This window comes from Acipenser ruthenus, chromosome 29, assembly GCF_902713425.1.
Source record: "Acipenser ruthenus chromosome 29, fAciRut3.2 maternal haplotype, whole genome shotgun sequence".
NCBI lineage: Eukaryota > Metazoa > Chordata > Actinopteri > Acipenseriformes > Acipenseridae > Acipenser > Acipenser ruthenus.
The window spans coordinates 7,737,538-7,874,512 of record NC_081217.1 but is presented as its reverse complement, the minus strand read 5'-3'; the positions used below and the strand labels follow the sequence as shown (position 1 = coordinate 7,874,512).

The window sequence follows — 136,975 nt, the reverse complement described above, 5'->3', positions numbered from 1 at the left end:
GAATCATTTCATCTGCTCTGCTCCATTGAAAAATGTGTTATATGATGACTCAGATTCAGATTGTCAGATTTGCCAATAGAAAAATGCTTTCTACTCCTCCAGTAAGAAATAAATCAATGTGGTCGGGGCATGGAGAGGACAGCATAACACCTTTTATTTATCCATACGAGACCTCAAAGTGGCTGATGAAACAAAAATCACTCAAGCACAGTCTCTTCTAGGGTGCACAGTGGTGCACACAATAGCTGCAGATTTTTAAATCCAGTTTGTGTTGGTTGCGTGTCTCTGGAAAGTTTTAGGCTAAGACCACCAGCAATTATATCACATTGATGTGTCTATTGTAACATATCCATCTGCCATGTGGAAATCAGACCTGTCAAGGTTAAGGTTAATGTGAGGTGAAGAATAATATTGGACACCGGTCCTAATGTAAGGTTCTTCCAGTCCAGTCCATTCCAACTGTAATGGGTTAATTCAACCAAATGTCGAGTAATTAAGGACCTGGTTAGAACAAGGTACAGTACTTACATGGTAACATCAATTACTAAATAGTTACCAAGCAATACTAATATAATTACTTCATGGTTACATTAGCTGCACTGTGTTACCAATAGTGGCTTTGTAATTAATATGGAATAGGTGCATCCCTTTAACTGAAAGCTATTTTATTATGCCAGGCTCACTGTAAACTACAGTATGGAATGGTTACGTTTGCTGTAATGTGCTAATGTATGTTAGCAAATGAAGCCTATAGCGTGAGTCACAAATAACAGGGAAACTGAGAATGGAAGTGAGGGGATGCAGCTTCTCAGCAAGTGACTGCAGCTACAAACTAAATGCTTGAAACAGCTCCGAAAAACATAAGCCATGGGTACTAAAAGACTAACGGGCCTGTTACTGATGACAGGACAAGGCTCATTTTGCCTACAATGATTTACAGCCAAAAATGAAATATTACCTAAGGAAGTTGTCTCGCCTTCGGGTGTATTTGTTGAAATGAACGTGTCTTTTGCCACATTCTTATTTTTTCATGTGAATCGTATCCTTTGTAGGCCCATTTATTTTAAGGATTTTTTTTTTTTTTAATGTGAGGAGAACAGCCCCTCTTAACAACTTCAATCTTCAGTCTGTCGCATTATGCTCAGTGATAAAAATGAAAAGATGATATTATTTAAAATGGTGATCACATTAAAAAACTAATGCAGAGTAGGAAAAAGAGAAACACTGAACAAGCGGGCCTACGTAGTATCGACACACATGGACAAATTGCAATAGACATGTTCTATCGAACTCAATAACATGTCAAACAAAAAAAACTCCAATATGATTAATGATTTTATGCATCAGAAAAAAAAGTTGTTTGAATGGATGATTCCTGATTCAGGGTCTTATTACTGTACATGCATAGAAAAAATGGTATTTTTCAGTGTGGGGTTGCAGGGTTCAAAGACACCACAGTAAAATGTTGACCCCCACAGTAAATGTAATCAAAACTGACCCAAAAATTCATAAATTATTTCTGAATGTTTTTTTGCTGAACTTTATAACAGGCAGCATCTTAACCACGATACCAAAGTATCAATTCCCCCAAGTGTTTATCCCTGATCCCATGATCCATATGCTAATACTATATAATTAAATTGACACTTAGTTTATTAAGCACAATGCACCATATTTCAATTAAAAGGAGAAAAAAAATGTTCAAAAATGAAAAAAGAAAACCCCTTAAGAGTTGTTAAAGATAACTTGAAACCTATAACTCAGTTGTTTGGTTTTGGTTTTTTAAAATGAATATGCATGTCATAAAACAGGAGTTAATTAAAGACTGGAGTAAATGCTTTGAGGAAATGGCTGTGTCATTTTAAAATGGGTTAGATATGACATCTGAATTTCATTATTTTCCAATCATTTTTCTATTTCTTTTCTTTACTCAATTTTATTGCATATATATGTACAATGTACACACAGTGAAAAACAGACCCCTGTCACACATGTCTTCACACAGTAATATTATTGCTATAACAAGGGAAAGATGATCCAATATAATTTAGACCAATAAAACAATAAATACAAAAATAAACTACTACTACTAATAGCTTATTACTGCTTCAGATGACATATTAAAAGTACAGTATGTAACAATGAATGACTCTTTCATGTAGACCGTATTATAGCAATTAAAGTCATTTCTCTGGCTAAAGTCTGAGGAAACTGCATAGACCCGACACAGCTTTTTAACAAGAAAACTCCTACACATGTTACAGTGATTCCCTCACTGACTCATAAATCACATTGTGTGAGATTCTTTAGACTGGATCTAGGTCTCCCAGGCCTGATTGCACCTAAAACAATCAGACAGACGTTAAAAAGAAGCACTAGAATGATCAGTCAAGTAGTATCCCAATGAACCTTGCTTATATGTAACATTTTGGTTCTCTCCTTGAATGAACAATAGGCCAGATGCGTTTTTCTCTGATATGCAGAAGAAAGCAACCAAAGCACAGTAAAAGTAATTCAGAAAAAATTACTTGAAATCGATGCTGCTTTTGCACAAAGCCCAATATATTCATTTTTCTGTTTCTCGCTAAAGTGTTTTTAAACTTTCTTATTGGTGACCAGTCAATAACGCAAAGTTTGTACCAGTTTGGTCAGGGTGCAGCAGTAATAAAACGCACCCTTCCTTTCTCATGCAGTTACAAATGAAGGGGGTCATTTTTTAGTGCTGCACCACAACATTGCTGGAAAGCTCCATACTGTCATGAATTTCTTTCGCGGAGAAAATTTAAATAATGAAACACACATTCATGTATTGAACATTTTGCCTAGCAGAAATGATTTGCAGGTATCCTATTCTTACTTTTAAAAGGAACAAGTAAATGCATGGGGTCACCCTACAAAGCTATTTTTGAGATTCAAGCTTTTTAAGTCATTCTACAATTGTATACCCTTTTTTTAAATGCAATGATTAAGTCAACAATTAATTCAGTTTTTTTTTTACAAGCCTCAGTTAAATATCCATTGATCACTGAGTGTCCTATTCTCAATGCATTGATTATTGTCGAGTATTAACCGTTTGATAAGTAAATTGGTTGCAGATCTCTACTCCCTATTGATTCTGCATGTGACGTTCTCTTGTGCAGCCCTATCTAGACAAACCCACTCGAGGTGGCTCATCATCTCAGTTCGTTTTTTGCTATTAAATGGAGCATGGGCAGCTTAGATCATTTTTACAGAAGAAAAGTTTCTCCAATAGAATACAAAAGAGGTTATTTTATTCGAGATATGTATCATCAGCTGGTGCAAACTTTACCCTGGAGCAATTTTTCTTTATAAACATCCCACAAAAATAGTTTAAAACTTGTATTCACATCTGTAGGTAACACTTTGGTGGTGTGCAGTGTGAGTCATGCAATCAGGCGAGCGCAGGTTCACGTCCTGGCTGTGCAAAGTTGTTGGTTCGCTGGGGGTTCCACAGGGAGTGTCACATTGGCTCTGATGCTAGGGAGTCAAAATCATAATGGACTGTTTCTATAACTTAATCATAATTAACAACAGGTTTATAGATTGTATATAACCACTGACAATGGACCACTTTCGTTTAAAGATGTGTTATACATGATTATTATAAAGGAATTTAGAAACAATATGATGTGATGAATTCGATTGTATTTACTGTAACTACTATCCCTGGTTAGTAGCCAGTGTTTACAGAGGGTTTTGATTAGATAACTGAACTAGTGTGTGTGTGTGACCCATCTGGAAGAAGGCTATCTGTCTTATTAGTAATTATCTTGTTCAAGTTTCAATTTCACAGGTCTTGGTTAATGTAAGTGATATATTTTGTATTAGCTGCCAGCACTTGGGATCATACTTCGATGCAGGTCAGTCTATTCTTGTAAAATGATTAGCTGGCTGTCAGAGATCGTGTTAAGATCTGACTAACACCTACCTGATTGCACATCACAGCAGGAACAGTGGTGAGTAAGAAAATGTGAATATTAGAAAGAAAAGAAATGACATGACTTTGAATAGTGTTTGGGCAAGTTAACATTTAAATAGTACTCAGCACAAGTTCACAAAGTTAACATAACCCCCTTGGTGGTTAAATAAAAGAAAGAACATTAAAAAGAATAATGTGGTCGTCTGAGGGGTAGCCTTACATCTGAAGGCGCGTAGAATGAAAAATATTTCCATAGGATTTTGACTATTTGAAAGTTAATACCCTACACTGGTTAACACTTTACTGTTCTGATGTGCTGTTTAGTCAGGTTGCATAAAAGTTGACTTTTTTTTTAAAGGCATTTCATAGTTTACATAGTGTTGCTCTTATTATAGAGGTAATTCCTTAGGTCTGCAGGGATGGGAATACGACTAAAATGGAACCAAAACACAGTTAGTAATATTGTGATATATTTATTAATGTTAGTTTGATATTACAGTTCAAGCTTTAAATTGTGTGCCTGTTCACCACTGTAAGGCAAGTGCAGTGCATTGTGGAGGAGAGTTTTCTTGTGAGTGTTTGCAGAGGAGAGTAAGTGCAGGAGGCTGTATGGTCCAGTGGTTAAAGAAAGGGGCTTCTAACCAGGAGGTCCCCAGTTCAAATTCCACCTCAGCCACTGACTCATTGTGTGACGCTGAGCAAGTCACTTAATCTCCTTGTGCTCCGTCTTTCGGGTGAGATGTAATTGTAAGTGACTTTGCAGCTGATGCATAGTTCAAACACCCTAGTCTCTGTAAGTCGCTTTGGATAAAGGTGTTTGCTAAATAAACAAATAATAATAATAATAGTAAGTGCTGCAGAGAAAGCGAAAAGCAACCGAATAATAAAACGACTAGATGGTTCTTTTATTTTTAAAAAGTACAGTTTCTGTTTTGTATAGTATCAGTGTGTAAATGGGAAGAGATAAATGTTCAGGAAGCATAGAAAGAATGAATAATTCTGATAAAGCAAGTCTACAACACAACAACAAGCTTGAATCAGTGGTGAAAAGGTAAAACCACTTGTAAAACAAACAAACAATGCCACTACACTACACTGCAATGCCAGCTTTCAATCACAGTCTGTTCTACCAGGGAGTTCATCTTTAAAATCCTTAGATTCATATGGCACGCCATGAAGTAAAAAAAAATTAGAAACAGCTGCTACTTCCATCCATCCATCCATTATCTGTAACCGCTTAATCCTATAGAGGGTCACGGTGAGCCGGAACCTAACCCGACAGACACAGGGCGCAAGGCAGGACTACACCCTGGATGGGACACCAGTCCATCGCAGAGCTGCTACTTGCTTATGAAAAATAATTATCTGAACAAAGGAGGGTTTATAAGATGTGAAATTGTCTACAAGTGGAGGCCAAAGATGAAATGGAATTGGTCTTGCCTTTAATGGAACTATATTTAGTATGGTGTTTAGAATTATGAGATGTGAAACATTAAAAAATGATATTGATAAAAACAAATTCCTTGCAAATTCATGGAAAAAGTACCTTATAAAGAGTACACTTGCAAGTGGGCCTATATAGGATTTGATACACCATTTGACGGTACATAGCACATGCAATACAACCTGAAGCATCCTCTGCACCTCATGTCTGCCACTGGATTGATTGAGTGTCTGCTTAATAAGAAGTCAAGATCCAACACTCTCAATGCACTTTAATTGCAGATGTTAACCTGACTGGCAGTTTGCTCTTGGGATGGGGCACATGAGGGACAGAATTGTGTGATTGAGTCCAAATGTTCCCCAATGGGTCCTCAGAGAAATGACTGCAAGCATGTAAACCCTTTCAAACAGGAGGAGTCTACTGTAATGAAAATGCTATTCAAGAAAGGATTAAGCACTTGCTAACAGGATACCATAATGTGTCCCCTGCTCTGAGAAAACTCATACAAAGTAGGGGAGGAGATTCTCTTCAGTACATGTCCTGGCTTTTAGAACTACCTTGTGGAGAAGTGTTACTAAAATAAATAGGTGCCTGGAGGCCCATGTTAACCCACCCATAGTTGCCTACTGTAGATCTTGACCTTCATCAATTTAGCATTCAGTTCAAGACCTACAGACTCGGGTGAGACTTATTGCAGGTTGCATAACTCTGGTAATAACTTTCGTCAATTCACAGCAGACCATACTATCTCGTTTTCAAACCATAAATGATGTAGGTAATGTGAATTGTGTAAATCACGTGTGTTGCGTGAATCGCATTTTCAACATGTGATGATGGTGCATTATCTAGGCTGGGTGAATAGGGTGCAGTATTAGAATTGTTCAGATTGCTGGCCTTATCACATTTCTCAACAAGGTCATTCTACTGCCAGGAGTTTTCCACAACAGTATATATATACTGTGTATATATATATATATTTTTATTAAGACTGGCTTTTAGGTTTTATATACTTACTGAAAGGTCAAACAGGCCATGCAGCAAAACAAAACAATAAATAAATAAAAGGGAAGAAGAATATAAAAAAAATGACATATGAGGTCTAGCAATCATTTTTGTTTTATTAACTTTACAAGTCAATTCAATGGTAGAACATCTCAAAAATGAAGAAAATTGACACCGACTCACATTTCCTGTACACTCTGTTTGTTATTATGAGATTAGCTGTAAGTGCTAAGAACATTTCTGTCCTTGATAATCTAAACATGCTGTTTCATTTTCAATGTGCCAGGATGTCAAGCAATTTATTTAGAAGTCAGATGAGATATGGAGGCAGCTGCAAGAGGTGTAGATGGCAGGTGTCATCCTTGTTTTTTTAGTGTTCGTTTTTAAAGTTCCTTTTTCCACACGTCGGTGGGTTCGACTCGGAGAGTTCTGTCGACTTTGCCATTCCAGGAACAACCAGAGACTCTAATGGACACGTTGGTCACTTTGGTTAATGCAGCCACTGCGTTAAACCTGGCGCCAAATATCATGATCCTTCTGCTTTACCATAATTGTTTTAAATAGTTTCAAATAACTCCATCACAGATCTGGTAGAATACAAGACAAGTGACCACATAGGCTAGGGGATTACTAAATACTTACATTCTCTAATGTTTAACCAGCCAATATTATTTGTAGTGCTGTTGTGAAGGTCAGTTTAAAAAAATCAATGGTTTATTCCAATTGTTCGGTTACTGTGCATGGTACTCTTTCTTACAGCTTTAGGACACTCTTGGGGAATATTTTAAATGTGTTTCCTTCAGTCTTAAATTAAGTTTTTTGAATGGAGAAAAACACCTGCTTGTAATCAAAAGGAAAAGTAACATTACATTTCCTTTATAAATATGACTCAATAAAAGCCTTTGAAAACATGCCTGTTTTTAAATGCCTCTCTCAGTAAAATCAAATGTAAGTGACTAAAGCTCTCAGGATTCATTTCTCTCATCACCCAGACTGGAGGACTCGTGGGAGCATTGAGAACAACCAGACAGGCGTTCTGATTAGTACACATCTTCAATGTGATCTAGTCTGTCCTCTAACCCAAATAAAAAGCCATTAACATTTAAAATACTGACATCATTTTATATTACAATCTACGGCCTGTCGAACGGGATTTTGTCTACTTGGTCTCCTGACGATCTCTCTGTTCATATTCTCAACTGCATGAAATCAGTGAAATTCACCCTTGCAGGATTTCTTCATAAATAATAAAAAATAATAAAAAAAAACCTGTGTCTCACAGTCATGTAAGCTCCAATGCATTTGGTTGTAGGTGGGAGCACTGCTGAGACTGCACTTTGAATCCTGTGTTCTCTCCTGGTCACCACATTATAGAGAGTCAGGCAAAAAGCAGCCTATTCCCAGGGCTTAAAGGAATGAACTATGACGATACAGTGAGGGAACTGAATATATTTAGAATTGATTGAAGTCCATAAAATCTTAAATCTTAAAATTCTTAATCTTTACCCCTTTGAAAAAGCTCCCAGTAATCTAAAGTATAAATATAAATCCTCACACACTACACACATATGCACAATACACATGACATTTTCAAATCTAATAATATTTAGAAACCATTTCAGGTGTAGGTAGCACAATGGAGAATCTAATAAAAAATAAATGCAAAGAAATCCACATGAAAGTCATCGATTTATTAAATATGTATTGCCGGCATCCTTTTTTTCAAAATAAATTCACTTTCCATATATAATTGTTTTATATTTTAATATCACCTGTATACTGACATAGTTACATAAGAACCACCAATTGTATTATTTATATAAGTCTTTCATTGATATTAAGCACATTTGTTTTTACATTCATCTTGCAAGCATAAAAGCAGGTAAATAATGTTTGCAGTTCCTTAGATATCCACTAGAAGGCAATATTGACAACCTGTCGTAAGTACTTCAACGAACCAAACTGAATAGCAATTTCGCCACCTCAAACAATTCCTCAGTGCAGATGGATACATACATATGAGAAAAAACAAATACTTAGCAATGAAGCATATTCTTGCTGTAGTGTTTGTCGGTGATTAAGGTGGAAATCTGGAGCTTGGGGACTGTGTGTGTGTGTGTGTGGGGGGGGGGTGGTGTTTGGTGGGGCAGGGGCTAACCCATAGGGTCTTCCTTGTTTCAGTCTTTCAAGTGTAGTCTCTCTAATATGGGGCATGGAATTGTAGTTTATTTTTAATTTCTAGAAAATAATCATATAGATGAGGAGCAAGAATAAGGTTTCTTTCATAAAATGAGAGGATCCCTCGTTATGTTAAGTTCTCTCTTTCATCTGCTTAAGAACTGGTTATAATATCAATTCCTTGAAAGAAGCTATAATTTATTATATTTCATATTGTAATATGCTAGGAGAATCTTGTGGTGGTCTTGCTATTACTAATATAATATTGAGTGTGTCTCCCCTGACATAGATTGTACAATGTTCTTCACCAGGGATACAGTACATATATATATATATATATATATATATATATATATATATATATATATATATATATATATATATATTATTATTTATTTCTTAGCAGACGCCCTTATCCAGGGCGACTTACAATTGTTACAAGATATCACATTATACATATATCACATTATTTTTACATACAATTACCCATTTATACAGTTGGGTTTTTACTGGAGCAATCTAGGTAAAGTACCTTGCTCAAGGGTACAATAGCAGTGTCCCCCACTGGGGATTGAACCCACAACCCTCCGGTCAAGAGTCCAGAGCCCTAACCACTACTCCACTATATATATATATATATATATATATATATATATATATATATATATATATATATATATATATATATATATATATATATATATATATATATATATATATATATATATATATATATATATATATATATATATATATATATATATATATATATATATATATATATATACATATGTTTGCGTGTGCATGTGTTATTTTTCTTTTTACATGTCATACAATGAATATTATTTAAAGTAATGAGAACATGTGCACAAATCTGAAAATCCTCTGAAGGGAAATTGAATGTAAAAATGATAATAAAATAGCATGATATAAACAATGATTTTTCATATCCTTTCTCTGTGTAGTTTGTCAGAACTCCAACCAGTTTACATTTCAAATGGATAAATAGCCTGTGGCAATGTTAAGCCATCTGTTTTCATTTATTAGGGCATACAACCATTTCCTTCAACCACAGTCATCTCTACTGCTTCAGACTCAGATAATTTGTCAGACTGCAAACGAAAGAGTTTGCTTTGTTCATTGTTATGCATATGTAGTTTATTATTATCATCGTAAGATGTGTATGTTGTTTAGATTCACTTTGTCTCATTTTAATGTTCTTATCCCATCCTGGTTATCATTGTGACCTCGATAGAGCTCTCAGCTCTTAGAACATCTGGTGCAGCATACATAAATACATCAGTAAAGACATACCACAAAGAACAAATGTAGTATTTCTTAATGCCACTTGGGAAAGGGGGCAGGTAAATGGTTACACTCTGGTGTACCAGACGTACTTTGAAGTTAGACATGGTTCTGAAAACTCTGAGGCCACAGGGTGACTTAAAACAAGAATTCTACTTTTGAGAAACCTTATCACCTTCCTTATCTCTAATTTGTTGTAAAGTCTACAGATCACAGTACAGGCATGACCTTAAGGTCAAAGGATAATGGTCAAGGGAATAGGTTTGTGGATTTTACACACAGCACTTAGAAGAATACTAGGTTAATAAAGCAAACACATCACCCAGCAACCAAGTTTCTACTGTTTTATCAATCCCATGTGGAAAATCAGCATAGAATGTTCAATATTTATTGCTCATTTTCTGAATCAGAATTCTACGGAGGTCATGATGTTTTTTTTTTTTAAATAGCTGCTTAACTAGCTTACTAACAAATATTCATTGTGCTAATGCCCATCTTTAAACAAATGTATTCAGAGATATGATTGACTTGGAGTGGAAATGCCGATGTAGGGATCCGCTCTGTGTGCTGAACAGTGCTTTCGTTTATAAATAGGTTTCTATATATTACCTAACTAACAATAATTACCGTGGGTTAATATGTTAGTAAGTTAGCTGTTAACAGTTAATAAACTGTTGACCTTGTATAGTGTCGCCGTGTCTTATTCTCTGCATAATTTTGGATAAACAGACTAAAAAGTACCACTGGCAGAATATTTTGTTTAATATCAGCAGAGACAGAGATGACAACAGTGGTAACTTCCATGCCGTGTATCTCATGCTGTACGATTTAAAAGCACCCTCTCTTCTGCGTGTGGCTTTGTGGCTTTGGTTTTGCACACACTTTAGAGACCAATATATATTACCGCACACGTCATCGACAGCTATCTAACCTGAACAGCTGATATACAATAATAGCAGTGACAGCTTTAAGCATGATGCTGTGGTCTTAAAGATACCCTGCAATACTGGGGTAACTGAAGGAAGAACCAGTTGGAAACTATAGGTTTTGATCTATTTGTCAGTGTGAGGTTCTGACCATTTTTCTAACTAGTGTGGTGTATTTGGCCTCTGTGGTGGGCTGAATAGCCCCCTATCACATCAATACAGTGTTACAGGAGTAATGCACTTACAGGCAGTTGACCAGCTCTCCACAAGGGTAATTAGAACAATTAGATTAGGATTAACCAGGTTTGTGCCGGTGGTACACTGAGGACATTCCTCTTCTTTCCGGAGCACTCAAGAGAAAGTCTTATTATCAACTGGACCACTACACTGCCTAAGAATTAAGGGCTGTTACCATGCAAACAAAGGGATATGGCCTCCGTTACCCTGTATTAGTCTTTACCAATTACCAAGTAGGGAACCACATTTACAGTTAAATAATGTCAATAAAAACAAAGCGAAACAATCTGAGCTCTGCTGTTCAGACCTGCTCAAATTAAACCAAAGAACATGATCTGAACCTGTCATGCGCTAATTCATTTTCTGATACACCCCTATCTTTAGTTTTAGAAGCTAATTTAACTTGACATCCTGAAGAAATGGTTTAGGTAACTGCAATGAATTAAACTCCCTTATTTTCATTGTTCTTATTTTCGTTATACATCGCTTTTTGTTTATGCTGAACTTAACAGAAATTGCAAAAACCCAGTGAAAAGATTACAACAAACAACAGGGGCAAACTGCTATCAAATTTTGTTTAAAATTATTACTCATTTAGAAATTAATATTGTTCTAAAAGCTTCAGCAGGGATTAAAAAAAAACTGCAGAAACCTAATGTCACTTTTTCTTTTAATGTCTGTTATGTTAGCTGTTTTTGTACAGTAGTTAAGCACAACACAAGCTATGTTTGGAATCTGAAAAATAAATACAAACCCTTTGAATTACAAATATTAAGATACAGTGTAACCATTAACCTGTCCCCCTGCAACACCCTGTCCCTGGTAGATAGGAATGTGTTTCTTACACTCACTGGAGGCAGAGTGTTGCAGGGGGACAGGTTAATGGTTACACTCTGGTGTACCACATGTCCTTGGAGACATGATTCTGAGAGCTCTACTGAGGCCACAGGGGTGCTTTACTGTAACTTCTACGTTCTAAAATGTCTCCAGAATGTGACGACTAAACCAGAAAATGGTACAAATTGAATCTAAACAACAATAAGAATACAGTAGTTTCGATAACGCTGATATTCCACTCCCATAACAGGTTGCTCTTTAACTGAAGAATATTTGCCTAATGTTATAGTATTGAAGTATTTTGATATTCATTAATTACACTTCAAACTGAGAGTACAGTGTAATAAAACATACCCGGATTATCAAGTTAGCTGTCAAAATCAGACAGCCTAGGGCTATTGAACCAGTTATGCTTCCCATTTCATACTTTATATAATTATTAAAAGTGTAAAAGGCTGTGTGAAAGTAAATGTGAAGTCACCTATCAACATAATTACTTTGAGTTTTTGAAATCGAGTTCTACATGTTCTCCAGCTATTCATGTTGCCAAGCCTACTGTAAATAATGAATGAATCTTGCAGATTTGACAGAGCTGTACACCAGGGGCACTGCAGTGGATTGGCTAGGTCCAGATTATCACACCAGTTTGAGTGTACCTGTACCGTTAACTGGCTCACTGGTGTGAGTCTTATTTTGTGGATTATCCCAGAATGATTCGGTCAATACAACAATTTATCAGTTTACTACCAGTACTTTAGTAGACTTTCAGAACAGCATGCAACAAGATAAAGGCAGAATTACCAATTTCAGAGACACAGAGTGTGGCAGTCTTCTCCTCTTCCTCTGGTCTAACAAAAGAGGTCTAATGAAGCCTTTTTACACATAACCTGTGGTTACATCACTCTTCAAAACTTCCTCCTTTTTGTAACTGTTCTCCAGTACAATTTGGTATCTTCCCATACTTGTTATCACTTTTGATCACTTCTAATTTTCTAAGATAAACATACTCACAATCCATGCTTTTGACACACACACACACACACACACACACACACACACACACACACACACACACACACACCTTGGTAATAAGATATATTGTTCCAAGACACAAACACTGGTACAGAAGATTACAAGACCAACAATATCTCATACTGCGTCCTCATCAGTAACTTTTTACAAGCGTGTCTTTACATTGAGTTAAAGAAAATACAGACAAAGCCTAGCAACACAGAAAATAGAAAACAAAAACAACGCCTCATCTTCCAACAGTACTAATGCATCTGCATTTATCAAATCCTTCTTTAAGCTAACTAGCGTTGTGTGTGGGAGTGTAATAAAAGACAGTACTTTGAGCCTGCCCTTCTTTCCAATACTCCCTCGTGTCTGCTGTTGCTCTTGAACATCTACTGGGGTTAAAGCGATGCCTTGTCATAGGATGTGTGTGCAGGTAAACCGTACACTCGGGAGAACACACCCGTCGCAGATGTGCAGATGGTGTTTCCCAAACACACTATATGAGTGACACTTCACAACAAAACAACACATGAATAGCAACCTGAAGTCATAGAAATGGCAGTTATCTGAGAACCACATATTAGGGTGTTTTGCTGTTCTCTTACCATACCAAATTATCTTCAATGGCAATTGAACTACAATGGCAATGGTTCCGTACTAATGCAGGAGACAATGGCAGCACATTGACAGCTACATTGAGCCATTGTTCGAATGGTACACAGTAACTTTTCAATATTTACACACAGGTGCTCTATTGCAGTAACCACGGTAGCATGTTGGTACCAGCGTGCTACTGTATCAGCTCTGTGTGTACAATACACTGTGGTGGTTCCATTAAGAGACTCTTATGGATTTATAATGGCATTGTTTCCATTGGGTTTTTCTTCTGTGAGCTATAGGAGAGTTTGCAGGTGAACCACCTGTTCCTGCAGGAGCATATCTGTGTTGTTCACTGGGTGAGAGGGGAGTTATACAAACTGGAAACCTGGTTCGTAGTACACAGAAGGGTAAGCAATGGAAATATTGAGAAATATTTAGATAACGATCACACATTTTTAGTATAAAATGGGGGACGGGGGACACCATTGACGCTTTAGCTTTAGTTATTTAACACGTGAAGGCTATTGACAACTATTTGTTACACCTGCAAGACCTTTACTGGACTGTTTACCACACTACCTCTGCCCGTGGCTGTGAATTATTACCAGATTTGATGTATAAATGTATTACATGACATGACAAGAGGCTGTGTGGATTCTGTGCATAGTCCACAAAGTCTTGGTGTATAATTCAAGGTCTTGGGAAAATGTGTAGACTTAAAACACGAAACATTTTGCATGTTAGTACAAACTAGCCTGACAAAGCAAATATGTTACCAGGGCATTTAGTATCGTCTATTTGTAGCCCACATAGCACTGGGATATGAACAGGTAGCAGCAGCTTCCCTGCCCTGTCTGTGAGCAGTGTGCTTCATCTTCCCCGCAGGGACCAGCTCACTGTTTTTTAGTCTCTCGAGGTTCTGAAAGCAAAGTTCTCAATTAGTGCCGAATGAGATGTTGTTTTGTTTTTGCGTGAAAGGAACAGCTGCCAAATATATTCCGGCTAACAGTTAAAACATTTTCACAAACAACAGTCAGCAGTCCCCACCACACAGAAGTGGCTATGCCAATGTTTACTGCAGCACAGCTAAAGCATATTGAAAGAATTCTACAGCTTTTCTAAAGCAAGATGTCTGCAAAATATTCCAGTAATCTATTTCTAAGACCTTTTTATGATGATTGCAATCATTCAGAATTGTTCTGTTGCACTAAAATTTAGTTTTTAAAAAAGCTAACTGGCTTTCATGCCTGTGGTCATCAGGGGTACGTTTTGTTATGCCAGTAGACCTTTCAACTGTGCTGTCTCCAGCTGCTTCACAGTAATATACTATATGGACTATTTAAATGACATAGGTATCTATCTGTATTTAAATGATTATTGTTTCGACTGGTTTTCTTTTTCATACACTCCCAATACAGTACTGGAGCTCAAGGTGGTTCTACACATACAGAATGGACCAAACTCAAGATTTGATGAATGATAAATATCTAAGGCCTTGTCACCCCTTTAGATTTCTGAACAGCTCCTCTTAAGACCTTCATCAACCAGCCACAATAGAAACTTCTTTAATATGTACACTTTTGTGTAAATGGGCTATCCCCAAAATGATTAATTTGTCATGCAAATGTTATCTCCAGCACATATTATGTAATGCTGTAAGTAGATCGTCGGTTGGCAGGTGCTTCCTTATCCGAAGCTACTGATGTTTCCAGATGAACGGTCTCAGAAGTGATGATTCATAGCAAGTATTTTTTTAAATAAACGTTGCACTGGAGCAAATATTAAGGGGTCATTTCATTGACCTATACCCTGCCGTGATAAACCACAGCTGGATTTTTAGCATTTTACAGCACTGGGGAATCACCCTGGATTACCTTCACCTATCTATGGATATACTGGGGTTACTCCAAAAAAATAAGTGCTTGCTGCAATCATGGGGGATTCCCTGGTTCTGTAAAATGCAAAAAAAAAAAAAAAAAAACAGCTGTGACTGATCCTGGCATGGTATAGGTTGATCAAATCAGCCACTTAATACAGACTACAGAAAAAAGATTAATATATAAGCTGCTGCAAAGTAGGTGAACATGTATAAAAAGAGGGAAAGCAAGGTTTGATTTTGTCTACTGGGTTGTTCTTGCACGAGCAGTACAATTTTTAAACTGTTTTAACAATACAGTCGTATCAGTACCTTGATAAAGATTTGGCAGTGATATGGATGGGTTGCCATCATACCATAACGTTTTTATTTCAGCAGCCATAGCCTAGGATGCCTTATTGGCGGCTCTCAGGTTTGGAATGCAAGCCCTGAGTTGTGTATCATTGCCAGACCTGTTTGTTTTGACAGATCTTATTCAATGGCAGCAAGGTTGGTTGAATTCATGTTAGATCAACGTCACATCGCATTAACCATGATAATGCTGTTTGCATACACTTGACAGACCTAATCCATGTCACTTTCATTGTTTTTAATCAGTCAGATTTGTAAGGCTTTTCCTACCTTGCTCCTGTTTGGATTTTGTGGTCTCACTTACTCAAACAGCAATATTCATGTGCAAGGCTTAATTGAACCTGTTTAATTTCCGTTACTATTAGGATATAAGCGTTTCCTGTGACAATTCATCAGTAAAGCATCAGAGGTTTTAATTTAGTGTAACTTATATTAAACATGATTGTGGCACACTGAGCTGAAGGACATGTAGTGCAGTATCATTGTGGAAGTACACAGGGGGCCACTCACTGCATCTCTATCTTTTGCATGTATTTGTAGAGGAAACAATTTAGTATCCCTTGTCACCAAGGCAACAAAGCACCATAAACCAGCACATGTTTTTTATGGTAGACCAGGGTATCAGTATATTTTAATATCAGTGGTTGGGAATAGCCAGCTGAGTTATAATGCAATGCAAATATGATATTCAGCTTGACAAATGAATGCAAAACAAAGCATGCAGAAAATATGTCAGCTGCAGAACATCCGAACAGAAGTACAGTTTCAGATTCATTTGACAAAAGCTACTGGCTTGTTAAGAAGATGTTTCCAGTATAGCCGATTTGTGCCAAAAGGTATGCCTAAATAATACCAAGATATTTCATGAGGAAGGTGTCTGACCCCAAGTCGTCGTTTAGTATTCCTAGAAAATGAATACAATTTGGGGGGTATCACTCATCATAACGATTGCGCATATTTTTTGGTAGCGAAGTGTACCAGTAGATTGGTTGCATTTACACCAGTAAGTAAAGTGGGTGCAACCTTTCAAGTAGTAGAAAGCTACTGCGATGAATCTAGTTGTTATAATGCAAGGCAAAACTCTGTAATACCACCACTGTGCACAACAGAGTTGGGTAGGTGGAGGGGAGAAATAGTAACAATTCTATAAGGAACCATCTAGTCGTTTTATTATTCGGTTGCTTTTCGCTTTCTCTGCAGCACTTACTATTATTATTATTTGTTTATTTAGCAGACGCCTTTATCCAAGGCGACTTACAGAGACTCGGGTGTGTGAACTATGCATCAGCTGCAGAGTCACTTACAACTACGTCTCACCCAAAAGACGGAGCACAAAGAGGTTAAGTGACTTGCTCAGGGTCACACAATGAGTCAGTGGCTGAGGTGGGATTTAAACCAGGGACCTCCTGGTTACAAGCCCTTTTCTTTAACCACTGGACCACACAGCCTCCTCATCTCATCTCAACATTTTCTCCACTGTAGTTTATACAATATGTATACATGTTAGCCCTCAAGGATGCAACACTTCATCAGTAGAAACACTCCCAAAGCTATTAAAACAAACACAATTAATAACAGTTGCTTCGCTATGGTAACAGAATAGGGTGATGTCAGTTTACTGTTATGTAATGTCCCGTTTTTACATTTCTCTGCTGAATAATGAATACATTTTTTGTATATGACCTAACCATATGGGAAAATGGCATTCTCAACATCCTGGAAAAGCTGGCCACCAGTTTTATCTCCTAATAATTGCCAGCGATGGCGATAGTCTGCACTCCTGTTCCTACGCATACAAACAGCAAACAACTGGTTTCAATGCATGTGTGTCAAGCACTATTTAGGTAATGTGGCCCGGGTATTACATAAATAAGGGCTGGCACAAGGGTTGTAGCAATGACTGCTGCCATGGGGAAATTCATTTTTTCTTCATTTCTCCTGGGGTAATTCTGACCTTGTGCTTCCTTGCTCCTCCACCGCCACACTGTTGTTCTCAGAGTGAAGCCCCTGGGCCAAATATCAGCTCTAATTGCCTGCTCCAGCTCAGACATGTCAATTGGCAAGGGTGTTGTTTACGGCTGGTTTCACACACCCCGATTAGCATCTTCTTGCAGTCGCCATGCTAACTAACCCCTGTGGTGGCACCCCCAACGGCTGTATGCACTTTCCATGTTGCCTTTATTCTATGCTGCACATTTCTCATTTATTTGATCTGTATATATGCCAGGATGCAGTTGTATGTTTTGTGGCATTGCTGTATTGATTGGCTACAAAAACATTTTGCCATCTGTTGTAAAATATGTATTATTTATGTACAGTATACAGTATGTATATCAGAGGCAGTATGGCTCTGTAAATCAACACATTTGTATATTGGATTTGCCAGGTTGGCATTTTAGCATAATTCTAAAATGACATTTTATTTTTCAACGGAAACCAAATCAAATTGATGTTGTACAAGGTTGCTACCCCTGCTCCTTGAAAACACCAGGTTCGCTCATTACCATTTTATCCACTCTCAAGGGATATTACACCATAGCTGGATCCCACCAGACAGGACCTATACAGAATTGGATTGTTTTCATTTCAGTTGAGCCAGTAGAGCGATTCAGAATAATCCTGTTTTCTTTTTTGCTACATAACATTGAAACCCTGAAAGAATTAGCACCTTTCCCACTGCGATGGGACTAACTTTCCCAAGGAGCAGAATAAACTGTTATTACAGCAATGAAAGCACATTTATGGTAAGAGACGCATTCCTTCCATGTTATTTAAAGGGGAGCAGTAGCTTAGATTCTGGGATATAGTTCACTTTGACCCATAGCCTTAAGGCAACAATATGAGACAGCACAACTTCCTTGAAAATCTCAGGGCCTGTACTCGATCCATTTTACACACTACTGGCTTGCAGTCTGAAGCTGTCTAGGTTTAAAAGAAGTTATCTGGACAGATTTATAAATTGATTAAAACATACCTTTAATGTTATTTTAAATTTAAAAATCTTAGTTTTCAGACTGGAGACACCCCTTCCCTTTGTGTGTTTTCAATGGACTTTTAGGCTTCATTTGCAGTTCTATCAGGTTGAGAATTTATATTGCTTTGCTTGATAAGCTTTTGTGAACATGTTGGGAAAGAAATCACATTCAAACAAATTTAGATGCGTAGAACTAGAGGCAAACGGCGCCTTGCTCTCATAAGATCCACTACTGTAATCAGTTATGCCTGAATTAAATGAACACAAGCAAAAATATATACATTTTAAAACTAGATAATTTATTGCAGGAAACAAAATGATCCAACTTATTTACAACAAAAATAACAGGATATTTTGCTAAAAGTTCCAAAATGGCTCCAGTTTATGAAAACTGGTCAGAAAGTAAAAAAAAAAAAAAGAAAACGGTGTGTTGGTCCAGTCCAAGTCACAACAGTAGGATGCTGAATAAATAACTATTTGTCTTTCTTCAACAGTGTTGTCAATGGTGAGGAAAAAGGTTGCATAGAATAAAGTCTGTGGATTTACAGTGAGATACCAGACAGCACAAAACACTGCAACAGATGCTATCAAACAGTGCTACTTAAAAGGGTTTGAAGGACACCATGTTTTATTAATCTACTGTACAAAATTCATTAGATTCTCTACATGAAAACATGAACCCAGCTGTCAAGGAAGTTGTAGATTGCACACACACTACAAACAATACATTTGTTGTAAAAACAAACCCCACACAACCCAAATATTGTTGGAGGAAACTGCAATTGGAAGCTTAAAATTAAAATTGGCAAAAAACAAACATATCCCATTTGCAACACATTCGTTTTCAAATCTATTGAATACATAACAAAAATTCCCAAAAGTACGTACAAGTAAACTTCTAAATGATTGAACATACCGCCGCATTCATTCTTTTATTTTGTCACACCCTCGACTTTTCACAGCTTCACGAAATTCTAGTGAATCCCCAGAAATGTTTGTTTCCAAATGCAGTGTGCCTTCTTGTATCCATAACTATCCATGTATGAATGCAGACTGGTCCCTTTAAAACCAAGTTAACTAATGAATACCATCATTAATCTGCAAACAACTATGTCCAAAATTGTTGTAGGTCAAGGGGTTACTGCCACACATCTGGAACATTAATACAATATATTTTTAGCATACAAAACATTTGACTTGATTGTGACAGCAGTTCCATTGGGTATAATGCCACAGAATATACCACACCATTAAATCCCAAATATACTGCAATTAGATAATAGTTAGAAACTGACCAACATTTGACAGTGTAAGAAATAAATTATTTGAAGTTCTTTACATTACAAATGGTCTCAAAGTCTGTCACAGAGGTCTCATTGTTATTATGTATTTCTTAGCAGACACACTTACCTAGGGAGATTTACAGTCGTAAACAAAAAATACATTAAGAATCATTGTTGGTTTAAATCCTTTAATTAAAGGTCTATCTTTTTTATATGACATGTTGTTCCTGCAGTTTTAAATTTGTAGCAAGATTCAAACACCTGACACACTAACACCTGAACAGAGTACGTATATTCTCTCATCTTAGTCCAGTTGACAAATGTTTGTTTTTTAGTCTAAAGCAGATAGCTGAAATGTTTCTCTTTGTAACAAAGACAATGTTTCAGTTGTATTAAGATATCTGGCAACAGATATTCTGTCAGAGATTCTTCAGTGAAGCAAGTAGGCTGGAGCATTAAAAAAAGAACAATCCTATGAATTTCTGTATTCAAATGTTTAACCCAGAAGGAAGCATCAAACTCACTGATCTGGAAAGGGGGGTGATCAATTTGAGTTATCCAGTTTACAAGCATTCTAAGCATGAGGTAGCACCAAAGAAGATTTTGCAATGCATTTTTTGGCAATAAGAGATCAGTACAAGGTCCTAAAACAGTTCAAATCCCCCTGAAACGCAGGGGACCCTTTCGACAGTACAGTTAATACTCCCTCATCACATTGTTTTGCATCAACCAGGAGTTGTTCTGAAAGGGGAAAGATAAAGAAAAATAACAACCACACACAACACTGGAGGCTGATCTATAAAATGCAAAACACACTAATCTTTTGTTTTCCTCCAGCCGGGCTGAAAATACAGAACGTCAATACATTTGAAATAAATTGCTGCTTCAGCGATTACGCAGAGCACCAAGTCCAGCGTATAATACTTGCAATCGGCTTTTGTTCTCAGTTTAATGAGCATTGCATTTCCCCAATAAAACTAAACACATGCACTAAAAATGAATTCTGTCCACTTTTCATCCATAAACAAACCACAATCACTATGAGTGACAGCTGAATCCCTCTATTGACCTATTACTTGTTCCCAACACATATTGGACTGAGAAAATATGTAAAAGTGCTACACCAGTCTTTGCAGCTCCCAACTGTAATAAATGTGCAACTTGAGACATGCTTCTGTCTCGTACAAACTAACATATCATGTTGTAGTTGTAAAATGCAAAAAGTTACATTCATTATTTTTATGTTATCTAATAGATGAAGACTGAATTAAACACCCATCAGTACTGGTAAAAACTGCTGGAAATGTATTAGCTTGCATAACTAAACAAGGAAGTAAGGCATGGATAATTGAAAATTGAAAAGAACTGTTACAGCTGCTTTAAAAGGAATATTAAGTGATATACTACACAGGTCAGCTGCATAGAGAACATTGATTGCATTTACATTAGATTGTATCACTGCCTGAGGCTGGTATTCTGTGCTTGATGACAATATTTTAGTTGTATGCATTGTAGATCTGCATCAAAAGCACGGTGTACTGTATTTAACTAGCAGACACTACAAGTCTGTCCCGTGTGTAGCTAACCCTTTTTGGCTCCTCTGGAGTGCAAACTCAGTCCAGCATAATAGCGCCGCCATGGAGTTATCATCTAATGCTGGTTAGCCATGGTTAATTTTTCTTTCGCTGGGAGGTACATTTGGACTTCAGCACAAACACATTGTATGCCAGGAGAGAGCACTTTCTTTCATTTTCCAGTATGAGAGATATGCTATTTTAAATTCCATGAGTTTCACTTTCAGTTTCTGGAAGCAAATAGTGGAACATTGTGATGGACTGCAGGATTTTAAGACTTCCTTTATTTTAATGTTTCAAAGCAAACCTCTCATTTTATATAGTCTACATTTTCCACTTTTGAATTCTCAAAACCTTACATACATTTACAAAACCTTTGCTTTTTTTGTCCATACAACATGATCAATGTTCACCAATAGTGGTAACCGTTTTCACTGATGCGAGACTGGTGATGGGGCTACCTAGACAGACCAACACAAATGTTGCATATTTTCACCATTACAGATTAGGTGATAGAGGTCACAAGTCTTTACATTATGGTAAAATGAACAGTACACACCTGACACGATGGTCCAAACTTAAAAAGCACTTGCCTCACAGCACGCTATACATTTTCAAATAAATAAACTTAAATGTAAAGGTTTTGTGAATATGGCATTTTCATCAACCCAAAACAAAAGGGCAACTTGTTCAGTAAATTAACTTGGAGCAAAAAATTGCAGATTAACCAAAAGCAAATGCATGATAATCACAGCAAAGGAACTTGAATATTATAGCATTTACAAAAAAAAAAAAAAAAAAAACACCATTTTCACAAAAGGTGAATTTGTTTGGATTACAAGACGTTTGTAAATTACTCTATGTAGTGTCCTTCAATTTGTTATTTAGAAAAATAAAGAGTTCCAGTGTCATTGGCTCGGATAATCACACATGCCCAAGGAAAGACAGGACCTGGTTTCTAAAACAGTATGAATTATTATCATCCATTATCCGTCCAGAAATCCCTGTCCATTTATTGAAACTCCTGTTAACATATTTGCATGAAAGCCATGATCAAGAGAAAACTTCTTTTCATATTACTTTTGCCAAATAAACTTTCTTGAGGTTTTTTTCTCCCCATAGTGTTTATGTAAGAGTACATTTTTTTTATTTATTTATTGACCCCAACCTAACAAACCCAAATGCAATCTGATGTGCAAAATCAACTGTGTATTGAACCCAGAGCAGACTTGCATAGGTACTGTATAGTGGCTGGAATGTAAAAACTAAAGCTGGTCCAACTGAAGAATTAAGGTGGTAAAAGATCAAAGTTTATTTTGTCAATCAACAATCTACATACTTTTTTTTTGGTCTAATGGCACAGGTTTTTTTTTTTTTTTTTTTTTTTTTTTAATGCGTGTATCATCTCCAATAATTTGACATTTACTTTAAAATGTATATTTAAAAAAAATAAATAAAAAAAATAATGTCTTGTTCAATGGAACCTACTTGCATCACTCAAACATCCAACCAATAAAGTACATACAAATAAATGCATAAGGCACTAAGGTCACTCCCCAGGATCATGACCCATAGAGTGTACTTTTATTCAGGCTGCTCCTTGCATAAAGGTGAACTTCGAGGAGAACTGTTCCCACACAGAAGACAACACATTTCTGTGAATGATCTGTGGTACTTTCATGCTTAAAGCAAAGAGAGGAGGGGGAATAAGTTCCCTTTTTAACCACTAGCTACTGTAGTTGCTGCACTCCAGCCCAAGAACCTACGTCAAATAAAGCACCATTAATGTTGAAAGAAGATTTAAATAGCATTACACACATACACAGACAAAAAGCATATGGGTGTTTGTCTTCTGTGTAGTCACCAAGTCTAACTTTAAAAATGACTGATGTTGCCAGGGCCAAACCTGGACGAAATCTCCAATATATTTCCTGGCGATAAGTTAAAAGTTGCCATCAGGCATGCATTTTGTACACTTGGACAATTTAAGAAAGCCATTTTTAAAGTCTAAAAGGCAGATTTATTTCTCATTCCTGAAATTTGCTTGCTCCAAAAGGGTTCCTGCTTTGTTGGGCAAAAAGGTCATAAAATCAAATCTACACAAACAACCAACCTGAGCAAAATTGTCTGTGTAAAGTAAAATCTTTACCAAACAGTAGCCAAACTCTTGAGCGATGAAAACAAAACAAAAAAAACGTAACACTCTTGAACAGAGGCTAACTTTAAAAAACAATTTTGTGGACTAAAGATAGCAAGTGAGACCCAGCGGCCCCAAGATCACCAGGTTGAAGTTGTTGTGCACTTGTAAACAAGGATTAAAACACACACAAAAAAAAGAATACACAATAATTTATATTGAAGGGTTTTGAGGGTGGAAAAAAATAAAACACACGTCTTGCCCTGTGCATAGTGTATTGCATAGCATTCCTGTATTTCCATTTCAATTTACACATTTGTTAAACCTTTTTTTTTCTCTTACACATTACAGCTTTTTTATGGAGGCTTCAACAGTTAGATGACAAAATGTATTTTCCTTTCTCTTGCTCGCTCTCTCCACGCCATCATAGTAAATGGAATACCGGGTCCTTAGTAAACAATTCTGGGAAGGAAAAAAAAAAAAAAAAAAAAAAAAAACACGTTAGATATAGATAGTGGTTGATTTTTTTTTTTATAGCATAACAGGAATTTCAACATGTACTGCATTATTGAATTCCTGCATATCAAAGCCCCCTCCCCAATCTCTTTCCAGGTAAACGATAAGGCCTACCCTTCCGCCCATAAGATATTCAGAAAAGGTTACAGCAGACCTGTTAAGGATTTCTAAAAAAAAGTGTTCTATTGAAATGGGTTAAGGTCTTAATAATTCTTCCATTTCCCACTATTCCTAGGAATAAATCACCTTATTAAGTAAGTAAGTAAACATCAAGATAAAAGTGCCATAAAAGTATAAAGTTATGACATCTGGAGGGATTTATTGACAGGGCATAATACAACGGTCACAGCAGCAGCATAGATTTATAGCCAGAAACTACAATACTACATTTTTCAAAGCTTGTCGGTGGGTCTGGACCTGTTTTGTAGCGGAAAAGTGGAAAGGACAATGGCGTGACTTTGCAAAGCTTCAATACCACCTTACCGAGCTTCATATCTACATATTACACTGCACAAAAGACAAATACATTCATGCTTTCTTCATCTTGCAATTGGTTAAAAATTGCAAATCTAATTATTGAAGGTTGCAGAGGTTGATTATCATGTTCAAGAAGAAAAAAAAAAGTGACACATGCAGTTAAAAGAACTTTAATCCTTCCCAGTGGAGTGGTTTATAAATAGAATTTATAATCAGCGTCTGGATCTGCAAAGGATAACGACTCTACTGCAGCAAATTGTACCAAATCTCAAAATGTGCATCAAGGACACTGCTTTACTAATACCAACACTCAAATCATAGAACAAATGCAAGAAACTAATCATTCAACTCCAGACAAAGTCTGTTGCTTGAATCTTCTGAAACCACAGGCAATCGCTCACAAATCGACATGGAAATAGATGGTGGTTTTGTTATGTGGGGCACATCAGCACTCTGGCAACAGGTTTTAAACCAAGTAAACTGTATGGTGCTTTCAATCCAAATAAAATATCCAACCCCCTGTGGTACAGCATATTGGATTTACCACAGCACCACCCGGCACTGTGCATTCATCAACTCAATGCAGTCCCTACAGGCTAACCTCATTTTTATATTGTGCACCTAAGCTGGCAATCAAGTCCTTGGTAGAATACTATACTAATAATATTGCATCCCCAAAGCAAGACTGATGGCTACTGTAAGTAAGAATCTTTTATTAAAGCGGACAATATTGCTGGGTTTCGAATGGATTCCTATCAAGCAACTTGTGCCGGTAAGCAGGCACTGTGCTGGGGAGAAATCTCAAGAGCATCTCGGGCCACGTCACATTCTTCTTAAAGGGTTTCCGTGTAATACAAGATATACATTGTTATGTTATCTAAAAGAATATAGGCAAGTGATTCTGAAGAATAAGAAGCAATGCCAACAGACAGAAAAGTGATTCACTATTGCTTTTTAGCCTTTCATGATTCACGATTGTTTAATAGATACCTGCATTTAGCAAAACTTGGAATGAAACATTTGAATATGGAACATGCAATAAAACGAAGGCAAAGGTTACACCAACAGCTGCTCACAGAGCCTTACTGTGCGCCGCCACCCACCCCACTTGGAGAAAGACAGCCTTACCTAACCAGAATGAAGGGCTTGTTTATGAATACCAGAACAGACTGCTTTCCAGACAGGGGGTAATAGCTCCTCTATATCACGAAACATGTAAACAGCAATCTTTACTTCTGGGCAATAAAGTATAAGTCAAGATGACACAATCTTTTTGCGTGCGAAGAATTTAACAGTAACTGGCAGCAATAGCAAATTAAACTAGGGCTATCCCCGAAATATAAACCCAAGAAATCTAAAAGGGCACGGTTTTCAAAGCATGTACTTGTCTTTAACTCCTATTTCTTTGAAAGATGAAAATTCAAAACAGTAAAAATGTACAAAAAAAAACTGGGAAATAAACAACCTGAGAGTGCTTAGGAGACCTTCTGGTCACATTACGTCGATACAAGCTCTTTAAAGTCAATAGGCTTGTTCTCCTTTCAAAGAATAGGAGTTAAGTTAAGTTATACTGTATACCCTCAACATTACTACAAAAAAAAAAAATAGTGAAATGTAGTTTGCAAAAAAAAATAAAAAATTAAAGTCAGGCAAGTTGTGTGCAGCAGTATTAATATCATAGACCCCTGTATCTCATTAATCTCCAGTTAGGCTAGAATCCCATGGACTTCCCCTTCAGACAAGCTTCAGTTCAAATGGTAAGCAGCCAGAACATTTTAATGAAAAGGATCAATCTATGATTTTGGTCTATGCTTTAACAAACATTCCTAGGGTGGATACTTTATTTCACCGCAGCGACCTGGCAATACAGTACACTGTACCCCCAAAGCCAGACTGATGCTCCAAATATGGAGATATGGGCCTTATTTACTAGTGTCTCAGAGATTTCTCTGGGAGGGTGGCAATTAACTCTGCTGAAGCTGCAAATCAAAATCTTACTTTTATTAAAGCTCTGAGAATATTGCTAGACTTGGGAATAGCGTACAGTATTAATGATACATATTGCAAAAGACAGAATGTCAGGTTGAAGGTGAAGATTTATAAAATGGGTATTAGTCCAATAGTAAGATCATACAGTCATGGCAATAGCAGCCCTGAAGTACTGATACAAGAGAAACATGGTACAGTACTTTTGTTGGGCGGATATTAAATCCCAGAAATGGCTTCCAAAATGATTATGTTTTAATGGTTACTGATATTTCTAACTCAAGCCTCATACTAAAGGAAATAAAACCATTACTAAATCATTTGGCACATATGAAGAACAGTACTCGGCAGCCAGGAAGTGGCAAACCACACAAAGGAGATTTTCTTTTTGTTTCTTTTTATATAAACAAGCTGCTTGCTCAGATTATCTAAACACTTTGGGTTGAGGCTGTTGAAGAAAAAAAATCTAATAAAAGTTAAACAAAATGATTCATCATGGGTCTCCTTTAGATAAATCCAAAAGCTAACATAATTAAGACTGATTACTGTAAATCCTGGCTAAAGTGAGAGTAAATACCAGTAATGGGGCAGCAGTGTGGAGTAGTGGTTAGGGCTCTAGACTCTTGACTGGAGGGTCATGGGTTCAATCCCAGGTGGGGGACACTGCTGCTGTACCCTTGGGTAATTGTATGTAAAAAATAATGTGATATCTTGTAACAATTGTAAGTCGCCCTGGATAAGGGCTTCAGCTGAGAAATAAATAAATAATAATAATAATAATAATAATAATAATAATAATAATAATAAATAGTGAATCACTCTGCTTTTACCAAACCAATGAAAAACTTTTAACACCTTGCACAAGCTTTAAAAGCTCATTAGCGACTCTGCTAGCTTCTAGTTGACTCATGTTGTTTTTCACGCTCAGTGTTAGGAAGTTTGTGTCTACTACTTTACCAGGGCACCAGCCAATTAGATTGCAGAAAACTACTTTGGTTAACAAACAATAAAAAAAGGGGGGGGGGGGGGGGGGGGGGAGCCTCTGAAATCGTTAGTCTGTTTACTGTTCACTAACCAAGCCTAATCGTTCCTGTATTACTGGTAAATTAACCCCTTTACAGATACCACAACTGTACATCAATTGTCATCCATACATCTTCAAATGTATGTATCACTTAAACATGCGACAAACCATACAGTATGTAAAGACATTTACGGTGGGGATATGTATCCTCAGAACGGGAACAAATGGTTCTCAGGAATAGAACCAATGTCCTTTATTTTATAACTAAAGTTATCCTCTGAAATTCCCCAATTCAAATGACACCTGTAACACAGGTCTGTTTTGAATCAGCACACTTGTACTTCCAGAGTTCAACATATATAAATATATATACACATTTATAAAATGAACAGACTTGGAGACATTAAAGGGAAGTCTGTTTGCGACAGAAACACCCACTTTTTGCCGAGTCCAATGACAGCCAAGAAACCTGATGCTGACACAAAGCAAGAGCCATGGAAAGTACATCGGACGGGTCTAAAGCAGCACAAACAATGTTTCAGAATAAAGGCATCAGGGGCTTACCAACTGCTAACGTATTTGTAACATGAAGTGGGAGGATTGTAAAAGGGGATGGTTAAGGGCTACAGTATGTTATTCTTTCAGACCGCTCCACAACTTTTTCATTTTCTTGTATTTTTATTGAATTTTCTCCCCCTCCTGAAAGTCAAAAGCAGCCAACTAGGGGGGAAAGATACATACATTTCTGCATCATAGTTATGTAACAGCCCATTAGAGACACCACACTTTGTCCAATCTTGTAGATAAATAACTTCCTGCATAGATCAGGTTTTTGGATTTTTGAGAGTGCTTCAACTAGTCCTGCTCGCTTGCTGGGTCATTTGTAAACAATTGTGTGCAATCTGTAATAAATAGCATGTGACTAACCTACATTACGGTAAACTACATGAAAAAATCTGTGACATTTCAAATGTATTGCCATTAGGCAGGGAAGGCAGGTCACTGTACTGTCGTTTTGAAACTGTTTCCCCATTTTCTAAATAAATTGTGCTGCAATATTCAGACATGCACATTGTAAAATGTTGTAACGTCAACGTGAAACATACCGTGCCTAACAAAAATACCCTGACATGCAATCTACAAGAAAGCGAGATATTCTGGTCCCACAGTGCGTGCAAAGTAGCAATAGACTTTGAAAGGACAAAGGGGAAATCCAATTTTTTTTAAGCTGTCACATAATAAAAAAAAAATAAAAAAAGTGTGCCATTTGTACATTTCATTTCCAAATGCAAATATTTAAAAGCAATACTAGAATTCAAGACAGAAAAAAAAGTCTTTGTCCTTTTAACTCCTTAAAATCAACCCCACAAGTGAAACATTCTGTTAAATGGTACACAGCATGTCATATTGGATCTTAATTCAATTTGTAACAACACATGTATTCCTTTGAAATTACAACTCAAGTTGCTAACCAAGTAACTTTAGTTGTAACTTCCATGGAATGAAACTTGGACCCGGTTCACACTTGCGATTTAAGGCGGTCCTGGCCCGCTTCAGGTCCGCCTTTTCTCATATGTGAACGCTCCAAAAAGGAAATGCGAGATTTAGGGTGCCGTTTCGATGCGGCCCAGTGCCTGAAATCCGGGACCAGGCCTTTTCGTATCACATTACCAACTTGATTTTCTACGCTAACAATGTTGGAGCTTTTATTGTTTCACATTTGGGGAGGGGCAAAAAACATACAAGGATTTTTGTTTGTTTGCTAATAACCAAATCAATACAAGTAATATATATAAATATTAACAGTCAAATTTGCTTTTAATTCACGTAAACAAACCTGTCTGATACAACTGCTTCCGGTATTCAAGTTCACTGTTGAATGAGGCTTTAGTTTACTTCAGTCAGTATCCAGAACTGTTCAGAGGTGCCGAAAACAATAACAATCATCCCTAATCGGATCAACGAGTCAATGGTAATGTGTTGTTCTGTGCTTCATGCAGCAATGCTGTTCCGATTACACTTGCAAGCAGACTATTGTATAATAGTAATGTTTTATTGCTCAACGGCACTGGTAAGCTTGTAACTTGCTTAAAATTTGAAAGTGTAAAAAAATTGTATTTTCACTAATTTGTTATATTTCAATGCCTGTTATTGTGATTATTCCCTTAAGGAAGTTGTAGTTTACATGTGGGACAAGGGTTTTGTTATACAGCCATATGTTTGGTAATCTTCCAAGAGAAGGGGTAATGCTAATGTTCAGTCTTTACTGGTAATGGTTTGGGGCTAGAGAATAATAATGACAATAACAAGTAAACGATAGAATAGTTTAATGATCGTGTTTGTAAACAAAGACGGTATTCATGTAGGTTAAACAAACAGGAATAAATGAAAAGAAACATGTGTAATGTATTTAACGTTATTTAATGCCGTGTCTTTCCTTAGGAGGGAGTAGCAGTACTATTAGGTGGTCAGTCGTAAGTTTGTCTTGTGAATGTCAAGTCATTGTGTATAACCCGATAGTCATTTGCAATCTGAGTGAAGTATCCATTTCGAAAATAAACATTTATACCTGTCAACACTAGCAAGTTTGTTTCCCGTGTTCTAAATACCTCTGTGTTCTTACGAGAATAATGTGATTGTGGGTAAGCTCGGACTGTCATAACAGTAAGTCAAAATAGTCAATATGTTTATTTAATATATACCATAAAATTGCTCCTGTGCTGCATTAAAATAAAATTAACAAACTGCTACAAAAGGATTACTGTATATCCCAGTAGCTCTTCCATGACTGCAGGCTGTCATTCCATAGAAATAATAAAAAAATTAAATAAAAAAAGCAGTGCTATAGAGGGTGCTATTCAAATAACAGCAGCAGCCCTGCAGAGTCACTTAATAACCACCCGACAGGAACTGAATGGTTCCCGAAGCATCTGAACATTTCATTGTGGCTCCAAGCTGTACAACTTCCGATAACTGATTAGATTGAATGCCATTTCTAAACGCCATTCCCATTTGTAATAAATAATGTAACCGTTTCTGATGTTCTGTTCATGAACAAGCTGCCTCATTATCTTAGGATGTATGTATATATATATATATAACGTTTTACTACTTTTTTTTTGGATGCTTCTCACGACCCCCTTGGATTGCTTAGCTCCTCCCCCCGTTGAGAACCACTGGGTAAATGTGATGGATTCTCCACCACAACACCTCACACCAGCTGCCCATGCACAGTTCACCCCGAGTTCCCATGATCACAAGTTCTTGAAGACCATGATCAACGCAAACCAAAGATTGCTAAACTACAAGCCTGGCCTCCCCCGACCCAAACCAAGCAGCAACACCACCAGTCAAAGCTGCCACAACAGCAGAAAACACCAGTGGAGACGCAGAGTAAACCGCTGATGCTCACAACATCCATATACATTGTAACTCCTGAATGCGTCCAAAACTTTTGCACAGCAGTGTATATTTATTCATCAATTTATTTATATATTTATTTTTAAAACGTTTTATAGATTATCATATGGCAAGGAGTCTAGAAGAGCAGCGACTTTACTGCTAAGCATGAAGGAAATGGGTATGGTGTGTTCATAGGGGGGCCGTTCAAAGAAAACACGCTTTATTAAATGAGCCAAATATACTGACAAAGCCTTTCCCACAAATGTGTCAATCTAGCTCCAGTGTTCTGCATTTAGTCTGCTAAAGTCCTAGAAATGTAAACCGAACAGAATTGCTTATCTTCTGTTTTAGTTACAGTTTGTTAGAAGAACCATGGGCATTTTCCCTTTATATTATTCATCAAGCTTTTGTTTTCACAGCTCTGGGTCTGCAACAAAAAAAGCTTTGAATACATTTAATATACTTAAATGCAAAAAGTCGACCACTGAAACCAGAACTTAAGAGCTAACACTATTGTGTAAACTCACCGAGCCTCAATTGTTTCTCCCAACATAATGGAACTGCTTTGAAATCATTTAGTGGTAGGTGGCTGAATACAAAAAAAGGATCATAAAAAAGGAATTTTCTAACTAAATTAAATACTTTTACAAAGTCCCCACAAAAGGAAAAAAAAAAAAAGTTTCAAAACAAGTCTGTTGCATAACAGACTTGAGAGATTTCAGGCCTCACTTTTCCATAACAACTGCACCCTGCTGGGACTGTAGCCTGCAGAGCTTTCCTAAGTGAATATGGAAACAGGATCTAGACAAATCATTCTGTGAAACCAATCCTATGGGGTCATCCGATCACGGGCTGTTCTTGCTGTCACTTGACCCCTTACCGTACACACACAGTACAATTCCTGCAATACCAAGGAGTAAAACAGGCTTGTTTACGTGCACATGAGTGTGGGTGTGGGGGGGGGGGCCTCATGAATGAAGGCTGCTGTGCAAGCACTAGCAGATGCCAGTATTACTGCACACAGCCGGGGAGCCACTGACCCATACACTTCTGAAAAGATCCAAATGTAGTTGCACAAGCTTACCAAGAGGCTTCGTTTTGCATAAAAATATTTAAGATTAAAACTACAGTATGTGCACAATTTGGTACATTTAGCAAGAAAAAGTCCTTGGGGCACTTCTGTACCATTCTGCATGCATCTGACCCTTAATAATCTGCTTCTTTGACAGATGATTGCTTCCCCTGCAGGCTATGGGACGGTTACATAACCGCTGCAATCCCAGCATCCTGTCACTATAGAAGCAGAGCTCATGCCTAAGACAGTTGTTATGAACACACTGGATGTATTTTAATAGCCTTGATACTGTACCGTAAACCTTATTGCTTCTGTCGTCATTGTATCTACTGCAGTTGACAGTAAATTAATAAATTAGACCTTAAAAGGAGTTGAAGCAATATGTCGTTCATTACAAATTAAAAAGGAAAAATCCTTTTTTAAAAAAAAAAAAAAAAAAAAAAAAAAAGACAGCCACTCCAGTAAGCCTAGTGGGCCTAATACTAGTATTGGCACACCATTTGACAAGAGTAAATTCAGGCCACTACTATAGTGCTGTACATCAGCAGAACACAAAAAAGGCTGACTGTAACCAGTCATGGAACCCATGAATTTTGACACTTGTTTCCACTCCGAGTGAAAATAGGAAAGGTGCAGTTCACATCTTTTGAATTGGTTTCAGTGCAAAGTTAAAGCCGTTAGTCAACGTCAAATAAAAGGGGAATACTTACAACTATTAAAAAAAAATATATAAATAAAAATGCTTCTCTCCAAAATACAGGCAGCATTGTACGAAGTGTGCATCAATACAATTCTCCATATGAAAGTTTTATCATCATCTCCTGCAGCATTCTGACAAGTGATACTGCAGTACAGCTGAGCCGGCCATGGTACAGGGACTCAAACCACAATGAATAATGAAACTTAAATATTAATAGTGCCATTGCTTTCAGCAACTGCCACACTCTTGCTTTCCATTCCGGGACTTCAATACAGTAGTCTCCCATTTTTTTGGCACCGATTGAATTCATTCAAAACTTATACAGTACTGTTTGGTAACCTGATAAATCGCAGACTTAATTAAAACAGTTTATTCAATCTTCTGAAAACAGACTTATTACGAGAGTATCCAAGGAACATGGATTGGTTTATTCAATCTTTCAATTTATCATTGCCTCGTTGTGTATTCTGATTTTCACGAGGGCATCTCATCGCTACAAAATGGCATGTAAACAAAACGGCGAAACGCGCTGCTGTTTCTCTGGCTACAAAAAGTTGGAAATTGTTCGAGCTCCTGAAAAAACCTGAATCAGACACAAGCAGCCAAGCAATTTGACGTTTCCCCATTCTGGCGAGTTGCTTCAACATTCTGTTAAATAGTTGTATTCATAATTAACGTAGAGCTGCTGCTGCTGCATTTAAGGTGTGTAGGGGTTCTGTGTTAATTTAGTTTGACAGTTTATTATTATAGTTTATTAACTTATTCTGTTCATTTAATATGTTGATGCACGTGTGTCATGACAAATAATACATGTTTACTTATTGATTCATATTGTGTCTGGTCAACTGCGTCTTAGAGAACACTTCGGCAAGAGATCGCTTCTCTTGCTTCCTGAGGGGTGTTCTCTGAGCAGTAGACTACTGTACCACTGCAGAACGAAAACATTACAAGTGGGTGGGGTTTGGATTGGCCAAAAGCAAGCTCTTTCTTGAGCAGAATCTTTGCCAACAGCAGATAAAAAAGGGACAGTCATGGTGTTCTCAATTAACACACAAGTCAATATTCAATTTGCTATATATGCTATATAAATACTGCTAAATTATGCAGTATTTAAGACAAGTGATATACAATCTTTGGAATGGCAAGCTAAATTACTGGAATAAATGTAGTGGGACATTTCTTAATTTAAAACACCAGATATTGATAAAACGTACACACTTCTAGCCATTTTATTTTAAACACACATCAATAGTTTTGGCTTGTACTTTCATCATTACTTACTAGCTTGACATTGTTACATGACTGGATGAAAAAAATAATAAATTTACCAATTGTTCTAATACACACTTTTAATCTCATACTGTTTAAAACAACCCCCTTGTACCAGTGTCTCAGAGAGAAAATTGTGTACCAGTACCTGAAATAAGTAATCTTCTCAGCATCCAACATTTAAGCAGCACATGTAACCTGGTCCATTCTGGTCTCCAGCTCAAAGGCATCCGGTCGGTCCTGTGGATTGACCGCTAGCATGTCCTTTAGCAGCTGTTTGATTCCGTCCGACATGGACGTCCTCCGTTTCTGAGGGATGTGCAGTACCATCTTTGGGTTTTCTAGCAGTGCTTCTCCCACAGGCACGATCTCAGTACCCTGTCTGATGTACGTGCCAAGGAGCTCTCTCTTCGACTCGGCGTCAATAAAAGTGATCCTCTCGATCATGGCCCACATTATAATGCCAAGGGCGAAGATGTCCGCTTTAGCGGTGTAGTGACCTTCCCATACTTCCGGGGCCATGTAAAAATCAGAGCCACAGGCCGATGACAGCCAGAACTTGTTCACATTGACGTTTTTGTTCCCATTTTGTCCTGTTTTCCCTTGCCCACCGAAGCCGGCACAGACCTTGCTAAGTCCGAAGTCGGCCACTTTAAGCACAGGGACCCCCGACCTTTCCGAGATGAGGATGTTGTCTGGTTTCAGGTCCCTGTGAACAATGTTGTTTTTGTGCAGAAAGGCCACGGCACTGGTAAGCTGTAACATGAAGCTGGTGTTGGTCACTGGGTCCGGTCTCCGGGACAATATAAACTGATTTAGATCCCCTCCTTCACAGAACTCCATAACAAACCAGAGGTAACAGGGCTCCTCAGGGTATCCCAATACCCTCTCGCCTGAAATTGAACAAACAAAACAAACAAAAAGTCAGACTAAATCAATAGTATGGTTTACTCATCAAAAGTATGCTTTTTAACCTGTAGCAGTATTGAAGGACAGGCACTGTAAATCATATTAACCCGATGACCTATTTTAAGTGACAGTATGCTGCATGTGAATATTACTGACGCATTGATTGATTATCCAGGGCAGTACAAACAGTGGCTCAGATCCTGCAACTCCCCAGTACTGAATCTGGGGGGGGGGGGGGTTGGAGAAGAACATTTTGAAGGTGTGAATAATGAGCCAGCTGAAGCATTTCTAAAAAGGATACAGCAATCCAAACAGTTCAGGAAGAACCAGTTTAAAGCAGCTAAGTTATCCCTTGGTAGTGACTCCACCACAATGCACGAAAGGAGTGCTGCTAATTGCCTCAAGCTCAGCAGTCCCCAAATAAGATATGCATCATAACCCTTCTCCAAACAAACTGAAAGCATAAGATCACCGAAAGGAAAAACAGGTCCATTTAAAAAAAGAACTGCCCCCCAGGGAAAGATCTCCTCCCTGGAGAGTTGCACCTTCCATAGGTACTTCACATTTCCAGTTACCTTGCCCACTGCAATTAACTTCAAGTTTACCAATCAACTAGGGATGGGGACACCTACCCATAACATGCACCTTAAACCTAGTAAAAGCTAAATGAAAGATGATGAGTACTTACCTCGTGCCTCAGGGGCCTTTCTCATATGATGTAGTTCTGGTATCTTGCCCTACCTCTCAACTTCCACATTTGAGAAACCAACACCAGCAGCAATAATAATAATAATAATAATAATAATAATAATAATAATAACAATAACAATAATGACAAAATGAGTGCAGGCGCTTAACAGGTGCAATGTTGTTCTGTAATACTTCAGCCCAATACAATACACCCCACCTGTCTCCCATGGGACTGTCTTATGACACAGCAACTGAAACCAGGAAGGGACACTCAGTTTGTTGGCTTAGAGGGTAGAAATCTCCAGATCAGGACTTATGCAATATTCTAGAGGATATGACACTATTGAAGGTACAAACATGAACAGATGCCACGTCTAGTTTGTGGATATTAAATCTCATGGGACGACTTCATAGAAAAGTAGAGTTAATTGGTTTCCTGGATAAATGCCAGCTTCAGGCTACAGCACATCTTTTCAGCAGCTAAAATCAAATGAATACATGTGACTTTGTAATAATCATTAAAGAGGTTACATTCGGTGATTCTCAGCAACTCAAGTTTGGTGGGGGGGCTACACTGTTGCCCGTTTCAATCTAAAAATATCGAATAGTGTAAATACTCACCAATGAATGCAAATAAAATATTTAGCAGGACTATTCAAAACTAAACAAACTGAAATAGTGCAATGATTTTTTTTTTTTTGGTCCCAAAATTGTTTTGAGTAATGTAAACCAGTGCATGCTATTGGAACTGCTCTGGTTATTGGGAAAAGTTCCTATTAACAGGGATTTAGAAGGGGAGCACAGCTATGGCCAAACGTTTTTACATCGCCGTTTAGATTTAACTAATTTTGCTTCATAAAAGTCGAATGAAACCTGCTGAATAATGTTACGTTAACATATTGAATTACATTCCACTTTGTAGTTTTGCATATACTTATACAAAACTGACAAATTGAAAAAATCGAACTTAAAATACTAGACTACTATTCCAGTAGACTTTTGGGATAGCGGCATACCCTCCAGTGTTGATGCTGGTTTAAAATGCAGTCTGAATAATGGGTCATTATTTTAATATGTGGTCAAAGTTCTAGTCAAAACACAAATACAGCATGTGGTAACTACCTGCATGTGCCATTGCCACCAGGGTCATTCTAGTTAAAGGAGGTAGCTACTGTGCCTTTATTTCTTTTTACCTGGTAATTAATAGAAATAATTGCAGTTGCTTTTCATCCACTCTGATTACACTTTGTACATAAGTTAGCTTTGTGAATAATAACTCAAGTTTCTTGTAAATTGGATGCAAATTGTGGATGGACAAATAGCCAAAATAGAAATAAAATGTGCCATTAAGAGATTAAACTTTCTTCTGTAGCTTGAACAGGGTTATTAAATAGCCAGAGTGAACTTGCCCTAGTTCCTACAGCAATATGTCCCCTAAGATGTGTAGCCTGCAACGTGCAGACTGGGAGAAGGTCCATTCATTTTCAGCCAACCCTGGGATAACAGTGGTCAACATCAATTGGTCATCTGTGACTAGGCCTAAAATGTAAGAGTTATATATTCTGGGAAAAAGCTCCAGGACTCTAAATAAATAAATAAATAAATAAATAAATAAATAAATAATAAAAACGCTATTCGCGTCTGCTGAATGGGAATGTCATCTTCTGCACAGAATCCTGACAAAACACCCCTCTCCTTCAACATGTAAAGAGGAGCATTGCATAATCCCTGCAGGTGCCTACAAAGCAAGCCTAAAACAACGACAGTAATGCATTGTTTGTTGCAAGATGAGTACCAACCAAGTCAACAAAAATACGGTATCTAGAACACAAATCCAATTGTTTGGGGTCCAGTCTTGTGTACCAGCACCAAAACTGACCTGACTTGGATAACAATGAAAAAGTAAAACACACAACACTAGGTTTGTAATGCCAGGAGGAGAGTTATTTTCAGTCAATGGCAGTAGTCAAACTTTTAGTAGAGTTGCATTTATACATTATTCTGTCCATTATAATTGTATAAACTGCCGTTACTTTCTCTACGACTTACGACTACTAGCTATACAATTAAATTGGCGGCCATAAACAGATGCAGTTCTCAGTCCGAGGTGATGCAGGCCGCACAAATTATACACTAACGTTTAGGTATGCGTGATAACAAGGATATATTTTTTCAGTATACATGTAAAAAATGGTGTTGCACAACAAACCATACCAGTAGCAGGATTGCGACCACAGACTGGGCGAAGGAAAGGGGGGTACGGATCTAAAACAGCACAGGCAGCTGTAAACCTAAAATGACAACCTTGATTTAGCCGCCGTTATTAAATTATACCTTTGAGCGAAGTCTCCACCAGTCTGAGGTACTGCTCTGATCGTTTGTTGCCATGACTCATTTTCTGCGCCATGCCGTTCCTCTGTAGGACACACTCCTCCAGCTTCACCACGTTCTCGTGTCGCCTTTCCAGACTAGCCAGGGCCCAAAACTCGGCGAGGGCCAGCTCCACATTTTCGGGGGCATCACAGCGGATTTTCTTTACAGCTACCCGTGCACCACACCTCCTAGATAAGGCCTCATAAACCACGCCGTAGCTACCCCTGCCGACCTCACGCAACAGGCTGTAACGTGGCCCAAGTCTTCTCCGTCCAGGGCTGTCGGTCCGGATAACAGTACTCGGCAAATAGTCTTCCTCCATGGGGACCTCCTCACCCTCCTCGTCTCCCCCTGTCAAAGATTTTAAAACTTTACCAACGTCCCTTTTCAACTTTGCATTTGAAGTCCCATTTCTCCTGCAGGCTCGGATACTTTTTGTCCTTCTCCTCTCCCCGTCACCCGCTGTATCCATGGCTTTCTTTTCGTTAAAAGCGACTGTATCAAAAGATTTGGTTTGCCTCTCCTCATTACTTAGTTAGCGGTTGTATAAGTTGTGTTATGTAATATATTATCTTTGGCGAAACTCAATCTTATTTTTCTTCAGTTGTATTAATCAAAACTTTTCAACCTCTTCTTCGCTTTCCAACCCCCAAATAATTTGAACAAGATAAACATGGTTGGGATGACCATTGAATGGAGGGGGCGGGGCTGCATGGGATATTCCATTCACTTTTAGAGGGGGGTTTGGACACTGTAAAATACCATTTAAATTTTTTAGCAAGAATACCGCATATTTTTAAATATGTTTATTTTTAACAAAGTGCGTTTATGCTGTAATTATAACCCTACAAACACCTTCCGTTTGTGGATTAAGGTGGTTTGTTTCTTTATACGTTGTACTTCCCCAACAGTTTATTTTGGTAAATTCCACTGTTGCTCGTGGGGGGGATATCATGATATGTTTATGAAACATGTAGTATCAGTTTTAATGAGAAAGTAAGTCATATATAAAACCACAGCCTGTATTCAAGTAACATCTACTTTTAACATTGATTTATGACAAAAGTTTTGTTTAGCATTTATCTTGTTTGTTTCCAACATATTTTCCCCCACCACCGTTCTTTCTTTCAGTGTTCCGCCAGGATACTGAGGACAGCAATGATTTGAATTTTTGTTTTTGTAATTGTATGTTTCAAAATGTCTTTATGGTTTGGCAAAACAAGATATTGATTATATTTGTAGATGTTATTTTTACGTTTTAAAAACTTTAAACGATATGTTATTTTATTTATCCTTTTTTCAAATTATTTCAAATTTGTCCGGGTGCGGGACTTGTGTATTATTGTGATTGACGTGGGACTACAGGGAAGGGGGGAGGGTCTTAACTGAGCACGTGTACTGCACGAAGCAGATGAACTCTCATCAGATGGGTTTATGCAGTTTTAGATGACACACTTCGGAAACGTTAGGCTTTTCAAGAATAGCTCAAAAACACCTTGCTTTTCTGGTTTTAAAATGCTCGTGATCCGAACGGGAAATGCAGGTTTCAGTGCAATTCACAATGTAGACTTTTTAAAAGTTGACTTACATCTGTATTTTCAATAAAATGCACAGCACTTTTAAACGTATAATACTTTTCATTGTTCTGCAATTGAAATTTGATTTGAGTGTTACTGGAACGTCAATATAAACTGACCCTATGCACGTGGCTTAGACCTGATAATACGAATTATTGATAATACTTTTTTTTTTTACTGATCCCTTGAAATTCATATTAACAAGAATTGGCTACATATGCATGACACAAAATGTTTAAATGATTACAAATTTATTTTTTTAAGGACATTTCAGACAAGCTGTGTAGAAAGAAAAGTGCAGACACTTGAATAATGCTTTTTTTCTATGTTATTATACTTGGATATGTATATCACCATACTGAGATAGTTCATAGGTACTGTTCCATGGAAAGTCAACCACATTCAAGTTATATCGGTGTTTTAGTGTGTTGTGAGTCCTGCTTGGCTCTATAAATAAATGAATAAGCCTATTGGATGAATACGCATTGAGCCGCAAGACCAAAGCTGCTGTACGACCATTATTTACAACACTGCAACAGAGCAGAGTGAAATGAGAATAGGGGAAACATGTGAGTAAAATACCCATTCTGGTCATCATTACTTATAAATGGGGATGGGGATATATATATATATATATATATATATATATATATATATATATATATGTGTGTGTGTGTGTGTGTGTGTGTGTGTGCACAGGCAGGTTAGAAATGGCACTGGGCTTTTAGGAGAATGAAAGCTCATGATTTGGTGAGGCACAAACCAATGATAATGAGACATATAGCTTCACAGCCCTTATCCCCTAGTCCGAGGTTAGTGCTAATTGAGGTATGTGAAGCCCATTGTTAAAGCCAGGGCAACACAGCAGTTCCATTGTGCGTCATTCATTCTACATGCATTCATTTTACTTTGGTTTTAAAATGAACCCTTTAAGGTACACAAGCAACTGAGCGGTTTCTTCTTATATATTACATATATAAATACATTTGAGAGCAGCTCAATAATCACAAGGATGGCCAGATCCAACCTGACACTACATTTTAAACCCTGTTTCATGCACCTCATTGCAAAAATAAGAAAGTTAGCAGTTTTTATTTTTGTGGGACACATATGTCCCCTGTATCTTAAAGGGTTAAACTAGATTTGCTGTATATTCTGTAGCAGAACAAATGGTGATTTGTGCTGATGTTTTTTTTTTTTTTTCTTCCATGTCTCTGTGTGGCAGTCCAGTATATCTTAGATCAGGTTAAAAAAAAAAAAAAGTTTCAGAAAAATGAACATACTGACACTCTAATGCTATTTCTGGCTTGTTGCTACAGGTCAATGACAGAAATGTCCACATTTTTTAGTTATAAAATGAAAATAAAACAATAAAGCCAGTAATAAAGAATGTAAACAAGGATGTTCCAGTAAGTAACGAGTTTATTTTATAAAACATATATAATGTTTTCTATCCCAATTTACATTAGAGAACTGCTAGCTCAAACTGTTAGCTCTCATTTTGAATTTACAGCCACGATGAGGTAAGTATTACACATACTTTGTAAGGTAGTTCCCAGAGTGAAACGATACGGAACCCCTAAAGGGATATGATGTGAATTAAACAAAAGGTTAGTAACTGGTGAGCACGAGCTAATGCTACTTGTAAGAGATTGTGATAGCCTCATGTGATTTCTCTCAGTCTTTGCAATACTGCCATTCTGGGAGATTCTTGTAACCGGGTGAAATGTTCCAGACAGTAAGAGAATACAATTGGGTGCAGTACATAATTTATTTAGGTTAAAATAGCATGTCTAATAACATACCAGTTTTGCATAGTTGTTATGCCAGGAGAAGGAAAACATGACGAGTGTCTCCTAACCTATCCACGAGAACACCAGGTGTCTGCTGCAGTCAAGATACTGTGTCGTGCTCACGTGATACTAAACTTTGTTTGTTCTAACATGCATATGATGCACGAGAGGATCAGACAGGCACCTGCTCAGGGATCGATTTATTGAGGTATGAAGTTAGCTCCATCACAAAACAATATTCCCACATCCGGTTTAAATACAATAAATGTAAAGTCTTACACAAAAGAAAATCACTTTTTCTCAATAAGAGTTCGATTCCAATTTCTTTCCTTTTCCAAAAGCTCTCTGACATAATTGCATTACATAAGTATGCTCTACATATGGCAGGTAGTTAGATTTTTTTTTTTGGTCCAACCCCTGTATGTATTACTGTTAAGCAATCTCTAATGTTATATGAACAGAACGTTTGGAAATGTTATTTTATTGACCTGTTTTCTTCCAAAACATAACTTTTTCTTCAATACAAGTGCCACCAGAAAAGGAAATTAATTAACACATTGCATTTTCATTCAATAAAATAGATACTTAATCTCCCAAACGGAATACTTCTCATTATTAGGCACTGGAATCTTTTAGTTGCTTAGATAGATAGATAGATAGATAGATAGATAGATAGATAGATAGATAGATAGATTCAATTAAAATACATTGTGAATGCGGTTGAATTTAATTTACACTTTGTAACATGCAATTATATAAATTAATTAGTGCAGTAGAGTTTATCTCGTTTAAGTGTGTCGAAATTCAGTCAGGAACTGGGCAAAAGAGGGATCAAGTTCTGTTTTATTATTATTATTTCAAACTGTCACTTTAAGTCATGTTATTTATGCTCTGGAGCTCCCCCTGCAGTTCAGTCTTTGGTCCTACAATATAATTTGTTTCAGCATAGTAGTCCTCAATCAGGTTAGTATCCTGGTAACAACGTCTTTGCACGCTGAAGCACAGCTCATGAAATGACCAAAAATCTTTATCGATATAATCTGAATAGTTTTGGAATGATTTGATATCCTCTAGATTTTTAAACACTCAAAGCAGTGGCAGAGCATAATGCCATCGCTCTTTAAATCTTTCATCCCACCGTATGTATGTTGTATTACTGATGTTAATAAAGGGAATCAATACACCTAGTGGGGAGTCCTAGCATGATTAAAATAGAGTTAAAAGTCATTCCCATTAGAGGCTCGATTATCTACTTAACTTAGGGGCACAGGTTCAAAGCATGTTCTCTAGTCTTAAATTAGCTTAGAAAGGAGAAAAACACATATGTCTGTATTCGGTTCATTGATTTCTTGAGGATTATATACCTGAATCCATGTGCTGTGTGCTAACAGCTGCATCAAATCTTATTTGCAACCGATCTCCGGATTTAGTTACCACAATAGAAGTAAATAGTAAAACGAAAGAATACATTCAGATAATGTCTGAGAGATTCAAACAGCCACTTTTCCAAAAAGGTGAGTCTCTAAAGACTAAAGCAGAAATGTCTCTAATGCTGGCAAGCACAAGCATGTGGCTCCAGTGAACTAGGCTGGGAAATTCAAAACAAATCCAGTGTAGGCTTACATTCTTATAAAGGTGTCCAATTATTGGGTCCACTAATACACGACATCATCAAAACAGTTTCAGTCTCCATGGTGACCTACCTAGCAACTGAAACTGGGTCCGAATAGTACATCTGCTTTGCTAATACGTTATTGTTAAATTGGGTTAATACTGTTTAACATGGATGTAGCTAAAATAGATGTTGTCACTTTCATTCACTATATTGATCTCAAATGTGCAGTTTGGAGAGATACACACGTTATACTGAGCATGTCATTTTAAAACAGGATATCTGGTTAAAGAAATCTCTGTTTACAAGCCATGCTTTCAGCTAGTGTTGCACTGCCTTGTCCATGTTGCTGGAGAATGCAATTGTCTCCTCCCTACAACACTTTGCCTATTGACTGCCATGTGTTCAGCCAGTAACATGTTTTGACCCAGAAGATACTGCTGTGGAGAAATGACTCAAGAAGTGTTACGCATGGAAATCAAACTTTTCTTTAAAACCTAGTTTAACCTAGCTTGTTGGTAATGGTAACCCTTTAGTTTTACTTTATGTAGATTTATGTTACCAATAACGTATTATATAATAAAGCCAAGTGTTTTGTTCAAGATTTCACTGGGTTTTACGTGGACTGAGTGCAACTCATTGAGTCTCGAATGGGGTTGCTAAGAGCCAGCCGGAGATCATGGTAAAATTGGCTGTGAATTAACTTAAAAAATGTACTATAACTCCCCTACCAGCAGATGTCACTGTTTGACAGGTAAGAAACAATAAGAATAATTCAAGGCAATTCTCCATGGCACAATGTCACTTCTGGATGCTACAAGCATTCAAATGAAAATATTGACCTACTTGGAGACTTTCTGAGGCCAAAAAAATAAATACATTTTGTCAATTCTTTTCTTATTTTCTTTTCAAGGTTAACCATGGCGCATTTTGTTCTCTTATAAATTCAATATTTAACAAGGTTCAAGGACGTAACACTTGCTCATGACTCATTTGTCTGTTTGCTGTTTGAAAATGTTATTCTCTATGGTTTCTATGACAACACAAAGGACAACCGTCATTACTTCAAAAACAAGACAGATTAACAGAGAATTGTTGTTCAAATGTTACAGAGGTTTTGTTTTTTTAATTAGGAAAAGCTATCTTTAGAGATGTGAAACGCCAACCCTGACACGTGCATCTTAATGAAAGCAAATAAAGAGTTCATTAATGAAGGGTAAAATAAAATAGACTTGCAATGAAAAACCCAGCTGTCAAAACAAACTTGTCAAATGGAACCATGGAATAAAGGAATGCTTTTTAGTCCTGGCACTTAGGATTCTCCAGACAAGCTCAAAGCCAGGGAATGACAGATTTAGAGAACAAGGAAACTACAGACCCCAGAACATAAGAACATAAGACATGTAGAAAATGAGAGGAGGCCATTTGGCCCATCAGGGCTTGTCCGAGAAGCTGGTTGATAACCTCTCAGAATGACAGCAAACACCATACATTGTACAGTAAACTTACAAAAGAAATGAATATGACATGCTTACTCTTTGCTAACACAATAGTTTATGTTTAATAAAGGTGACATATTTCAAATATCTCACATGTACAAACTGCTGTATAGCAGGATGCATGCTACAGATACTTTTTTATACTAGTTTTGCATGTTTTTTTTTTTTTTTAATCTTACATATTATAAACTGGATATGTACTGAAGGGTTTGGAATCTGGTTTTGCTTGTTTTTGTATTTTCATTACCATGGTTGCCAATATTAAGTCATCATACCAGCATACAATGATGCAATTGTACTTAATGACATAAGCATCTATAAATATACAGCATTACATTTGATATATTGTTTCATTTCTTGATTGTGGGCTAATAAAACTACATCTTCATCTCATAATGCTTGGTTTAGCATGGGTATACTTACTTCAGTTTCTCTTTTTAGATACCTATGTGAAACGTACTATACTATATATAGCACTGTGAAACATCTGTTAATGTTGGGGTCATGTACTAATTGACACAATAATCAGTATTTCCCTTGTAATGCCAACATTAAGCAAGGAATCACGACTACATATCAGGCATTCAGTAGGCTGTCAATGCGGGCAATATTTTCAATTAATTAATAAGTGAGTGTAGTTACTATATGTATAGTAACTACACTCACTTATTTCTATTTAAATCTATTATTGTGCTTGCAATGTCATTTACTACATAGTTAATGATGTCATGATCTTCTATTCCTTTCTATTTAAACCATTTTTGCAGCATGGTTTAAGATATTGAGTCTAGCTATCCATTTATTTTCTTTTATTCTTCTACATTGTATATTATCTAATTGTATTGTTTCTAAAACTATAAATTGTAAGTCATTCATTTTATGTTCATTTTTTGTAAAGAGCTGAACTATTTTATTTCTTATGTTTGATAGGTGATTCTGTACTCTTTTATATAATACTGTATCTGTATATATTACAATAAGTCATTTTTATGATGACCTAAAAATGGTAATACCATATCCTCAATCATTTATATAAAAATAAGAAAAATGTTGTCACTGTGGAAAGCCGATGGGCGTGTTACCCTGCCTCATCATAAAATGACTAACTGAACTTTAAAACACCCTATGCGCATTGTGTCGAAATAAGTAATGGTTTTTTGATTTTAACTGATGTCAAGGGTCAATTTAAGACCAGCAAACGGCACATAATTTCACTCACGACCCACACCTGTTTCGTGCTATCGTACATTTTTACATTTTTTGTTTGGCCCCAGAATTACTGTGGAAGCCTGGGAAATAATATTTCATTACTGCCCTTCTCATCATTTATTGTGTCTCTACAAAAACTGCCAGAACACCAAAATCAATTTTGATAGCAAAAGCTGCATGGGAGAACTCAGGAGAGCAGTTGCATTTCTCCAGCAGTTACATGGAATTAAGTTTGAAGTGTTAGCACAGTCAGTCTCATACTTTTAAAAATCTCTGTTTAGCAGTTGCCTTAAATTAACTGTTCTGAGAGTTCGGTGACTAGCGCTCAGTACAAACCCTCAGCCAGTTGCTGGGTTGAGATGGCACTCCATCTTCAGTATGCCGACTTCATCGTAAAGATCAACTTGGCATAATAATGTCTTCCCCTAACTGCAGCAATTCCCCACACAAGCAGGAGACCTGAAGGTTCAGTGGGTGTCCTCTGATCCCACGACCAAGCCAGCTTCCTGTTTTACACCCAGGAACTCGAGTGTGGATGTCAGCATGCTATTGACCTCTGGAGGACTAGGCTAGTCCTGTGGGTGTCTGCTTTTGAGCTCACTGGGTGCCTGGCTAGCAGGGTTTGCTGTAGCGTGGTGAGGAGAAACAGTCCCTGACGGTTTTGCCTCCCTAACCCATGGATGCGCCAGCCACCACGATGCTCCCTTCGGAATCCCCAGCAAAGACCGACAACTTCGCTCAGCCAGGATGTGAACTTGAGCTGTATGACTGACCCTGCCCACCATGCAGTTATCTCAGGGGACAAGTTATTGAATGCAATCTAAAATGTGATGACTGAAAAGCATGCAAAGTATAGCTAAACAAGAAGAACAATAGTAAATTGCTCTTTAAGATCGACTTAAGAAAAGTTTGGAAAAAAAATGGATTAAACAACCCCAGAATAGAAGATCTATTTCTGCCGTGCATCACATCTTTTAAAGGTAAAACTATCCAAAAATCTGAACTATGCATCTTAAAAAATGTATATATATATTGTCAGATATCGCACATACTCTTTATTTATATATATATATATATATATATATATATATATATATATATATACAGACGTGCTCAAATTTGTTGGTACCCTTACAGCTCATTGAAATAATGCTTCATTCCTCCTGAAAAGTGATGAAATTAAAAGCTATTTTATCATGTATACTTGCATGCCTTTGCTATGTCATAGAATAAAGCAAAGAAGCTGTGAAAAGAGATGAATTATTGCTTATTCTACAAACATATTCTAAAATGGCCTGGACACATTTGTTGGTACCCCTTAGAAAAGATAATAAATAATTTGATTATAGTGATATTTCAAACTATTTAGTTTCTTTAATTAGTATCACACATGTCTCCAATCTTGTAGTCAGTCATTCAGCCCATTTAAATTGAGAAAAGTAGTCACTGTGCTGTTTGGTATCATTGTGTGCACCACACTGAACATGGACCAGAGAAAGCAAAGGAGAGAGTTGTCTGAGGAGATCAGAAAGAAAATAATAGACAAGCATGGTAAAGGCAAAGGCTACAAGACCATCTCCAAGCAGCTTGATGTTCCTGTGACAACAGTTGCAAATATTATTAAGAAGTTTAAGGTCCATGGAACTGTAGCCAACCTCCCTGGATGCGGCCGCAAGAGGAAAATCGACCCCAGATTGAACAGAAGGATAGTGCGAATGGTAGAAAAAGAACCAAGGATAACTGCCAAAGAGATACAAGCTGAACTCCAAGGTGAAGGTACGTCAGTTTCTGATCGCACCATCCGTCGCTTTTTGAGCGAAAGTGGGCTCCATGGAAGAAGACCCAGGAGCACTCCACTTTTGAAAGAAAAACATAAAAAAGCCAGACTGGAATTTGCTAAAATGCATATTGACAAGCCACAATCCTTCTGGGAGAATGTCTTTTGGACAGATGAGTCAAAACTGGAGCTTTTTGGCAAGTCACATCAGCTCTATGTTCACAGATGAAAAAATGAAGCTTTCAAAGAAAAGAACACCATACCTACAGTGAAACATGGAGGAGGCTCGGTTACGTTTTGGGGCTGCTTTGCTGCGCCTGGCACAGGGTGCCTTGAATCTGTGCAGGGCACAATGAAATCTCAAGACTATCAAGGCATTCTGGAGCGAAACGTACTGCCCAGTGTCAGAAAGCTCTGTCTCAGTCGCAGGTCATGGGTCCTCCAACAGGATAATGACCCAAAACACACAGCTAAAAGCACCCAAGAATGGATAAGAACAAAACATTGGACTATTCTGAAGTGGCCTTCTATGAGTCCTGATCTGAATCATTGTGTAGTTACTTCCAATCCCAAGTAAAAATCAGTCTGGCCGTTTCCAGTGCCTTTACAGGTTTAACAGCATTAATATTTCAATACAGTAATACGAATATAGTTATTATATATTTAGCTCTTAGGCTATAAAATGCAAAAAGCTAAAAAACGCCTACCGCTAAATTCTAGAACATTAGAACATTATATATATATATATATATATATATATATATATATATATATATATATATATATATATATATAATGTTCTAATGTTCTAGAATTTAATTTAGCGGTAGGCGTTTTTTAGCTTTTTGCATTTTATAGCCTAAGAGCTAAATATATAATAACCATATATATATGGAAATGTTGGATATATTGAAAAATAAGAACTGTCTTCAAAAGGCTGAGACTTGTGAATACGACCAAACAGCAATCAGTTTTTCTGAGATCTTCAGAGCATGGACCACACAACTTGTAGTTAGCAAGTCGCGCTATACTTGACTGGGGTTTTACCTTGGTTTTTATTGGATTTTTCCCTCCATTGAATACATCAGGAGTCCCAATTAAATCTGATCATCAATCTGCCTTGACAGTTCCTATCTTTGAGTTAATTATATTTTCTAGAAGGATCCCATCAACTCTGTTTTCAAAAATGAACTGAATGTGAGCTCATGGTTCACTATCTTCCACCCCTCCTTTCCCTAAAAATGAGGTGAACTGGAGTCCACAGGGTCCTTACTACCAAATACAATACAAGTATATGTGTATATATGAGAGATGTTTTTAATATGTAACACCAGATCTATTTAAGATATTAAACTGGGTAAAAAAATATATATTCAAGGTTGGCAAATCCCGCTTTTAAGAGCCAATTCCGAATCCTGCTTTGAGGTGTCAAATACCAAGTTTTATTTTTTGAAGGTCTAATGCCCTTCCAAAATTCTACTGTGTGTCTGAGACAAACATTTAATTCTTTCACTTTTAAATTCTTCTGTTTCCCTGTAAATAAATATCTTTATTTCTTACTGCAGTAAAACCTTTATATAAACTAAACAGGTGTATTCTTTGGTTTAATTGATAATGATATGTCTTAAAGACTTTTTGGATAGTTGGAGAAACTGAACTAATTCTCAAATTGATTAAATTAAATGAACATTATCGCAAATGTGTGTTAACAATATGTTTGCAATATTGTCAGTGCCATGCTTCTGTTATAATAAACTTTGTCTATGTTCTTGCAACAGTTCATCTTTATTATTATTATTTATTTCTTAGCAGACACCCTTATCCAGGGCAACTTACAATTGTTACAAGATATCACATTATATTTTTTACATACAATTACATTATTTTTTACATACAATTACCCATTTATACAGTTGGGTTTTTACTGGAGCAATCTAGGTAAAGTACCTTGCTCAAGGGTACAGCAGCAGTGTCCCCCACCTGGGATTGAACCCACGACCCTCCGGTCAAGAGTCCAGAGCCCTAACCACTACTCCACACTGCTGCCCTAATGGCATTATAAGATGTATTTCTCATTGTTACTTCAGTATAACAGTTGCTCTTAGAAATTTTAATATTATTTTACTTCATTGATAAATCTTTCAAGATTTTAATGGAAGGTCCAGTTATTTATATCTAAATACAGGCTAGCATTAATATACCAGAATGCCATAGTGCTACAGTGACTGAACTAAGTCTGACCTTCTTCACCGTTCATACAAAATCCAGTCAAAGCAGGTTTTAAGACAACCTTTGCTTTTTGCCAATTTTAGGGTTGATTAATATGAAACACTATTGTAAGCATTTTCCAATACTCATTATTTCAAACCAATATCTAACTTAACGTATTAACACGTCCTACACTTTCCATTTCCATCTCTTCCTGCCAGGTTCTAATTCATTTCTGTTATAGATAGAAAATGATTATTGTAAGATCAACTCCTATCTTCTGTCATCCGAAAGGTATTTCCGTTCATTAATATAAACGAGATCGCTCATTATAGAGAGGAGCTTGGCTGTTTAAATGCTGACCATCAAAAAATCCCAGCCAAAACCAATGAGTCATTTTCAACACTGCTTTTACTACAAGCAGGTGAGAACGAGGTTACAACATCAGCTGTATTCCTTCAGCAAGTTTACTGTTAGAGTTACCGTTTATACTTGAAATGATTTTATAACATGTAGTTCTAATTCAGTTATGTCAATGTAGAAATCTCTTATAAACTGCAATTCTATTTTACTTCACTGATAAACACAGAAGGCAAGAGGTTAATTTTTAATTAGCAGCAACTGTAACCTTGAATATTAAAACTTAGGACTGCTCACAGGTGTGGGTGACAGTCTTTAAAAGCCTGATACCTGCAAAAACTTCAAACTTGTTAGCTGGGCTCCCATCTACATTCTCATTCCCATCGTCAGTGGGCAAAAACATTTTAACTGAATCTGGGTCCATCAAAGATCTGCACACCCTTGCAACCGAGGCCTTCCATGCAAAAGGATCTAATGACTTATAGACGTGCCAGAACCGTCTGTGACCATATATATATATATATATATATATATATATATATATATATATATATATATATATATATATATTAGCTCAAAGAGCCAGCTGCCTAACGTTTCGATATGTTGTACATATCTTTCTCAAGGGAGCATGTATATGAACCAAAAAAAAACACATTGTCCCCAGTGCAGTGCCACTGAATCCTGTGGAAATGACATTCACTGGTCATAATAATTATGCTATGAGTCCAGTACTACATGTAACACCTCCCCTGCACAGGGGCACAGAACATATTCTAACATACCTTCAGGTTCTTTTAATTCAGACAACAGATCTAAAATAGCAGGAACAAGGCAGCCAAGAAAACCCACACAAATAAATTGCTTGACAATCATTCCATTCACCTGTAAATAGGTAGCGGGACTTCGAAAGGGTAACAGCAAGGTTCATATTAATTGAGATCCTGTATTTAGCAAAGTGCAAAGTGCAATAATGCTGCTATCCAGTGAATAGAGGGAATATACATGTTCATAACACAGTAAAAACAATAATAAAAAAACAAAATACAGCGGTCTAAAAATCTAAATCACACACAATGTCCATACAGGGGAGGGAACACAGAGAGAGAGAGAGAGAGAGAGAGAGAGAGAGAGAGAGAGAGAGAGAGAGAGAGAGAGAGAGAGAGAGAGAGAGAGAGAGAGAAACCAGCAGCACAATGTATTTGGTGTCCGCGGATTGGAGGAGCAGATGTGCACGTTGACCAAGGTGTCATGGGTGACGTTGTAAAAAGGGGACGTAGCGATGTGATCTGTTCCTTTGTGAATGGTTACATTAAATGAGAACCTGAAACATGAGCGTTTTGTTTGTTTTTATTTGTCATTAATAATACTGTTTGTAATTATTTGGACGGCTGACACGATCCGGAGCTGTCGCCAAAGGCCAGCACTAAACCCGGATCAACAACACAGCACTTTTGTTGTCACTAAAGAACTATATTCACCACGAGCACTAGAGCACGCACTGTGAACTGGTGTTTGTGTTTGTGTATGTGTGTTACGCGTGGGTCAACTGAAACGGGATTGTTATTATTTCGGGGCAAACCCGCAGATTATAAATAAGCAATACATGCCACTGTATTGCTTCATTAACATTGTTATTGTTTACTGCTGTTAGCCATCAGGCATTGGATTATACAATTAAACCTTCATTGCACCTGGATTATCATTGTTTGTCTGATTATTGATCACCTGCACACTGTTAACTACTTTGCCACAACACTCATGGCACTGAATTGTGTAGGATTAATGTTTATCTGCAGTTACCATAGCAGCGGACATGAGTTTGTATGCTGTACTACTGGAGGGGGAAGTGGATTCTTAAGAACCCATCTTAGCAATTGTTATTTGACTGAGGTCAATGGTTTCATGTGCATTCAATAACCATGTATAGCACAGAAAGCATATTCACTTCAAGGCTTCTGCATTGTCAGTGTCTGTCAATGAAGCCGGCTTAGCTTAACTCTGTATTCTGTTACTGTATAGATTGTGTACATGTGGGCTTGTTTACCATCCAAATCGATACCTCACGGATCTCACTTTGAGAGGAAAGACAGAAAGACAGCCTGCAAGAGCTTGATTTCTGAATGTAACCATGTTGATAAGATGGCAATGTCCTTTTGGTGTATCCCATAGGAGACAATACTTTGCCAGCCTCTGCAGTATATTGAGTTTACAATCCAGCCTCAAAAGTCAACGTTGTCATAACCAAGACAGTATATGTTGCCAGCCTGATTGACAATTATGGATTTAGTAAAAGGAATGGCATCTAGATACATCATAATAACTTTTCTTGCTGGGCATTACAAAATTGAATTGAGAAGTTAAACTGAGAATAGATTGGAAATCGGCTAAGATACATTTTGCTTGGAGAGATGTCAATGTATAATGTTATTGCTAATATAAAAAATGATACATTGTACATATTTCTGTGCTTGAGGTTCTCATATTTTTAGAATTTTGTGAAAATACAGTATGTGTCTTAATCTCTCACTAGGTGTAAGACAGCATATGTGTAGATACAATATAACTGGACTGGAATCAGCAAATATCTCAACAGAAAAAAACAAACCTGTTAAATAAATATATGGAAGAGTCTACTGAAGGCTTTTTTCACAATGCTTCACCTTTGGGCTTTATTGAACAGCACAAGCCTTTAAATTAACCTCCAGAGTTCTTTATTTCAATGGTGGTAAATGCTGTTGTAAACAGTATATGGCCCTAGCGCCTGTTTACATTTTGCAAAGTTTATTTCTACAAAGTTTTCTTTTTGTACGCTATTATAAAACATGAGTTAAAATAAAATGCAACCTGTGACTCATATATATTTTAAAATACAGTGACATTTGAAACGACAGCTGAAATCAATTGTAACTCCTTGATGTTCATTATTTCAGTTCAAAGTCCTTGGTTTGTAAGTTGTTTGTTTCATACATCTACACCAGAAAACAAATGTTTGTCTAACTCCCAGAGAACAGGCTGTATTCCATCTGGGGTTTCTCATTCAATGTAATTTTGATTTCTGTTAATAAAAAAAGCAGATATAGCAGTGTTATAATAAAATGAATGATTAATCAGGCTTGTGTAAACAAATCTCAATGCAGTTCTAAATATGTATCACAGCTTTCTGAGATGCAAAAACTCATCATTTCTGCCTGTTCAATCTGAAATAATTCTGTCACAGATTTTAAAGCAGCCGTGAGCAACAATCATTTTTATTATAAAATAAAAGCAAATTAATGTAGTTATTCTGCCCATGGATTCCAGTTCCTTGTAGATGGTTGCTCTCAAAACCTGGTCAAGTAAGGTTTTAAAGGATCCCACAGTTTCAGCATCAACAACATGGCTAGGTAACCCATTCCACACTCTCACCACAGAGTGTGGAAATAAATAAACCTCTCCTACCCTGTCCTAAGTCTGTCTCCACCTTTTCCAGCTCTCCTTTGGTACTGGTTTCTATTCTTAAAGGTCTGACAACTCCTTTTAAGATTTGAAAGATGAGAAATAAGATATTTATTGAAACAAACTGAGCACAATGGCTGGTTAGTGATCCATTAATGTCACCAAACCTGATACTTGCAAAGGAATGACGATCAGTACTTTAAATACATTCTCTGATAATTCCTTGGTTATATATTTCCATGTCTTTATTTCAAGTATATTTTTCTATAGTATTGCAAACGCACCTAGAGTGAAAATAATGACCATTGCTTGTTTTTAAGACTTGCAGATTGGGTCAATGTGATGATTGCCCTGGAAGTGAATAGGAACCAGGAAGCAGAGGCAACTTTGTATGAGATATTTTACAAAGTTTCTTTTTGGAGCTACAATAAAACACAACACTTTAGTTTAGGCATCCCCTATAAGGGGTTGCACACTGTACAATCTACAAACATGTTATTAATAATGCTATTAACAGATTGTGAAACAACAACACAAATAGCAATCCACATTTATTTCTGTGACATAGTATAATAATATTATATATAATATTACATAATTCATATAATCATTTATAATAGATACTTAAACCTGTTTCAGTTATATCTGCATTTCAGAAGTACCGAGCAAAGATCCAAAGAGATAATGTAGCTAGTGGGTTGAATGCATTGGGTACAGGACCTGTTAATGTTTTGCTGAAATGCATCTTAAAGGTCTAGCAGTGCTTCAAGGTAGTGCAACTTGAAAAAGTGACAAGACTCACAACGGCATTACAATACTGTGCATAGTACTTTCTTTAATGGTTCAAAGTGAATGGAACCTTTACAATACAGTAATATGAATGTGCTGATATTTTACACACCCACATCACCTCAGATGAATCCTTCTTGATGCACAGTGCTGCAGATAGGCTTTGAATGAGCACCATTTCAGTGCTAGAGTAGAAATGCCATGTTCCTATTAGCTTGCTCTCTCTCTCTCTCTCTCTCTCTCTCTCTCTCTCTCTCTCTCTCTCTCTCTCTCTCTCACTCTCTCTCTCTCTCTCTCTCTCTCATTGTTTCTTGCAATGTCACCGTTCCCACAGCTACCTTACAAGTAAAAGGTTACAGCCTTTTTTCAGCAATGTCCTTTGCTTAGCAGAATGGAGTTAGATCCTTTCAATTCCCACGTTCTGTTCTAGAATTTCTTCGCATGTGGGCTCCACAAGTAGCAATTCATTTGAGTCTGGCCTTCAGGTTCAGAGAGTAGTGGGGATTGTTGTGTATAGTGATGTGAATTCATGTGTATATTAACCAAGCTACGCAGTGGGACATTCATTCAACAACCCATCGAGAGCTAAGCAAAACGGCTTTGTTTCACTTTCCTCCATTACACAGTAATGTCCATGAGCTGAACTAAAATGTAAATACATTTTGAAAATAGTCAAATATCACATCTTCAGGTGTTTATTTGATTAAACTAAGTTATGGCAAATCTAAATAACACAATCGTTATGAGATGCAAAACGTAACGAAGCAATTTCAATCCTCCTACATTAACTGCACATGATACAACTGCATACAGAAGCGCTTTAGAAGGGGGCGGGAAGATGTGGGTTGCTTCTCCAATTAAAACCCGTGCTCAGATCACCCGATCTACTAGTGGGAGTGCTGCGTTTCAGACAGACAGGAGTTTGTCATCTGAGGCAAAGCCTCCTCTGGTAAAAAAACAAACAAAAAAACTCTGGTCTCCTCCAATTAAAACCCGTGCTCAGATCGCGTGATCTGCCACTGCTAACATTGTGTTTAATGAGAGAAGGGAAGCTTGCCTCCCTTTGCAAAAATGTTGAGCTCTGCCTCCCTTGCCTCCTCTAAGGAGCCTCCACTAGAGCACACAGTCACGATAAAGAATCAAGAAGCGCAGTTAACATATTTAAAGCTGCAGTGTTAAAACCACATAATGAAAAAAAACACATTTGTAGGTAAAAACGCTCAAATAAAAGGCGCTACATTTAAGGAAATATATAAACATGTGAAATGTTCGGTCAACTAAAATAAAAGGCTTTACATAATCTCTGCAAGTAAGAAATTGCAGCGTCTAGTGTGAAAACACAACACGAAATAATAAATGAACATCCAAAGTATAATGTGCAATACAAAAAAATGGTGCCTGAGTTACAAGCTCTTGCAGTGTCTAAAAAAAAAATGAATAAAAAATATGGATTGTAAAGTAACAGGAAAGCCTGTAGAATCTGTATCATCTGATCCAAAACCACAGAACTTCTTCATATCTGAACCAAAGACAACCCTGAATGCACAGAGCAACCACTTCTAGGCACTTTTTCAGGTGAGCTGCGATATTTCCCCTCAGGCATTATTTGCGCATGGCTGTTAAAAAACGGAAATGAATGATGAAAATTAAATTTTCAGAGGTTGCGGTGGGGCGATCATTAAACTGGAGCGTTGACATGGCAGAATCCTGGGGTGGGGTGATCATTCAAACCAGGGCATTAATGCAGCAGAATCCTGAGGTGGGGCGATTTAATCCAGTATACAGCTATAGCTCTTTTAGTTTATTTTTCAAGAGAGAGATTTGATACCAAAAACATACTTCACCAATTTTAATAAATTGTCTTAATAATTTTTAATTCTGATGATAGGTCTATTTTTGAGCCTGTCTAAATGAGTTACCCTTGGCTGTTTCAACTCGATTGTTTGAAACTATATGAATAGGTGTGTAATTTGCTTTGATGTGTCAATGTCAATTGACATCAGAGTGTCTCTCTCTGTAATATTACATGCAATTCTTGTTTAGACATGTTGGATATTATCAGCATGGAATTGCTTCTGTCTCATGATAAATCCATGTTACTCATGAAGCATATTAACAAGTGAAGCTAAAATAAGCTCATCTTCATATTTTTAGAATTTTAAAACAAATTGTAAATTTGAACTGACTGAGGTACTGCAAGGTCAAGTAAATTAAATTTGCATATCTCTTACCAACTGCATCATTAAAAAAAAAAAATGTAAATATGTTTTATTTATTTTTTTTATTATTATTATTTTTTACATATGCAGATGCACCTAATTACACTAACCACTGAATTGATTGCAAATGTAACTGTCTTATTTATACCTGGTAGATGAAATACCGCAGTTAATGTGTTTATCATAACAACTGACACAACTTTGTAAATGCATTTAACAAATACATTTAGTAAATCATTGAAAAGAGATACACATTGAACCAATTATAAAGAGCCCTACACAAATCCAATCTAGTGCATGCATTAGGTGTAGACAAAAACAAAGCCCTTCACTGCAGTCTGCTATTACGTTTCATTTGTCCTCCTTTCAAATGCTGGCCAGAAAAATCAGTCAGTGCACATACCTGGAGTCATTGTGTGTCTGCTAGACCTTGGTCCCCATTCTCCAAGTATTAATATGTGCTGTTTAGAATGTAAGTAGCTGTAACGGCCATGTTAATAGATTTTTGTACGTATGATCCCCTTACATTCCATCATGTTTGAAATCATTTGGAGTGGTTCTGGGTTCGGTTTTACTTTACCTGGCTTTTAGATTGCCTGGATAACTTCCAGGCATAGAACAGACATCCTCATACCATTCAAACCATGTGACCTTTCAACTCCACCACCTCTCTTTCCGTGGGGAGTCAGGCAGTTTGTTTAATGCCTAGAGCATTTAGAATTATCCAGCTCGCAGCCATTTTGTCTTTTGAGAAATGAAGGCTGGTTTGTGATTAAGTTGGTATCTTAGGGTCTACACCTGTAACAATTTGTTTCATAACCAAATTAAAGTCTCGTTCAGATCGTACTATCTTACTTGAATTCTGTTTCCCTGGTGAAGAATCCAGGTAAACATACTGTATTTACTACATCTAAAGACACCGCCATGAATAAGTGCCACTTGCTTCTATTTTACAGACTTGAGGCATTGTATTGTCAAATATAATAAACAACAAACTAGATTATTTCCTGAAAGCAACATTTGACAGTTAAATAATTGGTTTTGGCAAGGTTTCGGAGGAAAAAAGAAATCAAACTGAATCTATGCATTCTTTAATTAAAATGGTCTGTTCTTATTCATTCTTATAACTATCTGTACAATTCATTAAGCACGTATTTAAGGAACAATAAACCCATTCCTGTCAGTAATGATAATCAGACTGCGCTTGTTGTCATAAATCTATTTAAAAGCTTTTGGCTACATATTGTGTGTTCTGAATTGATAATAGTTGTTAAAAATAAATTGGGTTTTGACTGCTTGACAATGAATTTTTAGTCTTTGTGCGTTCCATCATCTTTGGTACAATGATGTTTACAGATTTCTTTGCATACCAGCACTTCCGAATTTGACATTTTGGATTTTAAATGGCACATTTCCCACTTCAAGTCAATATGCTCTCTGTCCTTGAAAAGTGCTCCTGTACAGGAAGTTTGCATTCCATAGAGTGTGTCTAAGATGTTAAACAGTTTGTATGGCCATTTTAATCAACATTCTGGCTGTGGGGTTTATTAGTTTTAAAAGACCATGTATCATCATTCTAGCTGTGTGGTTTTTCAGTTTTAAAATACCATTTAAAGAGGTTGGTACAGATCTGACAAATATATGAACTAATGTGTTATTGTTGTTTAGAATCACTTTGGATATTGTTTTCTGTTTCGTTCATCAGTTCCTGGTGGCTTTTTAATGCCCTTCTTCATTGATTTCTGAAATGGCACAGCTGCTAGTGGTCGCTATTGCTGTGATGACTTATGATACTGTAAATATACAGATATTAATAGTTTAAGAAATATTAGAAACCTCACATCTTTCTTTCACCAATCAGGATGTACCGTAGGAGGGCACTACCCCACAGTGATGACTGCGGAACCTTCAGATAGAACATTGAGCTTTAAAAAAAGCAAACAGAATGAAAACAATACCTGCAGATTTTGAGACTTTCCAATCGCAATAAAAACTCATTACCCTTATAACTGACCTTGTCTGTATGCCTTACTTACAGTCCATTACCAGCCTGTAATGCACTCTAATCAGAGTTCTATTGCCAAAAAAACAGCTGGTATGCCATATTCCATTAAGATCAGCTTAACCCTTTTTACAACACTCTAAAAAGGCCACCAAATGGAAATGTACGAGTCCTGAGCCATGACTGAGCTGCTGCTTTAAGGCTGGAACACCTTCTATCTAGCTTCCTATACAATAGGGCTCATTTTCTTCTTCTGAGTATTGTATGTGGGAAGAGGGGTCAAAATGTCAATGGCACAAGAAGAACATTTTGTACTTTGGAGTAAGATAAATGGAAAAACTTCCCCTCACACAGAAATGATTAGGACAAAAAATTCTTCATCTGCTCTTCAAGGTAATGGCTCTGAGCTGTTTACTGTCCTTATTTGAAAAGAAATGTTCTGAAAATGCTTTTTTTTCTTTAATGTTAATAGGCATCCACTAATATATTTAATTAATAAGGGCACAGTCTGTCTTAGATTTCACAGTCAGATAACCCAACATGTACTCGAGTATGGAAATGGCACGAATTGTGTAGTAGATGGCTTGTTGCTGTTTTTGTAATATTAACAATTACATTTTCATTTGAAAAGAAAGGTACAAATTGCAGTCTGTAATCATTTAACACAAACTGTGTCTAATCAAACACATTTTGGGCCAAATTACTCAGCTTTTCCTGCAATGCAAATGATCATTCCATTTTATGATTTACTTTTGTGATAATATCTAGTAGTTTTAAGAGTACCAGCTTGTGCATTGTTTGTATGTAAGACCCGCGATGCTGGAGGATGCAAGTGACTTTTACAATGATAAGAGATAGCCCTGTGACATGTAAAGATATTACAAGTCTTTGAGAAGCAGTAAAAATCCACATGGAGTACCAGCCTCAAGGCTGACAGCCAGCTCGTAAAACACTGGCATGTCTAGAGAAAGGTCAGATCTAAACATAAGCAATCCCCATACAGGGGACAACAACATCTGTGACACTGACTCGCATTTTTCAAATGTATATCAAAACGTTAAACCTATTATGTGTGACATGGACTGCCGTTAATGACTAATATGACTTGATCCTTGTCATAAAACAATCCAGTTTCCTAAAGAGAACATTGGTTCAACCTTTCCTTCACCTGGTTCTGAGTTGAGACGACATCCTTTCTGTTTGCTTACACCCGACCCGGCAACACCTAGCCAATCGGTGTTCAAGCTGAATAAAACAGTTTATTATGTAGTGAAGCTACAACCTGTTACACAGTGAACAGGTATCATGAGTACTTCTGACAAATAACCCTTATAAATGTTTACCACAGGGAATTTGCAGGGTCATTTTGCCATCATTTCCCCATGGTAATACCTTTGGGCTTTGCAATTCGCTTTGCTTTATTACATACTGCTATGCTTTACTATAGGGAAAACCAGAGCACATGGGGTAGGAGGAGTTTAAATGTTGATGATCGTTTTAAAATATTCTAAAAAATCAAACAGTACATTATTATGATAGATGCTCTTGGAAATGCAAAAATTCATTTTGTTGAGATTTTTTCCTAGTTAAATAATAAATAAGAATTCTTCCTCTTGTATAAAAGAAGCAATATTACAAAACGAATAATGAATGTAATTATTACATGGGAGGTAGTAATAGTAAATTACATTAAAACAGTTAATCTAGATTTGATATCTAATCACAGCATTAAAATCCTGTACATTATCCTGCTATGAAGAGTGTTATGACATTTAGATTGTATTCACCTTTTTGACTGTCCTTTAAAAAATAGTCCATTAAACCAGAAAAGTGGATAGGTGCATAAGTAATCTCTACAGTCTGGCTTCCAGCCACATCACAGTACTGAAACTGCTCTGCTCTGGATTGTAAATGATCTCCTTCTTAATGCTGCTGCTGCTGCTCCCTCTGTGATTGTCCTCCTTGATCTAACACCTGCTTTTGACACCATAGATCATGGCATTCTTCTTGATTGCCTTCAGAAGCATGATGGGATCTCTGGAACCTGTCTCTCCTGGATGTCCTCTTACCTATCTGGAAGCATGCAGTCTGTTTTCTATGCTGGATGCAGTGGTGTTGCAAACCCAGTCACTTGTGGTGTCCCTCAAGGGTCTATTCTTGTGCCTCTTCTTTTCAACATCTACATGCTTCCCTTGGATCACCTCATCCGCCAACATAGCCTCATGTTTCACTCCTATGCTGATGACACCCAGCTCTACTTAAAAATCAACCCTGGATGTCCCTCTGCCATGGTACGGCTCTCGGCTTGTAGACTGATGCAACTCCCTCTATGGTGGTTTTCCGGCTTGTGCCATCAAGTGACTGCAGCTAGTTCAGAATGCCGCCACCAGGATACTTTCCAGATGTAAAAAACATGAACAAATCACCCCCCGTCTTGCCCAGCTGCCATGGCTACCTGTAAATTTCAGGATTACTTTCAAAACTCTCCTGCTCATCACAATGCCCTTCATCACACAGGTGCCGAGCACCTCCTCAACCTGCTGACCTGCTATGTCCCTGCCCACAAGCTGAGGTCCTCCAACTCTGGCCTTTGTTATCCCCAAGCAAAAGTGCCCCACACTTGGAGAACGTTCATTTAACTTTATGGTTCTGACTCTCTGGAACTCTCTCCCAGCTTTGGTGCATGATGCTCCCACCGTCACTCATTTTAAATCAACTCTCAAGACCCACTTGTTCTCTCTTGCTTTCCATGCTCTTTAAGCCTGATATCTGCTATTAGCTGCTGTGTTGTTGCTACTATATCATGTATTATGCATTTTTCACTATTTCATGTATTTTTTACTGTGTATCATGTATTATGCATTTCTCTGTGTTTAAAGTGTTATGCATTTTCTTGTTGTTACTGCATCTTGTAAAGCGCTTTGTAATAGTGGTCCACTATGAAAGGTGCTATATAAAATAAAAATGTATTAATTGATTGATTCACAGTTTAGCAGCAGAGAAATATTTTTTAGCAAGAAAGCTAACAACTGCAGCAAGAGATTCAACATATATACAACACTTACTTATTTATAAAAACGATACTTCAATTGGCCACCTTTCTGGTACTGTATGTACTGCATACATGAGGAACGTTTTGTCATTTTAAGAAGGAACTGATCGTCCTCGCAGACTTTAATATGATATTTCTGTGTACTTAATACAACAATTGACGATTTTAGAAGCTGCCCAAACTTTCTTCAGTGCAAGTTAGTATCTTGGAAAGTCATATGATCCCCTCACGGTTGCTGTGCATTTGTTTTTTTCAGCACCATGACACTGGACAGCTCCGCGTAAAGCACGGTAAGGTACCCACCTAACACAGCCATATCGATTCTAATACATTAAAGAATAACAGCACTCTAAGTAGTTCCAACTATACGAAGGTTAGCAATTAATAAATACATTATGTTCCATAGAACTGGCATTAGGCATTATGAATACAAGTAATGTCTGTACCCAGACCGTCAAGTCCACGCTAATCAAAACACGGTTTTACCTTTTTTCGTCTTATCATTAATTTAACAGTTCGTGGACTGTTGTGTGGCCACTTCTCTTGTTTCTGTTTAAACGCGGCCACTCTGTTTAGTTCACTAAAGGTCTTCATGTCTTGTGGTTCAATGGTTTTCGATTATTTGTTCGACCAGTTCCTTTTAAATGAGTATAATGATCTGACCAGGTATAATGAATACTTAATCCAATGACATTGTGCGAGGTTATAGTACTATTAAATATATTTGGGCGGGTCCATACTAATAAATACGGAATTAAATATGCTCTTGTTGTATGCTAAAAGATAACACATGAGTTTGATAAAAAGATCAATTTACAATATGTGTCATTACTGTTAAATATGTGTTGATGAGCTACAGTGGAAGTGTTCTGCGAGCATCACACAACACGTGCATTGCGGGTGATACATCTGCGCACCCGTATGACACCCATAGTGTAACGATGTTGTTAAATTCAATTGAAAGATGTAGGGCACGATCCTATATTCTGCTCAGTCGTATCTCGTTATTAGTTTAAATACATATTAAATGTACTGTCTACTAAATCATTTCGACATTTATAGACAAAGAGAAGGATATGTGACATTTAAATAGAAAGACGTAAAACAAACAAATACATTTCCGATGAACTTGCACAGCGAATAAAAATACTGCAGAGCCTCTGTGTGTGTGTGTGTGTGTGTGTGTGTGTGTGTGTGTGTGTGTGTGTGTGTGTGTGTGTGTGTGCGCGCGCGCGTGTGTGTGCGTGTCAGGGTATGCGAGATTATTCAGAGTATCAAGTATCAATCTTCCCTATTGGTTCAAGCTGTTCTGATGTGTTCCAGTGACACAACAGAATCCCTGTCAATAAAAAGACCAGGGACAGGCAATAGTATTCATGAGAAAGGAAAGATCCGTATCTCGGCATAACTTCACAGTCTAAGATGCATAAGGAGGCTTAATACAAGACCAGAGGAGATCTTCTACCAGATCAAACACAACTTCAGGCTCATCTCTTTGCAGTTGGAAAAGACTGATTAGAAACACCATATTCTAATAGTGTAAGGTAATATAGTTCATTTCTAATACAAGCATTTCATTATTACAGGTGTGCGTTTCTAATAAGGTATTGTTGGGTTTCTAAGTTATTTTTGTATTTTAATAACTATATTGGATTCTGTTTATATTGCGAAATTACTGCACGTTTTTTTCTACCCATTCCTTACTTTTATGCGTCTGTTTTAAATAATAATTGTATTTGTAATTAGTATAGGGATTGCTTTGATTTGATTATTGAAACTACCAAAAAGTGTATGATTTTTAAAATATATTTTAACCCGTATAAAAATCTTATAAAGGTAGCAAACCAGCATTTTTATAGTTAAAATGAACACTAATGAAATACTGGACGAAAAGAGTATTTTAAAAGGCTATAATGCAAGGTTCTGTGCGGTGTTTATTGTTCAGAACAGACACCTTGGAAGAAAGCCCACGATCATTAACACATATTTTAGTCGTGCTCATGAGCTGCTAATTGGGGTTATTCGCCTCTGCAGATATACGGTAGCGGTTTTAAAGCGACAGTTGTCTCAAGTTGTGTCGTACTACTGCGTATTGGCGATTAATAGGAGGCTGTATGGTCCAGTGGTTAAAGAAAAGGGGTTGTAACCAGGAGGTCCCCGGTTCAAATCCCACCTCAGCCACTGACTCATTGTGTGACCCTGAGCAAGTCACTTCACCTCCTTGTGCTCCGTCTTTCGGGTGAGACGTAATTGTAAATGACTCTGCAGCTGATGCATAGTTCACACACCCTAGTCTCTGTAAGTCGCCTTGGATAAAGGAGTCTGCTAAATAAACAAATAATAATAATATGTGAGGGCATCAACGTAGATTCCATAAATATGTTTATGCATACATATACACATACATATATCTCTATATAAATACATAATTTAACGTTACACAATGAGAAGCAAACCACTCGAGAGTGCTTATTATTATTATTAGTAGTAGCACTGTTCTTATTACGGTTCTGTGATATATTAGTTAATTTAAAACTAGAGGAAACGCGTTATTGAATTAATGAAGCACGCTGTTGAATTAGAGACACTTCCACACGTTATGCTTATATTGCACATGTATTGCACACCGTATAGTTGGCTACCCGAAACCGCACAGTAAATTAGCAGCGGCTGCAGCAGCATATTTTACAGGATTAATAATATGGGAGGCAAATCTGTTAGGGTGGGTAGATAAAATAAAATAAAAAACAGTGTAAGTGAAGGGAGGATTTGTGAAGGAATTAGTCTTTAAAAATATAGCTCCAAGTAAACATAATGTAGCCCACTATATTGACAGTTCGTACAGTATGGACAACAACGAAATAGTATTTATATATTAGTTGAAAAGTTAACCCACTGTGTATTATATAAAAAAGTTTTAATTGTGGCGTCACTTAAAGTTTTAATTCGCGTGTGACTGCCGTCACCATTTCTTTTACATTCCCTCCTTTTCATATTTCATAACTGTTCATTTAACTTGACACCATGGTAACGATCGTTTTACATCTGTTCAGTGGTGAATTATCAGAAAACCATATTCATTGATTTAAACAGTCCGTTCAAATGGATCATCAGCCAGTCGGTAGTCGCTAATGTGTCCGTGCTTTGTTGTTTCAGCTGTCAGAACACTGCGTACCCAGAGAGAATGGAGTGGCATGTCTTGGTGCTGGTTCTCTGTCTGAGTTTGCCGTCCTCAATCCAGGATGATTGCTCCTCACAGTGCTTAACGTGCGCTCAACAAACCCAGAATGAAGTCACGCAGATCAACAGTCTGGTAAGAGACAGTACTGAAGAACAAAACGCGTGTTATGTACCGTTAATACTTTTAAATGCTTTATTGTACAAGGATTCAGCTAAACGAACACAGAGCGCGCAGCTTTGAAGCAAGTGCAAAGGAAATATAAAAACAACGGTAACGATGTTAAAAGAATCAATTTACCAACACGAAGGGGCAGAGCATATTGTGAAAGAGTTATTGCTCCTGACAACTCGCTTTTTAAGGGTTGTTTAAAAACAAATAAATAAATACATAAATAAAACAAATAAAAACCTTTCGCCCGCTCCACGCCTCTGTCTCAGTTTCAGTACCATGGAGAGTAACTCATATTTTTACACCGCGCCGGTAAACCATTTGAAGGCGTAATCAGGAAATAATTCAATGGCCGTAAAAAGTAGTTACAGTTTTTAACATTAACCGCCATTTATCGAGTAAAGCTTGTTAAACTCTTACTAAAATATATTACTTTCTTATTTACACAAGAATTGTGTGTTTGATTCGTGGCCATACCTTCCTCTTGCATAGCTCGGTTTCAAAAGCCTTTTAGCTGAATATGAAAGGTCAGTTTGGAAGAAGTATGAATATTATGGAGAATATTACGAACCGCCAACAACTAGTCCTCCACCTACCTAAAAGGGTTCAGCGCTCAGTCGAGAAACAAATCAATCGTGATTTATGACATTTTAATTGAACTGCTTATAGTCAAAAAAACGAAGCTTTCCAGCTGTTTACAAATACTGGAGTTATTTATGGACTCAAAAATCAAAGCCCACCGCTCAAGTGATCTTCGTGAAGACTCATAATCTTCGTCAATACTCGAGTAAGACCTTATCATTTCAATGACCTCTGGAAAAGGCATTTCTAACTGTGGCAGAAATAGATAGATGATATTTTGCATGTTGTATTATTGAATTGGCAGTTTTGACATGCAATTTGCTTTGCAGGATAAAATAGCTAACTGTAGCCTCTTTAGTAGTTTGCCTTTAAGAAAAAGGCTGATGTTTAAATTGAATGTAGTAATAATAATAATAATAATCACTTTTAATTAATTTCTTTCCCCTCAGGTCTGCACTTTAGAATGCGAGGGGGCTTTATCGCCCTCCACTGAATTACAGAAATGTGAAAAGGTTCTTCAGATGTACTCTGCTGGACTGTTCGGCGTCAACGATAAAGCCGAAACCGAGAAGGAAGACCAACCAGGAGAATCGCCATTCACCAACCCAGTGAAGCGGTATGGGGGCTTCCTAAAGAAACTCGACAAGAGCAAATATTACAACAGCTCCCCTGCACAGAACTCGAACATCAAAAGTCTGCTCGCTAAGAAATACTTATATTTGTTAAGAAAGTTTGATGAAAGAGACATCCCGGATATGTTACAAGATACAAAAGTGCGGGGCGAGGCATCGGACAACGAGGAGGTGGTCTATGATGACGCCACCGCTGTAAACGAAGTCAAACGTTATGGAGGCTTCTTGCGTAAATTTGGACCCAAGAGAAGCCTCGAGTCAGGTGAAGAGAGCAGCGAAGAAGAGTTGCAAAAGAGATACGGAGGCTTCATGCGAAGAGTGAGGCCAAAACTCAAGTGGGACAACCAGAAGAGATATGGTGGTTTTCTGAGGCGCCATTTTAAAATTTCAGTTCGGTCAGACGAAGAACCCAGTTTATATTCTGATGAAGTTTATTATCTATAGATTGTTAGCGCCATCACTGTAACTTACTTAAGACTTCCAGTACAGATGCACTGAAATGTTCAAGGTTTTTATGCTTCTGCTTAAAAGAGCAGGTATTGTACACTACTTTATCTGCTTGTGACAGTATTATTTTAAGACGTGCATTAAGAATGAGACTCCAGTGACATTTTCATTGTATCTGTAAAAATGACAAGTGTAACAAATATGTTTGCAAAATATTATTTATTGTACATTAAGAAAAAAATGACAAATTCAGTGATGCTTGTTTAATAAAAATAAATGCAAGTACTTCTGTGTTCAAGTTGCAAAGACAACGTATGTGTGTCTGGTGTTTTTTCTTCTTTTTAGATCTGCATTTAAAGAACACTCCTTTGAAAATAGCACCTTACCACTTTGACATCTGAACCCGAATCACATTAACATAGACTTTAGGGATTCACGAAAAGAAGCTTAATGATTATGCAAAACATTAAGCCTTGAAAAAAAAACTTCCTATGTGTTCTATATCAAAAGACTTTCTTTTCTTCCACTTTGACGCTTACATATTACAATAATATTATCTATAGAACCGTATGAAAAATAGATCAAATTGACTGAGCATTAAACTTGTTGAATCCATGATCACAATGTTAACATATTTGTTATAGTACCTACCTAGATTTACACTCTATAACAAAACATACATATACACATTATATATAGTTAGTTCTATTTAGATTAGCGTTTCGTTAAATATGTATATATTGAGGACTTTGGGGTATTGCAGTAATACGGGCTTTGCCTTTAGACATTTACACTGTCGCATAATAAATACATTGACTGTGCCATACGTGTCTATCTAATAATAAATCAATAGATGTTTCCCGCTATAATCCTCATTCATACCTTAACCACGGCACGGCCCGTAGTAACTAACTAACTCCGGTACCTCCCTGGTGACGTGTTCTGTAATCTGAAAGCAATGAAGTTAAAATTCAAGAGGCGTGTGTTGAGAAGAACTGTCTGCGGCCGGGTCAGTGTCAGGCCCTGCTAAATTCTGGTGAACTAGTCACATATCTGATTAGGCACTAATTGAGAAAGCAGATTCCAATTAAATTCTTCCAGCACACGTTTGTTTGCACCCGAAAAAAATGCACGTGTTGAGTTGTATTCACAAAACTGTATAGCACACACTTTATTTCAAGACTGAATTTACTTTATAATTAAAATTCTGTTTTCTACATTTGAGTTTCTAAATACTCAAACACAGAGAAATGTTTACAGTGTTTAAGTAAAGCTTGGGTTAAAGCTTTGCTCCGTAGTGCTATACAAAGCGAATCAAACCGGATTAACTGCAGTAGACAAAGACAGAAACCATTCCTGAATATCTTATTAGCCGGTTATCTTTCAATGACAGTTGTGAAGATGTTTATTCAAAGCGGAGACCAGCTTAATCCCACTCAGGCTAGATTCAGACAATGAGCCTGTTATGAAGGCAGTTCGTTTATATCCAAGGACATTTTCAGCAGCAAAAGCCTGTTTTGCAGAATGATCACTAGTCAGAAACATCAGTTTCCAATGATTGTATAGTCTAATACGGTGGTTCCCAAACCGGTCCTGGGGACCCCCTGTGTCTGTTGGTTTTCATTTCAACTGAGCTCTCAGTTACTTAACTAGACCCTTAATTGAATTGATAATGTGCTGAATTAGACCTTTTTAATTGTTTTCTACTTCCCTATATAACCACCTACTGCTGCAGGTAATATCAGGAGCCTGACAGAGCGACAATGCGAAAGGAGGGAGGCAGTAAACAAACTGGAACGCAGTGATGTTTGTGATGAAAAAAGAATGCAAAGAAGCATACATTATAGAAGAATATAGTCATGAGTCACCCAGGGTTATACTTTTAGTTGAACATGAGATTGATTGACGCTGCTTGAAATATAATAGTACTGTAGCTCCCCCTTGTGGTGAAATTGGATAACAATTTAATTGACTCTGGAGAATCAAACTGAAATCATTTCAGGTACAATAGGGGTTTAGTTAAGCCTTTTGAGTCAATGCTGTTTTAAATGGGAGCTATAAAACTCAGATTTCTTTAAAAATATATATTCAGTTAAAAGTTTCTGCAGACTGTGTATGTGAGGGGAAATGATGCCTTTGAGGTAACAACACTGTTTGGAGTATGACCAGTTTGATCACACCTGTACTTTCTAATTAGGTTATGAGTTTTTTTAGATTAAACGACACCATCATTGAGACCATTCTTGAGAGTAATGACTTGATGCATTTGGTTCATCAGCTATTAAAAAGATTATTATTACAAAAGTAACATGTGTCAAGGAGGGTGAGAATTATATAGAACAGATGCTGAAACATGTTCAGATACTGACTAACCTGATAGTTCTATAATTCATTCAATTATTCCAAGTGAATAATAAGATATTTTTAAAAGCACATATGATGCTCTTTTGAATTTGCAATTATATTAAGAACCCTAAACTGTGGAATGAGAAGGCATGTCCTAAAATGTAGTTTTTATATAAATTAGACAATTTTATTGGAATGTTGCCAAGAATGGAGCAAGGATGTGGGCCAACAAAATTCAACACACTGTTTTATTAACCAATCTGATATTTATGTATACACAAAAAAATACAATACAAAAGTAAAATACAACATACAGCAGTTGAATTCCCTGCAGCATGTCTGTATTTGTCTCTCATACTGACTTCACATTCAAATGGCCTCACCTTATGGAACAGACATTTACCAATGATCAAATTTCAACACAAAAATCTACATACACAACGAAAAAAAAAAAAAAAGTTTTGGAAGAAAAAAATAATAATAATAAAATAATTGTGCAAAAATTACATAATAAAGTTTTACAGAATGTTGCTGTTTTTTTTTAAAGCTCATTTTGATTTATTCAATCCAGTTTGCTGTTTACAAAACCTTTGAAACTGTTTTACAGAAATTCTTGGTTTACAAAGCGCTGTTTAACTAAGAGAATGTTTATAAACTCTTCAGAAAACAGTCCTTAAAAACATCCTTAAAACTGTCCTTAAAGTTTTTTGAATAAGGTGCCATGGTACTGACAGTATTTATGTGATTAATGTATAGGTTTTATTCCTGAATCAGTGAACATTGCACAGTGTGCATTTACACTCCCCCTTCCAGATTCACTATAGATGTGGTGTTCACCCTGTACACATTACAGGGTGACAGTCATTTCCAAGTTCATCAATCAAATGTGTGTTTATTTTTATATAAATAGTGACAGCATAGCAGCGTATAGACTTCATTTCCCACACATTAGTTAAATAACAATAAACACATAAATAATAATTATGATCACATGCTGAAAATGAGATTGTCATTCAAATGTTTTTTTTGTCACCTCTAATTTGATAGAAAACTGAATAGTAAGAACTGACCAAATACATTTCACTGACATGTACATAAAACAGAAATGGTTTAATCAGCGTTGATACATACTTATAAAAATACAATTTTATTCAAAGATATAAAACACTTGTGCCTCTCTAAGGGCGGGTACATATCGAGCGATCAATTTGTTACGCTAAACTTGTGAATACCAGCAACTGGAAAGTGTTTAATTTTATTCCAGTTTAGATTTAAAAGTATAAAGTATAAATCATTAACTAAGACCTGGGTTTTCTTTAACTACAGAATTACAACACCTATGGTCTATCAAGACCTGTCCCAGCTAACAGTATATTTTTTTGGAAAGACATCACAATGACTCCATACAATTAAGATTTACATATTTAAATTAAACAAAAACATGTTTTTGACATTCATAATTTAAAACCCGTTTAAAAAGTTCTTAAATATAAAAATAGTAATGCTGTGTAAAAAAAATATACATTAAAAGCCATAATAAAGAGTACTATGGAATATTTGATAAAACACCTGTATTATAAATTGTCACACGAATTTGCATTAAAAATAGGAATGTAATCGAGTAAAACTGCCATAAATGCGAAAATAAAAACATTTAATTTTATATAAGGGCAAAAGTGGTTCCAGTATTTTATTATACTTTCAGAGCACATATATTCAGTGCAATAGTTACTTCTGAGACAGAGAAGTGGTTGCAAACTTCAGTGTAGAGACAGATCACTCTGAATTATTGCTGTTTTCATTATCTGAAGTAGATTAAGAGTGAAAGCAGTGCTTTGGTCAGTTTGTTTGGATGTGAGATTCAATATCAGCCTCTGAGAGTTCCGATTGATGAGTCACATCCAATCACAACACAAGGAGCTCCCAGGAGCATACTTTAGGCAGCATTTATTACATGCGCCAACTACAGTCAGAATAAGAAACTCAGTCACTGTAGACAACACAACCAGACAGGATATCAAAATGGTGGCAATGGCCACAGCACTTGCAATCAATTTTTACCTGCTTTCAAAATAATAAAAAAAAAAAACTCAAGCCACTTGAAGTGCTGGAAATTGTATCAGATAAATTTGACACTATTCCCTACAGGAAAAGACTAAATACAATTTTCCTTGTTTGAAAGAAATACACTTTGAGACCAAGCACTCCCAGTGTCGCAGGCTGTACTGTGACGCTGCTAGTGTCCCCCGCGAGGCAGGATCCAATAAGCTAGTATGTTCAATGAGTCTATTGTCTCAGCCTCTGCTAGTGCAGCAGGAGTTGGTTAGCGTGCTCGTGGCTTCTGTACGGTAATATCTTTTGCATTTACTACGCAGTTCTTAGCCGTGAAATGTTTCAGTAGCTTCTTCCACAAGGAACTGCAGTGTAACAAATTCCGGTTCCCTGGAGAACACAAAACAGTTACAGTCAATGTTGTATCTGCAGGCGTACAACAAATAAATACAATCAACACATTTCACCTTGCTTTATTTATTATTTTATTTTATTTTTTAAAAATTTGGAATCAATTATTTTTCTTATTTTCTCCCCAATTTGAAATGTCCAATTATTTTTATTTCAACCCGGCTCACCGCTGCCACCCCCGCGCTGACTCGGGAGAGGCGAAGATGGATGCATGCGTCCTCCGAAACGTGTGCCGTCAGCCGTTCGCTTCTTTTCACTCTGTGGGCCCATCGTGCAGCCACCTCAGAGCTACAGCGTTGGAGGACCACACAGCTCTGGGCAGCTTACAGGCAAGCCCACAGGCGCCCGGCCAGTCTACAGGGGTCACTGGTGCGCAGTGAGCCGAGGACATCCTGGCCAACCTAGGCCCTCCCCACCCGGGTGGCTCTTGGCCAATCGTGTGCCGGCCCCTGGGAACTCCCGTCCACGGTCGGCAGTAGAATAGCCTGGACTCGAAGCAGCGACCTCCAGGCTATAGGGTACATCCTGCACTCCACGTGGAGTGCCTTTACTGGATGCGCCACTCAGGAGCCCCCCCACCTTGCTTTAAGGCTAGATTTGTAACTCATTTTAAAATGCAACTATATGCTATGTGATTCTTTTGAACTAAAGAAACCCAAGCCTCTCTATTTTACTTTAAGTTTATTTCTTTTTTTTTACTTATCAAACGATATTGTCTACATCTATCTTTTACTTTTTCTGTCAAATGATTTGTTTCAGCTTTTATTTTATTAGGTAACATTTTAATTGAAAGTAAAACCTCCATCCAATTACTCTGTTACAACTGGGAATGTCAACAAAGCAAAATGGGATATGTCCACCTTGTTAACTTATGGAAGACATGTACCCTGAGGACATGATTAGTAATCCTAAAATCAGCAAAGTTCAACGTGCATGACATCTGGATCTCATATCCAATAAAGCAGACATTGTATCTTGGTTTTCCAAAACCGGCATTCCCTAGGACCTCGGATAATAAGAAGCCCACTATTTTATTCTGACATATCAACTTGTTTCCTTGTTTCCTTTGTCATTGCATTGTGGACACAGAATTATAACATTTACACTTCTGAAGCTCAGTTATGAAATACCTTGTGAAACTCCTATAATAATGTGCTGATGACCTTCTAGATTATGTGTCTCTTACCTATGATGCAGAGTCCTTCCTGCGCTCTTGTTATCCCCACGTTGACTTGGTTGGGATCAGTAACGAATCCCAAGTTTTTCATGATCCATGACTTGGTGGGCTCCGTTTCAATCTCTGAACAGGGAAGAGAGCGCACAGTGGAAAGAATCACATAGCGCCACTCGCTTCCTGGGTGGGAGAGAGAAACAGAACGACAGTTACCACAAGCAAGTAAACCCTATCTCCTCTTCCTCCTGTCCAGTTACCACAAGCAAGTAAACCCTGTCTCCTCTTCCTCCTGCCAGCTCTGTATTGTACACGGTTATTTAGGGATACACAGGGCTTCTGTTTTCCTGTTTTTTCTTATGCAGAGTTTTCTTTTTTTTTAATGCTAATTGTTTTTTCTAGTACTGTTGATAACTGCTCAAATCAAATAACAACAGAGATGGGAATCATAGTGTGCTGCTATAGCAACAAAATACAGTCAACTGCAACATGAACAGGTCTGAATTATTAGTATTTATCCTAAAATCAGAATCTCTAGGTATACAGCATATTAAAACCAAAAAAGATTTAATTAAAACAAAATTAGCCACAGCACGGTTTTTATGCCAAAACTCAATCTGCATTTAAATAAAACTTTTAATGTTGCAAAAATGCTCTTGAAAAAGCCTGCTTACTAATAGTTGTAGTATTTCACAAAATAATCATGTTGCAAACAGCCTTTTGGTAAAGATCTTAGCGATGCCATTAATTAACTCCATGCACCAGGCAGCCACTATAAAACTCGGCTGAAGTAAAGGCACTAATCACTTCATGCTACAAGGGGTAATGCAGTTCATGTGTTTAATTAACACACTAAATGTAGCCCAGACTCTGCTGTTCTGAGTGCTCTGTGTTCACTGTGTACCTTGGCTCTTCATGATGGTGCTCACTGCTACGTTTTGAATCTCACTCTTCTGTAGCAACTTCTGAATTTCAGACACCTGGGCATTGTAAGGGGTAAGAATAGCAATGGTTTCAGGTCTCACTTTGGAAACATTGATCAGCAGCTTTGCTACGCGGACCTGCAAAGTAAAATATGAAACGATTAGTGAATTTCCATTCTTATGTACAAGGAGGAGAAGACAATTCGGAGTAAAGCAGTTTTTTTTTTATTTTATTTTTTTACCACAGGACGAAGTCTGCCAATGGTCACTTCGAAACTTCAGTTCTGTGCCTAATGTTTAAATTAGGACTTTGATACCTCAAAATGGACTTGAACTGATAGTTTTATTGCACCATTATTTCTAGACATGATCACAAAAACAAACCTCTTTCCTCTATTGGCACCGACATCTTCAAAGGGTACAGCGTTTTAAAGGTGTACTAATTCTTTAAAATGTTATTTTATTAGCTTTATTAATATTACTACTGATCCCCCTTTTAACGTATTAATCTTCACTTGTTTTCTTCCGTTATTTCAGGATATGCAAAGAATTCAAATACAACTTAAATTATCTCTATCTGTCTATCTATCTATCTATCTATCTATCTATCTATCTATCTATCTATCTATTGAAAACGCATTTAAAAATGGCGGCTAGCTCCCCTTTAATGATCATACTTACAGCCATTTCAGCTTCCTCCAGGTTTGCCTTGGAGTTTTCATTCCCCTTTTCGGAAGAAACCACCAAGCTGACTTCTTCTCCTACGACATGGCCAAAAAGTATTGGGGTGCACCTTTTCCATTCTGCATGCAGGACACTCGTCGGGCGAATAACATCCGTCTTCAGGCGGCCCTTATAAAACTCCATTGAAGGAAAGGCACAAATCTCTTCATGCTGCAAGCGAAGGAGTAATGCAGTTATGATCCATTTTGTGTGAATCGTACAGGAGCAATATCAGGCTTTAAGAAATCTGTTTTGGGTGTCAGGACCTGTAATTTAAATCATCAAGGTTGGGAATATGAATGGAAAGATATAACAAAATAAACTGCAGGACAATGAGTCAATACAGACTTTCTCAAGGTGACTCCAAAGTGGCTGTCAGTATTTAGTGGTGTTGACTGATCCTGTAAGCAGTATCACAAGTAAGCAGTAAAGGACCCTAATGCATTCCCACTCTCCCCTAATTAACCAGCAGTAGATCCATACCATACGGTACTGTGTATCAAGCATCACAGCCTGGTCCATATAGCGTTCAAACAGGGATTTTTCCATGCCCAGTTTCCGAAGTAGTTCATTTTGTACAACAGGGCGTAGCTGCTTATGGTCGCCTAGCAAAACAATCTGAAAAGAAAAAATGCACCACCAATGACAGATATGGCCAACAGCTATGGCAAAATGTTTGGGATTACCTAGAATTTTAGGACTGAGACATAATAAATTAATATATATATATATATATATATATATATATATATATATATATATATATATATATGAATATGAATGAACATAGATCTTTTATTTAACATCATGTAATCATAGTAGCAGTGTGTGCACATGTGCATGTCTTGCCAGGACACTTGTAAAAGAGGCCTCAGTCTCAATGTTTTTTTTTTTTTTTCCTGGTTAAAGAATGAATAACTAACTAAATAAATAAATAAATAAATAAATAAATAAATACAAATCAAAGAAACTACAAAATGATATGGCAAAAGTATACCGGAAGCCATAATAGCAGTACAGTATTTCAAGTTAGATTTCGAAATGTCACATTTTTCAATTTTTGTCAGTTTTTCGTTAAGCATATGGAAAACTGCAAAGCGGTGTGTAATTCAATATGTTAATGTAACATTATTCAGCAGGTTTCATTCCACTTTATGAAGAAAAATGTGTTTATTCTATAGCTGGACTGTTTCTAATTACAAATGTACTACAAGGTATTTAATTGGAGATGCATTCAGTGTTTATGATGTTAGTTTTTTAATAAAAACAAAATCACTCCCACATCTGCTACAGGATTTGTTTTCTGAAACAGGAACATTTAGATTAATTAAAATAGACCCCTGGAAGTTGTTGCATTAGGAGAGCTACCCAATTAATCTAAATGGTGGTAGATGATCTAAATGCAGCTGTCCTTTAAATCACTAAAAGATAAACCCCCTGCCATTTTAAGAGAGAAATGTACTAACAGCCTCACAAGCACAGTTTTATTATTATTATTATTATTATTATTATTATTATTATTATTATTATTATTATTATTATTATTATTATTATTATTATAATTTTGGTACTATTACATAATCTCACTCAGTGTCTGCTATTTAGATACATTGAATAGACCCTGATATCTCATAAATTACAAATGTGTGTTTTTCATTAAAGGTTTAAGAGACTATATAATAGGTGAGAAATGAATAAATGACCCCTAACTACTGGAGCTATTTGTATTATCTTAAATACACACGTAGACATGATGTCAGTATCACAGTGCTAGATTCATGCTCAAGCCATGCCACCAGCTCTACTTACAGGACAATTCAGAACTGCAGATTTTACTGAAAAAGACAGCACCATGATGAGTTACCATTGGACATATTTTAAAATACCAATTATTATTATCCATATCAAGACGTTCAAATACAGAAATAATTTTAAAGTAATTTCAATTGCAGACCAGCTCCACTGTATACTCAAGAACTGTAAATTCAAGAACTGACCTTTTCAGGTTTATAGCTGACAAGAGGTATGAGGGCTTCTGGCTCAGTTGCCATGGCGCACTCGTCAATCAGAATCTCCCTGGGGTTCACGATGAGTTTCAAGCTGGGACTGGCAGCTGCAGTGCAGGTGCAAAGGATGACATCATGCTTTGCCAGTTCATACTGCCGGGCTTTACTCAGTATATGTTTGTACCTGGAGAATTAAAGAAAGCTGTGACCATAGCATCCACAGCACTGCGTATTTCTGTTCTGAAATATCCAAAGTCTTACTGCAGAAATGACACAGTTTGTGAGTGTATCTTCTACATTCTTATATTATACGGATTTAGCAATGACAAGGCAGGCTTCATTTCTATTTACTGTTCAACTTCTTCATCTGTGAGGTCCTCTTCTCTTCGAATTCTTGCATCAAAGCTTAGGATTAGAGTTGAGAATGGATTTTGACTCGTTCGGATTTTGTGATGGAGGGTTATGGACCTGAAATGGAAACTTGTAGTTTATCACAAGACTAATCAAATGCAACCCTGTTTGTGATGTTCTACCTGTTAGTGTACGTGTAGTCCTATGCAAACACACCTGTGAATAAGATCTCACCTTCTCACCTCTTAAAAGGAACGCTTGCAGGATTTTTGTGGGAATTTCTTTGAATAAAACTGAAAAACTGCTAATTAAAATGATCCACGAGTGGGAATGTTACCTTTTTTTTTTTTGTAAAAAATATAGCATTGATTACATGGTGCTTTATGCATGATTAATTCACAGAAAGTTACATTTTTGCTTCACTATACATGCATTATAGAGAGGGAGTTATTTTATTTTGTATTTTAGTCAGATGTGTGTTATGTGTCCCACGGCACCCACCACCCACTCCCCCGTTTATAACGCTCTTTGGTTACAATGCTTATATTGTGTGTCCCTCGAGACCCGTGTTATAGCGAGGGAGCACTGTGTATATATGCATATATATACATACACACACACACACACACACACACACACACACACACACACACCCACACCTGAGGCCTCAATAAAGCTCTCAGAATGCACTTAAAAATTACACCCAATAAGAACATGAATGCAATCTCAGAACAGAAAGCTCTTGCGAGTGGTAAAAGGGAAGCCCTGCAGGTAAGAGTTTGGGGAGGAATACCTGAGCTCTGCCTTTGGTTTCCCCTCCCTGATGGATTTGCGGGAGAGCTGTAAGATGCTGCCAGGGTATGGGAACTCAATCATCTCCATCTGCTCACTGTACACCCTGAGAGGCCGCAAGGTCTCTGTGAACCTCAGCAGATACTCTGCAATGCAAACAAACCAACTGACTGATGGACCAAATATTTACTGGTTCCACAAATGTGTGAAAGAACCCGATGCTGGCACTAAATACATAGTGGCGGGTTTATACTTCAATGTTGCCACCATCGCTGAGGGAGATTTCAAGACTGGCGATCTAAGGGAGACTCGTAGCCACAGTTTAATTCGATCACGATCGTCTCGTTTACACAATGCTGGCACAGCACATAATAACGTACCAGCAACAACATCAACAGATTTGTTGGAAGGCCCACAGTAAAGGATGCACGTTTTCTTTGTCTCTTCAGCTTCATTCGTCTCTCTTGTTTTTTTGGCATTGCTCGCCTCTAAATTCATCTTATGGAACCAATAAACAATGTGAACTCCAACCACGGTCTTCCCAGTTCCTGAAAAACAAGCACACAGCACATTCATCTTTAAAAATGACCTGATGAAGTTTAAGAAAGGTCTTTACACCAACATGCCATTTGCTCCATTTTGTGTGAATATTATAGTAACACAAGGTTAATTTAATGACTCAAAAGGAGGCCTGAGTAGTTTGTTACTGGTTTTGTACGATGAACAGTTTCAGTGATTTTCATTTACAAAAAATAGTTGCAAATTGCATTTTGGTGTAAAGACATTCAAAAATCTGGTCCATACTGTCCAGTGACATCATTTCAACTGTAATACAATGTAATGAATCTGTCTTCTGAAGAGCCACTGGATAGAAGGTTAAAGCTCAGATATCTTTTACTGCACTTTACTTTTATAAGTAATGTTATTTTAAGTTACCCTACATTATAACTCCAGTGTATTATCTCCCAGCAAGCTACTGCAGTATTTATTCCACATGTGTTACTGTTATCTCTAATTTGCACGCATATTGTACCAACTACACTCTGTGTCGGCATCTAAATGGTCAAGAATAATACGCATTTTTCTCTTACCTGGTGGGCCCTGGATTAGCGTGAAAGAATTTTTAAGGGCCTGTCTTATTGCATTGTTTTGACTTTCATTCATTTGTGGGAGCCCAAGACCCTGAATGATGAAAGTCCTGCGTTTTGAAATTGCAGATCTTGAAGCTATAAAACAGGATTAAAAAGATACAGCATTAATATATATATATATATATATATATATATATATATATATATATATATATATATATATATATATTCTTTTCCAAGGCCAGCTGTGCTGTAAAATGAATATATTGCTATGCTTTGCAGCAAGCAACGGTAAAAAATGCATCAATAACTATTTTACCTTGAGAATGAAATAATGGTTCTTTTGAAAATCTGCTGTTGAAGTCCACATAGGAAGCTGCCACCCACACTACCTTCATGTACTTTTGACATTATTATTCTCAATAAGATGTTAACTGAAAGCCTGTGAAAACACAGTCCCTAATCCTCTCTGACCTGCTTAAGCCCACAAGCCACACCCCTGAACACAAGCAGCACTAAGTGGTATCAAAATTGGAGAAACCAATATATACTGTTTATCCATTGCAGTATGCATGTGCTCCTTTCTCAGGGCCACTAATGGCTTCGGGTAAAACACTGATGCTGTAATGCTGTAATGGTTCTTCTCCCTAAAATCTGTCATGCAAAATGAACAGTTTGAAGTGTCTTACCCTGAGGAGGGACTGTGTGTCCAACTGCAATGTTCTTTACAAGTTCATTGGCTCCTATAAGGCTGGCGATGGCATCTTCCTTGCGTCTGAAAATGTGACCAAAATGATTATGAAGAATGGAAATAACAAGGTTTCCTCTGCTAGCATTAAAATAGCAAATGCATCATCTCTTCATTAGCTGTAAATTTAAAAAAAACATTCACGTTTCTTACCAAAGGTTAAATGGAAAATGTACTGTGCTGTGAAGAGCTCACATTGATTTTGATGTTATTGAGTCTAAAGATAATGTATTGCACACTATTGTATTTTAATACTATGTGAAGCAAAACTAACATATAAATGCCATGTCATTTTTTTTTTATTGAATATGTATGACACATATTAATGTTGAATGGCCATTTACACAAAATGTTTAACTGTTCAGTCCTGCCTAGTGGTGGGTCGATTACAAAAGGTATATTTTAGAATAGGCTGTACTGTTGCACTCACGCGTCAGGTAGAAGTTTTGGGATCAGCTCCACAGTGAACTGTGTGTCTGCTTGAAAAACACACACTGGGGTATTCTCCATTGACATATGATTGATGTAGAATTGCACTTTTATAGGGGGAGGGTTCTTCATCTTAGATTGGTCCAGCGTGTCGGTAGTTATTCCGTGAGCTACCCATGTAAAGTTGTTGGGATCCACATGTTCTGAACAGTAAGGAGCTCCTTTCAAGTCTTCAGTTTTCCAGCTTTGTTTCATACCTCTGCATCGAATACATAAAAAGCATTTGCTGAGATCACATTCAATAGACCATTCCTTTTTGTATTCCACGGGTAGGTCAAAAGTGCCATTCTGCTTTCCACCTTTCTCCTTTATCCACGTTAGACTCATATCTTCAATGATTATGCTATCGTTTTCTGCCACAGCGCTTGAGGCTGATTCCATTTCACACAAGGGTTTCCAGATCTTCTGATATTCTTGCACATTGGTGTATCTCTTCTTTGACGCACGTACCGCATACTTGGAAAAACAGACGACAGGATTCTTTGCATGGTCTAAACACACCTCAAATTTTGGATGTATGTTCAGTAGCTGCACGGCTGGCACCAGTAACCCACGATTTATATCTGTAGTCATTTGCACTTGCAAAGTATCTCCAGCCTTGAGATTTAGGGTAAGATTAACATAATGATCAAAGTTAGTTTTACCCTTGAAGAAATTCCCAGATCTTCCATCAGTGCTCTTCCAGGCCTTCTTCTGGGTGGACGAGGACTCTACAGTTTGGCTGACATTTTTCTGGATAGGCTTGCGATCCATCACTAATTTTGCAGTTTGGTCACTACTACTCTCAACTGGAAACATGTTGCTGAAGATTTCAGTTACTCTGTCCCAATCTTCTTCCCTTAATGCTGCCACAATTTGCTGCCATGTATCTATCTGTACAGGGGTGGTGTACGGATTACACTGTGGTCCTCTTTGCTCGATGTTGGTCTTGGAGGTTTCCATGGAATACACTCTTCGTCTCCATTTCAGAATCATACACTTCATCTCCTCATCAAACAATGGTTGGTCGACTAACTGCAGATGCCTGTAGTTTATAAAGTGTGAATCTGGTAATGTATGTTTATTAAAAGGAAAAGAGACCCTGAAACCACCCCCCTTAGGTTGAACAATAAGCACAAATGCAAGCTTTTGCATGCCTTGTTTTTTCAGCTTTGAGGCGAGACTCAGCATGTGAGCTTTCTTTTCGTATGCTGATCCTTTCCCACTCTTTTGTGTAAACTCCATGCACAGCAGATCCATTTCTTGAATCGAGTACTGAACTGTTGTCTGGTAGAGAGCTGCATGAAGTTGACGCTGTACAATTATGTCTAAGTATCGACGAATGGGAGACGAGGCCCAGGTGTATGATTCGAGCTGCAAGGAATAGTGGCCAACGTTTGACTGGGGTGATGAGTTGGAGCGAATAGTGTATGACTTGCCAAGCAGTCTCCTGAACTCTGAAACTACGGGAAGCAATTGTGGATGAAAGTCATCAGTAGAAATCAGGTCAATCATCTTGGAAATGTCTCTGTCTTCAGCTGCGGATGCCAGGTCCTTCCATACAGAGGTCAGTATAGAGAATGTGTTGTTAGTTGCCGATTGCTCCTGTTGCTGGAAGGAGTCCTCAAAGTCATTCCCAGTTTGGCACCTACCCATGCGGTAGGTAAGGTGGACAGACAAAGGTATTAGGCTTCTGTATTTGCTCTTCAGCTGGCTGACTAGCTGACGGTCTGGACAACTCTGACATCTCAGGGGGGTGCAATCCTTTGATATATCTTTTTTCACAAGGTACAGTGCGACAAAACTGTTGAACATGATCATAAGTTCCTGCACCATCTGATGGGACTTTCTTTTCCCAGGGGAAATGTCTTCATCCGGCTGCTCATAGTGCAAGTCGCCCAAAAGCCTGCGCTTTCTGTGAATTTGTGAAAAGTGATAAGCGACAGCAAGGCAACTTTCTAATGAGTCAAACCTGAACTCATTCTGCTGTGTTCTGATGATGTCTTCCGCCTCCTCGTAAGAAAATGCTCTGTCTGAATTTATCAAACAAACTGTGAATGTACCTTTCACAACTCTGTCAGTGCCCTTTTCTACCAGCACCAATAAAGATATGGTCCTGCGATCTTTGTTGGGCAAGAGGCTAAGCAGGTCTGTACTTAGCTCTTTAGGAAGCATGTGAAAAGGTTCCCTGTCAGGGACATAGTAAGTAACTCCACGTTTTTTGGCATCTTTGTCTAAGGGACTGTCTTTTGCAACAAAACTTGCTACATCTGCAATGTGAATCCCAATTTCATACATGTCATCTAAATCTCTAACACTAACAGCATCATCAAGATCTTTGGAATTCTTTGGGTCAATGGTAAATGTTTGATACTTGCGAATGTCTTTCCTTTTTTCACCATTTAGTTGTAATTCATTTGACTTTTCCAGCTCATCAAGGACTTGCTGAGAGCGATTTGTGCTCAGCTGGTATTCCAGATTCAATGTTTTCAATCCTTCTTCCAAAGACATTCCTATAGGTAGGACTTCTGTCACAACCCCTAAGGGATAATAAAATTGCTTCCGCCACTCCAAAACCTGAACAACGTAAAGGTTCTTCCTCTTTGACTCTTCGTTCATTTTTTCATACCTAACTATGTCCCATCTGTTTTTGACAAACTTACGTATTGGAAGTGAATTCCGATTGTTCTTGCAACATGGAGTGTATATTTTGGTGACACAGTTGTTCATAGGTGTCATCACCTGACGATCATAACTGTCAATGGTACAGACAAAAACCCTGGGAGAGTCAGCCTTCTTGAGTACCCCCACGACTTTTCCACTGGGAGCAGCACTTTCATTTTCAGGGGATTTAAATATCTGTACGACCACGTGGTCTCCTGGAAACGACATGCCAATATTCTTTCTGCCTTTGATTCTGATCTGCATCATAGGCTCGTTAAAGGGTCTGCCGTAGCCTGAGTCGAACTTTTCCAGTACTAGTTCACAAAGTTTATAGATATTTGGTTGCATTTGCAAATATAAATTTAATGTAGGTTCTGGGAAATCAGTATACAAATCTTCTCTTTGCTTCGGCGAGTCTTGTTCTTGATAGAAGTCTTGCTCCTGAGAGGATCTATCATTTTCATTATTATGAAAAATATCCAATAGTCCTTCGTCTGTGACAGTCACAGTCATGTTCTTGGTTTCATCCAAAAGCTCTTGTAATATAGGGTCGTCAACGTTGTCGTTAAACTCTGAAGTAAATGATTCTGTATCGCTGTCATCTTCTTCTTCCATCTTGATAAATTTGGCAAATTCTACAACAGCTCGATCAATGGAATCCATGGTAAGATACTCTGGATAAGCAGTTCCTTCATTAACACACTGCTTAATGTAGCTCTTCCAGATCTTACTACAGTTTCCAAAGTAGCAGAGTCCTGCAGCATCCCCAACCACAATAACCTGAGACTGGGCTCTGGTCATGGCAGTGTTTAACACTTGGGCTTCATTGAAAAACTCCAGATTGTCTGAGTTTGAGGTAAGCAAGCTCTCCCGTGTTTGAACAGTCGTAATCACAATTACCCTAAACTGCTTCCCTGATTTAGAAAAAGAAAAAGAAAAATCATTAATACCAGCTGTAAAAAAAGTGCTATGGTTCTTAGTATTATAACACGATGTGATATATCCTGCTTTTTTTTTAAACAAATGTTTTACTTGTAACACTTAAATTATTATAAGCAGGGCTTTATGTAGTAAGACCACAGAACCATATAGCAGCAAATTCATGTAGTGCAGCATCTCTTCTGCTTAGTACAAATATTTAAGCTATTAATATTATGGATCATTTTAGTTTACCTTCACAGTGGAAATAATTGTACAAAGTCTTACCTTGTATATTTGCTAAATTCTCCACAGTCACTTTGTCCAAGTTCCTATTTCTCAGTTCTTTCCTTATAAGGATTACCTGACATTAAAATGGAATAAAATAAATAATAAAATAATAAATATATTTTAGGAGTCAATTATCATTTTAAAAAGTGTTATAATTATAGTAATTATATCACTGAAATCAATAAATGATAAAAAAGACAAACAAGAAAAATGTACAGTATCTTAAGGGAATTTTTTGAGAATACTATACTGAACCAAAACGAAAAGAAAAAAAGCAAGGCGTTTTTTACCTGGGCCCCATCAGAAACAACACAAATTGTCCTTTGTTCAGGATTTCCCCATTCAGTAGGCCAGTCTTTAAGCAGGCCCTGCACTGTTTCTGCTACTTGATTAATCTCCTCGATATTGAACCAGGACATCTTCGATGGGCAGGGAGTGCAGGTCCCATGGACATGGTAGAACATCAGCGGGTGGAAGCGAGGATGAGGAGGGACATTCCCACTTGCTTTGATGGTATCCCCCTTAATATAAAAATGAGTGGACACAAAATCAATGATGCCTTTAGTGGAACGATAGTTTTCATTGAAGATGATTCTGCTTTTTTTAGCTACTTCATGCTTTTGTTTCTGGTAGAAGTGGAATAGGCGATTCAGCAAAGTATAGTCAGAGCACTGACTGCCCCCAACCGAAAAGAGCTTTGGCGACATCTGCATGTGATCCCCAGCAAGCACAACCCTTGTGGTGCTAGTGGCAAGACTGAGGGGCATTATAGCAGCACACTCCAGCATCTGTGAAGCTTCATCGATCAGGATATGGGTGAAGTATCCTTGTGGGAGCTTTAAATCATGGAAATGCTTGGCCATCACGGTGGTTGTTATTATGATCCTATGGGAATCCAACGTCGCCCTGTCTGGGAAGGTGAATGAACGTCCATCTTCAGAGAGGTGACAGTACTGCAGTGTGATGGCATCAGTGGAGTTTAAAGGAAGTGTTTCATATTTTAATCTTAGAGGTACTGCCTCAGGGTGTCCGGATGAGACATAGTGGTGAAGATGTTCCTTCACATACAAATCTGCTGCACTAAAACAAAACAAGATTTAATATATTTTCTTTATGCAAAACAAATACTACGCCAAACATGGTTAACTGGTATCATTTAATTATTCATTGAGATCAAATGATTGCATGGGATATTGTTTAATTTTTCGGGGTGTAAATTGCAGAACACTCACTGTCCAGAAATGTGCTGTTTTATGAAAACCCTGAACACACAATGATTTGATTCTGCCTACCTGTTTGTATGAGTGCAGATCAGTACTCTGGTGCCTGGCTGCCGCACGGTTTCCATAGCTGCGTTTGCCAGTGTGAAGGTTTTCCCTGTCCCAAATGGTCCATAAATCAGCAGTGGCGCAACTGGTCCAGTTCTGTCCCCAACAATGAAGGAAATGGCTTTTTGCTGCTTTGCATTGCCTTTGGGAAATGTTCCACCGGACACAGGAACAGAACAAGCAGCGAAGTCTGGCAGCACTATCTTCACCTCTGGAAGGAGGTCTACAGCCAGGTGCCAAGTGCAGAACGATCGGAGACGATCCATCTGAAACTGCACCTCCACGTCATATTTCTTGTCCTTCTGAAAGTCAAGATCTGAACAGCACCTTTTGGACAACTGGAGGCAGATGTTTTTCTCGTCATTGGCATCCCGGAGGATTGTGGTTTCATATACCTTGTTGTTCACCTGAGGATTGGGGGCTAAAAGAGCTAGCTGGACTGCTTTCTTCAGCAGATACCCCTCATTAGTGTCGGGGGTCAATGCATAAGCCACAGGGACCTTCGCAAAGAGGTCTCCAGGAGGTGCGATCTGCATCCCAGAAAGAGGATCAACCAGCACGTCAGTCGTTGAGATGGTCACTTTCTGACTGAGTCTGTGATAGGGAAACATACAAAATTGAAATGTAAGTTGTCTAAAACCATTTGTCCTTACTTAATCATGAATGAGACAGAACAACAAAAAGTGAACTGTTTACTCTCAAGTATGACTCTGTAAACCAAGCTCTATGGTATTGCAACAGCTATTCTAAGTGATGGATACAATTCTTATGGGTCTGAACAGATTTCACTTGCATAATAAAAAGGTGCAAATTTCACTTTGAAGTAATACATTTAGCTTTATTGTGTAACATGTTTCTGCAACTAGATATGTTTGGTTTATTAAACTGGTTGATTTTTCAAAAATATAAAACCCATAAAAAAACGTATTGAAACATACTTGGAAAGCACCTCCTCTTCTGCCTGTTCTTCTCGGTTGAGGAAGCTGTGCATTTGCTCCTTGTAGTTCATTTGTGTGATGGGAGTCTTCTCCCCTGTCCTCTGTTTGTACTGCAGGGTCAGCACTGGAGCTTTGTACTTTTTCAGGAGTTGTTGCTCTGCCTCTGTCTTCTCAAAGCAGGGGACGATTATTCGGTTTCCACTGTTCCAGCGCTCCAGATCTGCAAAACTGGACTCCTTCCCATCCAAGCACATGTCTGGCTGGACAAAGTTCTGCTGACCAACTCTCACCTGAATCTTCTGGACCAGAACTGGTCTCATGTCAAAGTCGAAGACAACCCACTGTTCGTAGATCCCAGAGTTGACAGATTCAAAGAAGATTTCAATCAGAAAGGTCCGGTCTGAGGTAGAGAACCTGTTACCTTCTGCGTAAGAGTGGGTCTTTGGTGAGCCATCTTGAGTCAGAGTAAATGTGGCCCCAGGTTCTTGTTTCAGCAATGCAACATGCACCAGCGGTCTCTGTGAACAAGTTGATGTGGACAAAAAACTGTACATTAAAAGATGGCTTACTGATTATCGTTATCACATGGCATTTAATTCAGGCTTAATCAATTAACAAAAACATCATTCATTCAAGTTTTGTTGTGAAATACATCTTTATTAAATTAAAACTCCTGCTTTTTATCTACAAAAAGGTACCTGATCACTGTTTAAGAAAGTTGTCTTGATTTGATATGGCTTATTATTTCTAGAATACTGTACAAAGCTCTCAGTGCGAACTTTGCTAATTGTTGCATATCATTTTACTAAGGCTGATTAATCTGAGTGGAATAAAGTGATGCAATTCAGCATTTTCATCTGCTTGAACTGAGACTGTCCTGATAACACTGGTGTTAGAGCACCATCTGTGCTTCATGAAGTGGCACTGCAAAGCATTTCAATCTAGCACTTTAAACACCACAGGCTCTATTCACAAAACATTAAAGACTGTTTTAAGTAAGTTTAAGTAAGTTAGTACTTCTCCATTTGCAGTCTTGATGCAATTGCAAGATGCAAATACTATTCAACTGACATATTAACGTGTCTTTGGAGGATTCTAAAATGCAGCTGGTTGCCCTGAAAGATACAATATCATCACCTTTGTGTTTTAAAACGTCAATCCATTTTATGTTTACAATGCTAAAATAGAGACCATTCATTTGAATGGTATCTGCAGTTGCAATAAAGCTTAATAAACGTATATTACCTCAGATTGAACCTTAAAGCTCCACTTCAGCTGTGCTTGTCTCTCCTCACACTGAATCATTAGTTCCTTGTCACATGTGATGGACACACCCTCTATTTGCTGTGACATCTGCAAGTACACATTGGATGGTGGGACAGTATGAAAATAATACACTTGCATATACAAACACACAGCATGCAGATAATCAGTGTGGTCAACTGAATCGTGCTTTCATTGGACGGATCAAGGCTGGAAGGGTTTGTTACATGGCAATTGGCAGACGTACAATTTTAGCAGCTCAAGCGCTATTTGTCGCATGTTTCCATTGGTGGCCTTACAAGAACAGAAATCTATGCTCTATTATCGATATTTATTTATTTTCTTACTCCAAATTGTTTCTTTTTGAAAGGAAACATACATCAATTGCAGTGTTAAAAAGTGCACAAATATGAAAATGCATTTCTGGTTTGGTGATTTTATAAACACTGTGCTAATGACAATTTGGAGCTCTGAGTCTGTAAATATGTCAAAACTATGAACAAACAAATCCTAAATTTAACTTGGATGGACACATGTAACAGAGTTGTGCTTTTCTTTAAACCTTTTTTTTTAATCTGGTCATTTTACCCTTTTGTAGAAACTGATGCAGCACAATTGATAAAACAAGGGCAGACTGCCAAAGTGAGACTGCAGGCTAAAGATGTGTTGTAAAAGTGTGCACATGGTTGTCTCTAAACAGTACATGACTTACAATGAGAACCTCACTGCAGCAGGTTCTGTACTCCTCCAGTAACCTGTCCTGGTAGGAGAGTAAGCCATAATGCTCCACAGCTTTTCTTTTCTTGTGGGCCTCCCTGGCCCTCATGATCCACTCCTGCATCTCTTCCACTGAGTGGGCACGGACGCAGTTCTCTCCATATTCGCAGGTATCAGGCCTGCCAGAACGAGAAGGCAAAGACAAAACTGAGGGAGGACAAACATCCTCCAACACAAGTGTTTTCTCTCTTCACCAATGAAGACTAATAGTGTTGCTTTGCTATCTGGAGTCTTGTTTAAGGTTGAAACACATTATTAAAAACGTGATGCATTATCAGGGGTGCAAACCGTTTTTGAAAATTGGTGCTGAACTGTTTTGAAAGTTTAGCACCAGAGAGCCTACTGGTGTTAAATAATCAAACCTGCCCCTCCCCAGCTCTTCAATGAGTTCCTGTGTATGTGGATGAGTGTGGGTGGGTCATGTGAGTAGTCCAGACCCAGTGAGAAACTATCATCATCTATGGTTACAATGGAATAAGAAAAGTAAAAAATATTAAACTATTGGCACCAGAATTGAATGTTGCTGGTGCTACGTGAGGTACCCTTGCACTAGAATCTAATGCCACAGTGCCAAATTTGCACACGATTATTTGTACTGCAACCACCCTTCTGCTACTGAATTTAAACAGTAGTTATTTTAATATAAAAAAGTAGCGTATATGGTCTTGCCTCACTTAGATTCAGAAAGACTTGTGTTCAGTCATGGTATTTTTGTTGTAACCAAGTTAAGCAAACTGACTGTAGCACAGAAATAAAATGTCATTATTTTTTTAGATTCTACATGAATGATATGATATTATTAATCAAATTACACAGGAATCAAAATCCCATGCTAATGCACTGCAGAGCGGCAGTACCTGTCACAAAGCAGCATCTCTTGGATGCGGCGCTGGGGCGGCGCTCGGTACTTCCACTCCATCGCGGTGTCCTCGCTGATCATCCCAGCGTGTTCCAGGGAGAAGCAGTGGTTAATGAAGCTCTCCTGAGAGGAGAAGGTCAGCAAGCAGGCCTTGCAGTAGAGCTGAACCTGCGGTGCTGGTGGCACTGGAGTCTCCTTCTTCCTCGAGTGCATCAGCAAGTCACTGCGGTTCAACTCTCCTTCAACCTCCGCCTTCCAAACACTCATTTCAACTTCACTATGAGCATAGCGGCAACGTGAAGATCCATGCCAGCACGGGACACCCTTGGTGACGTATCTGCAGTAGGCAAGATTGGTAAGAGGAGGCGGAGGTCGGATCTCATTATACACCTTCTTATTGCTTCCTTCTGTGTTGGCGTGGACCAACAGTGGTTTCCAGGTATGTTTCATTGTGGATGTGCAAGTAGGATTCCTGTACAATGATTTAGCTGCGATTTGCTGGGGGCTACTGTAGAAGCAGGCATTGCAAAGCTCCTGGAATTCACCAGCAAATTCGATGAGGATTTTTTTCGAAGAGCTGAGTTGTTTGCTGCTGGCTTTTGGACCAGTAGGCGGTTGCTTTTCCATGAGTAGCTTCATCAAAGCGTTATACTGCAAGTTGTGGATTTTTTGAAAAGTCCACACAGTGGCTTCTTCTTCGCATCTGGCAAACGTGCATCGGTTTTGGTGTTTTGCGCACCCAGTGCCGACGGTATAAAACCAGCACTTGAAATACCTAGATGGGTTAGGAAACTGTGGGCGGCGCGATAGGTGCTTCCACTTGCTTCCATTGCCTTTCTGTCGGACCAGGAGCACCTCGTGCTTGCAATGGTGATTTACTTTCTTTACAGAATAAGTAATGTCATTTTCCTTTTGGGAACACAGTGAGCATGCTATACACAAGTCATGCGTCCTTAAAAGCTCACTTAAAACTGAACCATTTGTTTGAGGTGCAGTCATTGTTTATGCCTAATCATGCACCTATTGCAGTAAGAAACGATAAAAACGTCAAAGGAAATCAGGTTGGTTCAGTTGCAGAAATATGTTTTTTTTGGTTGTTGATCCACCATTGATTTGATCAAATAAGGCAGAGGGTGAAAATCCAGTTTGACCCCTGAGTTAAAAAAGGTTGGCGGTCTCTAAAAAGAAACAACATTATGATTAGCAGAGACGGTTACACATGTGGACAGCACGCACAAGAGCGTTATCATTCTGCATGTTTCAATGGATTATTACATGCTTGTACACATTCACAGTTGGCTTCATATAACATCTAAACAGGTGTTTAGTGTATTGTGGAAGGTTGTTTATTGGAGGCTGATTGTTCATATTATGATAGAACATTTCCCAGTCTATTTTTCACTATTTTTGTGGGTAGCAGTTAGATTACAGGACAGGAATAACCATGTAATTACACTGTAGTAATCATGTAATTACATTGTGATAACTGGGTAATTAGCAACGTATAACTCTGTGCAGTTACATGGCAATGGCCCATTTTGCTACCTGATGTAATTACATGGTAACACCATAGCATTGGTAATTTCCATGTAATACACACTTATTCCAACAGTAGTTACCATATAGGAAGATAAAATACAGCTAAACAAGCAAAGAACCATATATCTCGACACATGGTAAGTACCAATTTAAAATGACGTGGTTAGGACGCCTTTAACTGAGTATTCGACACTACTTTTTGACTAAAAAGTATAAGAAACAAAATGCTAATGAAAGTGCAGAAAGAGAAAGGGAGACACGGAAAAGTACTACATTTGACCTGTAGCTTTAAAAAAAAAATGAGGAAGCAGAAATTCATGTGATTATGTGGCAAGCATCCAAATAGGCCATGTAAGCTTACAGCTTTTCAATAATGATAATAATAATAATAATAATAATAATAATAATAATAATAATAATAATAATAATAACACTTTCTGTCAGTATTGCCACTTAGCACAAAATTCTAGATATAGTCTTTTTCGACATACTCCGTTTTCTAGGACTGACAACAATGAAATAAAATGAAGTTTCAGTTACCCTAATACGTTAATTCCTGTTCTAAGTTCACATCGGCATTTGGTCATTTGATTGGATAGAAAGAGTGGTGGCGGACACACAGGCGCTCTGTTAGCAGGTGCATCTGAACAACAGTATCAAAATAACATGCTATTCTGTAAAGCAGTTTTTCATTCATTATAAAGACTAAGTAGTTTAAACACTCCTTATGAGTGACTCTGGGTTCGGTTTCTGGGTTCGGTTGTTCTACCATTGAGTTATTATTATATTTCTCCAAATCGACCTTTATATGTGACAATGTAACCTTTCATATCTGCCAGCCCGAGTTCCTGTATTTCAAAAACATAGGGAAAAAAACAAACAAACAAGTAAATACATACATAAATGATCGATTGTTACTGCAAGGATCCGTACCAGAGTAAAGGTTATGTTTGTTCATGAGTTGGCTCACCGCAGAAGGTTCCGTTGGCTATAATAATGCATTGTTTCCTTCAACTCGATCTGCGAGTCTAGAATTAACAGTACATTCCTCGAGTTTACAATTGCTTGATTGAGATTATTGGTTAAACTGTAACTATATTTTATAATAATTTTTATCGGCTTTAGAAACAAAGTTACAGAATAAAACGTTTGTACTTACTGTGCCATTTTATATTCTTCATATTCTCTGGATAAAACGGAAGTTTGAACAAAACTAAACTAAACTAAAACAAAATAAAATGTCATTTTTATGTTCCTACATACAAATGATGGTCCTCTGTCGTTTTAACAGAATGCTTTTTAATTCTGTATTTGGTTAGCGGACTGTGGCAGCCTGTATTGACAGAATTGTATTTCCTGTAAATAAAAATACATAAAAAAGTCGGCTGTTTTAAAGGTTTAAGGCAGTGCATAATACGATTAACACCCGCCCCTTTTATTCCTACTGACATCACAGTCTGTTCACTCTCATCTGCATGCTGCACAGTTTCGATTTACTTCTCTGGTCCTCAACGCTGGTTTCGTTTTCCACTGTTTTGTGGCTAGAAACACTGACGTTTTCGGAAATTACGTCACCCATCCTTTATTGCTTGCTTTTTGCTTACTTAGATTTTTTTAACTTGTTATGCTTTAGTTATTATTATTATTATTATTATTATTATTATTATTATTATTATTATTAGTCGTTACCGCAGTTAATAAATGCATCTACATATCACTAGTTCCATATCTTATTATACCGGTGTAGTGTTAGAAAGTGGTACATCGTCAGAATGTGGTACACGTACCAAAATTTGACCCGTGTAATGTCAGAAAGCGATAAGTTGTCATGTTGAAAGTGGTATGCTGTCAGATTTTGGTTCAGGTGCAATCAATTGCGATCTGATGGGTGTTTTCCTATTGTCAAACAGTGGTACATTTACCATTAATTTTGCAAACACACTGGAAACAGACAATCAATTTTTCAAATAAAATATTGACTAACAAGACAAAATGAGACCACCGCAAAGTTGTATTGCATACATATTCGCATAGTGTTTTCTTAATGGCGGAACAATATGACAAAGTACATTAACAACGATGTAAAAGACTGGAAAATACGATAAATTCAATTTTAAAAGATGTAAAATACCAAAAAACAGCATAACGTACCAGATTTGAATGGGCACGTCGTCACTGCTTTCTTAGCTTAGGCATTGTTTAGGCATGCGCAAGCAAAGCAGTCCGCTATGTACCACTTTTTACTGCTTACCTTAAAATAACACTACGCCGGTTCTTTTAAGACTAATTTCCGGCATAATTTATCATTTATATATATATTAATAGAACTATACGAATATAATTGGCATGTGCAGCTGTTCAAACTGTTACAGTAGGCAAATGAGATGTGTGCATTTCTGTTCACGATAAGATATGAAAATGCTAATAAACCAATGCTATCAACGCTCATTCAGTTTGTTGCCAGGTAATAATCTACAGTAATTAAAACATAACATAACATAACATAACAACATTTCGAACAAGAGGAGGACATTTGGCCCATCCAAGTTTGTCCTGATCTTAGCAGCTGATTGCTCTCAAAACTTTAAACTAATGTGACTGAAGTATTATAACGACCGCTTCAGACTTCTTCATTTGTTACCTGATACATTTCATTAATATATATTCTAGATTTCTAACTTCCCCTGTCGCTGGTAGTTGGCAGAAGTCGCCCTGTGACTAACGATTTGAACATCAAAACAGCAGTAAAGATTTTACAGGTGTGGTGTAGAACTTGAATTCCAGGCTATTGCCAATGCAATGGGTGCACATTCAAAGATAACAAATGAATAACTGGTATTTCTACAAAGCAATAACTAAAGTATATACTGTACTCATTGCTTTGCAGCAGAAGCGAGTCACACGATGGCTTTGGAATGTAAAAGGTTAGTCGAGTTACACATTGTTAAAGAATAATATTTCTATGACAACGATTTGAATATCAGCAACAGCAGTAAAAAATGCCGGCTTTTACAGGCGGCACTTGGCTGGGTGCAAGCTTCATCAAATGTTGTTAAATGCGATTGTGGTCCTCGTTATGTGAATGAGTTGCTATAAACTATAAACTGACATACCTGAAATACAAGTTAAAGCGTACGACGGTCATGATCAATTTTTAAGACGAACATACAATTCATCGTTTCAAATGGTTAGAAAACCCGCCCTTTTCGAAAATAGAATTCCTTGTTTCAAATTCCTGGAAATCCCTCCCTTTTTGTTAAGTGGTATGACCTGTAATAACAGTTAATGAGCAACCAGTTTCGTTTTTCTATCAATGTATTTTTTTATTATTATTACATAACTTTACCATTTTAAAAACAGCTTACAGGTATATATTGTAAGTGCTTGGTTTGCATTTACTTCTGTGTCTCCAAGACTGCACAAAACAGCCTTGAACGTGATGAGTCTATGGACCGCTGCAAACAATTCCGCCCCAACATCCACAAAGGAATTAGAGGCAGTAACTGAGGAATAATCACATCCCTGCAGAACAACCTGCTCATCTTGCGGACTCTGCACACTGAATTTATGCTATTTGCCAATGGTGGCCTACACTTCACTGACAGGGTTATGGAATGTGTTGTTTTTTTGTATTTCTATAACATATCAAAAGCTACCAAGTTGTGCCCCACTAATACAGACAATTGTTTCGTTATGAGGTTCATTCTGATATGCAGACACATGCTTTGCAAGCTGCAGTATCAACTTAACAACTCATTCCTGTGTTAGGTGGTATTGCAAACAGAAGGCTCTTTATTTGGGTTACTTTGTTCTTTGTGTAAACAATTATGACAGCTTTTGTAACATGTGTTTTTTTTTGTTTTTCTTCCTGAGTTTCTGTTACTTACCAGTATGTAAAGAAGGCGTGTTAATACTACACTAGCAGTGGCATGTGATCTCATTGCAAATGCCAGGACTGGTTTGGATAATTCCTCGGTATTGTGGAGAAATAATTGCCTGGGGTGTATTACGGTCAAAAAATAGATATTTAATGATTAAACATAATATTAAAAAACAGGTAAAACAGGTGCATTTGAATGTCCTCTGCAAACATTTTTGCAAAGTTTGTTGTAAAGCAAAACAATATTTTTCAACATGCTGTTTGTTTTATATACAGATACAAAATGTATCGGTAACACTTTAGTTTAGGGAGCCCTTATAAGTGGTTATAAACAATAGCAAAAACAAAACAATGGCAAAAGTGTATAATAACTGTATTGCAAAAACAAAGCAACCCCATACAATTGGTGAGACAGACATATAAAGACAGACAGAGACAGACACACAGGGCTAGAAAGATAAACAGACCTGAAAAGACAGACAGACTATATCTGTTATAAGCGATTATAAACAATAGCCCAAAAAACAATGACAAAAGTGTATAATAATACTCTATCGTATGATTTAAGCATGAAGCTCAGCCTTTTGTGACTGTACTAAAGCTGGGACTGCAACAAATGGCTTTCTAATAAACTGGAATAATGTATCTCTAAACAAAATTGTGTAGGCCAAACATGTGTGATACCTCATTTACACTAGCCACTTATAAGCCAATTCTGAGGTCCAGCCGTCCCGAAAGGGGCCTGCTCCAAAGGAGGCTCTGCAATGGCTTTGGTCTGTTTATTGTTCTGTGAACGCAGAGGTCCCAGAGACGGCTCACGTTTGCCACATACATTCGTGGGCAACGCCCCCATTGCAGGCACAGACAGCAGCAACAGGAAGTTGAGATTGTAACTCCTCGGACAGCAGAACCAGACAATATCTTTGACAGAACGCCGAGACAGAGGTAGAGGATTCAGAATGCAACAACTGTTGGATTTTGTGCTATCATGTGAAAAGACATTTCATAATTCATGTGGGATAAATGTGAAACAATCCAAGTTGCCACAAAACCTTTTTTTTTTTTAAACCAGTCAACCCGTCAGTCTCCCGACATGTCTGGTTAGGGAGGCACTACTGTATTGTTTAAGATAAGTGAGTAATACAGTGTTGCTTCATTATAATTATAAACAAAGCAAGACCTAAGACAATTATATACTGCAGAAAAAATGAGTTTCATGATAAACATTTTTAATGAAAAATATTTTCTTTTTATATCCCTAAACTGTGTTACCTTTGATAAGAACCTTTTCTTATCTGTGAGATTTCTTAGTTTGAAAATTCATGAATACGGGTTGTTTAACAACAGCCTCCAAACTACTGAATAGTGCATCTATATTCATATCTAAATTAAAAATATTATTTACTGCATTTGTTCTTGTGGAGAAAAAAAAAATACAACATGTTGTAAGAACTGTCTAGTTTATTATCAGACTTTGTTAATCAATTTTGTGAAACTGGTACCAAATACAAAACACAATGTTGTTCACTATCTGTTAAACTGTAAAACAAAAGCCTACATTAAATAAAGAATGTTTGTCATTTTTAATGTCATTTTTTAAAAACATCTTTTATTAAGGCATTCCTAACATTTTGACAACACAATTCTTGTAGAAGCATAGTATGTTTTTTTTTTCATAAACTGTAACATGTACACATTGTTTGTAAACCAAATGCAAATACTGTATTTTGAATAATAGTTTTGCTATGTTACATAGCTGAAAAGAAAAGTGAGCTGTACTTATTGAACAATTATGCACAAGAAATAACAAGATTTTAACATGTTTTACATATCAGTTTTAGTAGCTATTGTGTGTTTTTATTACTAGAATATTGAAGAGGAATTAAATATAGTTAATCGCTGAAAAGGGCGGATGTGTGTAAAGGCGTCACTTAAAAAAATTAAGACTTACAAATTTATTTAGTGAAAAAAAGCGATGTGGGACGAAAAAAACAACAATGCACTGAGCAACATGCCATTTTACACAGCTTTGATGATCAGTTCAATCAGTAACTGGGGAAAAAAACAGTTGTTACCACTTTTCTGACACATTTTTGCTGTTCAATCTGGGGTTGGGGTTTATAGTTTGTTTATGCATTTGAAAATAATTAATGTGCATAGGTGTTTGATTTGACTTTTTGAAAGTTTAAGTTAGATTATTAAAGCTGTGACTAAAATAAAAATCTAAAAAAAATAAAAAATGTTTTTCAAGGTTTAAAAAAAATAATAAATTGAATAATGACCACTGTACAAACAATTATTTAGGACTGCCAAATAAAAGTCTGAAAGATTAAGAAGTTTGTTGTACCACAATGAAATAGTAAACTCACGCAGTTGTTGAGTGCAAAATACATTTCTGAGTACCTCAAAAGTGTATTCCCGCGTTGCAGTTTATTCTAGCTAGGAATCTATTTATCATAGTCTGAGTATCTCTGGGTATGTGCTTAGCCTTGTGTTCTGGTTTTAGTAAACATAATACAGAGTGCATTTCTTTGGGAGTTTTCAGAATACCTTTGTCAGTAAATGTAGTGAGTAAGTAATGAGAACAGTTCCATTTGAAATGTTGCAATTTGCCAGGATACTTAGAATTGATCTACAGTTAAACTGATGGATAAAAAAAAAGACTTCTGATAGATCAAATTACTTAATGATGGTTTGGTAATATCGTCTAAAAGTAGCAATATACACACAACCTCAACAAAGTCAATGTTTAAAGATTTTGCATTTCGTTATAACAAAAAAAAAGACAATTTGCTATGCATCAATACAATTAGGACTGCACGAGCTTATATTTTCAGCATCAAAATATGTAACACTTCATAGACGCTTCAGACTTCTCGCTAAAAATCAATTCACCAATCCATGCAAATTCAGAACTTTCAAGGTTCTCAAAAAACAGAAAAAATCCCCTTTTCTTTCAGTCCTATTGCTTTTCTCCTTGTGCGTCCTTCACTTCAATCACACCAGACTCTTCTGCCTGGGTGACCGAAGTTTCAACGGTGCTTGTTGGCACAGCCATTAAAGTACCTCCAGCAGCTGCCATGTTTTGCAGGGTCGCTCCCAAAGCTGGCAATGTGAGTAACTGGAAAGGGCTCATCACTTTCACAATAGTGCTGCCATCCTGGATGGCTGCAGTGCTGAGGACAGTTAAGTTCGAGGCATCTGGCTGGATCTCTACTGTGTTCGGAATGGCTGTGCCCGGTGATGCCAGCACTGTATAGCCTCCGAGAAGAGGAGAGTTGGTGGTAGTGAATGTCGCGGTCTGTTGGGGGGCGTTACTGACTGCAGACACCACTTTCCCCAAAGGCAGGTTTGTTAGTTGAGTCACTGGCAGAGCGGAGGTCAGTGTAATCTGGGTTGGATGTGCTGAAACATGAGCTGCCACAGAGGCAGGTCCCGACGTGGCTCGTGTTAGCCGGGGCCGTTTGGGAGTGGGAGCGGTAGAGACTGGAGTCAGAGTCATCAGAACATTGTTCAGATGCTGAGATTTGCTTTTCAGTTCTTTGGCTCTTTTGCGGTGCTCATCACACTGCTGTTCCAACGCTGCAAAATAAAATGAAACCACCGGCTATTCCACTACATGCTTCTGTATATTTTCAAACAATGAAACAGACAAAATACATACATACAGTAGATACTTTGAGTACACAAGCATTAAAACAGATATATTTTAAACTCTTACCTATGACTGATATTAATAACATTTAAAAGTATTTCCAAAAGCTGCTCAACTTTACAGGATTGGTGTTTATTAACAATATCATCATTTTAACATCTGCATTCATGAAATCTAATGTATTTGTTTGGCATGCAGACAAAGTAGCTCATCATGGGCTTAAAAGGACTGCAAGGTCACATGGCTGTCTTTGAGAAGGTGTACAGTCAAAATACAACAAAATCGACCATGTCTTGGTTTAACCTGGTAACACCTAATTTTTCCCAATATTTTGTCAGCTTTTTAGTTTTAGTAAATCAAACGTATTTCAGTCTAAAGTGTTTACATTTTCTTTTTTAAATTGTGTCTGTTTCTGGCTCTTTAAAAGCACCTTGGTTGTCAGCATGGTTCTTTTAGATCAGATCTAAGCAGTCTTTAGATCCACAGCAGTTTAGATCAATCGAATAGACCCCGGTGGGTGTTTACTCACCTACTAAACTACGAGTATACTGTTCTCTGTAACGATCCATCTGACTCTTGTGACTTGTTAACACCTTCTTTACCAAGTCCAACATTCCAAAGTTTTGCACAATATTATTTAACAATGCAGCATCTACAAACAAACAAAAAAACAGATTCATTATTACAAAATGTGCAATGCTTGGTTTACATCTATGGAGTCAAGTTTGGTAAGAGGCTTATGTTTGGACTACATATAGGTGGAACCCTCTTGCCATGAAGGTGTGTCCCCTGCAGGGGGTGAAAAGTAATTGCTTAGCAAAAAGTGAGTTATGAGCTACAGGGACATTTCTTTGATGGCTAACGGAGCTAACTTGTACACTGCAATTATGCTGCAATTGTATCTGATTTTCAAAATAGAAAGTGCCACCTTAAACTGCTATTATCAATCCAATTAAAGAGATTAAATAGGAACATTATTGTAGGGAAGTTTGGGCAAGTCAATTATTTATTCTATAAATGTCTAAGAAAAGTTCAATATTAAACTGTTGTTGTCCTGCTTCGAGAATGTTCCTTTCCCCTGCAGTTTTCAACACAGTGATGGGCTAGTACAGTGAGAGCATCCCCTGCTTCTCATATTAGTCTTAATCAAGTAGGGTACTTGTTAATATTAAAGTAATACAACACACTCCTTCCAAGAACACACACACAGCTTGGCCACCCCTGTTTGATGATACTGACCAGTAATCTGTAAGGGAGGCTGTTGAATCCTGTCTTGTAACCCTTTCAGGGTCTCCTTCACCTCTTTCTGAAACTCCTCGATTACTTCATCCAACAGCCCTGCATCCTTCAGCCCACGCCAGAAAGTTACAGTGTCCTCTGCAAAAGAAATACAAAAACAAAACAGAAAAGACTATTGAACAACAACAAATAGCAAAACCTTTGTATCAGGCGAAGAATGTATTTATTTATATTTCAAACTGCAAGATCACAGGTTGATCTACAATAGGGAAACGACAGCTGAGCCCAAGCACAAGAGACATGGGTAATGTGTAACTTGATACATTACTGTCAGTGGCACCTACCTCCAATTGTAGTTATCCATTCAGCACTGTCGTCTGATGGTTCCACTGTAAATGTAGCAGGTGAACCATTTACTGAAAACAGAATAATCATAAGTAAATATGGGTGTCTGAAATTACAAATAATATGCATCTGAAGCATAAAGGACAGTCAAAGAATGTCTCAGTTAACCAAGCAATTACTGAACACATGGCACATATATACGGTATGCGAGATAAATGCTACTTGACCCTATCAAGTGCATTCACCACAACAAAAACAAATTGACATCTTTTAAGAAGCCTTCACATGCACAGGTTTAATTCACATGGTTTTAATTCAATTGTTTAATAGTTTAGCATAATATAGAGACTTCAAATAAAATATATTGTATGCCTGAAACATTATTTTTAAATAGATCACTCACAGAGGGCTTGAAAGTTTGAAAGACAGTTACTATCTGCTGACGCAGGAGTAATGGGAATGAACTCAGTTGACTGCTGGCTGCTAAAAGAGGCCCTGGTTCCCACAAGGTCAATTTTAGTGCTGCGGCAGGTATTGGAGCACACCTTTGCATGCTGGTAGAAATCCAGCTCTCCAGAATCCATGATTTTCCTGAAAGAATGGAGTGCAGTTTGTCAAGAGGGAAACTAGTTGTTCTTCATCATCATAATTATCATTATTATTATACTATTGCATATAATATGCTCCATACATACATACATACATACATACATACCTTAGCATGATACCATTCAGGCGAATTGCTCTCTTCCAATCCTTCAGTGTGGACTTCCCAGCTAAGTGCACAAATTCTTTAGGGCTGATCACATGCTCATTATACTGCAATAAACAAACAATCACATTTCAGTATATTGGGTCACCCCTCTGCTGCATTGTAATGTTATATGCTGTGCAGTATGTTGCAAGGAACATAAAGCGTGGGAACTGGGTTGCAGGTAGCTAAACAAATCTACAGCCTAAAAACAGATTGTGACATTCAAAACTAATTTCTTAAAACCGACAGTATGTTTCTCCCTGTCTACTCTCTAGGACATTACCTCTTTATTCCAGGTAAATGGAAACACTGGACCCACCTGGACACACTTGATGTTAATCCCTGGACACACAAACTTCTTCCAGATCAGGTTTGCTCTGCTGTCTCCGCAGGTTATGGGGTAAATAACTTCAGGCTCCAGATTCTCCACTTCTTCTGACAGCTTTACTGCTTTGAGCACACAAGTCATATTATTACTAGACGTGATATGAGAAATCACACCATCACATCATCACATTTATTTCTGGCAGCATTTCCTGACCATTTTTGTTTTTCCGATAACCTTTTGTATTAAATATCATTCACGGTTAGCCATTTTATCAAACACACTTCTCTGTTAGCATTTTTAAGTTATAGGGCTTGCTGAGAGACAGTTGCTTTATAGTTAAAATTATTTTATGTGCACACATCACAGTTTTCAAGACTCTGGTACTGGGTTGCGGGCAAGTACTACAGAATATTACAACATCAATGTTACATTTGATAAGTCTGAAGCATACCTATTACTGCTTCTTTCTCTAAAAGAGTGGATTCTGTGAATGTTGTGGTTTCAGTCTCAGCCTCCAGGCTCTCTTCGGTTAAACCTTCACTGTTTGAGCAAAATACAGGTATTATTATTACAGCCAAATTTACTGCAATTATTGTAACTGGTACAAGTCACCTAATGGTGTTTAGAAAGCCATGATATTTATTACAAAGAAAACCGTCATTACCAGTGACTAACATAGGATAGATTTACAAAGAGCAATGCAACCTCTACTGCATGGCCTGAAACTGTGCCTTGCGAAGGTTTCCCATATTTTCTGTGGTGCAGCAATAGGTGTGCTTCAGTAGTAATAAGTGAAACCAATGCATTACAATGCTAAAGCACAGGAATGAGCTGCTTTAATCAGATAGAGTATTGTTTCTAGAGAAACACATTAAACTTGTGACCCAAGTCCCTGACCTGTTTTACTCAACCCATTAATATATAATATATATGTATCATTCATTCATTCTACTGTATGTAGATACAAATATTACAGTTTTAGCTTTTTCCTGATACCACTCACTTATTAATATTATAATGTTATTTGTATTTATTTTTATTCTGAAATAATATCTGAAAACAGCAGCAGCATTGTTTAGTGATTCTGGTCTCAACCTCACCCCCCTCAGATGAAATTAGAGTCCAAATCACAAAACCACCACACGTAAATAAAAGAAAGATCTGAACTGTAATAGTGTGAGTATGCAGGCACGTCTATCATAGCCATTTCTCAACTTTGCATAATTCAAGGGATCTTTGTTTAAATACAATCAATTACATTGATAAAAATAAACATACTGTACCATACAAAGAAACAAGTTCCTGTCTTCATTCTGTCCCCCGAAATGAAGAAAACAAATTTCCAAATATTTTGTATGCGAATCATTACTGGTGTTTCCAAGTGATCTAGTCAGATATGATCTAGTCAGATCTTCTCACAGTTTTAACCCCTACAGATCCCCATGCAATTTGATTTCTTATTAACCAGTGCATATTGAATTAAATATGTACTGTCAGTGGTAATATATATATATATATATATATATATATATATATATATATATATATATCATAATTAAAACAATGCTGTTTGAAAACAGATGACATTCAGCTAATGCACTCACATGTTATTTAAAATGATAGACACATTTTTCTGCAAAAAAAGTAGTTGATTAAAAATTGAGAAAAAAAAAAATCTATTGAAAATCAACATTTTATACCAGTAGAGTATGTTTAGTTTTGCACAGGTTTCATTAATGGATGTCTGAGAAATATCATTGGTCCACCTCATAACCTGGTCTAACATGTACGCTGATTTTCATCCCCTTGATGAGATATTTATACAGACATTCTGACATGTTGTTAGGAAATTGGAGAGTAGTAATTAAAACAAAATATCTGACATTTATTAGCATATAAATGAAGGGATTGTGAGAAATCCACAAACATACATATTTTGAAATTATATTCATATTGCTGTACATCTCCTCATATTCTGTCTTGGGTTTGTTATAAACTTAGTTTACAGCTGAAGTAAATTCAGTCTTAAAATAAACACATGGGCTACTGAAAATATGATTTCAAAAAGACCAAATAAAAAATACTCTAAAACCAGAAGCGGACAACAATAAAGACAACTTTAACTTTGCATGTTTATTACGCTGTGCAGGCTCTGAAACATCTATTTGCAATTACGAAACTTCATTCTAGAACTGTCATTTGTTTAGTTTTTACTTCTGCAGTTCCTATATTGTATCCACTGTTTTTTGCTCCTAATGCGCAGGAACGTCTCCAAGCACAGCATGTTGCCGTGGCAAGAAGGTGTAGGAGGCTGCTTTGTGGAATCTGTTGTGTCTGGCTCCATCAGACTAGGCTGTGGCAGACAGTTTAAAAGAGCCCCAAAGGAAAACAACAAAGTAGAGGGCACAAGCCCAACTATAAATGAATGTTCCCAGAGGATTTACTGTGTTTAGTATTCACTCCCCAGTTCTGTCTCGGTTTTGTCTGATATGGCCCTGCTCTAAACAAACCAAGGGTAGGAATAACACCTTCTGGAGATCATCCCAAAATGCTTTATGCACGTGTATAAATTAACTTACGGACCCTGTGTGTGATCTACTGGTTTTATGGTCAACAAAGCAACGGTGTTGTAAAGGTTTATAGCATTTTGTGTAAGGGAACAGCAAAGTATAAAGGATATTCTTTGTGTTAGATGTATGTGTTTGTGTGTGGAGGGGGGGGGGATCTGTTAAATAGGCATTCTAGGTGGCACCTACCTCTGCTGTGATAAATCAGTTGTTACCAGCACTGTCTTTACTTCCTCCACGGCACTGCCATCGGTTGCAGTGTCAGGCGTTGTCACGACGACCACTTCCTCTACGTGCACACTGACTTCAGAAGATGCCATGGCAGGAGCTGCTGTGAGCTGCGCCGATGACACTGGGAAGACAAGAGAAGGAACCATTATAAGTCACGCTGATATTGTTGTTAATCAGATTGGTTTACAAAATACTTTATGCAGATAAGGGAAGTGCAGGGTGTGCATTCCAGTTCTCAAATACAACACTGTCCTGACATGCCCATAGGGGGCTAATCAGTAGGAGAAATGTAAAAACACGAGCGTGCAATTTCAAAGAAAAAATAGACAAAGGAGATCTAAAAAAAAGGTTTTTGTTATAGGGAAGCTGTATTACAATTCAACCAAGAAATGGGCCCAGTGGTACCCAGGAATGACTCAGCCCAGACAGCAATTAGTCTGGGGAAGGCTGAAAGCTTATCCTGAGGGTGTTTTAATTCCACCCAAGGCTGAAAAAAAAAAATAGGCCCGAGGACCTCTTATTTAACTGCCTTCTGCAATGGAAGGCTACTGAAATAAATCTGAAATACAGTACTACTGAATATCGGAAAGGGCAGATCACAACTCGCCTTGGTTCATGTTTTTTTTTTGCCCTAGAACCTACCACTTAAAAAAAAAAAAAAAAAAAAAATACAAAATGCACCCCACTGTCACAAGCTGATCTGTCCCAGAACTGTCAATACAAATAACTGAAGAGTCCTGTGTCTGATCAGCTGAACTGACAGGGAAGGGCTGGACTTTGCCTTTGTAAACACTGAATATAATCCCCATAGCAAAAGTATTAAAATCGTTTCATTTAGTTTTGTAGCTACAGCACAACACAACCAGCATAAGTGATGTTCCAAGTATCTTAACCCTGTCGGCAAATTAACTACACTATTGTACAGTGCAGTACACAGGCCCAGGAGAAATAGTTTTAGTTAACAAAACATCAGTCAAAGGGGTGAATTGTAATTATCCTAGTTGTTGATGGATTAAATTGTGGCCGTATTAGTCCAGAGACAATAGACAAAGGAGATGTGATAGCTTTTACTAGACTAACTAAAAAAATAATAATCACAAGCTTTCAAGACCTCAAAGGTGTCTTCTTCAGGTGATGATGATCCTAGTAGTATTAATATAAATCTTGCTGCTGTCACACTCACCTCTTTCTGTTGTATTGCAATTACTTTTCGCCATTTGGCACAAACACATCAGCCAGGATTTATATAGAGTTATAGGACAGAAGTATTTACATTGGACGTTGATTATGTCATTAAAACAGAGCCCCTCACCCCGACGCCACCCAAGACAGTGCTATATGTTTGGTAGGTGCAGGCATAAGGTGTTTTTAGACTCCTTCAATAACTACCAAATTACTTTGTACCCCTTTTAAAAGTTACTATAACACAGTGATATATGTAAATATATCACATGTTTACATGGTGGAATTTTCCAATGGTGTTACTGCGTTGTGCTATTTTAAGATGTTCTAGAAGTAGGAGAGAAACCACCAGAATTATACTATTTTAGTTTTAAAAAGTCAGATGTCAAGGGATGCTGTTTTTAAAGCACACATGTACAGTACTGTAGCGATATTGTATTTATAAAAATTGAAACATTCAATTTACAAGACAAATATTAATGAATAATATTACTCTAATTATGACTATATAAACAAAATGAATGGTTCTACTAACCATACTTTAAAATAAAAATACAATTATCTAGTGAACTGCTGTACAGTTCCAAAAACTTTCAATCCATAACTGCAATATAGTCTGTACAATCTAGTGCAGTAAGTAATCAGGATCACTGTATTAATTCATTTTGTGTATTCTGACCAGATTTTTTTTTTAAAAAAAAGGCCTGTGGAATAGCCTCACAAATGACAAACAAAAAGTTTTTTTTTTTTTTTTCCCTGTTGTCATACAGTTTTCTCAACTAACACTCAACAAAGGGCTTTAACTTGCATTTGTCTTTATTTGGTATTATTATATTAGGCTGACAACAAGCCTTATTATAACACAGTAGAAATGCAAGTAAACTCGGGGTTTTGTTATGCTAAAGTTGTTTGCCCCCACTGTCGTGTTATTTATTTGAAGTATACACGTGTATCAAAAACACAGTGGTACAAAAGTAGCATTACATCTTTCTCATATACCGGCATTCATATCAATACAATAATAATAATGCTAACAAGTATGGAAAAAATGAATGTCTGTCAATCAATTTTAATGGTTGATGGTGTATTTTCGGTAAAACTTTTTTTTTTTCACTTTTATTATTATTATTATTATTATTATTATTATTATTATTATTATTATTATTATTATTATTATTTATTTCTTAGCAGACGCCCTTATCCAGGGCGACTTACAGTCGTAAACAAAAATACATTTAAAGAAATATTCAAGATACTTTAAATAATGTACGGCCTTCTCAGGATAAGGCGGGGTTTCTGGTTATAGTTGCTAACTGAATCCACTTTTATCAAACAATAAAATAAAAACAAACACAAAACGAGAGGTTTAACCCAGGAAATGTAGGTGCAAGAACAGGTCAACACATATCTCGCTGTATCCAGGGAGAGGCTATAAGTGCTTTGTACAAATGTGGACAACAAAAACGTCTTTGGCACAAATACAACCTTTTGAAATATATACATTTTTAACACTAAAACATTGGAACAACCAAAACATTTGTGATGTGCCTACTAACGTAGTATCAGAAAACAGCCTTAGAAAATAACAATACGAGAAGACATTCTGTAACTTGCAATATGAAAAGGCTGGGCCGGGTTTATTTTTGGTTGGTTTCCTCTGCCCTAGTTAAAATGCGCGTTCACGCTAAGAACGTTGCTAGGGTAAATTGCCTCGGGAGCGCGCGACCCCCGCCGCCACCAGCCAGACGCAGAGCGTACCGAGGGGTGCCGTCCTGACGCTCAACAATCAACGGCGCGGTGGGCCGTATCGTCCGTACGGCACTTCTAGGGAGTGCGTCCTGACGCTCTGCCACTGATACCACCCCCAAGCCCTTTACCGAGAGATTAGGCGTCCTGAAGAAACATTTTTTCTTACCTTTGAATTTGGAGAAGGAGAAGAAATAGTTTTAACTTTCAATGGTGGGCAAGAGGCTGAAAAAGATGTGTCGGCGCGCGCGCCTATAAGCAGTAATGGTGACGCAGAGCTGAAAAGGGAGCAGGCACGGGGGCGGAGACGTCTCGATACGTCACTCGTTAGCTTGTCGCAGGGGCTGCTTTGCTTTCTCCATGCAGTTTTGCATTCGCAGTATCAAAGCTGTGCTTTGCCAGGTTATTGTACACTTAAAAAATGAAGCTGTGGAAAACCACATTGTGAAGGGCTGTCAAATTTAATTACATTACATTACAAAAATAAATAAATAAAATAAAGATCCACAACGGCACATTTAATTACTTATATTCGAAATCGTCCAAAGAATTAACCTTTGCAGGGTCGTTAAACATTTGGTCCTATAACAAATTAACCATACTGTTTTTTGAACAGAATCCCAAGAAGAGGGCACATTACTGCAGCCAGAAAGATAATAAATAAATAATTCAATGAATAAAAAACGATGCTATGGTTGTTGCTATACCACTCGTGTATCTTGTGTATATCACGCAGGACTCTTCAGCTTTGATTATGTTGTTTAGAACTCCTTTTAAAAATATTTTAAACAGGGATTGGGTAATTGTCTTTAAACATTGCTTTTTAGTTGAATGCATGTGCCTAAAATGGTAGTGACATCTTACAAAGAAAAAAGAAAAATAAATAAATGTAATATGCAAGGCACCTCATGATCATTGGATTGGTATTATTGTTAATTTACGCTTGGCAGGACTGGTATGGAAAAGGACAGCTAGTGTTCATTTGTGAATGGTTGTAACGGAATCTATTTTGTAAAAGAGAACCATGGAAAGGGTGTGAGGGTGTGTGTCATTATGGCTTATGACATTTCATAAGGTCTTCCATTTTTAGAAAACATTTAAAACATCCTTGAACCAGCCTGGTTGCCGTTTTAAGGAGCCCTATGAGCAGACACACATTGCAGGGGTTATGCGGTATTTATTTTCAATGGAAACTCAGCTAGGGCTTAAATTAAATATAAATGCACCTGTTAAAATAGAAAATAAGTACCACACAATAGACTAGTGTTTTTCTTTGTTTAAACAAACCAAAAACCTGTTTGGTGAGTTTTTTTTTTATGTACAGTACATTACACATTGATCAAAACACTCTCATTACCAGTGTTTGGCAAATTAATCATTTGAATCCTCATTCCAAAAATCAGGACCCTTTTGTTCTGATCCTGTCTGTCTGTCTGTCTCTCTGTAGGTCTGTCTGTCTGTCACACTCCTTGATTTTGCGCTAATCTTTACCAAACGTATATCGTGCACTCCGAGACTCCGAATGACATTTCGGATTGCACGTGGCTATAATCCCATAAAATATTTTTGAGGACGCAGATATCAATGCGTCCCCTGCACTGATTTCCTGCTATGGCATCTTCTGAATGCCTGTACTGATATCTACAGTAGTGTAAGACTAAAGCATTACCTACCCTATTTAATTTATAGTGAGGCTAACACTGTTCAATACATTTATATGAGATATTTTCAACACTGCTTAAAAATTGACACTGAGGAATCTAACTTTGTTTACTTAAAAAAATAAAATAATAATAATCTGGTTAATGAAACAACACGACACTCCAGTGATATGTCACTGTGGCATTGCAAAGGGTCCAAGGCAAATCCATTCTCACTCCACTTGGCCGTGTGCTTTAAATAGTTAAGATACAGCTAAGTTGATTTATTTTCCCATATCAGAAACAGGAAAAACAAGTCCACATTTGAACCATAATAAATTGTGTGTTTCTGTTGTGATCTGTTTGTGATTTCAACACTAGAGACGTGTGCAATTCTGTACAGTAGGATATTAATGCTGACTCGTACAGTCCTGATTGGTTCCTAGAGTGGCTGCCCTTGGAAAACAATTATTTTTCAGCTTCTGAAGAAGTGCTGCAGAATTCCATTGTTTCTGCGGGCGTTGAAACTAGTTATTTTAGTGTGAATCAGACTTCTGCCAGTTTTTGTTTTTACAGTGTATCTTAAAGAATATTCAGACATTTGTACTTACACAATACCAGCCACAATTTTTCATCTTATCACTCTTTCTTGCATAGTCTTTACATTATTGACGTACACAGACTTGCTGGTATGACCTCCAAGAAAGTATTAGAGACAGTACTTCTGTTAGTCTCAAAATCAATTGGATCCTGGTTCACCAGGACAGTTCGGGACAGCTCAGGTTGTATTGACGTTCCTTTTACAGCTCTGCAGGACAAGAACTAATCTCAAAAAAGCCAAATAAATAATTCAAGCATCTCAAGTACTGTATGTTACTGGCAGCCCTCTGTATGAAAGAAAGCTACACAGAAAGATTCATGGTGTATTACCAACTTTATTATTATTCATTATCACTTCTGTTCACAATAACAAACCCAAGTTGACACTGAACTGCAGGTGAGAGATCCTAACATATGTTATACAAGTAGCTGTAAGTGTGTCCTTGTCTTTGACTGTTATCATCATGGACTATGGAAGATGGCACATTTTAATCGTCTACAAAATGTAATGTGGCAAAGATATGATCAGAATTTTTAAGGAGTTTAGGTTACATCAGCAGGGAATTATCCAAAGCTGTGTCAAACAGGGCCTTCCACAGACTTCGGCAAACAGAGAAGATACAGCACAAGGAATAGTGTACAGGAGGCAAGGTTAAGGCAAGGTTATAAACATAACTGGCCACCAACAGACAAGTTACTACGGTTTTTATGAAAACTGGCACTTCTTAGCTAATACCTAGATGTTTTTGTGTGGTATTTAGCATTTATTATTATTATTTTAAAGTATTCAGGGAGCATATTAACTGACACAAAAAAAACTAGTTTAAATACATTAATGTCCTTTTAAGAATAAAAACATTCTACAGATAACTAACGTAAGACAGTTCACTTTGCTACATGTTTCTTTAAATGACCATGAACTGTTTTGCCTTCCTTAAAATTATTCAAATACCATAGGCATATCTTTAAACACTAAACACAAATTCTAAGGAAAAACTATTAAACAAAATCATATAGACAAACACAAATTCCTTTCTACCTTCAGTGTAAAAGCTGAATAATTTGTCTACTTGTGTTAACTCAAATTCCCAGGTCAAAATACTGTATATTTTCTAAATTTCGGTTGTTATTTAACCCACTGAAATGTAAGTAATACTGGTGTTAACCCTCGTCAAGTAGGTACTGTATATGCACAAATTCAAATTGCATTCAAAGAATTGGGATGGCCCTTTTGACTAATTGAATAAGTTTGTGGTGAGCGAGCTGCAGCCTACTGGTGTTAATACCCCCACCCCCCCCCCCCCACCCCGGTTGATAGAGGAACTGCAGAACTCCATAGCACCATAATCAGCCTTATCGTGGTAACATTTCTGACAGGTGAGATATATACAAACTGCAGGACTAAAAACATGACTGGTGGTGCAGCGGTGATATGCAATATAATGGATGACTAGGTTAAGTACTATCTTGTAAAATGAAATCCTGATATTAATAACAAAAGATATTTACAGAAAAGAACAAGCTTCAAGTCAGAATTCCACGTCAAGCAAACACTCGTGTACAGCGTAATATCTTGCAGATTTTGTTTCTTCTATGTCGTACTACCACTACTGCAGTAAGAAGACAAAATAATTTGGCTCAAGCAATTCTTGCACACATACATAAGATCAGTAAATATTTGGAACACACAATTATAATACACAGTGACGTCGACGGCAGTCTTTTTAATAATCATGAAATTCAACCTTTAGATTTCGGATTACTGTGAGATGCACAAAGAGTAATATTTTATTGTGCTTCAATTTGCTTGTCAGGTTAAGTACAGATGCTAATATTTCTTACGCAAGTGCAGAATTTAAATTGGCTAAACTTTGAAACCATCATATAGTGTGATCATACTGGTGTATAATGTGGGATATGGGACATTTAATGTCTTGATTGATTTTAAAGTGAGGCATAAACCACAAAAGTATACTTTCTGTCTTCCTTAACCCAGTCCAATAAAATGGAAAACAGATTGAATTTAAACCTTGGTTTTGCATTTCACTCACCATGACTGAAATTTTTTTCGAAGCAATATTTGTAATGTGCATTTCAAAACCACCTCCTTGATAGTAAAAACCTAAAGGTTGAACTAATAAATCAACATTAGTTTAGGAAAATGTTTATAAGCAGAATACAGAGCAATAAGTTGTGGATAGACTAGCAGTAATATTGTAATCGTAAATTGTTTCCTATTGCACAAAGAATAATATTGTAGATGGAGAACAATGCAGGAGCTTGGATACAGAAATATTAAAAAAAGTTGCAGTTTTTTTTCCTAGCCAAAACTCTTGAGATGTGGAATTTCTTGATAAAGTTGTAGAAAATGTCTTCAACCGGAGAGGTCGGCTTGCAGTTCCTTGTTTCGGCGGACCTCAGCTGCATGCATTTCCTGAAAAGACACATGTGAAATTGGGAGTTAGAAAGATGCTAGGATATGCCCCACTGTAACCCCCTTATAAGGTATAATATAGATGCCTAGTAGATTGAGTAAAAGAGCAGGTCGTTTCAAATCTTATTGTATTTCTTTGTTCGCCTTTCACTTCCCTTACTTAGATGTTTGCAATTGTATTCAGAGGATCTGGGTTCTGTTGATCCAATATTGAGTCATTTCTCTCTATATCTGTCAAGTCTGTGGGCTTCTCTGGAAAATTCAAACTGCCCATGATTGAATAGACTTCCTCATTACATTCAAGTCATGTGACAAACTGGCCCTTCACCTTGGCTGGCCCCACCTACTCAAGCTCTCTATAAGAAGAGTAGGTTGGGGCTGCAGGGTTGAAAAGTCACATTGGTTTGTTTGAATGGAATGAGAAAATCTGTTTAGTGCTGGGCAGTTTGAATTCTCTAGACAAGATGGATACAGAGAAAAATAGTAACGACTGAGTTTTGGAGCATCAGAAACGATCAGAGTGATGGCAAACACCATAAAGAGACAAGGTTGAACAAATGAATACAATGGCATTTGGTGGTTCTTGCTTGTTAATAATACATATAGCAAGTTGGAAACTGTTAATAAGTGCAAGAAAGGAAATAATTCTTTTAGGAGCCAATGTGAAATAGATTCTAAAAAGGTCAGTGACTGAATTGGCATGTGCACTGTGCTTTTGTTTGTGAACAGATATCAAAATTACAACAGCTCTATACAAAGAATCAACAGCATGCATATTCAATATTAATTTGTTGTTTACACAGTCTTTCTTACTCTTTCTTTGAGGCAAGATTATAATGTTGGTTCGATTTATTTAGTTATTTTTCTCTTATTTCAGTCGTGCAGTTTTGGCTAGAGGACACCTTACCTTACACACAATGTATCGCAAAAAATTATTATACTCAGGAATTAAGCATTATAAAAGTTGTGTTTTTTACTAGAATTGTGCCAGGTATTATATGCATGGGCCGACAGTATAAAATGTACAGTATTAATATTTACATTTTTTTACATATCAGGATAATGTTATCTGCAGCATGCCTTTACAATTTCATCACTGAGTAACGTCGTCAAGCATCACTTGCCTTTTCACGGAGTCGCTGCTTGAGGGCATTTAGGTGGGCCTCCCGGTTCTCCTTGTTGACCTCCATCTTGTAGTTGAGTTTCTCCTCGGCCATTCTGCTGAAGTTGTTGTTCTCCTCCAGGGCCTTGTGCAGAACCTCTCGCTCATGCTCACGCTTCTCAGCCAGCTGCTTCAGAACCTGAGCTTCCTGGGACTACGGAGACAAGACACACCAGACGGGCCTCTCATTCAACTGGACTGAACCAGGATGGAGCTACCAGCCTCCACTCACACTCCCTCACAGGGGAACAGAGTCCAAAGACCTCACCGTAGAATACTGAACCCCATAGTAAATATGGAACCCCATAATAAACATGTAACCAACCCCTCAGGTGTGCTGTGAGGAAGTGTCTTTAACCACCTGGAGCACTGTGTCACTCCAACACAGGCCTTCTGGTGAGTTATTGCTTACTCATGTATGGGGTGATATCATCTAAATTGATAGTCTCTACTGCAAACCATTGGCTTCCCTTTGTGGAAAGTAGATTACAGACACTATTGAAATTCTTATCTAATTTAATACATATTAAATGTATTTATTTATTTGTTTTTAATGAAAATGCATATTTGTAACAAAGTGAAAGTGACACCCAATACATTTCTTTAGACTTATCTTGCCCTGACTATTGTTATCAATTATGGTATATAGGATTTGTTTTGTAAAACTAGGATTGGTCTCATGAGACATGACCCCCATCCAGTCTAAATTATTCAGAATACATTAGGACATGGCAGCTGCTCCAAGGGCCCAGGAGATTTCGTGGCAAAATAGACCATTGTTCTGTTTCACTAAGACATTGGGAGGCTTGTTAAATCTGTATCCATTAGAAGAATTATCACACATTTCATTAAACACTTTCCACAGGGAACTGAAGGACAAAACAGGTTGTGTGTCGATGCACACATTACGGCCAGAAAATATATTAAAACTAAGGTATTAATTAATTTAAGAAGGGACTATCTAATAAAAAAATCTGCTCCAAGAAAAATCCTCCATGCCATTTTGAATAAAAAATCTTCCCCATCGTTTAGACAAAAGCACAGGTTCAGACGGCTTTGGTGCAAAGCTTCACTGCAACATATTAATACTTAAACAGCCAGCCAGAACTGACAGCCATGTTTATTTGCCTGGAACCAAGAAGATAATTTTGTCCATTTCATAAAAATAAAACCATGCTGCAGGCCATACTACAATTGCTGCAGTGCAGAGGTCAAATGTCCAATAATTTATCCTATAGCTTGGGTTTATGAAGAAAGCAAAGCTGGGGATCATCAGGACAAATTCCAGTTTTTATCAAGTGCATTGTATTGCTGTAAGGACACAATTAAACAGGGAAATGTATGAAAGGAGTACAGTCTATAATATATCTTTATACTTGTCGCAGGGCCACCTAATATTGTTTTAAGAGTGCTTCATGAATGAAATAAATTAATCATTTTTGTATTTGTATTTCTTTTTTGTATGTATTTAAGTCAAATCATTGCATACTTGTTGGTTTTATTGCACCAAATACCATTCTGAGGGTACATTTGCTCTTACCCCCCAGTATCGATAGGTCACTATAGGTTTAGAAATACTAAAATTAAACATCATTAAACGTGACAAACGTTTAAACTGCAAGTCTTTTTTAATGTCTTCAAAATGGGGTTATCACGCTCCGTGCATTACCATGATTTACTGTGCTTAACAACACCTTGAATCTCATATTCAGAGTAATACAATATCATAAGTAATGATAATAGGAACAAAACATTCAATATATAAAAACCTTAGAATATGTCTCCTATGCAGCAGGGTGAATACATTATTTTGTCAGGTAAAATCTCTTTGGATGAACCTTCTCCTGTTGAAGTGTTTCGTAAAATGTTCTATGATTGATGGGAGAGATTCATCATTGCTGAAGTAGTTTTTCCTCCCTGGGACTCTCATTTGTTTTTCATTTTCTGGTAGTTCCCATTGCGGCTCGTGTGAGGCTCTGCCTGGAGATACTGTACCACTCAGAGGAATCTTTTAAAACTGCTAAATCTTCTGGGGTAATCACAGAAACTGCATGATACTGTACATTGGAGCAGTATCACTGGGATAAATGATTGCCATATTTTACACTATAGTTAAGATGTCATATTTGGCTTGACATAATATGATAATGTATATAATCACATTAGAAATCTGTAATCAAAAGGAGCAGTGGGTGGCGGAAATGCATAATTCAAAGATCTATATACAGTGTGGTCTGTAAAGGTCAAAGCTCACAAGCATAGATTTCACTCTTGCAGTTCTGCAGAGTAAAGGAGAGGCAATATTTTGCTTCACTGCAAACCTATTCCTTTTTGCTGCATTCTCATCGCAAAATTAGATATTAGATTTAGAGTTGTTGCTTTAGAGAAGGACTGAAGGTTCCCCTCCATTGTTCAGCTATGTCCCCCCCCCCCCCCCCACAGCAGCTCAGTGCATCTTCCGATCCCACCACCAAGCCAATCGCCGCTGTACAAACAGGAGCTCAACAGCAGATGTAAGTGAGCTACTGGCACCTTGAGGACAAAGACCACTCGAGTTTACTGGTGTCCGGCCAGAAGGGGTCGCTGTAGCACAGTGAGGGAAGGCGCTTGGTAGATTTGACTTTACATATCCCATAACAGTGTCATTGCCACTGCAATGCATCAAGTGGGATCCCCTGCCAAGATCAGCAACTTCACATACCCATGCCGCAAACCTATATTCCCCTGGCTTCTCCCTAGAGGGACTCCGTTGTCTTTCTGTAATTAATATTGCAAAATGATCTTGTGTAATATGAAAACCTTATACACAGTATGAGTAATTTCCAAGTATAACATATTTTTCTCGTTTACAAAAAGGGCATGGTGCTCTTCTGGGGAAGTCATTAAGTTGACAATATTATATATGTCTCTCTAGCATGATCTTGCTGCTGGTTTTTTTCAGTATGTAGGTCATATGAGTTGAGGAGAGTAAAATGTAAACTGTGGTGTGGAAGGTAATGGATTTGAACATTTGCTTGTCTAGGAGGTACACTACATTGTTTCCCTATGCTCCTACATATACCAAGGTCACTTCGTAAACTACTATTTTCTACAGTCAGCCTAACATCCCTATGTTTGCAACATACTATTTAGACAATAGTATGAAAAAATGACTTGTGTGGTATCAGATTGTTTGTATACGCAGCTATCCATCCGATTATTGCAGATAAGCAAAACAGAATTAAGCATTACTATTCGATAGAATAACTGGAGTGTAAGGGCCTCTATGGCGTCCTCTATGGTGTCAAATGTGCTAAGCTTTTTTAATAAGACATACTGCTAGCAGTAAAGTGAATTTGGCTATAAGTGTGTGATATGGTCTTTAATGCAGCAAAAGCCAGTCCTGCAGGCATTCGGTTTGGGAGTACTCATTGGCAGTGGTGGTTTGAGAACCTCAGTTTACAGTGATGGTATCATTGTGGATAAAAGCCTCACAGGGGGCCAATAGACACTAATGACTAAGAAGGGATTGGAAAAAATGAGCCAGAGAATACAGCAAGAATGAAGGCCAATGGGACAAACCCCCAAACAGATCCTGCTGGGGATAGTAAACTAACCCCTTCCTTCTGTGCTCTCCAAAACTCGGATCAATCCATGGAAGGAAATGGCATCCATTAAACACTGAGGGTTCTCGATCTCAATTGTTGAGTTTGGGGAAAAGAGCAGAGCAACTCAGTGCTCACAGGAACTGAATGAATATTTGATGGGTTTCCTTCATGAAATATTAATTTGGGATTTTAGAAGGATTTAACGTTGTTTTTTGTTCATGTAAATGCAGATATTTTTATCGAAGGTCCTTGAACTAGTTCTTAATGGTCTTTTGTGTTAAAGATCAATAGTGAAGTGGGTGCATGTGTAATTGAAAAACATGTGTGTATTCTAAGAACGTGCCATTACTTTCCATAGAATTCAATAAGGATTTAATGTAATGCAGAATGTTCTGCTGGTCCATGTGAGGAAGGCTTTAGAATCTGTCCCTGGCTTTAGAATTTTTCTAAACGTTGTCAAATGCCATTTGTCATGTGGGTGGGTCTGGTGCTTTATAATGAGTTACTTCAGAATGACTAATACTGGTGTGTAATAAAGATTTCAAAACCTACGGAATGATCTGACTCAGTTCTTGCTGATGGCTTCTATATAAAACAATTACATTCCCCTTACTATCTGAACATGTTTGTTATCATTGTGAGTGGTTCTGGATGCTGTTTTTTAATACTGAGATATCAACGCATGTTCCTTGTATTTGAATACCATTTATCATTGCTCATTGTCGGCTTGATCCTCATCTTTTACAGTATGTTTTTTCACATTGAATGTGAAAAATAATACCATGTAAGCCACTGTTTTGTATTTTTGCAGTTCCGTTTTAAATTGCTATTACCATTTAATCTCATATGCTCATTTAATTTGTAGAAGTGATGTTGCAGCATGGTGATCTGTAGAATCTCCAGCAACTTTGTGATCCCCTGACAGTATGACTCCCCTTCTAAACCACGTGCTTGTGCTTTACCAAATGAGCCACAAGGGAACCCCTTCCCTGTATTTTATTAGATTTTTTGTATTGAATCCACACCATTTCTTGTCTGTAAATATACAAACCCTTGTACAAGACACTTCCAAATGATAAATAAGTTAAGAAACAAAGGAAGAAAAAAGCATCTTTTTTGGTGCCTTCATGTAGGATCATCTACTTTTACATGAGATCTTTAGCCTTTGCCTCTTCAAGCTGGTATTGCTGTAATATGAAGTGTTCCCCAAGGGAACCAATGTGCATTGAAACAGATCCCATGCTTATTATCCAGAAAGGCAGGAACAGTAATATCACACAAGTGGGGTAATTGGTCTTCAGTGTGTTCATTGAAGCAGAAACATGTTGCAGCAAAAGGGGGAAAAATCAAGCTTTCAACTAGAGCTCTGAACATCAAACAAACGGGAAAATTTCCTTGAGACCGTGGTTCTAAAATCTTTTTCTCCAATTTTTACTTGAACTGACAGTTCAGGCTGGATAATAAGTAGCGCTGTTCGGTTCAAATTCAGTTTTAATGAATTGGAAACCTGTAATTTTCCAGAATTTATGTTCTGGTCTTTCTGATTTTCTAAAAATGCATGCTATAATATGTACGTTTTATCACAGCTATGTTGATGTAACAAAATGTAAGCCAAATTTATTTCATACTAATTAATACTTCAGTATTTAATTCTTCACCATCTGCCAAATATCTGAACCCCCTCCTACACTAGTACTAATATTGCATAAATATATTTCACACTCCCTTCTTACATTTAACTATGCTTTTGCATTATGGATTTCTGGGGATTAATCAAACACAGTAGTTTCCAAAAGTCTTAACAGGGTCTGTTGTTTATGAACTAACCATTCATTTCAAATGCAATAACAAATATGAAGGTTTTTGGAGAGATATTTTTGTAACACAATTTTCAATTTGGCACATTTAAAATCACCTTTAAATCCGCCAGTGGTATTTAAACATCATTAGTTCAATCAAAGATTTGAAGACCTCCCTGGACTAGAATGGACAGGAAGACCCATAAGTACCTGGTGTATTAATATGCAGAGGCTTTGATGACTTGTTTTTAATAAATCTGTGTAAAGAGGGTCACTGGACTGTATATGTTTAATCTTTGAGTTTCAGGGCTAACTAATAACCTCCAAATAAATCCTCCAGTAAACACTCACCTTCCTCCTTTCCTCTGCAGCCTCCAGCCTCTTCTGCAGATCATCCAGGGACATGTCCTTCTTCTTAGGGGGGGAGGAGAGGGGCTGGGGGCGGTCTGGAGACAGGTCAGCCGGGGCCTTCAGTATCACCTCGTAGGACTGCCCAGATGCCCTCTTGTTAATTGGCTTGACTTCCATATCTGGGTGTGAAATAGAGATACACATGATACGAAAAGAAGATATATTTTTAATGAATGGGAAACATGTTAAATATATGAATAATATATTTATAACCTTACCATATATTTTCAACAAATAAAATAAATATATGGCTCACAGATTCAATTATATTTAAAATATACTCGTCATACATTTTAAAAACATTATTTATGGATGCTGTTTAAATATATTTAATATATTTTGCAACAAACTGGTGTAAGTATTTTGGAACTGAATAAATATACATTAAGAATGTATTCATAAGTTTCCCTGAAATGTACAATGATGCTAATATGTGATGCTGACCTTAGACATTGATTAAACATTGATAAAAAATATTAACTAAATATATACCATACAGTACATAAATTATATATTTAATTGTATTGAAACATATATTTACCTTTTTCTATTTAATATTAATCAACATATTTATTATACAAAGCATTAAATATGTATTTGTCATACATAGATATTGCCTGAGCGGACTCAAGCAAATTAGTTGCTTGCAAAGGACGCTGGGGTTTGGGATTTTATGTGTGGAAACTGTGATTATTTGTTGATTATTGTAAATATTTGATTATTGTTTCTGTGATAATTGTTCAAGTTATTGTTTTACGTGTTTATGGTTCATTTGGGAGTATTTCTATGATTTGTTATTAATTGGTGAAAATCACCCTGAGAGGTGTGTGCGTCTGCAAGAGTGGGGAGGTGCCTTTGTACAGGTGTTTGTGTTAGTGAGCGGTGAGTTATTGCTGTTGGCAATCTCTGTTTGATAAACACCTCTGGTGTTTTAAAAAGAGCTGAAGGTGTTGCTTCTATTATTAATCCAGGAAGGTGAGTTTAAGTACTTTGCTTGGCAACAATATTGTTTGTTTTTTATTATGTGCCATACACAAGTACATATATAAAATTAAATATTTCAAATGTATACATCAAGTATTTTTCTCATATAATTCTCAATATATTTACTTTATATTTTAAAAGCATTAACAATATATTTAACATATATCATATCTTTTTCATATCTAGAAAAGGGGCCAATTTTTGATGTATTTTTATATAAAAGTGAATAGATACCACAGTTCTCGCAACTGAAAATTGCAGGAGTTTATCATAGTACACAGCTGGCAATTCTAGTCAGCCTGAACCTAATCCAACAGTCTGTTTGGAAATACTTAGATGCCAAAGTAAGATCACCTCATGTTTTATTATTGCTTTAGTTAAGTCTTCACTGTGAGCTGAACTGAAAAGCAGCTTGCAACATTTCTAACTCAAAAGTGCAGGGTGTGGTTCAGATAAAGAGGGTTATACTTCAGCAGGGTTCTGAACTCACCTCCATATTTGTAGATGCTGTTGGGATGTGGCTGGGTGTAGAAACAGGAGCAGATCAGAGACAGCATGGACATCTCCTTAATTTTCTCCTTGTAAGCTGAAAAGAAACATAAGATATTCTGAACAATGGTTCTGTGAGGCAGCCATATTAGACCAGCAGACGAGCAGACAGGCAAGGCAATTCCCTTCAGACACAAAGAGATTCAAGCTAGATATTTTACAATGCTTCAGTAGATCCAGGCCCCATTAGAGTTGCTGTTATGCTAATGAATCTAAGCAAGCGCACATGTACTTCTGTTCTGAAGAAGCAAGCAAGTGCCATTTTGATGGTGCCTGTTCAGTGTACCGACCATTTTGTAAAGCTAAATTAATTATTTCTCCCCAACAGTTATTCCCTCATTGTGTGTGCATGCACAGGTCTTGTCTCTGCCCTCTGACCTCTAATTGCCTGGTTTCCATGGCAACAGTTTCCAGGGCAGGGAGAAAAGCCAGGGAACAATCAAATAATGCAGACAAATGGTGGGGAATCACAAAATGCTATATTATAAAACCCTTGAATACACATAAAGATAAGCCTTTAAAAAAAAAAAAAAATTGTTTTGTACTACTTTAAGAAGTACATCTTTCATTTAGCTTTCATTATTGTTTGCTGGTAAGCCATGAAAGAATCAGTTAAAAAATGAAATAATTAAACAAAAAAAAAAAGAATACAAAGGCAACAAACTGAAGATGAGTCCAATGGCAACAAACAATACATCAATTATTGATGTCCATGGTGTTTTATTTTGCGAGCCTCAATTAAACATTTATTGATCAATTAATCACCTATTTAGTGCCACATGTAACTCACCCCCAATTCATTCTGGTATGTTTTACCTGTCTCAGGTACCTTTCACAGCAGGACTACACTTACCAGAATGCATTGGGGTGTGAATTGAAAAGTCTGAACTGTTCCTAATGCACATGGAGTCATATGGTTCCCCTACAGGAAGCTAGCTACCCCAGATGTCATCTTGCTTTTTAATCATAAAGTTTTTTCAATGCAAATGATATTACTACGTATAACAATACACAGGTGCATATCTTCAGTTTATTGATGGCTTTTGTGCAGTTTTTGCTTTTGAATAATAAAGTGTTCTAATGAATTGATTATAGTCGATTATTACCTGAGATTCGATCTGGAAATTCGTTTGTGATTGCACCTTTAAGATAAACCCACACAAGAAATGTAAAAGGTAGAAACTGCACAGATACTGTACACTCACTAACTAGAGCTCTCAAACATGTGCTCAGCATTTTCAAAGCATTCAGCTATCGCATTACCATAGATATCGACCTCTGGAGCAAACAAAGAGAAAAGGGTCTGGATTTTATTTTGTTTTTATCAATATATTCTGCTGAATATTCTGTCCAGGAAGTTTACAGTGTACAGATCTTAACAATTGTTCTCAGAAGAACGTGCTATCTTATGTCTTTAAATAATTAACTAGTACCAAAGACATGTAACACGTGAAATATTTATGAAGGGGGTTTATAAATTTTTGAAGGATGAGAATATTGCTGATTACCTGCACTTATTATTGTTTGTTTATTTAGCAGGCACCTTTATCCAAGGCAACTTACAGAAAGACTAGGGTGTGTGAACTATGCATCAGCTGCTGAGTCACTTACAACAATGTCTCACCCGAAAGACGGAACACAAGGAGTGACTTGCTCAGGGTCACACAATGAGTCAGTGGCTGAGCCGGGGACCTCCTGGTTACAAGTCCTTTTCTTTAACCACTGGACCACACAGCCTCCAATGTGTACAGGAATCCACAGAATACACTTTCTTTAAAGTATTTATTGATGCAAAGTCATCGTATAAACGGCGTAGAACAAATGATGTAATTATATCCTCTACATTTCTATAATATGTATTTTCTTACCTGTTTAATATCTTATTATGTGTATTCTCTGTCATTAAAAAAAAGTGTTGCTTTTTTCCACCAAAAATTAATTTTATTAAATCAAGGCAGACATTAAAATTCTAAATTCACATCACTTCAGAAATCCAGCTGTTAAAGAACATTATTTAAGCCTGGTAAATACAGATCTAACCAGAAACAAAACACACATATTAAACCCTTTATCCCAACATTGTAAATAGGATAAAGCGTCCCTTTAAATTCTGCATGGAATTTGAAACAACCAGCTTCTAAGCACAATTACATGATGGTAGTGGCATTTGAGTTGAGCTCCTTGACACTTGACTAGTTTAATTCTGCATGTTCGGAAAGAAGAAATCCGCTTAGATTTAAATGACAACTTTGAAAAAAGAAAAAAGAAATAAAATACAGTGAGAGCCACCAGGGGGGTGTTGGCTTTTCTGTTATAGGGTTGAAGAAATTACCACAAAGCGACAGAATTATCTTTTTAATAACAACAGCATTGGGTTGGAGTGAAAGAACAAGTGGCTGATATCACTTAGCTTTGCAGAACTGGCGTACTATGGAAAGGCTTCAAAATAATGGCTCAAATGTTTCGCTGCATTGTTTAACTGGAGACAATGACAGGGCGGAGCAGTAGGTTGTGTGTCTGATTGTTGGCTACTGAGGATTTTTCCCCCCTAACAGTTAAAATGTATTTTGTTGTGCGGTTCGTTGTGTTTTAATAAAAATAGTTCAAAGCTTTTCATCTAGATCGTCATTAGCACATTATAGTTTTATAATGAAAAGAAGACTACTATAGACTACTACACCCCCAAATTAAATGTCTGAGTTGTGTCTTTCTGGCTTGGTTTGTGTGTGTTTCTACTTTCTGAAAAAAAAACCCCAAAACATACTATTGACAGTTTGAAGGTAAGAAGTTTGAGTTGCAGATCTTATTATACATTAAAATGTTGAATGCTAAGGTAACACTTTATAATACTACTACTACTACTACTATTAATAATAATAATAATAATAATAATAATAATAATAATAATAATAATAATAATAATAATAATAATAATAATAATAATTAATTTAATAACTATTAAATTAAAATGAAGTTAACTATAATTCATACTTAACCTTAACGCTAACATAATGAATTATGAATAAGCAACCATTTTAAAATACCACCACCAACATCAGTAAGAATTTAATGTGTCCTAACTTTATAGGAAATCAATATGAACATATTTAAATAATTATAAATTAACTTACTGATGCTTTTTTAAAAGTGTGATTTAAAAAAAAAACTTTTACTTGTGATGCATGTGATCTGCATTCTGCACTGTATGCCAGTGATGGGAACTGTCATTAGAAATGCCCAAAGCATTTCTGCCCAGGCTTAGAAGTGTAATAGGTCTCTACTTCACCTTCCACAATTCTGTTGGAGTTCATATCCTTTCCAGACATCTGAGGCTGAGCGTGAACTGAAAAGTAAATGCCACAGAGCGAGCATCATTATCAGGGAGCATTTCAAAACCGGAAGAGCGGATATTAAGCAGGGATGTGGAAGGAGCGGAATAAGAGTTAGATAAACTGGGGGACTTTTTAAAAATGATAAGCAAATAATGTATTAACTGAAGCAGGCCACGTAAAAGCAGCAATTATATAATTACATGGTAAACAACTAACAACTTAAAGACATTTTCCTGCTGCAGTTGGTCTATCAGCATTTTATATACAGTATCTACAATGATGTCATCATTTCCCAAGTAGAATCTAACATGTGTCTGTAGAGTAGCTAATACAACACTCTGTATCTGGTGTATGATGCTGTATCAGTGGTGTCACTTCTGATGATCTATACATTAACAAGTTGGACGTGTGACTCTCGTTTGTCTGTATTAAACAGTTTAGCTGCAGGTGTGATTATACGCCTAGTTTTTTAAATTCATTTTTGTATTTGTAAAGTTAAATAGATGTATGAGTAAGGATTACAGTTAAACTTTTTTTGTTTTCATTTTTAGCAATGTGTGTATTAATACAATATAATTAACTAATGTACACTGCTAAGAACCTACCATGTGCTACCATGTGCCACGGGCAGCAGTGTGGAGTAGTGGTTAGGGCCCTGGACTCTTGACCGGAGGGTTGTGGGTTCAATCCCCAGTGGGGGACACTGCTGTTGTACCCTTGAGCAAGGTACTTTACCTAGATTGCTCCAGTAAAAACCCAACTGTATAAATGGGTAATTGTATGTAAAAATAATGTGATATCTGTATAATGTGAAATCTTGTAACAATTGTAAGTCGCCCTGGATAAGGGTGTCTGCTAAGAAATAAGTAATAATACTGTATCAGTACCACTGTACAAGAGCCCCAATTCAAGCAGTGCTGATATTGCTCTGTTGCCCAAAAGAATTGAAATCACTTTTAACTCCCAGTGGCAGGTGGAAACAGAGCATTCAGTTTTAAATAAAGATGCATCAGATCTTGAACATTACAGTATGAGTCAGGCTGTGGTATTTCCTCAATACCAACAATACCAATCTCTTCACACAGATTTAACGCTTTAATGAACAATATTCAAGCACAGCTACAATTCTCTCAAAAGCCATTTCCATTTCCTGCTATTTAGGTGGATGAAGGCAATGGGTTCTGTCGTATGCTTCATACTGGAACACCTCTGTCAATTTTTGTTATTATCTTTTCTGACAGAGCTTGTAAAGATGTAGGTGTTTTTTTTCTATCAGTCTGGTTCTATTAAATGTGAATTTACAACCTCTGGTTCACTGAGCCTCACTCTGTTCAGTCTTACACATTTATTATCACAGCCTACACCAAGCAAGGGTTCTTGGGGTTAGGTTGGGATTGTCCAAAGACCCCACAGTAAAATGTTGTGGGAGGAACCTTATGTCCATACAGATAAAATGACATGTGGGAAATGTAAGCAAACCGGACAAGATTTGATTTTGACACAAGATTTTTAAAAAATCACAAAAACAAAGATCATACTTAGAAACTGCTATTAATGAAAAGGTTTAGCTCTGAAGCCAAACAGAAAGGAGGGAGCCACCCTTTTTCAAAATGGATACCAGCCAAGAAAAAAAAAAAAAATCAATGGTGTAATCAGGCTGCTGAAGAGGTGCTTTAATTAACGCTGTCAATAGGGGGCTCTGTGTCAACAAACAGCAACCTGCTGCAAATGCTATTAGTCACCTTCTTTGGCTTGCATCCCTGGCTGTGTCCAGATTGCTAATGCATTTCTCTGCATTGGGAAGGTCTTAATGGGAGGGCGAGCATTTGTCAATGTCATGGCTGTGGCGATGAAGTGATGCATTACATACCTCAGTGGTTTTCTAAAGGGCAAAGTGTGACAGCAGTCAGGTTTAGATAGTTCTCAAGTGAACGGAAGAGTGAACACACCTTGAAATATTTACAATGGTCCCGAAAGGACGGTTCTCCCTATTTGGTCCAGGACTGGTTTTAAACAGGAGCTGAGTTTTCAACTGGTCGAGAGTCAGTTATTCTGGGTCAGACGGCGTTTTAGAAGGTGGGAAGGGGGTCACTCAAAATGGTTCCCTGTTTAAGACCAGTAAGCTGACCAGGAATACTTATTGACCACAGGGTTTCTTTCTGGATATACAGCTAGTATATGAAACTCCAGCCCTGTTCACTGCATTGACTGCAGATTTCAACCACTTCACTTCACAGTAAAGGCACTTTAAATAGTTTTTTTTTCTTGTTTTAGCAAAACCAGTAGTACAGTCTCCTGAGCCAGTATAAAAACTAACACAACTAAGCCAATGCTGCCCATTGCTGGAATTTCAAACTGGTGAGTTTTTTTTTTTTAAATGTAAGTGTATTTTGCCAAGGTAAATAACATGGGTGTAATTTATGACCCTTAATTTGTTAAACAAGTGACCCCGCCCCCCCCCCCCCCCATTTAATTTCTGACCACTTCCTTAAACTCCCCATTCACACTAAATTTAACCACAGTGAAGTCTACTGTTAATCAAAACCACGGTGCTTTACCAACACAGGAAACCAATTTTCATTTCGGTTCCAATGTGCTTTCCTATTGACAGCTGCTGGTTTAAAACCAGCCATTGCTGAAATGACCCAGACTACCAAGGCTTGGTAGGCTTGGAAACAGCCAGTTCTCAGCATCAACTCTCATAATGCAAGTCTACCAGAAAGAAAATGCTTGTTAATAATGTCTGCGAGAGCCAAGCAAGATGTCTAACAAAATAATGACAGATTACTGTTTCCACCATATGAATGAGCAGTGCTGCTAAGCTCATTCGTTAAAGTCAGCTTAGTTTGATACACAATTCACATCAGTTTTCAATATTAAGGGAAGCATGAATTACTTATGGTTGCATGTTCATAGATGCTGCAGATGAGATGGCTTCATATTTAATTACCTGTGTAAACTGTAATGGTTAATCTTAGTTAAGATGATTAAGCAGAAAGATGCCAGCACATACAGTGTATAAAACAATCGGATTCATCAGCAGATATTATAAATAATAGTGTGAGTACACTATTATGATATACATACATTCATTAATATAATGTTAAATGTTTGGTTCTGATTTTGCTTTTTCTGTGTATCATGATATCCCTTCATAATTAAGACCTTCTGCCTTATTCTTAATAATGTCTGTTTAACCCAATTCCCCCAGTCAAGCACACCATGCAATATTAATCAGTCTAATATTGAAATTTACATTTGCATTCATTTCCTGAATATGATTGGTATGCGGTGTGGAGTAGCCATTCAGAAGCTGCTAAACTCAAATGCTAATAATAAGAATGGCAAGAGAACCAAATGTCAAGAAGTATTACAGACTGTCACTACAGTTAACTAGAAATCTCATCAAGCAAACCTGGCTGCAGTTCATTTACATTCTAAATCACCCCCTCAGTTAAAAACACTGGACCCTCACTGTTCAATTACAATGCAGAAATGAATTGCATACTGTAATAGCTATAACTGAGTGTGACTGAGATTACATCGTAAGAGTAATGCCTACTTATCCTTGCAGCGGCTTTAAAGAAATGCCTAATAACAACCACTGTGATAAATATTATGTAAATATAAATGTTTTAGCACAACATAATTATCACTTTTCTTTACAGCTGCCATAAGGATGGCAGAGTCATACTTACAATGTTATCCCAGCCTGTGTGATCTAGGGCAAGGAATTTTATAAAACTGAAGAATGTACCAGCGAGTGCAATAACGTCCTACACACAAGTTAATGCTTTTAACGCAGTATTTAAATAGATTTTAAGGGCTCAGTTTACAAAGCCCATGGCAACTTACGCTCTGTTGTAAAAGATGCAGAGAATGGTGGGAGGGTGTCACAATATAAAGAAGAAAATTGCACCTGCACGCATATGTGATCAGGGCTAAATTACATTTACATGAGATTTATAGTAACTGTGATACGCTTCATTATGGAAATTACTTGTATTAGCGGAGTATTCCCCAATATGTGTTTTATGCAAGTTATTGCTGATAATCTTAATCATTGAAAATAGAGGAATACTGAAGCGCCAAGCCTAGCTGAAGGTTTTCAGTTACATCATTTCATTATAATACTGTCTACGGTCGAATCGCATTACAGTATATGCCACTTTTTGTACTCTGCTGTAAGTTTTTATTTTTATTTTTTATAATCCTATAACGGGAGAACACTTTATCAAATATGTCACTTAGCAATGCACTTAGCTTAGGATGATCTCAGCATCTCCCCGATCAATCGTCCTTAACCCAGTGAAAAAATTATAAATGGGTTATTACTGGTTACAAATGGATGTCTGCTGATGGTAGCTTGAGATTTGCTTGAAGCAAGGCGTGCACTAATAAGGTATGGACCCAGTTCACTGTCGTAAATCACTTTTTGCTCCCCATGTTCAGCTGAGTGATTGAGTTTTATTATTGGAAGACAATGCAGAAAAATGGTGCCAAGCAGTTTTAAGGTTATACCATTAAGCTTCCTGCCACATATTTGCAAACTCTGTCAGGAATATATTTTTGATGACCTTTAGCTGGGTTATAAAATTGGATTTAGTACAGGAAGACACAGCTTCATTATATTTTAAGGCTGAAAAACTTTCCGAATCGTTAATGACTGCAAAGTTAAAATCGATTTGAAAGGTCCTGCCTGTGCAGAGGGTATAGAAAAGCAAGTGTAGTGTAGTGGGGAGTTGTGTGCCCGGATGAGGTTAAAAGTTCTATACCCATGAATGCAGCCTTAACCCTGTTACAGTAGCATTTAAAAGGCTATCCACCAAGAATGCTATGCCTTTTGATCACATTAAACCATTTTACTTCACGCCTGGACCAACACTGGCCAGCTAGTTTCTGCAACATGTCACAGTGATATGATTATTATATGAATCTCCATATTCCAGAGACTTTACACACCATTCCTTCACTGTTCAAGGTTTCAGTCTCATATAATATCCATCTGTTATCACCCCCAGATCACTACGCAGCTGTGAAAAAACTGATAAAAGCTGATTTAGTGCCCAGGATGATACACATTGTTGCCAGAAACGGCAATTAGAGACAGCTTGTTCATACGCCCATAGCTGCCTAGTAAAGCATACTGTTATTGAACACAGAATGCACATTTATATGACGCATGATATTAAGAGACTCTTCAGCCCTGTTGTTCTTTACTGATACCAGCTAGACCTGCTGATGATAACTGAGAGTGCTGAAGGACACCTGTCCTTTGCTCTTACATATGCCTTAAGATGTACTGTCATCCAGAGCACTGCAGGTCATTAGCACCATGCCTAATTTACGACTTGATGACATTATTGAATGTGGCATTTGTTAAATAAGGTCCTTAGGCTATAACACTCAGAGGCTGTTCTCAATTGAGAACTGTCAACCCAGGTTTATACAGAACCGCGGTAATTTATTGTGTCTCTTTGAAGAAATACCATTGCAGGATTGTTGATGCTGTGTCACAGTATCACAGGGTAATAGAATTTGGAATCCCAATGAAAGTGATTGTCATTTAATAAGGCATATATGTATCCAGTGTAGTTGACTCGGAACACAATGCATTCTGGTACATGTAGTCTTAAAGAAAAGAGACAACCAAATGGTTCTTTAGTGCATTAGGATGAGATTTAAAAAAACTGTCTCTTCTCTTGGCTTAGTTTTCAGGCGGCTAATGTCAATGATTCAGTGGGCAATCTTAAAAATGCAGACTCAGATAGACTCCAATACTGATGCTAACACTTCCCTCCCCCTCCCTCTCCTTCAACTGCAGCAGGGCAGGGCTGTTAACGTCTGGCTCTACGCAGCTCAAAAATGTAATCCAATCATCTTCGGCTTCCAAGGTGACATTTCAGACTGCTTACCTCAAATGTTGGCTGGGACATTTTGTTTGAATGCCCTTTTCTAGCTTTTCTCCAAAAATGATGCAAAGGATATGGAAGTAAGAAAGCAACTTCCATGGGATGCTGATGCAAATTCTATCAGTTTTTTAAAGGTGGACTAAGACAAACCACTTTCATAAAGCATATTATAAATTCTGTGAACACAAAGGAATCAAAGACTTCTGGCTTTCGGATAATATTTCACAAAAAAGGATTGAATTATATGGCAGTTCACAAACTTCTTTTTTATTGCCTAGTTAAATTAGCACAGAAAAACAACTGAATACACCCACTTTTGAAGACCCCCCCCCCCTACATTCTTCCTTCCTATGTTTGAACACTACAGTTTGATCACTAGGGGCTCTGGTGTTTGAGCAGATCATTTTAACAGTAGGTTATTTATCACATACAACCAGATGACTGAATAAAGAGGCTTAAACTCCCGTAGAAATGCTTTCTTTTTTTGACATTTCTTGTAATTTCCAAAGCTTTTGTTTTAATGAGTTATAATAAGCTATAAACAAAGTGGTGTTGGATAGTCATAGTCTAGGCTTCTACATCTATTGAATACTTATGAATATACCCACTGCCTCTTGGCTCCATGGCCATGTTTTACAGTGTAAGTTTTGAACCAACCACCCAAACAAACTTTATTCCCACTATAGTGATTACATAAGAAAGTGGAATGCTAAACAAGAGGTACCCATACACTAAAGGAAATAATACACAGTGTTGTCGTTCCGTTTCATGTATGTATTATAATGAGGTGACCTTTAGCCCCTACGGGACTAAGCAGCACTATTAATTCTCTTCATATTAAACTCAATCTGCAATACTGGAGCCCCCAATCTGTATTTGTGATGACATTAAACAAGATACAGTATATTTCAGCAATAACTACAGGCCACCTTTTGGAGACAATAGTTTATATTTGTGAGGGAGACAATCTTTTCCAACTACACTCGATGCATTCTTTAGTTAAAGCTATTATTTGACAAGTGCTTTTTCTTTTCCTTTTCAAAGTTTCTAGATTTGAATTGAAAATAGTCTTTTATGTGCTGCTTCAGATAAATCAGATGTACTGCAGCCTGCTGTTGGGAGCCTATGTGATGTTTGCTTATTGAAACTGTACCATGTCCTGTCATCGTAGTATAACAATATGTTGAATCCCAATGAAAGTAAATGGCAGATAATTTGTAATATGAAGATTGTGTGAAAGGCAGAACCTACAATGTGAACAGAAGAGGAGGTATTGTAAAATTTGAACTAAATATCATAAAATTATACCAAGAAGTGTACATTCTAATACAATGATAGCAAAGTGTTCTTATAATCCAATACCAATAAGCATATAGATACAGTGTGTGCTACTGCATTGCTGCTAAATAGAATTGGAAAATTCAGAATATTTAACTGACATCCACATATATTTGGCAGTTAGAGCAATACGGTAATGAGCAGCTATTTCTGATCCTTTAATCTTTTATACAAATCAGTCCTAATTATGAAGAAGGAAGGCTTAAATCTACACAGAATGATGTTATGATTAAACCTCAATAGGCACAGTAGGTTGCTGCCTGTGCAGAAATATTTAACCACTAATTATCACCTTTTCAAGTAGGTAAGGATCTCCTCCCTCATGCTCCAAACCTCCCATAGGGTACCACCTACCTCACTTTAAAATGCAGATTTTATTTTCAGATACATTTTCTTTGGATAGTAAATCTTAATGAGGTTTTTAATCTAAGTGCCATATCAATGGAATCCACAGTTGAATGCTGATGCAATTTATCATCACTTAAAAAAAAAAACTTTCATCTTCAACACTCAGTTCTCACCGTCTAACAACAAAGATTACTCTTCAAGGAATTTAATAAATACAGAGTCAGACAATTTCCTTAGATGATGGCTTTATCTTTATGATATACCAGCACAGAGGCCTTGTAAATCCCATAAAAGAGATGAGGTTTACTGTGTGACGGCTTTATGCCGTGAATGCTGTCTGGAAATCCTATCAGCTGCTAAAGAGAATATTAGCTCTATAAACCAGCCACGGATTTGAATGTACTGCAGTGCGGTGCAGGGGGCTGTAATCTGGTGGGTTTCCAGCTGAAATCTGTTTTGCCTGAACCGTGAAGGAAGGATGCGCCGAGCCAAATCGATTGGAAGTTCCGCTGTTCAGGGATCTATTTTCAGTCCAGTTTTCAGCTTCATTGCTGATTTAAAAATCCTGACGCAGCATGATGCTTCTCATCTTGATGAGAGAAATAACTCTCGCCAGCCAGGTTTTATCATTTGGAAATACGGTCTCCTCATATTGAGGTTCCATTCAGCACATAACAAGATGGCAGGCAAGGCAAGGTCGACACCCAAGTTTCTCTTCCACTCATGTTGTGGAAGCCTATTAAAAACCTATTAAACCTCTATCCAGATCTGAAAGTAGGTCCATATTAAATTATACCCATTCAAATCTGAATGAAATGGCCCCAGAGGTCTTCCACTACCCTCCCCTGCTCTCCCAAACTGTATTGTACTGTATTATCTAGGCTCCTTTCTGTAAATTTGGTTTAGACTGATTCACCCACTAAAGACAGTGATACTGTAGCTATGTAGGAATCACCAGATCATCTAGAACATAAGCCAATCATCTCTGCTTAGCCCATTGGCCCCACCCACCCCTGTTGGTTAGTCTTTAATGGGTTCAGTGCTGGTAGCTTTAAGGATAGCTTTAACAAATAAAATGGAAGGGTTGTGTGCAACTAGACAAATGCTCATGCCCATCTGAATGCATCCTTTTTAAAACAGTTTTTGTCCTTGAATTGCAGCTAAGGCCCATAGTTTTAGAAAAGCAGGGTATTTAAAATCAGCTGCGTAGCTGGGATGGCCACTGGCATGAGATTAGGGGTGAGTTGACTTAAGACAATGAATGTCTTTAATTATAGCGCTAAACCAGGCAACTGCACATTCCTTGGTGAGATCCTGCCAAAGAAATAATTTTTTTTTTTATCCAATGAAAAAAAAGAAAGAAACATTCAGAACTAATAATGCTTGCAAGACATTTTGCGTTTGTACAAAAATATTCCTAAAATGAGCTCTGTTGCTGGCAGATCAAGGACAATGCATAGACTCTTCCCCCTCAAAACTGAAAACATGCTGACTGCGGAGCACAGCGCTGCTTCATCAACATTTCACTGCAACAAGCCCATTCTGTGTTCCAGCACTGCAGTAATGCATGAAGAAATGAAGAATCTCTTTATTAGAATGTGTCCTATAAAGTGCAGATGAAATCCTGTTCATTTTACAGGAACCCCCGGCTTATTGGAGAGAAGAAAGCTGATTTAATACCGCAGGGTTTGACAGGGTTACAGGAGATTGTAAGGTATAGTTCAAACAGGGGCTGGATAAAATATTATTGCTTTTAGTTTGGGAAGCTGGTTATCTTATTTTTCATATTATATATTTTCTTTTCATACAAATAACCTTAATATCATTAATTGGCTTCCAAACGGCTATTATTTGTTCTAAAACCATGTCCCCTTAAAATGTATATTGTTTTCCTTATTTGATAGGCAACATTTTACATTTTGCAATTAAGCATGGTGTTGCATTGTAACTACATAACCATGTCTGCAATTACTGTGATACTACAGTCTAATTACAGGGCACATTTTTACTTGGAGCATTGCATCTAGCAGGCAATGATACATTTCTATGTATTATTATATTGGGTTGTGCTTTTAGATATATTCCATGCCTGCTGGACTAGAAATGATCCAGCTGGAAACACTGCAGCACCAGTCCTCGGGGGTTCCAGTCTAATCTAAGGGATGATGATATTCTGCTAGTTGCTTTCACATTGACTGGAATCCCGTGAAGCTCTGTATTTCCTCTTGCCCTCTCTTGACCCCCCATATGTTTCATGATTCTGAATGTTCCTCCAGAAGACCTGCTGTGATTTGGTTGCTAGTTCAATGTAAGGTAAGCTGGAAGACAACCCTGTAGCAGACACAGTCCAGTAGATATACTTCTCAATAATATAACCGGGGTAGCCCATCAATTCTCCAACAGGAGGCGCCGGAGTCCCATTGGAGTACGCACCTCAATTAAAACTATTAGACTGTTTGGCTGCATAGGTCTGTTTTTCTATTGTTTATATCACACATTATATATACACTTTATAAGGGAGGGATGTGCAGAAAATGGAGATCTGGCTTGTTTAAAAACATCTCATACTCTTAACAAAAAAGTTAACATAGTTTAACATAGATATTTTTGAAAAAGCAATATTAAATTTGGGTAACAAATAAAATAGAGGCAATTATTATTATTATTATTATTATTATTATTATTATTATTATTATTATTATTATTAATAATAATAATAATAATAATAATAATAATAATAATAATAATAATAATAATAATAATAATAATTGCATCTATTTTATTTGTTATCTGAATTTAATATTGCTGTTTTTATTTATTCATTTATTTAAGTTTTTTTGTATAGATATTTAACTGTCTGGTAAATTCTCAGTTAATATGAACCAATATTTAAAGAGATTTATTTTTTATACAGCTAGACTATATATATACATATATATTGAATACATTTTATTGACTCAGTGATGTATGCTCTTGCTACTTAGATCATCATAAAATCCAAAAGAACAAATTGAGAATGATTTCAGATGAGTACTGAAAAATAGGATTTGTTTGGGAAAGCATTTGCTGATTTCATTTATGCAGCCATCAACAGGCTTTCAATCGTAACCTTTAAAGTGAAGGCTCATGTCATTAAGCAGGAATCGAATGATTGTCAGTCCCTGTGCAGAGAGACCTGCTAAATTATTCTGCACCGAAACGAGAGAATAATTAATCTCTAGGTGTCCTCCAGCACAGGTCTGACATTGCACAGACAGACTCCTGTATAGATGAAATCCATCTCTGAAAACCTTCCATCTTACAGTTTCATTGAAATGTAGCCTTTCTTCCGAGGCATGCTTTCTGCTTTATACAAGTAGGATCATTTAATGAAGCTTTAAAATGGCAATCTAATTGGCTGCAGCTCTCTCTCTCTCTCTCTCTCTCTCTCTCTCTCTCTCTCTCTCTCTCTCTCTCTCTCTCTCTGTGTGTCTGTCTCCCTCTTTTTTCTCTAGCGGATATTAGTATCCAAGCTATTACGTAGCAGGTCAAATAAATGGCTTGGGGCTTTGGTGATGGAATATACAGGCCCACAGGCACTGCACTTGCAAGCTCTCAGCCTACAGTTTCCCTTCTCACTCTATATGCAACTATTTTTAAACCAAGAAAATGTAAAATGTTACATCAGCCTGTATTCAATCAAACATTATGGGCCTGTCTTAAAGCCTCAATATTTAAAAGATAAAAAACAAAAAGCAAATAGACACTGTGTAGGTTACTCCTTTAAGCCTTTATTTATACAATATGACAAGATTTCGTTCAGTCTTCTTTAATGGGATTGACTGATGCTGTGCATGCTTAAGCACTAACATTCATTTGGAGGTAGTTCGGTCTAATGGTTCAGACGTTAGAGGTCCTAGGGGTTCACATCACAGCCTAGTCATTGACTTGTGTGACCTTGGGCAGGCCACTTAACCTCTTCAAGCCTCAGCCAAACGCTGCTGAACAATCCTAATCAGACAAGCCCATACTGAAATAAATATAAATACCAAGATGGTGTCCGCACCCACCTATTTAAATGTACAAACAGTATTAAAAACACTATGTTGCGCTATTGTTTGACTAAGAAAACTTTATATTTTATATCGACAATCCCTATACAATTGCAGATTTATTAAACTAGCTTCCTAAATATATACACAGTCAAGGGGTTGTTACTAGGCCTTCTACACTTTAACCTCCCATGAAAAATGCATAAAAGGTTTTCAATAAGACCGCAGTAAGAAAAGAACCGTTTCAGAAAATTATAAAATGTTTTGTTTTAAACAAATCGTTGCAAAAAAGAAAAAAAGATCTTTCTAGATTTCAAAGGACAAAGAAAGTAAAATGGCTGAAAGTATTGCACAAGCAGGTGCTATTGTGCTTCACCGAGAGAGAAAAGGCAGCAGCACTGTTGCTCAGACACATACTGTATTGGGCGTGGCTCATTGTAAACTGCAGGGGATGCTTCCATCCAGATACATTCAGATATAGAAAGATATGGGGCACTGGGCCAATGTACATACTGTATTGTGTATTTTCACTAGCTACAGATTTAATGGCGTATGCAATAGTCTAACTTGTTATGCCACGGTAGCAGATGCATTGCAATGCAGTGCTAATATATATTCATAAATCCTGACTTTTGAATCTCCCTGTAAGAATACCAAGCATCTAGACATAAACACTAAGAAAAAGAAATGAATAAGATGAACTATTCTAAAATAAAAAGCATTCCCTTTCATTAAATAAAGGAATTAAAATGTTTTTTATTGTTAAAAATGACTGGGTGTATGAGGTTCATTTCAGACCAGCCTGAATCCATCCTTCCTTTTAATTAAGTCTGTGTACCGCTTTCTTTCTTACAATTTTTTTTTATTTTTTTTTTTATGGCGCATGGCAGTCTGTTGCTGCAGTATCTGTAATACAGACTGCAAGCTCTCTGTCTGAGACTGCAGTCACACCCTTCAGTCTCCTGCCGTGTCGGCTGTCAATATTTCAGATGGATTTGTTAAAAAGGGTTTGTCTCCAGCCGCACTGGGGCATGGGGCACCTGAGCCCCCCCTCCCTTTCTTTTGCTCAAAGGGTGGAAAAGATGGCTGCTGGGCGGAAACCTTCTGCATCTCCACACCGGCACACGCACACCCAAACACACCCAGACACACACACGCAGGCTTATAATGCAGCAACAAAAAATATGCATCCCTAGAACTACAGTCATAAGCTTTTTTTAAAGTATAGCTATATCATTTTTACATCTGGTATCAAAAAAATGTTAAGGCATTTAATATGCGTCAAAATACATCTTTTAAAGGGAATTCGAATATTTAATACTGGATAAGCATAATTATTATTTTTTAAAATCAGAATGTAAAAAATACTGATCAGATATAATAGGATGGCCCCTTCAATGGGCTATTAGATTATATTACAAGGTAAGTGATTGACTGTAGCTCACTGTAATAAAGTATTTATTAGTCTTGATTTGATCTATTTTTTTCCGCAATCCTGTTATACCACAATGCTCTCTGTACTCTACGCCTGCCCTGTCATCCAGAATCATCTTTAGACTAAAAGACTGCTGAGAATGAATAACTTGGAATCATAACTGCATCAAAACTATATACAGAATCTTTTTTTTAAATTTGATTAATAGATACACAAGCAAAATGTTTAGATTATGCAACTGCAGAAAACATACGCCTTGTCTCAAATCAGTCCATTATTTATGAATCACAGCAATGACCCCCAGCCCATAAATCGTTTCTAAACATTTTGTATGCTTTATTAATATTTTAATTAAGGAAAAGCAATGAGGGAATTACTAATCATGCATAATCAAGACATTCTGCCAGCACTGCGTGATAAAACCTTTTTAGTAGCAGAACCTTTTAAAATATTATTTAAAAAATAAATAAAAACAAAACATTTAAAATATCCAGCATTTTTTGGTTTAAAAATAAATATATATACTAAAACAATAGATTTAGGGTGTATATATAGCATGCAGAATAATATACGCAGCTAGATATTGATATGCAGCTTTATAAAGAAAATAAATACATAAAAATGTATGTACATTTTTTTTTAACTAACATGACTATAAAATACTGCAGAATATTGTTGATTGTCCTACCTGACATAGTGCTAGCCATGGTAGCTGGTGGTGGAGAGATCTGGAGGATGTCACCGGATGGAAGAGAAAAGAGAATGTGAGGCAGTCAAGAGAGCTGGGGTGGGTCTGTCTCTGTGCAAGTGCTGCAATGCTGCCTTATGAACAATGAGGCACACACGGTCAGCTCAGGAGGGCTGTAACCAGCTCAAGAAGAAGGGTGGGGGAAGACAGAGAGAGAGAGAGGGAGAGAGAGGGAGAGAAGCTCGTCCTTTCTGAATATTAATCAACAAATCACAAGCCTTGCTGCTGTGTTTTTAATGCCAAAAAGCTACTGTCTGTCTCCAGCCTGATTAATAAAATATATGTAGCCTGGTGGCATTAACACTACAGATGGGGGGAGGATGGACCACACCCAACACTTTTTTTGTTTGAAAAATAAAAGGGGGCTGTATGTGACTGGTACTGTAATTGGTTTTCAGCATCAATAATTATGTTATTAGCGTGGCAGACACG

The 136,975-nt window shown here is 37.2% G+C and overlaps 5 protein-coding genes across 11 annotated transcripts; 1 reads left to right on the top strand and 4 right to left on the bottom strand.

Annotated features, from left to right (window-relative positions):
* Positions 1-22,908: 22,908 nt before the first annotated feature.
* Positions 22,909-38,774, bottom strand: LOC117425589 (serine/threonine-protein kinase 35-like). Its single transcript, XM_034042628.3, has 3 exons — positions 38,064-38,774; positions 34,279-35,023; positions 22,909-24,143 (listed from the first exon to the last, which is right to left on the bottom strand). The coding sequence occupies exons 1-2, from the start codon at positions 38,572-38,574 to the stop codon at positions 34,311-34,313; spliced, it is 1,224 nt and encodes a 407-aa protein (XP_033898519.3). The 5' UTR covers positions 38,575-38,774; the 3' UTR covers positions 22,909-24,143; positions 34,279-34,310.
* A 24,181-nt stretch (positions 38,775-62,955) lies between these two features.
* LOC117433927 (proenkephalin-B) lies at positions 62,956-66,951 on the top strand. Of its 2 annotated transcripts, none has more exons than XM_034056374.3 (3): positions 62,956-63,176; positions 64,794-64,950; positions 66,018-66,951. In XM_034056374.3, the coding sequence occupies exons 2-3, from the start codon at positions 64,822-64,824 to the stop codon at positions 66,642-66,644; spliced, it is 756 nt and encodes a 251-aa protein (XP_033912265.3). In that variant the 5' UTR covers positions 62,956-63,176; positions 64,794-64,821; the 3' UTR covers positions 66,645-66,951. The 2 variants fall into 2 exon arrangements, with proteins under 2 accessions (XP_033912265.3, XP_033912259.3); XM_034056368.3 differs by having other exon boundaries at positions 62,957-63,181.
* A 2,918-nt stretch (positions 66,952-69,869) lies between these two features.
* Positions 69,870-91,712, bottom strand: LOC117419971 (helicase with zinc finger domain 2-like). Of its 2 annotated transcripts, XM_034033435.3 has the most exons (20): positions 91,466-91,691; positions 88,766-89,945; positions 87,844-88,027; positions 87,114-87,221; positions 85,869-86,386; positions 84,895-85,524; positions 83,893-84,682; positions 83,600-83,675; positions 79,692-83,307; positions 79,203-79,288; positions 78,514-78,648; positions 77,803-77,970; positions 77,424-77,568; positions 76,631-76,747; positions 76,271-76,463; positions 74,757-74,891; positions 74,232-74,444; positions 73,532-73,688; positions 72,643-72,810; positions 69,870-71,435 (listed from the first exon to the last, which is right to left on the bottom strand). In XM_034033435.3, the coding sequence occupies exons 2-20, from the start codon at positions 89,764-89,766 to the stop codon at positions 71,317-71,319; spliced, it is 8,559 nt and encodes a 2,852-aa protein (XP_033889326.3). In that variant the 5' UTR covers positions 89,767-89,945; positions 91,466-91,691; the 3' UTR covers positions 69,870-71,316. The 2 variants fall into 2 exon arrangements, with proteins under 2 accessions (XP_033889326.3, XP_058859696.1); XM_059003713.1 differs by lacking the exons at positions 69,870-71,435; positions 72,643-72,810; positions 73,532-73,688; ... (2 more) ...; positions 76,271-76,463; positions 77,424-77,568 and having other exon boundaries at positions 76,673-76,747; positions 91,466-91,712.
* Positions 91,713-95,629: 3,917 nt separating this feature from the next.
* Positions 95,630-106,569, bottom strand: LOC117427618 (glucocorticoid modulatory element-binding protein 2). 4 transcript variants are annotated; one of them, XM_034045779.3, is made up of 11 exons: positions 106,403-106,569; positions 103,264-103,426; positions 101,791-101,820; positions 100,959-101,047; positions 100,499-100,629; positions 100,141-100,244; positions 99,829-100,016; positions 99,425-99,496; positions 99,081-99,218; positions 98,371-98,493; positions 95,630-97,768 (listed from the first exon to the last, which is right to left on the bottom strand). In XM_034045779.3, the coding sequence occupies exons 2-11, from the start codon at positions 103,392-103,394 to the stop codon at positions 97,149-97,151; spliced, it is 1,626 nt and encodes a 541-aa protein (XP_033901670.3). In that variant the 5' UTR covers positions 103,395-103,426; positions 106,403-106,569; the 3' UTR covers positions 95,630-97,148. The 4 variants fall into 4 exon arrangements, with proteins under 4 accessions (XP_033901670.3, XP_033901678.3, XP_033901687.3 ...); XM_034045787.3 differs by having other exon boundaries at positions 100,499-100,626; positions 106,403-106,567; XM_034045796.3 differs by lacking the exon at positions 101,791-101,820 and having other exon boundaries at positions 106,403-106,567.
* A 2,219-nt stretch (positions 106,570-108,788) lies between these two features.
* LOC117431081 (stathmin-3) lies at positions 108,789-136,686 on the bottom strand. 2 transcript variants are annotated; one of them, XM_034051706.3, is made up of 6 exons: positions 136,484-136,686; positions 122,686-122,742; positions 119,341-119,436; positions 117,807-117,985; positions 112,032-112,223; positions 108,789-110,907 (listed from the first exon to the last, which is right to left on the bottom strand). In XM_034051706.3, exons 1-6 carry the CDS (start codon positions 136,500-136,502, stop codon positions 110,848-110,850), a joined length of 603 nt encoding a protein of 200 aa, XP_033907597.1. In that variant the 5' UTR covers positions 136,503-136,686; the 3' UTR covers positions 108,789-110,847. The 2 variants fall into 2 exon arrangements, with proteins under 2 accessions (XP_033907597.1, XP_033907606.1); XM_034051715.3 differs by lacking the exon at positions 122,686-122,742 and having other exon boundaries at positions 136,484-136,684.
* Between the last annotated feature and the right edge of the window lie 289 nt (positions 136,687-136,975).

What these genes read in the sequence shown, in the direction of transcription:
- LOC117425589 (XM_034042628.3), bottom strand. Translation starts at nt 38,574, where the DNA reads ATGGATACAGCGGGTGACGGGGAGAGGAGAAGGACAAAAAGTATCCGA. An exon ending in GGTGGAGACTTCGCTCAAAG is followed by an intron (nt 35,024 to 38,063) that starts GTATAATTTAAT and finishes GTTCAATTTCAG; the next exon opens with GCGAGAGGGTATTGGGATAC.
- LOC117433927 (XM_034056374.3), top strand. Translation starts at nt 64,822, where the DNA reads ATGGAGTGGCATGTCTTGGTGCTGGTTCTCTGTCTGAGTTTGCCGTCC. An exon ending in TCACGCAGATCAACAGTCTG is followed by an intron (nt 64,951 to 66,017) that starts GTAAGAGACAGT and finishes CTTTCCCCTCAG; the next exon opens with GTCTGCACTTTAGAATGCGA.
- LOC117419971 (XM_034033435.3), bottom strand. Translation starts at nt 89,766, where the DNA reads ATGACTGCACCTCAAACAAATGGTTCAGTTTTAAGTGAGCTTTTAAGG. An exon ending in TTGTTTCTGATGGGGCCCAG is followed by an intron (nt 83,676 to 83,892) that starts GTAAAAAACGCC and finishes TTTTAATGTCAG; the next exon opens with GTAATCCTTATAAGGAAAGA. An exon ending in ATCTGTTGATGTTGTTGCTG is followed by an intron (nt 77,569 to 77,802) that starts GTACGTTATTAT and finishes TTTGCATTGCAG; the next exon opens with AGTATCTGCTGAGGTTCACA.
- LOC117427618 (XM_034045779.3), bottom strand. Translation starts at nt 103,394, where the DNA reads ATGGCATCTTCTGAAGTCAGTGTGCACGTAGAGGAAGTGGTCGTCGTG. An exon ending in TTAACATCAAGTGTGTCCAG is followed by an intron (nt 100,245 to 100,498) that starts GTGGGTCCAGTG and finishes TGTTTATTGCAG; the next exon opens with TATAATGAGCATGTGATCAG. An exon ending in GTATACTCGTAGTTTAGTAG is followed by an intron (nt 97,769 to 98,370) that starts GTGAGTAAACAC and finishes TTTATTTTGCAG; the next exon opens with CGTTGGAACAGCAGTGTGAT.
- LOC117431081 (XM_034051706.3), bottom strand. An exon ending in CTCCAACAGAATTGTGGAAG is followed by an intron (nt 119,437 to 122,685) that starts GTGAAGTAGAGA and finishes GTTTCTTTTCAG; the next exon opens with CTTACAAGGAGAAAATTAAG. An exon ending in AGCAGCGACTCCGTGAAAAG is followed by an intron (nt 110,908 to 112,031) that starts GCAAGTGATGCT and finishes GTGTCTTTTCAG; the next exon opens with GAAATGCATGCAGCTGAGGT.